At 40.4% G+C, this 144179-nt stretch overlaps 4 protein-coding genes and 1 non-coding gene across 5 annotated transcripts; all 5 read right to left on the bottom strand.

Annotated features, from left to right (window-relative positions):
* Positions 1-6625: 6625 nt before the first annotated feature.
* ip6k2b (inositol hexakisphosphate kinase 2b) lies at positions 6626-12069 on the bottom strand. Its single transcript, XM_072382240.1, has 5 exons — positions 11438-12069; positions 8930-9161; positions 8655-8818; positions 8352-8527; positions 6626-8270 (listed from the first exon to the last, which is right to left on the bottom strand). The coding sequence occupies exons 1-5, from the start codon at positions 11649-11651 to the stop codon at positions 7680-7682; spliced, it is 1377 nt and encodes a 458-aa protein (XP_072238341.1). The 5' UTR covers positions 11652-12069; the 3' UTR covers positions 6626-7679.
* A 30290-nt stretch (positions 12070-42359) lies between these two features.
* trnaf-gaa (transfer RNA phenylalanine (anticodon GAA)) lies at positions 42360-42432 on the bottom strand. Its single transcript has one exon. It is a non-coding gene; the product is annotated as a tRNA-Phe (tRNA).
* Positions 42433-44749: 2317 nt separating this feature from the next.
* Positions 44750-61279, bottom strand: LOC140303472 (G-protein coupled receptor 22). The gene is made up of 2 exons (XM_072382239.1): positions 60877-61279; positions 44750-48620 (listed from the first exon to the last, which is right to left on the bottom strand). The coding sequence occupies exon 2, from the start codon at positions 48493-48495 to the stop codon at positions 46810-46812; it is 1686 nt and encodes a 561-aa protein (XP_072238340.1). The 5' UTR covers positions 48496-48620; positions 60877-61279; the 3' UTR covers positions 44750-46809.
* A 16056-nt stretch (positions 61280-77335) lies between these two features.
* On the bottom strand, positions 77336-82994 carry LOC140303471 (kunitz-type serine protease inhibitor C4). The gene is made up of 5 exons (XM_072382238.1): positions 82670-82994; positions 81281-81409; positions 80750-80899; positions 80142-80324; positions 77336-80073 (listed from the first exon to the last, which is right to left on the bottom strand). The coding sequence occupies exons 2-5, from the start codon at positions 81327-81329 to the stop codon at positions 80048-80050; spliced, it is 408 nt and encodes a 135-aa protein (XP_072238339.1). The 5' UTR covers positions 81330-81409; positions 82670-82994; the 3' UTR covers positions 77336-80047.
* On the bottom strand, positions 81969-141015 carry col7a1 (collagen, type VII, alpha 1). Its single transcript, XM_072383044.1, has 116 exons — positions 140686-141015; positions 132019-132091; positions 131083-131263; positions 130844-131000; positions 130645-130738; positions 130383-130541; positions 130124-130281; positions 129702-129831; positions 129478-129597; positions 128244-128399; positions 127857-127976; positions 127611-127760; positions 125427-125543; positions 124824-124970; positions 124591-124716; positions 124337-124483; positions 123911-124033; positions 123438-123704; positions 123193-123336; positions 122957-123088; positions 122256-122402; positions 121907-122044; positions 121646-121795; positions 121420-121556; positions 121177-121303; positions 120926-121069; positions 120230-120402; positions 119998-120039; positions 119763-119789; positions 119454-119498; positions 119233-119343; positions 119086-119157; positions 118950-118985; positions 118805-118858; positions 118585-118659; positions 118249-118362; positions 116607-116633; positions 116454-116507; positions 116270-116341; positions 116126-116185; positions 115399-115434; positions 115271-115315; positions 113636-113671; positions 113478-113522; positions 113315-113350; positions 113146-113181; positions 113001-113033; positions 112839-112910; positions 112686-112745; positions 111670-111705; positions 111503-111583; positions 110612-110647; positions 110394-110438; positions 110221-110292; positions 110039-110083; positions 109914-109949; positions 109706-109747; positions 109525-109605; positions 109331-109366; positions 109185-109220; positions 108826-108906; positions 108702-108737; positions 108167-108238; positions 107990-108034; positions 107652-107687; positions 107309-107344; positions 106699-106803; positions 106559-106624; positions 106276-106311; positions 106161-106196; positions 106021-106068; positions 105884-105919; positions 105107-105232; positions 104776-104985; positions 104656-104691; positions 104534-104578; positions 104314-104430; positions 104160-104231; positions 102900-102944; positions 102023-102058; positions 99819-99854; positions 99680-99724; positions 99559-99591; positions 99369-99431; positions 99199-99234; positions 98389-98469; positions 98205-98273; positions 93294-93329; positions 93118-93177; positions 92974-93018; positions 92851-92886; positions 92152-92187; positions 92013-92072; positions 91776-91901; positions 91621-91692; positions 91468-91503; positions 91325-91384; positions 91179-91223; positions 90762-90797; positions 90580-90615; positions 90225-90281; positions 90058-90129; positions 89658-89733; positions 89496-89527; positions 89336-89416; positions 87607-87660; positions 87325-87378; positions 87177-87239; positions 87039-87101; positions 86763-86879; positions 85054-85131; positions 84742-84795; positions 84563-84611; positions 84289-84360; positions 82670-82753; positions 81969-81988 (listed from the first exon to the last, which is right to left on the bottom strand). The coding sequence occupies exons 2-116, from the start codon at positions 132080-132082 to the stop codon at positions 81969-81971; spliced, it is 8835 nt and encodes a 2944-aa protein (XP_072239145.1). The 5' UTR covers positions 132083-132091; positions 140686-141015.
* Positions 141016-144179: the final 3164 nt, after the last annotated feature.

Below are 144179 nucleotides of genomic sequence, written 5' to 3'. Positions count from 1 at the left end.
TGACTATAAGTTTATACAGGAAGATATCTGCATCATGGTCTTATTTCTATTTTACACAACAGTTGCTGTTCTTTGGAAACTTAGCTGTAGTTGTGTGATCTCTACACAAACGAGGGTGATTAGAGGTGATCTTAATGACAGCAATGTTAAGGCCATGTTCAGAAGTATGCAAATTACAGTAACCACAAACATCTCTGGAAATTATTTTGTAGCAAATAGGTGCTGAGATATTTGAGTCAGGTGCTACACGACAAGCAACATTTAAACGTTTCATGTACAACTTTTGTCCTACTCATGTTAAAGAGAGAGTATAGAGACTCTGAGATAATTACAGAAGAAAGTGAGATAGAATTCCTGATGGACATAACATTTAATAGCACCTTTAAATCCCAGAGCAGTGAAGTGGGGAGGGATTTGTAGTTTTTGCTTTTGTTGTCCTGTTAATGTCACTACAGCAGCTGTGCCCCGTTCGGCCTCAGTGGAGCTGTTTTATGTAACCTGTCTAAAGGTTTCCAGACATCTTTGGTCTAAGCATAAACCCAAAATGAACTGAAAACTGTGCAGGAACAGCACAGCTGTTTGTATATGACAATGTTAAAGTGCGCATGAGGAGAGAATGTGAGGCGACAGCAGCTAAATAGAGACACAAAATGATTTAACAGCACTCACATGAGATTTGATCCTAACAGAGCAGATTAAATGTTCCTACAAAGTTATTCTCAAGATAACCTCTATAGCCTTAATTACCATAATTAGGCAACCATGAAATTACCATTACAACCAATTACAATCATAAATTACCATAAAAAGGCAGCTTGGCTTGTGTCCAAACAGGAATAGATGTGTATTTTGTGGACAATTTGTGTGAAGAGGATTGATTTGGGCCTTTAAGACATAATCTGCACAGAACCAAAACTATTCCTCTGACTAGGGAGTATGGGAAGCAACAACATAAGCCCTCAGCAGTTGACCGACCGTAACTGGACTGCAGATGTCAACCTTAATCCAGATTATTTCAGAGTACTAGTGTGCACTCATTGCTTTCTCTGTCTCTCATGTTCTTTCTGGGTTATTTTAGGATCACATAGTCATAATCTTCAGTGAGGCCGCTGCAGGGAGAATGAGTGTGTTCTGTCTTGCTGTTGATTGTTTGTTAGTGGCCGAGAAAAGGTACCTGTTTCGCAGCACACAAAGGTTTGAGTAGGTCCTGCGCATCACGTCCACGGATTCTTCAGCTTCTCACTGTCATATATAAAACGCTCCACACCATCAACTCTGTTGCTGGCTCTCCGTATGAATTTGACAACTGTTGTTACACCTGATAAATCAGGCCCGAAAGGTAGTCAGAACTGTCAGCAACACACACATCACTCTTTCTCCCTGTTTTTTTTCTTCCCCAAATTAATTCTGGTTATTTCATACGCTGCCAAAATGCAGAAGATGGCACAACCGGGCTCAGACAGGCCAATGATCCACCAGGACAGAAGCTTTATGACATTATTGTTGGTTTAAATGCTCGGCACCTGCTGAGAGGGGGTCTGCTGACCTTTTTTTAAACAGACTGATATATTTATGGTATCCTTCACTGCCCCTTTAACAGAAAAGGTCACTACAAATCAGATCATATCTATTATTATTGCTTTTGTTATTGTGCTCTTCATTCAACAGTTTCTGCTTGGACTCTCTCGCTCTATATACTATATATATATATATATAGTATATATAGAGAGAGAGTGTGTGTGTGTGTGTGTGTGTTTGACCACAGAAGACCGACCAATTGTAGGCATTTAATGTTACTTTATCATGTTATCATGTTTATAGAAATGCAGCTTTTCCAACCGACTTTGTTGTACTATGACAATGTCAATAATGATTCTGATTTTGATTCTTTTTCTCAAATGTTGGAAGGAGACCTTAAACATCCTGCTCCGAGGACCCAGAGTGCCTTAACGTATCCTTGTTTCCCCTGTGGATTTATAGTTGAAACAGCTGCTGATGCGCTGACACAACGCCTGCAGGAGGTGAAAAGAGAAACAAAACAGGCTGTGACTCACTCCTGTGAGGAGTTACACAACCCCAAACCTGTGTGAAAAAAATCATCTATCTATCTATCTATCTATCTATCTATCTATCTATCTATCTATCTATCTATCTATCTATCTATCTGTCTGTCTGTCTGTCTGTCTCTCTGTCTGTCTAATCTTCCTACTGTACCTTTTATCCAATATCACCTGGGCAAAGTACCACATTTTAGCTGATTTTCATTAACTGTTCGGGGACAAAGTCTAAAGTTCAGCAGGTGGCAGAACTTCAGAGGTAAGACCGTCACACAAACCTGTCCTATCAAAATGGGCTAACAGCTGTTAGAACAAGATGTTCAGGTTAACGATCGTAAGTGTCCAATCAAACGCAGCTTTCTTTGTTCCAGGGGGTGAATTATCTGATTGATCTTTCAAGTGTGGTTCAAGGAAAGTTGCATAATGGGCTGTGGCGTCATTGCGTTGAACTTGCAGTGCGGCCACGGTGTTTGTGGCTCTCACCAGCAACACCTGCTTGTGTTGAGACTGAGTCTGAAAAGATCATTGAACTAGTCAACATGTTGTTGCGGTAAAACATTTCATACAATGTAAACCTCTCACACTGGCTTTGCTCAGCTACTCTTTCCATACTCATGACATAAAGTCAGTACACATTTTGAATAAGTCTCATTTCCCATGTCAAGTGTCTATGTATCATTTGAAACTTTGTTCATGATTAAAATAGTTTTATGGCTGTATAAAGAATATATTGGAATTTCTGCTCCTGTTTGGGTTATAAAGCTCAGGCCCAGTTGCTGCAGGGACAGAGAAAGTGCATGTGCTGCATTGCAGATTCACATCCCGTTTCAGGTGTTTGTTTCACAGAGAAGCAACTTATCTTTCACAACAAGAGACAATGTGTGCAAAAGCATGCCCTATAAAGTCACTGCAGTGCTGGTAGCTGAAATGACAAGTAATCAGATAAGATATTTATATAAGCCTTGAACTGTGGAGTGTGTAAAACAGGCAGTTACATCATATGCCACAGCAAACAAATGGAAACACACTGTGTTGATCTTCACGTAAGCATAACTGGCTACTTTCATGCATTATCAGAACGGGACTGATCATGCAAGGTTTTACAACAAGAGTCCTGTTTTCTAGTCCTGACAGGTCAGCCAGGTTTTATTAGTTCTTCGTGTCACTGCAAAACTTTCTAGTACTATTTAACCTGCGATGCTAATTGATTTTGACAATTTAACGGCATTAAGTTTTAGCTTATGCTCGGTTTTAGCTTGATTGTTCAACTAAACTGTCAACATCCCAGTGCCATCAGACTGACATGGTCACGACAAAGACACACAAAACACAAGCTGACAGATTAAAAAGGAACAAATCAAGGAAGAGATAGAAATGCATTTTTTTATAAATGAAATGGATTTAAAGCCTCATCTTTAAAACCGTATGAACATGTTTGAGTCTTGACTAAAACATTACCTAAATCTGTTTTGTATTGCCTGGCAGATGTGCAGAGATTGTGCTACTATTTTTAGATCTGACAAAAGGAAATTATGATCCCTGTCATCTCGTATCTCATGTTGTCATCCAGCACACGATCATCCAAGTGTTTCTCCAGTCTCTCAAACTGCCCTAACATGCTTCTGGCTGGATGACAGAAAGAGAGGAAGTCAAGTGTTTGGTTGAGAACACCATAACCAGTTAAACTAATGAAGGATTAAAGAAAAGAGGCGTCTCTGGATTTCTATGTGATGTCCTTGAATAACCTGTGAACACTGCACAAGAAAACTGGTTGTGAGAGCTTATGTGGTTCGTGTTGGGGGCAAAAAAAATTACTTTAAAAGCTGTTAATCAGTCACTGTTTCCCAATAGAAGGCTTGATACTGCTCTAAACCACAGCTGTATGTTTGTTTACACATTGCATGTCACAGGGTTGAAATTTGGTATCTACCTCTGGATCTTCCCCACCTCGTGGCCTTTAGAAGTTTATTCATCTGTCACAAATCACTCCACCCATCATGTGTGAAGCAGGTGTGCCTAGATGCTGAAAAGAGTTTGAAAATTCTAGACATACTTTCCATGCGGCTAGAGCTTCAACGGACTTAGCTCAGAGTTGTTTCCAAGTGCTGCAAAGATGATTAAGTGGACCATGGCTTTGACGGGCAACAACTTTTATCACACGTGCTATAGGGTGTCCCCAGTACAGCACGTTAAACAAGTGCCGGTCATTTGAGCTGCTGGCTAAAACCCTCTAATGGGTCCTGTTCATCACTATGGAACTACACAGGAAGTTTTGGTCACGTTTGAAGTACATAATCTAAGCTGTTTGTCGGCCTAATGCAGATCAGTCACCGATGTCACAGCTGAATGGGAAGTGGATCAAAGACCTTAACTGAACTGCATAATCATAAACTCTGTAGCAACAATGCTGCATTCAAGGTTTGCAATCCTTGTGTTCACACTCTCTTGAGCCAACTTGCGAAAGCGAAGGAAAAACCTCAAAGCTTATTACTCTGGGATTTTGCCTCGAAAGAATTTTTTTTCTACACTTTGTCCACATTATTTTTTTGTCTCATATTCTCAATTCATCAGAATCAGATTCAAGTACTTTTTTAGCAAATTTTGCACAAATGCACATTTGCTAAAGTTAAAAATAGCTACATAAGGTAAGATGGTCCTAAGTGCAAATGATCCTTTTCCGCTAACATAATCTCAGAACAAAATCAAAAATCAATATGTTTTTGTGGGAGACACAGTCATGGCCGTGTAAAATACAACAAGGCATCAGATAGCATAATTATCTCATATGTCAAAAATGTGCTGCGAATAAAACAGTTAGCCTCAGGGTTTATGAAATTAAAGGTTCTATTTGATTAAAAAAGTTTGACTCCAGTAACTCCATGCAAGACAAACACTGTTTCACTACAAGGGTGAAACTCCTGCAAGCCTTGCCAGACATGTTTTTAATTCAGAGCCAGTTAAGACAATTAACAAAAAAGCCAGTACATGCTGCGAGAAGAACTTTTTCTTTTTTTTAAAACCAGGGGCAAAAATACTGTGGGTTCAGTTTGCCCTTCTTTCCATTTAGAATCTTTTTCTGCCAGTTTGAACAAAATGCCAGGATAGGAGTTATTGGACTGTCACCAAGCGCAAGTTAAACCCAAGACAACATACAACAAAAATGGATGTTTGTTGCAACTAGCTTGCAGATGTATTACTGCTACCCACTGTTGTGGGAAAGTGTTTGGCTAAAAGCAGACTTTAAATACATATAAACACACTGGTCTGACTGAACTTGCACTAAATCAAATATTTAAAGTTGAACAAACACACTGAGATAAAGCAGATGTGAGAGGAATTACACAACCAGTCTTGATTCTCTGCACATGTTCCACAGTTCCCTTCCCAGCCTTTGACCTGAGAGCAGCAGAAGAAGCTAGAAACAAAAGAGGCAAACTACAAGGAATCTGGTGTGAATCCCTTGTCAAGAAAAAACAAAAAGCCTACAGCACTTAGGAAACATACAGAGCAGTAAACCAACCGACATGGTAACAATATGTGGCCTGCTGAACTGTTTGGTCTGTGATGTAACATGTCAACGTGGAGGAATCTCTGTGCCAAAAGGGAGCATACCGCCATCTATCCTAATGAAGTCGGACATTCTTTGGTCTAGAAAAAGATTTCCCCTTCTATTCTTGTACACCGGGACAAGGACAGTAGTCCAATTAAAAGGCTCTAACTATAGCCCGACTTAACTGCGCACTGTAGTCTAAATGTTTCCCTTCATTACAAGGTTATTGCTTCAGCGATTCCAAAAATACAAACTAAAGCAGAGCAGATTACATTCTGGTTAATGGTTCCTCCTGAAACTCTCGAAAAAACAAAGCACACGGAGGGGTGTGGTTTTTATTTAACTGCTCTACGATAAACACATCCACCTTCGAAGTCCGCAGCGTTCATTGGTTTAACCACTCTATGGTCTGAGCACAAGCCTTCTTCTGCTTTAATACACCTTCAGATAACTCTCCATCAAAAAGAGAAGCATAAGAACAGAATCATGAAGTTGTTGCAGGTGAATTAGCTCTTAAGTTTGAGTTTTCACAAAACTTGGGCTTTTCATCAGTTTTTAGGTTGGACCGACACCAGAAGATTTAATGACCAGTTTCTTTTGTCTTGTGGACGTTAGAATAATGTCTTTATCGAAGTTAAACCAGAATGATGCCATTCTCTTTATCGGACACAAAGAAGAACTGGAACACGTTCGCACTCTGAGAAAGTTAATTCTTTCACCCACAACCTTCTACTAGCTCAACAGGTCCTGCTTCTCTGAGCGGTACCACGGTAAAGGATAAGGTGTGGAAGCATTAGTTGTTCTCTTATTGCACAATGTGAAGCATGACTGGGTCACGACCGACTGGAAACATTTTCTATAGTATTCAAAGCCAAAGGATGACTCATTTACCGCAGCCCCATTTCCTCTTGTGCAGCTGCTTTCACGCATCTATGCGCATTTCTCCTTCACTTACCCTTTTCAGTACTTTCCGAGCAGCAATCGCATGTCATATCAACAATGAACACAACACAGAAAATCAATTTTACCACAATGAATGCCTTTATTTTCCAAGACACTGTTAACACACAGGGATAAGAAGAGAGCTCTTGGAATATAAAACAAATCAAAGTCTGTATCAGGAGGAAAGAACATTTAGAGTGGTATTATGGAATGTGCTCTTTTTCCATTATCTTAAACATTTTCTTTCAAATAAATAAGTCTTTATAGCTAGTGTTCTTATCAATATATTCTCTTTAAGTCAAATTTTAAGGAATGAAGAAGTTCAGATGAAAACAAAGACAATGACCAAAACAGAAATGAAATTTTTAAAAAAACGATCCCCTGTACAAAAAGTCTTGTTTACAGGCAAGATGTGCAGGAGACAACAAATACTGAAAAAAGGCAAATCCCTTCTTCTACACCTACAGTCTTCTTACAACAAAAAGTCTAAATCCAAGTGCTCTGCGGACACAGAAACCATTTCTATCACAAGGGTCTTACGCGACATCGAGATAAACACTAAACGTCCTTATCCAATTATTTTTATTTTTTTTGCAATTGCTACAATGCTGCAGACCTAGCCAGCCAAGGTCAGCCTCTTAAGTCAACTAGTTGTGCTATGCTGTTGGGGAAAGGCAGTTCAAAGTTCATACAAAAGAAAGAAAAGTATGTCACATCACAGGTAAAGCACCACTACAGCTTCAACCTTCTCTGCCTCGCTCTTTCTCTCTCAGAGAGAACTTAACAACCAAGATACTCGTCTGTACCAGAGAAGGGGAGGAGGGTTCTACAAGGTTACAGGAGTCCCTGTGTTTGTTGCGAGACGTCTGCCTCGTGCAACGCTTCTCCTACCATGTATAACAAAGAAAAGTCTCAGACTCGGCCAGAGAAAAGTGCGATGGAGGGCACAAGCAGCCCTGTCCTCCAGCAGGATCGACCACACAGACTGTCCCCTAGCAAAGAGGTGTCCTGAGGTTTCCACCCATCACCCCTATGTAGGCATAATACACCTTGGGGGTATATAGCAGGGTTTGAGCTCGGTGAGCATTTCCCACGCTTGAAATTCACACCAATTTGGGTTCAGTGCAGCCTCAGTCTGTGCTGTGATCCTCCAGCTGGGAGATAATCGTGATCAGGTTCTGAAGGCCGAAGATGAAGCCGCTGTCTTGGCCTTCGTGCACGACGCTGTCCTCCCCATAGTGTTTACAGGTGGTGTGAGCAAAGTCAATCATGCGCACGTCCACCTCAGGGCTGCTGGCCTCCCCCGCGCCGTGGGACAAGCGCCCGCTGCCGCCACTGCTGCTCCCTCCAGCCCCACCGGCGTTGCTGCTCGCTGAGGAGGAATGGGGGAAACCGAAGGCACCTTCTTCCTCCTCGTCATCAGACGGGTCATCTTCATCGCCTTCTTCGCCACCTCGGTGTCTAGGTCTAACGGGAGTCCTCGGGGGGTCTCCGTCATAGATGATCAACAAGGAGCTGGAGTAGAAGCGGTACGACTCGCAGGACTCTAGGGCAGCTTGCATTTCCCGGAGCCTGCGCAGCACTGGAGACAGCAGCTCATGGCGCAGGCGACGCCCGTCGTGGAAGAACTGGTAGAGAGCCTCCTTGAAGCCAGCGAGAGTTAGCTTGCGTCCGTGGTACTTATTCATGAACATCAGCTGACCACAGTCTGACTGGTACACCTGCAGGGGACATGTAGCAACATGAGAACCACAGCTTCACGTATAAATGCAAAAGAATCTCAAAGAAAATCTATCCTTTACCTGCATGCCACACAGTCGCACACCGATAGATGCGGATGTGCTTTGTTGACACTTGCGAATCTGATTGGCCTTCTTCTCCTCCGATGCATCATCCCCGTGTTGGCGAGTTCCCATCTTCAAGTCTAACACACATGGTACTTTATAGCGCCATGTCAGATTCTCCAAAAGGATAAATTCTATAAAAAGGGCGAGTCAAGGATCACACAACGAAAAGGATCTATAAAACAGATGCATAACAGCCGAAAGCAGTCTTTTTATCGTAGGACACGTCACTGCTCAAACTAATCTTTAGCGAAAGGATACTGTATTGGTTGCGGTGCTTTGCGTTCTCCTTCATCCTCTGTAAGTGCTGCTGGTGACATTTCAGACTCCAGGGATTGTGTTTGATCTGTGGCACCACGTTGCCTTTCTCCAAGCTGAAGTACAGAACCTCGGCTTGCTGTTGCTGCACCTCATCGCGGTTGTAACTGCAAGGGTGACGACACAATCACACATCAGGTCTGGCGCTACAGAACACAGCAATAAGTCTTCTGTCATCTACGAATGCACAAAAAGCATGATAAAACGAGCCTCCTCACCTCAGGAGCTTTTCTTCTTTACGGCTGTGTCGCGCCCTGTCTTTGCCATAGTTGTCATTGTCCAGAAGCAAAGGGGACTGCTTCTTGTTGCTCCACTTCAGCATCTTGCTCTTGGGCTCGCAGTCCGCCGAGGGGTCTTTGTTTTCCAGGTCCCCTGACTCGCTGTGCAGGGGGTAGGCAATGAGGCACAAATTCCCTTGCTCGTCTTCTTCAAAGCTGACGGACACCACACCTGAGAAAAGAGGACAGAAGGGATGCTTATTGGAGTATTCATGCTTGAAAATAATCTCCCAGATTAAACTGCTTGACAACCAAATCGTTCTCGTACGGATGTTATGACGGATTCCCACAGGCAGTGACACGTTTGTCTGCACCCATTTGCATAATCACACACACGGACGCACACGTAACGAACATGTAACAAACTTTATCCATCTGCATAACACCATAAAATGAGCGTTAATGTCCATCACTAAAGCCAAACTCTTAATCCAAGGTCAGTAAACGAGACTCAAAAATTCACACGAGGCAGACGCAACTATAACTGAGTAAGACATTTATTAAGCATATTTCAGACATTCTCATCATACATTCATGATTATTCAAAATACAGTCTTTAAAAACATGGGTTTGCATGGACCAAATACACACGTGCAACACATTGCCACAGTAATAAGCCATGAACCAGTGTATTCATCATAATCAGGCCTTTAAATGACAGCTTTCAAATGCATTAAGATCATTTCCCAACAGAATTTGATACAGTCATTAGCAAACCACAGAGCAAAAAAAAAAAAAAAAAAGAGCTGCTAGAAGTTTCTAAAACCATCCTAATGACAGAATAAACTCCAAGCACCTTGACAACGATGCTTATTTGTGAGATACCAACAAACAGACACCCAAGTCGACCCCCCCCCCCCCCCCTCCTCTAATAAAACTCCCTAAAAGGACCGGTGTACTGCAGAGAGGTGTCGCACTGAGAATAAACACCACAGCTGCAGCGGCTGACACAGACAAACCAGAGACAGGAAGGAGAGATGTGGATCTAACAGACTGACACGTACATAGCATCCGAGTCGTGCCATGAAACCGCACAAGTAGCATCGATCACACTACCAAGGAAGGACAGACTGACCGGCAATAAAAAAAAGAAAAAAAAAGAAATGGGTTGTTTTTTTGTGTTAAATGCTGGGCTTGAGGAACCAGCATCTACAATTCTTCTGCTACTAGAGGCCTGGCTGACGTCATTTGCACTGACATCATCGTCCTCCAGCAGGAAGACACGCCTCTGAAATCTGCCCTGGGGGACTGTCCTGTCCACCCAGAGCTGCACTGTCATCACACCACCGCTGACTGTGGGAACATATGAGTCACTGTGGCTCAGTTCAACCAGCGCTAGAGAAATACTGATAAAGTTTATCAATACAGCTTTTTTTATGGCCTAATGTCTTCCATTGTATATGCCAGGAGGTGTTCTGGCAGGGTTGTATAGTCATTTCAGTTCCTATTATCTTATTTCATTGAACAGTTCTGACTGTCCAGTTCTACTTTCAGGCTGTAACCTTGATACTGGTGCTCCCACATGGAGGCTTAGAAGTATTTCCCCCTTACTCTACATTTTGAAAACCCTCGTGTTGATAATATTTAGTGAATTCCACATATATTTAAACCTTACTCTAATCACAAGGAAAGCAAGGCCTGTGTTCTTCCAATGTTTCTCAATGAAAGAAAAAAAGACCAAGTGACTGTGGTGAGGAATTAATGGTTCCAGGAGCCCACTATTCAAATCCCACTCCTCATCCAAGGTCTTTTAATAGTCCCACACTGCATAACTGAGGAGTCAAGTTACCACTCATGTGCCTGATCTCGTCAAACAGCCACCTTAAGACGTCTGCATCCTCATGCACTTGGCTATGAGTGCGCATGTGAGACTGTGGGCCTGAACGCAACCAGGAAACATAACACCCAGGTGAAAAAATAAAGAAAAAGAAGCCTTCGTGCAAGTGAAAATGTGTATTTGAGTGCAGATTTCTGTGGAGAACCTGAAACCAGACCTGGAGATATCCTCAGATGACTTGTGAGCTACTCTACTCTAGATATTTTTTTAAGCAATGTGGCACTATATCTCATCGTGAAACAGGAGCTGCCTTAAAAGCCAGACAGGACACCCTGGCTTTAACATCCTCCTGGCTGGCAATCAGTCCTTGAGATCCTGCTACTTGAAACCGCCCCACTTTGAACAGTAGTTGCATCTCTGCCAACATCCCCAGACATATTTATACTGTGTACATTCTGTGGTCTCTGTAATGCAATCATCTCGTCTTGTTGTGTATGCAATGTGCCTTGAGGCGTTGCATTAAAACATTATGTGCTCGCAACATTAAATGCAACCTGGAGCACGTCAAACACCGCTGGCAGAGAGATGAATACAGAGAAAGAAAAGGAGGATCCTGGGGACCCAACCGTTAGCATCATACCTGCTCCACATTCCAGGATGCGGCGTCTTACCTTTGTATTGAGGGGTGAATTTCCTCATCTCCGTTGGCAGGTTCTTGTAGAACTGATGCTCTCGGGGGATGAGGGGCTTGCAAATAGTCTGTTCCCCAAATCGCAGCACGCAGGAGTGGCCTCCCACCTGGTGCACGAAGGGCTCAAGCATCACCCCTTTTCCTGGATAAGGACTCCCGTCCGCCTGCATAAGGGCTTCCAGAGCGGGACTCATCCTCACTCCGCATCGGACGGCTATGCTGTGGGGACCCACGTCGCACGGTAGGCTAGCGGTTCGGCCGCTTGTTTGGCTCCCTATCCTTGTGCTGTTCCCTGTTGTCTCACAGGGGGCGCTGCTGCTCTCCCGTTTGACCGAAGCAGTGAAAAACAAAGGGCTAAACAGGAAGGTCGGAATCAGCGACGGATGAAGTCCTTTAATCCTAGTCCTTTCTTTAATGGAGGACAAGAAATAAAGCCCCCCTCCCGCTGAGCTATAGGTTCATCTTGTTTACACGTTTCAACAAATGTACACTATCGAACAATTCAAGCTACTTAAACGTTTCAGAGCAACGAATACTGGTGTTGCCCTCGTCCTCTGTCTGTTACCGAAACTGACGACGGTGCTGATTCTTCAGCTAGAAAAACAGCAGGGGCAGCAAGAGGTCCCGCCCCCTCGTCGGAATCATCCAATCACAGAGCCGTAGCTGTCGCTGGGAGGAGACAAGGCACCTAAGAGAGGATCAAGCAGATCAAGCAGACAAAGAGGAAGGAGAGAAAACAGGGGGGAGGGGAGGACAGGAAAAATACTTGACATAAAAACATGGCTTTGAAAAAGCATATATTTAATGCACTTGCAAGTTGTAATCATTCTTGTTACTTTAGAATTAAGATGCAATTTGCATTTTAAGTCTCATCTTATTTCTAAGGCATCAAATGCCACCCACAAGCAAACGGGCAGTGTTGAAATTGTTCAGGGGTTTTGTTTTCATTTTACACCTTTGAGTTTTCATATATGTGAAAGATGTGGGTTTTTTTGGAGCGTGCAACAAAAGATTCTCCTTACACCAGGGACACTAGAGGTCAGAAACTAATGTGTCACATCAAACAGGATCACTCGTTGAGATGCGAAAGGGCCCCATGTTTACAACTGGCAAGCGTGCATGTCATCAAATTACTAAGTTGGAGTTGGTCATATGAGAGTTACTGTGCATTGCCAAAATAACCCTATCCACTTGTTCTAGAGTTTTGACCATTTACATCTTTGATGGACAGACAACACGAGGGCAGTTCCGAACAAAAATAGAGCTGCATTAAAAGAAAAGCACCGGCAAGCTAGAACATCTAAATCTGGCATGATAGATCCATGAGCTGGAGGCCTCTGTCTCTGATAGCACATTAATATAAAATAAATGATAATGATGAATGTTTAGCAGAGGTTTATCAAAAACCAGCAAAGGTTTTTATGCACAAGTGCATAAACATCTCGTCCCCTCCCCACATGTTGATTGCACATAGAGATAACATCACATCCAAACATTTCTTACCAAAAATGCACAGACATATCAACTGATATTCAGCTTGTTGATCGCAATTAGACTATTGGCAAACAGGATAATATACAAAACAAGGATTCATTTAAAACTTAGTCTTGTTGGGTACAAAGAAAATAAAAAACATGTTTGGGCACGTAAACACTGAAGGCATCGATTTGGCTTTTTCTCTCTCTTTTTTTTTTCTTTTTATGTGAAAGATTATAAGAAAGTTTGCTTCATGTATATATTTGCGGGTGGAGGGGTAATCTCTACGTCAAATGACTGTTCAAGGAACTGCAGTTTTTGGCGCTTGCAGTTCGCTTTATTTTTCAGGATCGAAGGCTAAAGGCCGATCAGACACTGAAAAAATTTATGTAAATATATTGTTTAAATGGTCTTTGGAATTTTGTTTTCCACTAAAGTTAATATACAGCACTGAACACAAACATGAACAAATGCAGGTTAGTGGGTAAGAGAGCTCCACACGCAGAGTGTTAGCTTTCCTCGGCTTACGTATACTGGGCAGTTAGAACTGGAAACTGTGAGTGGCAGTAAATCTAATGAGTCTGACTGGTTTGCCAAGGCAGACCAAGCTGACTTACTGTGGTCAAGCTCAGGTCATTGGATGCTTGCTGCCTAATTATGCACTAATCTCAGATGTTCTAGTTCTGCAGCAAGTTTTCACATGAGTGGAAAATATGCCAATTCCAGGTATTGAGGGTATTAAAAGATCAGCACGTGAAGTGATCACCCATTTGGTCTAAAAGGTATAAAGGTTCCCTGGTGGTCGTGTGCAAAATGTGACTAAGAACTAAAGAACCGATAGAATGCGTGCAATGTGGATATACACTTAGCTTCCAGGGTGCTGTGATCCCCTGATATAACAGAGTAATTCAGACGTAATCATTCTAGTATTGTTCTACTGTGTGAATGATTTAGTTGTGCACTTGCAAAGAAGAATAGTGGGCCTTAACAGTGTGGTAAGGGAAGAATGTGTGTAGTTATGTGTGTAGACACTAAATATTCCCGATAGCTCATTTTCAAAATATGTCTTGCAGTCAGTGAAGATAGTCTAATGGATGCAAAAAGTCTATGTTCATTTTTATGATGCAATCCTCTTTTTAGCTGATTCACCCCGGCTTTGCTGTTCCCTTGGTGTTATGTCATCTTAGGGCCTCTTCCCCTCCCATACCACGGGTCAGTGACCTAGAACAGTAGGTCCAGGCTGTGTCAGAAACCCAGTTGTCCAGCTATGAATCAGTGCAGTGATGCAATTCCCCCAAATCTCCCACAGACATATTGGTGTTCGACACAGGAGTCACTGCAGACTCCACCATCAAGATACGCCACAGAAATGTTTAGAAACTTTGTGCAAATGAAAAATGAAACTGTGAAATTATCTGTAATGGAGCCAAAATGCTGCTTAAAAATCAGAAGCGCCAGACAAGGTAGACAACAGAGAAATGCACTGTTTCATTATAAACGGTATCAGCTGAGATGGTGACCTTAATAAGGGGATTTAGTACTAGCAATGACAAAATCTATTATCACTAAATACAGAAACGTTAGCAGTGTCATTCAGTTATGGTGGGCTTTTGACCTTTATTTAAGTACACAGAGATCTCTTCCCAACAGTGAGGGAACTCATGAGGGACTCATGCCAGATGTTTTTCTCATGCAGAATAAGGAAAAACAGACTGCTTGCGCCAGGTCAGTGAAGATTTCAGATGATAAATCAAATTAAGATGTTAGGATTGATGAAGAATTCATTCATTCTCAGTTGCTTACTTTTTTTCTCTGTGGCTAGTTCTGTTGCTGTTTATTGATCTAAGGTGTCCTATCTTCCTATCTAACATGTCTCTGGTAGTTCCAGCCCAACTCCGACCAGTAAACAGTTGAGAAACCTTTAAAGGTCAGTGCATAGACAGTTGGTGGAATCCAAGTCTCAAAAATATCAGTGCTTAACTTTAGCAAATCAAGACAAGAATTGGCTCTTTATGGATACTGTACAAATTTACAACAGAGAATAAATGCTGAAATATAAAAACACGTTGTTTATCCTGCAGAGTATAACCCATCCTGTAAATTGTAATGGGATCAGTTTGGTTACCTGACAAATGAGTTTCAAATGAAGGTATGGGAAACGGTAAACATGAAATGTCAGCTGTTTTCAGGCAAAACAAGCCCTAAATGTGGTGAGGAAAGTAATATATCTTGGACACATCATCAGGAATGATCTTTGTGATGTGACAATGTGCACCGTCAGTGCTGCAAGATGCGTGCTAAAGCAAATATGCTGGCAAATGCTCATTTCATATGTGCACAAAATATATCAAAGTAGGCCTTTTCAGAGTCTACTGCAGCACACATCTTGTGCAGTTATGATCATTCAAAGCTGTACAAGAGGAAGTCAGAAGTTTGAGACTATTAATATCCCCCTCTTTCATGCTACGTTTATGTACAAATGTATGTTAATTGATTCAAATGCTGTAATGAAAAAGGCTCTAACAGAGCCAACAATAAGGGACAGAGGGTATTCCTGTGAACTTGAACAATGATTTTCTGTGTTTTTGCTCTCGTGTGGTTGTTTTCGTTGTGCTTGTATGGAATAATGTGTTGGAAATTTGATCCTTTATTTCAATCCCAGTGGTGAGATAAGACTTTAATGGAGCAATGACACTTGAAAAGATGACAGACTAAAACCGCTTCAGGCTGTATTCTAACTGATATTGTACAGTTACAGTATAGCCTGATAGTAAAGGTGGATACATGTGCTGTGAGGCAAGTTGAAACTCCTGGTTTAAGGAATTCAAAACAGTGTTATTTCATCAACCTGACAAGCCACTTTTGTTCGGTTCATAAGTCCACCCCCCACCTTCCTTGACACGTGAGGGGCCATAACATGGGGTGAGAGCTTGGCAGCCAGAGGACATGAAGCTGACATGTTTGTGCGTTAAGATTTGTGGCGGATCTGGCTCTGGTAAATGTTAGTGTGTTGATAGTGATGAGTGCTGCAGATACACTGTCATCTATCAGTAAGTCAAGGACAGCTTTGTTTACTCCTACATTCCTCCATATTCCTCCTCTGCCTTCTCTGTCTTCAGTGTAAAAAAGGCAGATCACAGACACTAACCGCTTGATGATAGAAATGCACTGAGAGCACCTGTTTGGAATAGGGTGTGTATCTTCCAATGTCATAAAACACACAAATAAAACATAACAAAAAACTTCTGAGTTGTCTTAGAGCCCGAAACTTCTATCAATATGAGATAGTACGAGCCATTCTCAATGAAATTGGACTTAGTTTCTGAACTTTCTTTAAATAACACATCATTAAAAGATATTTTGTTAATTAAATTACATTTTGACTTTATATATTTGCCAGTCTATGAATATCTGGGTTACTGGAAAGAAATGAAACTGTTTGTTTGAGCTATCATAAAACGTGAGTCAGGGGAAAGTGACTGTAAGTGACTAGTCTGTTGCAATGATAAGACTTTTTCTACTGCTGCTGGGAATTTTTCTCTACATTTGTAACTATAGAGGCTTGGCAAAAAAACTCTCTTCCTGGTAACAAGGACATCTTGTCAGAAACCAAAATTGTAAATTGTAAGTATCATATATGATAATTCACTTTCTTTTCGTGTAATTTCACACGAGGAAGCTAAAAATAGAAAACGCCCATAGCATAAAAATGTCAAAACTATTTTTACATCTTACAACACAGTCTGAGATGGTAAACAACAACCGTGGAAGTTTCAACATGCCTGTGGCCTCTCAAACAACAGCTCCGGAGAGCATCTGGGAAATCTGAAAAAGTTTAACCTCAGATTCTTCGAGTACATGGATACATTCCTCAAGTGCATTCCTGAAGCTGCACAGAGCCTATTAGACTGTAGCGCAGGCATGTATAGCAGTGGTATGCCCAGAAGGAAAAACTACTGACATGGCTGATCCCTAAAAAGCAACTTCCTTCTAATTACAGTCTGCAGCAGAATTGGAACTGCACCATTTAAAAACACATTGTTAAACCAAAACATTGTTTTGAAACCAGTTCCCAAGGTCCTGTGAATTTTCTGAAAAGCTTCACACAATCATCACTGTTCGAGTAGAGTTTATGAAACATATGTAATAGCATTAAACATAGGATGTACTTGGTATATTGAGCTGTGGCAGGATGGCCCTTCATAAGTTGAGGAGATAAATGCATGCAGTCACCAGATCCCTTGACATCAAATGATTATAGTGTTTAATGCAGCTGCAGCCGAGTCAAGCTGCTGTTGGAGATAAGATCATGCTATCAGCCCGGCATTTTAAGTCTGTCAGTGTAAAACCAGCCTTTTGACCCTTTTTAAAGAAGGTAGTGGAGTGCTTCTCTTAAGCTGAAGTGTTGATCTGATTCAAGGTCAGGGTGTATGGAATATCTTGTGAACATGCCATACTGTAACGTGAGGCACAAAGAATATGTAAACAGAAATAAGTAAGTATGTGTGTGGGCAAACATATCATTAGGTGTGCCGCAGGTTTTGATTATGTCTATTGTTTGGGGCTGTCAATTTCATGTATGTGTTGAAAGCAATGAGATAGGTTTAACTGCCTTAGTGCTATGGCCCAGTTTCTACAAGCAGTGGATCAATTCTAGGTCTGCACTTGTACATCACCATGGGAACAGGTTTGAGAGGACAGCCTGTGTGTGAGCAGTGTGGGACTAGATATTCAAGGTTTTACTGGGCTGCAACAAGTTAAGAGAAGATGTTTTTTGGAATGTATTTTTTTTTATTTCAGGAGAGCAGTAAAATGCAAGCGTGGAATATTCTCCTAAATGTGCTCATGTTGGCTATGCCTGCCATGAGCTGGGTGACCTAGTTCGGAGATCCTCTCCACACTTTTTTTTAATCCTGTCTGTAAACATGAACAGAGCACATACAACACGTTTCCCTTGGGATGTATTAAGCCCCTGTTTGTCTTCAGTCCCATGATCTGATATAGCTCTGCTGACACATTGTTACATGTGGAAACTCTGCCAAATTAGCCAATGCCCTTTCCAACCCTCCCCCAGACCACTGACCTCTAACAGTTAACTCAGTGGGATGCTGTGCATTGATTCTGTCTCCTCTCTGCCCTTTGCTTATTCCTTTATATATATAGATGGACATGACACATATATCTCACCTGCCTACAACTAACACCCTCACACTGTACACAACAGAAATGAATACATCCCCTTTCAATAGCACTCAAATGTCAAATGATTCATCGTTTAAGCACTTCTCAGTATTTGCATTATTTCTAAACTTACAAGTAGAATAAAAACAAAAAACTACACTGAAGATACAGACCCAAAGGAGAAACTCAGTGCAGTAAATGTGTATACATATGAAATCTCTGACACATATGTTAGACAATCTGTGATCACTGGAAAAAATAAAACTAAAAAAAATAAATAAATAAATTCTTCTGAAAACCAAAGCTTTCTCAGATAAAAGCTGTGTGTATCAGCATGTCTGAAAGAATTAGGTAAAAAATTAAAAGAATAAAGAAAAACTATGACCTGCTCAAGTTTGTTGCCTGAAGAACAACTCTGAGTAAAGATCAAGTGAAAAACATAAGATAAATGGGTGCAGGGTTGTTGTCCTTCCAGGTTGGAGCAATTGATCAAAAGTAACAGTGGGCACATGATATGTATATATATGTATAATATATATATATATATATATATATTGCAATGCTTGCCATGGGAACTTGTATTTGAAATACATCAAGTATAAACTGTTTGTTATTAGTTTTAAAAAATAGCAAATATCTTATTGCTATCTTAAACATGGAAATAAAGACATTACTATAGGTTGATCCTGTTTTGAATAACTTTGCATTTATGTAATTCATGGCTGCTGTTGTGTAGTCCTTCACATTGTTTTTGTAACTTCTGTCCACTCATCTGTGACAGCTCTGTTGACCCTTTTCAACAAACGTATACCCTGCCAAATTGGCCAATTTCCTCTCTAACCTTACCTAATAAATAACTAAAAGTGAGATGCTGTGAGTTGATACTTGCACCTCCAGCTTTGATTTCTCCCAGACTTGGAGGGAAAATTAGGTCAGATTCCACATCTCTGGTCCAGGATCTTGTTTAGCCAGGTTCTGTCTGCATGTGGCCTTTGGGTTCGTTCCAATCAGCCATACAAAGTCCGTCTCAGACTGACCTTCAGCTCAGCTCTCTGCTGCCCCACATCCTGTTTGGCTGACAGTCATATCCCACTGAGTCGAACAATTGTAGGCGTCACTGTCAGACATGTAGGCCAGAAGAAATCGAAGCTGGCAGGGAATTATTGAGCATCTATAGGTGCAGCTTGCCACATATTTCATACATCCTATCCATGAATGTGTAAACACATCAGCATCCTGCAACCCTGCTCAGCAGCTCCCTGTCCAAGTTTTCAAATCTTTGAGAAAGAGGTTTTTAGTTTTTATTCAGCAGATAAATTGCTTCTTGTTTTACATATAGACCGGGTTTATGAATTTGCTGGTGGGAAAAAGTGCAGTGTTATTTATCTGTTTGCACAATCTTGCTTTCCTCAACGTAGGAACATTCAAACAATTGCGCTCAATTAGATGGTTGATGGATGTTTATATTTAGGTGATAAAAGCTGGTGTATCTATAATATGAAAGATTATTTCTCTATTAGTTGAACACAGTCTTGTTTCCCTTTACTTCTGTCTGTATTTAGAGTCCAACTGGCTGTCAGCAGCTCCACTATTTACTGCAGCAGCAGGCTGCAGTCGTCATATGCTGTTCCGAGGCCAACAAATACACGTGCACACTCGTAGATATACAAAGATAAATCGAAACAAGGTGTACACCCACTCTCATCATTTATGCACATTGATGGAACGCAAACAGGTCTAAATTTAGTATATTGCCTTGAAAATAATCAACATGTTTCCTCCTCAACAGGCAAATGGACACTCAGTGCTGGGACTGAGGTCAAAAGTTTAAATCTGGGCACTCAATATGCTTTTCAAAGTGTTGCAAACAGGATCACAAATCAACAAAAGACAGCATGAACTCGCTTTGATCTTGTGGCAGGGAAATTAGTTCTGAGTATAAAGCTGTTTTCCCGAGTGCAATTCTGGATTAAGTCTACAGTGAATGGAGAGCAGTCTGAGAAAGCTCAGTGGCGAAAGAGTGTTCAGAAAAGGAAAACAAATTTTTAAACCACATGACCTTCATCAGCTTTTTTTTTTTTTTTTCAGGAAGAAACAAGCATTTTTATCTGTAGTTTGTTCACCGGGGATTTCTCAAAACCTGGAGTTAACAGACAGCCACAGGGAACCATAAATATCAACTGCTGTTTCCTTTGAACTAGAACTCACAAATCTGGTCTCATGAAGTCTGTGGGGTTTACTGCGACACTAAGAAGCACTTGCAAACAGTATGAATAAATCAAAATGGCATAGTACATTTTGTTGCTGTACATTTTTCTTGCAGCACCCTGTATATTAACCAGTTCCATATGACCCAAGTATGCAGAAAAAGACCAAAAGAAAAAAAAAGACATTTACATAAACCAATCCCCTCCTCTTTCTCTGCACGTGTTGCACAGGATGTCACGTGTTGCCTAGGACTGCGAAGAGCTGGATCATAATATTTTGGTTTTCATGCGCGCACGCACGTGCATGCACACACAAACTGTATATTCCCTCCAATTTCAGACTTGTGCATGCTGAAGGTTCCACCTAAAACAAACCAAGTAGGGAGACTTTAAATAAAGGCTTACGTGAAAATGGAGTTCATTTGGTCATATTGAAATACTCATAGTTAGAGCTTAAAATTAAGAAGCACATTTATTGTTTTTTTTTTGCTGGAATATTAGAGTCTCAAATCCTGAAGTTTCAGGATCTTTTAAAGTTTGAAATTCTTAAAAAAGAGTTTAGATTTAAATTTAGTTGGATGTGCGTAAAAACTTTTGGTATGTTGTCTTGCATACGTCACATGGAATACATTAATATGTTATTTGCACTTGTGTTTAACTAGTAATAGATCAATCTTCTATGAAAAGTTCAATTCAATTCAGCATAGGTGCAAAGCTCATAAACATAAGTCCTCGCTGCTGCGTACAGCGGTCTTCTCACTACTGTGTGCACTTTGGCATACAGCAGTTTTTTTTTCTTTTTCCAGGAAAAATGGGGTAAACATCATCTGTTGAAAGTCAGATTCAAGACTCCTCCTCCACTTGGCCGCACATAGCGGGTGTGTTTTGTTTTCAGTCTGCAGATGTAAGGGATTCAACAGTTTCCCCACATATGTGTGGGCGTGCTAGTTTTTGTGGCCTTGGTATGAGTGTGCATGCCTGTGTGTGCATGCATATGCTGAATGATATGTGTGAGAGGAAAGAGGGAGTGAATATAGGTTCTGTGTCCTCCTGCTGTATTATGTAACAGTACACTGAATCCAATCTAATTCTATCTAAACCCCATGACATTATATTAACATGGAGCACAGTCTGTTCAGGGGTGGTAGCCTAAAAAACACCCAACCACGCTTTCACAACCACTGATCGAAAACCTAAGTAACCTCTGGTTTGTGAATGTACACGACGCTGATTACGTTGCTGATATGGGAGTTGGCTTTTGAAAAAGAATGGCATTTTCATCTTAGGCATGATAGAAGATAAAACTTGGGTTATGAACAAAATTAGGAAGCCAAACTCAAACCTGGAAGTTGAATTTCATTGTCTACCAAACTAGATGTACAAGCCTCTATTTTGAAAGTATTCCATTATTAAACCACAGAAGAAGACACACAGCAGGGGTTGCTATTTTTAAATGTATAATGCATGCAATAAAAACTTGACGAAGGGCCCTAAGCCTCTCACAGTGGGTAACTAATTGGCCTCATGCTATGCAAAATAGCGAGTGTTTGCAACTTTTCCTGGGCTGTGCGAAACTGCTAAACATGATAACAATCTGTGCACAATTTTGGACTTCTTCAGTCTGTCTTGTGAATAAAGAGAGACATGAATAAAGGGAGAGAAATAAAAGAAAAAACTGAAGTCACAGGCTCAGCTAAATACCAACCAAAACACAAAAGCCTGGTTTCCAACTTTTAGCCAGAAAAAATCAATAAATTATCTCACAGACACATTTCCATTGACTGGTTGAAGTGAATAAACTAGAGTTTGTCCTAGTATTTGTCCTAACTTGAAACAAACAACAGCTGCGGTGAACATTCACAAGAGGAAAATGGAGAAAGTGCATCTTCAGGAATTACTGTTATCTGTGGGTATATCTGGAATTCTTTATCATAAATGGGAAAATGGTCAGTCATGTGGATTTATTGAAACCTTATTTCTTTTAATTTCCTCTACTACAAATAAATTCTACTTCAGCAAAGGCAATAATCACCCAAGGAGAGCATATGGACTTTTTGAGAATTTTTTTTGTTGTTTTTTTGTTGTTTCTCTTTAACCATTTCCATAGAGTCAGTTGCCAGAAACTGACTCACTAATTTGGGACCTACCAGTCTTAGCTTGTATGGTAGATGCTTGAATCTCAGAATTTTGGAAAAGTAAAGTAAAGTATTGTAAAAGTTGAACATTTTATCTAACATAAAGACAAGAAAAGGGTTGTGATACTCTTCTTTCATAAGATATTTTCTGGCCACTTGAACTAGATTTCCAACATTGTGTACATTTGTTCAGATATGTCTGTCAGTATGGTGACAACTAAGATGAAATGGATTTAACTGCCTCACCAGCTGTTTTCAATTCATGCTTAGTCAGTTATTAGTTCAACACCAACGATTAGTCCTGTAATTGAGAGAAACCAATAACTTTCATTGTGAGAATCGCTTCACACAGGGCTGCTATTGACTCTGCTGCCTCATGTGTTTTCTGATCACAAAAACAACTGGGACATAGGCCAGTGCAATGGCTGATTCTGTGTTATCAGCTTGAAGCATGTAAGGCCTCCATACAAATGCCTCCATACAAAAATCACGCCCTTTACTCAACTGAGGCCAATTTCAACAAGTTAGCTCTCAAAAATATGGAAATAGTTTGCTGTGCACTGGATCATGAAACACATGCAGCCAAATGAAGATCTCATTCAGTTCTTCAGTCAACAGAACTGCTGAAGATTTGTGTCTAGGGCCTGGCATGTTGCTGGTTCAGTGAGTACACTAATTGCAGCTGATTTTTGGAAAGGCCTGTGGCACTACAGACCTATGGTGGCAGTACAGTGTTTCTTTGACCTTGATTCCATGGATCAGCAGGTTCATTACTGTTGTCAGACTGTGCTCTCTCAGGGAGAAGCCTGTAGTCACACTTCTATGCACAGATTATTTCTGCACACACAGATGATACAAAGCACATACAAGCCTGGTCCTGACTTGTACACCCCAACTAACTCGTTCTCTCTCTGAACTGTCTTGGCAAATAGGTAGAGATGGAAAAAATAGGCTCAACCCTCTGATCAAAATTGGCAAGGAAGTCTGTGACAGAATCTGTGCCATTTAGGCCATTTAAGCCATGGTGACTTGCAATGTGAAAGTCAGAATATGACCTTAGCCTACAAGAAGCTTTTCGCCTTGCACCAGAAGATCCATGTCTGGTTTCCATCCAGACAGGTGACATGGAGAGAATGCAGTCTCCATTTAGTCCAGTTGTTTTACTGCAGACCAGGACCAGAAATACTGAAAATTATGCAAAGACAGTGAAAACATACCTAGTCAAAGGCTCACAGACTATCCATAAGCTCTTATTATGGTCTGTAGCAAAAGGATACCTTAGCTTTAGTGACTGTCTGTCCTGCTAAAGAAAAGGAAAAGGAATTCAGACACACCATCCTAAAACGATGACCTCAGAGAGAACACCAATCCTCAAGGGTAGGCTCGTAAATGATGTCAGAGTCTGGATTTGCAATATGAGATTTTGTTTTTTTTTAGGGAATTGGCAGTTAAAAAGTTTTGGGCAGTACATTTTTTTCTATTTTGCCTGTGATGGTTACTGACTTTGAACCAGTAACCACGTTGAAAGATCAGTAAACAAACATAACGAACCTGCTGGCACATAAAATCCACAAAGAGTGCTCAATACGTGGTCTAAATGGTATTTTTTAATTCTACCAATACCATCAATATCTATTTAAAAACTGTGAGTTGGGAAGAAGAAAGAGGCTTGGTTCATACAAGCATGTTCCCAGGGCTGCTGACAGGAAGGAGTTATAGTGAAGTGCTTTGAGGGTAATCAAGTATTCCCTAAACGTCCATTTCTGATCTAAAAACTGAAGTGGAGTTCTTGGTATTACATTTCCTTGAAGTGATATTGAGACATTATGTCGATATGATAAACAGCTGAATGCATCTGAGTTTCACAACATAGCCTCAGAGTTTGGGGATCGGACTTGATCACTTAAAACATGTATATGCCAACCATATCCCATAGCAAACCACTCTCCTCCTTAGATACCTCTACATAAGTGGACATCTAAAAAACTGCTGTTTAGTCTATACTCAACAAACACAATGCCAGAAATATATTTGCATTTCTAGTTTTAACTGCATGAAATCCTCTTAAAATGTGGACAGACCAATACAGAAATCAAGACTATTCTATGACTGTTTATAGTGATGAGAGATGGGCTTTTTATGTGTCAGAGCTCAGCTAATGTTTCAAGAATTGAAAGCTTATGAAAGTGAATAGCAATTTCATGATGCAATTAAGCGCAAACAGGCTTCAAACAGTAAGTTTCATTTTTGGCTTTTAGTAAAAAAAATGTTTTGAAATCTGAAAAAATGTTACAATGTGTTTTTCTATACGTTTCTTTTGCCATTACAGAGCAACACATAAAATGTGGGTATGTCTGTAGATAATCTTAAAAGTGTAGAGGCATAATCTGAGGTTTAGCTCTGTCAGTGTTTGTCTTTGAAATTCAGATTTGAAATAAAATGACCTACAACGGAAGAACAGAAGCAATCATAAACCAGCAGATATCCCGCTTGCTCTGAATCAGAAACGATGGTGAGGTAGGACCCAGATAAAGCTCTTTTCCATAATCAAAAGGTTTATTTACAAAATGGGGAGCAGGAACAAAAGGCGCAGCAGAGCCGGATCATCAAAAATACTTAACTAGGTGAACTAACAAGACTGTGAAAACAAAACAAGACTATGGAATAAATACTATGACAATGATTAACTTAACAAGGCTATGACAAAACAAGACAATGAGGCAGGTAACCAAACTTAGTTTTTCGTGACTCGGCATGAAGGGATAGTGACTGAACGGAAACCAGGAAGCTAAATACCGTGAAGGGAGTGATCAGTGAATGAGGTGCAGCTGTGAACAATGAGCCAGGTGACGTGAGTGAACCGAACGTGACAGGGGAAAAACATGACTAGAACATAACATGATTAAACATAAACTGTGACATGACATAAACTGTTACAGAGCAGACTGTGACAGCATGCAGCTTCACCCAAAGTTTTTCATCTGATCAAACCTGAAAATGCTGACAGAAAAAGCAGAACTAGACCTCTCTGCTGCACGAGTCAATCTTGCAAGTTAAATCAGCCCTAAAACAGGACTGTGATAAAGTGGAGGAAGTAGCACTTAGGTCATAGCCTCATTATAAATGGAAGTGTCTAAAAATGTGATCTAACTATATTCATAATGAGGGCTAGTGGGACACACTTCCTCTACTCACGTGTTGTGGTTGTACCCAGTTTTAGTTCATCTCCAAACAGTGTTTTGCTGATCAATAATGCATTTAGTTAGTTATAGATCTGTAACATTGTGACGTCTGTTTTGTGGCTCTGACTTTGTTTCAAAGTGACATTGGTCACATAAAGCAAGTAAACCTTATGAAGTTGTTCTCACTTTTAATAAAGAATAATTTCAGCATAATTTCCAATAATGTTTGAATGCAATGATTTGTTGTGTTTCAGCTGGCTACTGAAATTTGGACTGATAACAAGCCTGATGGTCCCTCTTCCCTTTAGCCAGGGCAATGTGGCATCAATGATTTAGAAATTTGATTCTTCAGATCACTGGACAGTTTCCTTCTGCATGTCAGTTTATCTTAAATAGGCTTGTTATGTATTTTTTTTCTTTGCAAGTTGGGCATTTTAGCCTTTACAGAAGATTTTTTTTATAACTAAGGAACAAAAAACTGTATTTCTTTTGGAGGTTCTTAGAAATCAAAACAGACCTAATTTACATTACAGTAAATATATAACAACATATAACATTGTTATACTGATTTACATTTTACAGATATGAGAAATTAGGTCAATTACACACTGTGTGAGTAAAAAAGGTAATGCTTGTTTACATTGTGTTGGTTTGGATTTAAGCTTCAGCTCTTGGAGTTCAGTGTTAGTGAGTGCCTGCTCTACGCAGCAGTGTTGGGGTGCTGCAGTACTTTTCTGCTTATTCTCAGCGCACGTGATGATGGATGCACGTTTTTGTAGAAGTTACTATAGCCACCCTCCCATCACTCACTCCATTCTCCTCTTTTCCTTTCTCTTTTCTTAATCACAGCTCTCCCCTCTTCCTTTTCATTGTCTATAAAATCTATCTTTGACCTCATGTACATGTTCACATGGTTGTTCATGGTCACTTTCCCTCGATCTGTTTGTCTTTCCCAGCTCACTTACAGTATTTGCATCATTCAAAGTGCTAACGTCTTCCTCCCACGGCAAATTGATAAACTCGCATCATTGATTACTTCCTTCGAGCACATTCTATTTTCATCCCCTCCCTCCTCACTGCACCTGCGCCGCGCTCTCCATCGCCTCCCCTCTCTGTGCTGCAGTGTGGAATTTTCCAAGCCCAGCAAATGCTGCAGTGCTGGGGCTGAAAGTGAAGGCGCAAAGGAAGATCAAAAGAGGGGAGGCAGAGTGAGCGCTAGTTAACATATAACGCAAAAAACACTGAGCCATTGTGGGGAAGGCTCCATCACCTCATCTCCTGCAAAGAATTTGGTGGAAAAATACCAGGCATACAAACAGAGGCAGAGGAAGCTGAGATGGGGAGCACCAGAAAACACAGAAGAGGAGGACACGTTTCTGTTCTCTGAAAAGGGAAGCTGAGGGAAATTGCAATAGAAAAAGTTACTATTAGCATTACCTTTACCAGTATATAAATGGTGTTATATATAGATATAACATACATTAAGAAGCATGACAGTCCTGCAATTACCATAATATATATATATATACAGACACACACATATATATACAAACTTGACACATTTTAGGGCAATTTATTAACTAAGATTTATTCACTCTATAAGATTTGCTGCTTTATCTTTTATCACTAGTTTAATCACTTACTTAAATATTCCTCTCTTAGCTCTGGAAATCTTTTTGATCCTCATCACTAGTTTGATCAAAGACACAGGATGTGTTTAGACATTTCCTTACATATGTTTGTTCAGTCACTCACTCACACGTTTTTTAAAATCCCAACAGACTGGGCCTACATCTTTCCAAATTAAATGAGTGACACATTATCTATAGCAGAAAAACTGCTTTTTGTCTATTCTAACATATTAACAGGTGACAGGAGTCTGATGGCTAGAAGAAAGGCACAAGCCTTTGTGTTCTAATGTCCTTTGCTCTGTCTTCAGTAAGCGCATCAGTGTTAATGTTACATTATCAAATGTGACATCACTGTACATACAATTGGAGGTTGTTCTATAATTCTCAGAAGCAGAGAGATAAATTGTTAAGCAGCATTAGCTAGTTTCCAGCTCAAGATCTGATAAATATTCCCATAAGATAGTGTTCAAGTCACAGTCAGATTCTTCAGTCTTTTGTGTGAAAGTGGAGGAGGTGATTGTAAATGTGTTAATGATATTCTGAGTCTGAGCTATGAGCCTCTGTGGTGATGGCTGAAATTGTAGCCATTTTGTTGGGAAATGACTGGGGAAGGTTTTTGCTGCAGTGTGTTGGGTCAGCATTAGAATGATGATGTGAATTGTGGCAAAAGCAGTAAGGTGAAGATGTATGTGTATGCAATGTCGATATTCTTTTGCATCATGAATTAAGTGACACAATTTACCCTTCTGGAAAATTTCCACTACCCTCAGTTGGGACAATCTTATCATGTACACACAGAAGCATACAGTATACACACTCAACACAGATATCACCTCTTCAAATCAAACCATCAGGTTTATAATTCTACTGAGATAAACCGATCATAACTTTCAGGGATGTTGCAAAATGCCTGGTACCTTGAAGTGATGCACAAGTTCATAATACTGCTGTGGCAACTCTCCAGTGAAAAAAGATTAATGCAAGCAAAGAACAAGGGATCCTCAGCACCCGGATATGCTTAGAATGTAAGGAAAGATCCAAAAGAAAGATAAAAGGTCACAAGTTGACTATACCACCTAACAAAATGTCCCCAACAGAGTCACTAGATCCCTTCACTGACTGGGTCAATGGGTCAGGTTTTTCCTTTAATTTGCCACCATTCTGTAAATTGGAGTAAGTGGCTCGGTGAAATACCACAGAAGTAACCCAAAAATTGGATTAGAAAAATTTGTGTAATTACCTGGCATTGAGTCAAGCTCCTGAATATATCAGTAAAAAGGGGGTTAAGTGTAAGTGTGTTGACCAACACTACAGATGAGTGGACATTTGCCATCAGTGGGACTCAACATTAATCACTGATGTTTGACATGTATGAGCTCTGTCCATGGTTACATAAACATAACCCCCATGTGCTTGTGAAAAACCACAGCCACTCCTGCCAAAGGAAACTGGACCTGGTGAGCCTTCATGACAGGAGGGGTTTCTATGGGAATTCTGAGCCGCCTGGGACATGGGCCAGAGTAGGCCACTGCAGCAGATCCCAGTCATCTGTCATTGTATGTACAAACACTGGAACACTATCAAAGCAACCAAAAGAGAAGACAAAAAAAGGTCCATAAAAGTTATAAAGGGTCTAAAAATGAACATTTTGACATCTCATTGCATACAGTTTACCCAGTACTTCTAACATGATAAAATATGTATTATTTAGGCCAAACAATTCCACAGAAATGAGTCTGAACCTCTGGTCTATGTGCTGTAGTTTCAGCCTGTCTGACTCAATTTGTCTGGTGGCATAATCTCATCATTGCATAACCCTGACCGCCAAACCCACCCTCGTGTCTACCAGCGGGAAATCCCAGAGATCAAGAAAGGGAACAGACAAATAGAGGACAGATAGAACAATGAAGAGATTGGATGAAATAGAAGAATTAGTGGTTGTAAAGGTGTTTGACTGGCAGACAGCAAAGGGCATTTGGCCCTCGCCTCTGAGAACACAAACTGAGCGAGAACACTGAGATTGCAGACGAAGGGCACTGCCAGAAAAGACAGTGGCTTATACTGAGGCAACGAAAGACAACACGAACTCTCAGTGAAATGAACATGCTGTTCATTTACTGTGTCCTGTCAGGAACACTAAGGTGGCAGGGCTTGTGGAAAGAAGTCATATAAAGTGGTAGTTATGCTGAAAGCACCAACACTGCTGTAAATCAGATGAGAAGACAGGTTTTCCCAAGCACATCTATAATTCCCACCTTTTCTCTAGTCTTTAGAAGAAATTCTGAAAAAAAAAAGGCACAAAGAACTGGGACTGACCTCTTTTACGTGTAAAGTGAAAGTTAAAAATAAAAGCAAAAAGAGGACCATGGACAGAGACATTGCTAAGCTCACTTTCCGGGATGCTCCTAAAAACAGCCCAGTAGGAGAGAAAGACAGGTAAATTAGAGCCTCTGCCAGAGGACATTCGCTGTTCTCAAGAACAGCTTAAATATAGCCAAGGAGAAGGAGGGAGTGGAGACAGAACCCTCAAGAGTTTGCAGTCACTTTCTCCATATGGCTCTCTGAGCATTTTCCACCCTCGTCCATAAGTATCCTGTGTCAGTGAGCACACAAATACGTCTACTGTGTACGCTGGTGGAAACACTTGATGCAGGACTCTGACATCACACAGTCACAAATGCAAATATAAGATGTAAATGTGAAATTATGTACAATGAACATTGTATAATGAAACAAACATCTAAAGCAGGTTACAGATTTGTAGTACAAAGCTCTGTGACGCATAGTGGTTACAGTATCGTGTTTTGGTCCTGTTTTTTGAGTGTTTACTATACAGTGTGGCAAAAATGCGACACAGGGGGACTCAAGATGATGACAGCACTTGCCAAAACCAATATTCAGGTGTTCTGGGTATTTGAATTACAACTAATTTTAAAAAGTTTGTTTTTTGTTTGGAACCTAAAAATCTATTCCCTGCTAAGCACCAAATGGCTGTTGGGTCTGAATGGAGGGCCCTGAGCATTCACAATGTTCATAACAATAAACAGGTCATTTGAAAGAAGTATGACACAATCGGCTTGTAGGTGCCTTGTATGTTGCAACAAGGTGCCTTAGGTCAAGGTTTTGTGTGAGTACAGCTTTGTCAAAGCCAGATTTGTCCTTACGGTATGGTGAAATAATGAGAAAACCACAAATCTAGTCTCCTAGATAAAAAAAAAAAACTACCCCTCGGTTTGGAGAGAAGCATGCTTCTTTCTGACATACTGTTTTTGTGGATTGCACTTGTATGTAGACTTTGGGAGAGAGGGCAAGCCAAAACCATTGGTAAGAGCAACAGCCAATGGGAATACCCTAATTCACGGCTGACTGACCTCATCACTCAGTCAGAGACTTCTATGTCAGTCAGTCACATCATTGGATTAAAGGCTGAGCCACTTGGCTCAGTCAATAAGCATACTTAGACCCACACAGGCCCACAGAGAAATGCCCTGACTCCATATTACGTAAAAGACAGGGGTGAAAAGTCAGATGTCCCATATCCTGTCACCAGCCCCAGCCAACGCCCAGCGTCGTTCTATTTTGGTCACGTCAAAACACTTAAGACGCTTGTTGCGTGTTTTGTGTATTTTCTTGATCAAAATAAAAATAAAATGGACAACTATATAAGTATGCATACTTCTGTAAATGCATGACAGGTTCTTCAGCCATTTTTCCTCCGGACTGTGTGACACGAGAGTCAAGTTGACCTGTAACCCGAGGAAGCAACATCACAGGGAGCAAACGTAAGTACAAGTTAGGGGTCAGGGACACTGCTAGGTTGAGCTGCACGGGGAACTTTTGCTTACATAACTTTCAGGAAACATCCAAGGTGCACCACTCCCAGCAAATTCACTGACAAAGACAGTTTTTTTCCCTTTTTTATATGAGTTTAGCTGGAGAAATTCGAAATAGGATAAATTCATGTAAGATATATAAGACAGCTTAATGCTGGAATATCTGAGAATAATTATTGTGAAGTAGGCGAGAAAAAAGCTATAATTGTAGTCTTACTTAACTGGCCTGCACAGGCAAGAGCTGCTGGTTATACACTGTTGGTGTTTTACATTTGAATCCAGTGAGAACCAGGCGTGCCCTGGGACATGCCTTCATTAGAGGCTTCAGTTTTCATTTTTTTCCTATTAAAAATGTACTCTGATATGCACATATATTATTTAACTGACTTCAATAGTAATTTCACTCCTGAGTGAGAAATTACAACTTCAAACTTATCAATAACATGAAAGAAAACCTTTTATCATGGATGCACAGACTTTTTCTTTTTACCCATTTAAACCTCAGGCCTCTATCAATCTATCAATACCCACATGGTACAACAGCTGTTTACCAGTTCAACTCTGTTAATTGCAGGCGTTTCTATAACAAATAGGTTGATATTTTAAAGTAAAACATGCTAATGCAATACTGTGTGGCTCTTGTGCTTTTTCTAAACTTAACAATATTATAACATGCTCCCTCAAACTTCTCCACACAGCCACAGCCTCCTCTAAGCCTCCCATAGAACTCTAAAAATTAGAATAATTGATGTCCATGTGGTGTTCCTCAATTCTTGGTGTGATAATAATGGAAGTTAATAGACACGGTAGATTTCAAGTTTATATCCTGAAGACAAAAGAAATGATCTGACAAAGCTGCTTGTATGATATCTGAAAAGGCAGATCAGAACCCCTGTTTGCTTGTGGGGAAAAGGCCGATTTAGAAAACTCCTTTGTGATAGAGCACTACTTTAATGTGGAGCTGCACCTGACAGAATATGACATTCATCGTATAATGATCAGAGAAAAATCTCCCCCGAGTCCTTGACACAATAGTCAGCATTTCATGTTTTCACATATAAACATAGGAAATCCTGATAATCCTGTGGATTGATGAGGAAAATATTTTCTAAAGAAAAAAAATGCTGCCGAAATCATGACATTGAACTTTTAAAGGAAAGTATAGATTCCCACACCCCATGTAAAAAAAAACTGGATGACTTCTACAAGCAACATTAATTAATTAATCAATCCTGAATGTTGTTAACTTAAAGATTCACCATGGACAAATTCAACAGGCATAAGCCAAAGGTAATGTCTTGTTCTTCTCCTGATCTAAACATCGTGAAAATACAAGGGCTTAAGAATCTCATAAACTAGAAGAACTTTTGCAGGAAGAATGGGTGAACTCCCCCAGACAAAAACTGAAAAACTAAATATCCCACATAAATGTTTAACAAACTGTTATAATTTTCATATGAGGTGATACTGAGTATCGACCACGCACAATGCAAAACTATTGCACTGGGACTTTTTTAAAAGTTATTTTGAAACCTTTGGAACAAAAATAAGAAAAGGGATCTTATATTAAGTCTCATCTTTAAACGTATGCCTTATAGAAAACAGGTCATCTTGTACTTATGTAGCTATTTGCAGTAACAGATATTTTGACCTTTTGCATGCCACTGCAGAAGTTAATGAGGAACTTACCATGCGTGTAATGTGCTCTGTGCATGTGCATGTGCTCACATAAAGAATACAACAGTCTGGCTCTGCAAACATATGAGAACGAATGACTGTCCCAGTATGAATTCTCCCCATCACTTAATCAGTTATCAGGCAAATTCAATCAAATTGAACAGACATGTTGGAGTAAAACTTACTAGAGCTATACTTTTAAACATGTGACATGAAGCTCCAAATATGTTCACAACTTAAAAATCTCATCTGCGTTACAAAGGCTTTTTGGACTTGCACAGAAGCTAAAGTGCTGGAGATGTTACATGATAGTATGTGTGATTGTGTGTCAGTGCTTCATTTATTCATCTTAATCCCTTCACCTTGTGTTGTGTGATGCAGGGATGTGGTAACAGAACACCAGCTAGCCTCTGTGTGTCACTCTGTGTCTTTGGCTACCTGCCAAAGACTGCAGGTAGTCAATATGATGTATGCTGCTATGTGTGCATCTGCCAGAGAGCAAAAGATAGAATGAGTTCAGGGACATAATTATGTCGACCCAACAAACTCTTTTCGAGGCCCCCCCAATAGAAACATTGAGAGTCAAATGATCTCATCACAGATCTGGCCTGTGGTGGGTTAAAACACGTGTGAAAAATGAGAGGACCTTGAGGGTGTGACAATTATCCTGCTAACTGGGACACTGCCACTGCTAATTAATGATTTTAGTTGTGATCTCATTAAAAAAATAAAAATAAAATAAAGGATCAAAACTTTCACAGTAAAACAGAATCACTCGGAGCAGAACTTTCACCAGCTGCTTTTCCTAACTTCAAAACAGCACCGTGAATTCTACAATATCTTTTGCCAATTGAAATATTCATCAAATATCTGGATATGACCTAATAGTGGAAATGAGTTTAGTCTGCGGCCTATTTTCGTGCTCCATGAGACAATGCTGTCTGCTGGAGCAGTCTAGTTAGAGACTTCTTGGCAAAATCAGTCAAACATAACTGAGCTCTAAGCCCACTTTCAAGAAAATCTGTATAGACAGCAGGCAGGGCCGGTGAATGCATGACATTAGGTTTTCGTAAACACACACAGACAGTAGTATGATTGGTAGGCTTGCAAAAATGTGGTTGCTTCACCTAGTGTTTATAAAAGCTCATATCTGCTGAGGTAACAGTCCTGCTACACCTAATGTCGCCTGGCAAAGACAACGTTAAACGCTCCCTGATGGCCACAGGTGTTAAAAAAATGACACCCCTTCCTCAAAGAATCCCTGAAACATCAGAGTTTGAGCATCATCAGGCTGAGGCTGGACAAGGTTCCCTGTCATCAAAAGACTTAAAGGAATCACCAACCATTTATCTGTGTGCTGGCAGATGATACGCAGCACTGTCAGGGCTTTGAAGGTAATTTGCTTTTTTGCTGGAGTCAGGGCTGAGTAAGACTCTTTCAGAGTGGAAAGATGTGCTAATGTGCCACACCAACACCCTTGTTGTGTGTCCCACTGATCAGAGTTAACAGGTACACAAAGAATACATTGATGCAAGGGTCAAAGCAACTCTAACACCTGCACCCTTGCAGCAGCACATCTTGGTGTGGAAAAGTTACTACCATTCTGGCATGTGTCTCACTGGATTGCGTTACACTGCTGTCCATCGACAGCTAAAAAAGTGGAGATGCAACCAGGGAAATGCTAACTATACATTTCAAGTATGTGACAGACATGGTAAATCACCCTTTGGCATTGCGTGTAAGACAAGTTTCACACCAAATGTCCTGACATTTTCCAAGTGTCGCAAAGATGATATTTAATTACCTTAGATATTTACAATGTTTAAGGTATAAAAGAATAAAAGACTAACACGAGATTAATGTCCCTTATAATAACAGATACGGCTCTGATCGTGATTTTATGTTACCATTACAACAGAACAATGGGAACTGCGGCTAAACTTTAAAGGCAACGTAACCACAGCTTTCACTTCATTGTTTGTTGTTGACAGGAAACTTTTGAGTGAAGCTGTAATTTCAGCCCTGATTACACTGAACTTCCTTCTATTTTCATCAGTGACATGCTAGAAAAGGTTTCCAAAGACACAAAAATGATGCTGTACTAAGAAAAAAACTGCATGCACTCAACTGGAATCATGACTGTAAGTAGTTATCTTAGTTAGTTATATCTTTGCAGGAGTGGGCAAAATCCCAATTTTGAAACCTGACAAAACTTCACATTAAAAACACGGACAGCCCTGATTCCAGCATGTGTGCCAGTGGCAAGGATGACAGTGAGGATCTGGCCCTGAACATGAAAAAAATTGGTGAGTGAAGGCAGCTGAGGGGAAAAGCGCAAGTGACGCGAATGAGGCTGATGGCAGGGCAGGAGAGAGATTGAGGAAAACAGTGGAGACATGGCTAAAATAAAGACTAGACAGGAACATAAAACATGAAAAAACTAATAGACATGACAGATAGATTGTTTAGCAGCATTCAGTTTGGCATCCAATTACAAAACAACATAAATATCATAACATCCATCCAGCCATTTTCTATACCCAATGAATCCAACTTAGGGTCACGGGAGGGCTGGAGCCTATCCCAGCTGCCATTGGGCAAAAGGCAGGGCACACCCTGGATGGGTCGCCAATCAGTTCGACTGTTCTACCGTTTTAGATCACAGTCAGCATGTGCAGTAACACTGACGTTGAACAGGTCAAGTCAAGATGTTCATGACACTTTAAATTCCTGTTAGTGTAAGTATCAGAGACTGAGGGCCAGACATAACCCAAATTACACCTTTTATATCATAAAGACTACACTGACTCTGATTGTGAGTTTACAGTAGTGTGTGACTCTTGAGGCAGGAAACTACAACACATTTTGGATAACTTCTCACTGACAAAATTTGGAAATTGGAAAATAAAAGGAAACTGCTTCAGTTCTTCAGAACAAATAGGAAAGCAAAGTAAAACCTTCTAATCCAATCCAAACAGTGATATACTGTAGTCTCATCATGTCAGAATACTATGTATTTGTGTATTTATTTTGTGTCGTCCGGCATGACTTTAGACATAATGTATTTGAATAAGAGTTGTGGTTTCTGTGTACAGCACGTTCTGTGTGTTTAGCTGACGGGGTGCGATGCGGCAGCCAGTGATCCAGGAAAAAGCTTTTTGGTGTGACACATTGTTACAGGGTCAGTTTTAATGCAAGCCATTATGTTTTCCTCATGTTAACATCTCTTTTTTGATTACTAACCTTAACCAAGGACATTACAAAACTTTACCATAATAATCATGTACTTTTTAATAGTTAATCTTAACTGAGTCGTTTGTTCTGTGTAAAACGATAATGGAAAAAATAAGCACATGCACAAGGAAACTGCTACTGAATGCAAAAAAAACAGTAAAGTTACTTAAAAACAACAGTAACTAATACAAACCAGACTGGTCAAAGCAAAGTTACTTTAAGATGCAAGTGGTCAAGTCAGGATGAAATCTCCTGTCTCCCGCTTGACAGTCGGTTGCGTAGTGCTTATACCTTTTTTATGTAAATATATTTGAAACAGGGAAAAGATGATTGAAAGTCAGCTCCACAAAGCTAACTTAAGCTATTCAGCAGGAATGTGGGTTTTAGTCATTAGGGTATTCGATAAATCTATACATTTTCTTAACTCAATATAGGAAGACTAACATTAAAATTGTACACATGTTCTCTATTTGGTTTTGTTTTTATGTTCTAAATCAAGTCTTTAGAATTACTATAGTTACAAAAAAACAGTTAAGAAAGGATCTGAAAGTTCAGAAATTCTGCTCCAGGTCTGTAACTAGCTGAATAGTAACAGTCAGCATTCAGTGTCTGCGTTTGAAAGCAATATCATCTCTTTAGAGTGCCTGTTTTTCACTTCCTTTAACTGCAGCCTGCGTGTTACTCTGGGGCACCAGTCCACTTGTTTCTTGAGTTCCTTCAACTGCTACGTGTCTTCTTTAGGCCGAGCACACTGAGGGCTTTAATAGAACAAAGAGAGATCTGAAAAGAGGAAGCACTTTTGGGAGTGGGCTGGGTAAATACAGGAAGAGGACCTATTCTCAGTATCTGCACAAAACAAAGCACGCATCCTGTCCCCTGCACAGTGCTGACATACTTCAAATTCGGCTTAACTGCTGATTAGGGTATTCTCAAGTTAGTGAAAACACCAACATTTTTCTAAATGCATGAATAACTTTGTTTATAGCTGCCTGCCCTCATGCAGACATAAAATTCAAGTTGGACGCTGGAGACTTAGAGGTTTATATGTCCAATTTCCAAACTCCCAACATTTGTAATGTAAACATTCAACATGTCCTACAGTGAGAAACTCAAAATGTCAGCAGAGTCTGGACGCACGATCCAATACATCAGGGAAATGAGGAATTTACTAAGGGCTGTTGCACATGATGGGTCAGTGTGGTCAGAACATCATACGCATAAGCCGACTAATTACCAGAAATGTTGCAGCACACATATTTTTAAAATTGACTGGTAGCCTCATGTGAATTCTGTTGACGCCACTAAACTGACTGACGTCACAGCATCTTGCTCTCTGTGAAGTTTGTGTGCATTAACCTGGCCTAACTGTAACAATCAGAGCTCTGATGTATCTTTACACTTTTTCAAGCTGCAGGGACTGCAGCGTCGTATTTAACCACCAGCACAGCTCGTCAGTTTTTGTGCATGCTATGTCCCTGACACTGCGACTATGCACTGAGACAGAATAATCATCAATATAATTATAACTTAACTTGCCATAACTTGGCAACATGTTAGAGGTGAGAAAAACACTTGTGTTTACTGGTCTGTATATAATAGATACAATGTTTTCTATACTGAACAGGTCATGATTGATTGGACACACACACACACTCTCTCTTTGACCACAAAGTGTGGGAAAGGTGAGGTGCACGATATGTGAATCATTGGTCAAAGCGTACAATCACAAAGGATTTGTAACATAATTCAAAGGTCCAGGTGATGCAGTTACCATACACTACATTATGTAAACTTATCCTTCACTGTCAGTACAACAATTTGATCATTTTGGGCAATAATACAAAAAAAAAAACCACAATTTTTTATGTTTTCTGAGTTGTTGAAGATCATTGTGGTTTGTGATTGTTACGATTTGGAGACAGTGGGGAGAAGAGGACCCAAATGCAGACAGCAAACTGGTGGCTCGTGGAAACCAAAGTGGAGGTTTATCTAAAACCTGAAACCAAAAATGCGGCATTAAACCATCAACTAAACAGTGAAAACAAAAACTAAATACATAACAAGCCAGATAGCGATGAACAGAACCATAGCGAACAACCAAGAAGACGACAACAGTTGTTCTGACAATGACTGAGAAAAACCAAGGAGCATAAATAGTGTGGGGAACTGATGAGTCAGTGACTGCAGCCGAGACATCAGGTGAGTGTGGAGCTGAGGACCTAACAGGGGAACTGAGGTGAGAATGTGGAACAGAGTAAACTAGAAAGTAAACTGAGACCAGGACACAAGTATAGAACTGAGAGAAAACAAAACTAAGAGAGCAGACAAAGGCGAGAATAACAACAAAGAAAAACCATGAGTAACTATAAACAAAGAGGCAAATCAAGAGTAGACTTGAATCCTTAAATCCTCATTTAAAGCAATAACTCCAAATACTAAGAACACAAACAAGAAAACTGAAGAAAACAAAGCACAGAAAAAAACTAGACAAGAAAAACTAATTCAAAGTCAGAAAAAAAATCACAAACCCTAAAACTTTGATAAACTTTTTTTACATGAAAATCATACAAGTTATTATCCAAAGTGACAGGAATTTATATTTATTGAATATGCTAGGTATTTGGCCAAAGTAACCATGGTGATCAAGCCAGATTAAAAGTGAAAGCTCTGACTTTTAGCTCTACATGGCTCGTCAAGCCACTGATTTGGTTCCATATTGAATCCCTCAGGTGATGCAAGATAGAGGTGATCGTGCCGCTATTCCAACTTTTTTACGTTACTTGCATCAAATTTTTATAGTTCAAACATTTTATAGTTTCAACGTCCAAGATTTTGTCTTCACACTATTTCAATTTCAGTTCAATGTAGGGTTGAAAATGATTCGCAAAATCGATGCATGTACGTCTCATCAACATTTTACAGATGATACCAGCTGTTTTTCAAACAGGACTGTTTGAGCTGCGTTGGGCATTTTCCATGAAACGAAAAACACTGTCACAAAGAAAGTAGGACTATCCTATTTTAGGAACTTGGGGTCAGGGTTTTACATTTTATCTAAAGTAAATCCTGCACATGGAGTTAAATATAGAAGAAAGTAAGATGTTCTGCAAGTCAAATACAATACAAATACATAAACAAGTCAAAGACAAGTTCAAACACACTCTCCGTATCTGCTGGCTTACCAAACACACTGACACACACACACAAAATAGACATGTCACGTGTCCTTGTGAGAGTTCACTGGGTTCAGTCTTTCCTGGGAAAGGTTGAGAGATTTAAACTATCAAGTGGTGTCAATGTAACAACTGTCACAAGCAAACAAACGGGACCAGAAAACATGGAGATACTACAAGAGAAGTGAATGATTAGACACTGAAAGAGTTCATTGGGATCTGTGTACAAAGGTCAAAAGACATATTGTCTTGTGGTTGGTGAACTGCAAGCAGGAAGAGGGGGCAGGTGGCTTTTAGTTTTGATTATTTAAAACTTTTAAAACCTAACACAGGAGGAGAGAAGAGCGCTGGGCATAACTGAGTGTCAGGTTGCTGCTGGTGACGAAAGCTTTGGACGAAATACTGCAAATGTTATGTAATGCAGTTTGTTTTTCTCTATTTTAGTCTTCACTTGTGTTACAGTTAGACATACTTTAACCAATGACTGTTTTCCTCCCTTTTGAAATATCCACAATCAGAAAATATTGGAACAGTACACAAAAGTTTTGTGAGCTTGTAAAGCCTGATTGGGAAATGTGAGATATATGTGTGACTTCATCAATAGTAACATGTAGTAGTGAACTGCTCTTATTTCACACTTGTTAGCGATGTCGAACAAGAGTCCCATTACAGTCGTATAAGTCCTTGTGTTAAAACCTCTAAAAAATAGAAAAAAGGAAAGTAACAGTGTAAGCGTTAATGCACGTTAACGCTTACACTGTTACTTTCATTACTTAGCAAATAGCATCCCAAGATATCAATTGTTTTTGTCTCTACTCCAATTTTTGCATCTCAGGACTACAATGTATTCCAAAAAAGCTGGGGCAGAGGTGTAGAGCTAGCAATACGATAAAAAATGTTAACCTCTTCAACCGCCGGTTTGATCTGGCTCTGATGAAGTGCCACAAGTCTCAGCTTTGTTTTGATACTGAGATGGTTTGCACAGAGTCTGTAATTTCTGTGAAATACTCAATTCATTTTCAAGCTGGAACCCCAGAAAGACTCCTGGGGCTAAACAGGTGATTTGGTTCAAAAGCAGCATCCAGCAAAGTTACTTCAAGAAAGATTTGAAGGAAATTTGCATATTCGTCCCTCAAATGTGCAAATAGTAATATGATTAGCTCATTTAATGATTTGAGAAACTGAAGCTTCATAAAAGTATGTTTTGGTCAGATCAGCATTAATACGGAGGAGTACATTGAGATCTTAAAGCAACATATGCAGCCTTCAAGTGAATCTTTTCCAGGAATGTCTGTAGATTTTTTAACAAAGCAATACATAACCAAACATTAGATGCCTGTGAAAGAAAAGGATATGAGTGGAGTGCCTGCAGACTTCACCATCCCTTACAGAGGATGTGCGGGAAATTTTGAAACAAACAAGAAAAACAATTATCAGCAACAAGCTTGTGCTTTTGTAACTTTACAAAGTGATAAAAGCTTCAACTTTTCCTGGAAAGAACCGTGGACCTGAAATGCATAGTAACAATTTAAATAAAGTTTATAAGACAAAATATGAAATATCTTTGGTTCATAACGTCTGCAGTGAGGTAAAAGTCACAGCAAATTATTTGTTTTCATTTGCATTTCCCCACTTTTACTTATTTGAGGGGTCTATTTCCATTCAACTACGGATACTGTTAGAGCATGACTTCATACTGTTAACAAATGGATACAACAATTAAGCGAACCAATGAATGAATTAAGTCATATTAGAGTGGAGGATGAAATATCCACTTCATAGTGTAATGTACAGTTTGACTGTTGATGGACTTTTGAAACACCAGACAAGACTTTGGGTACATTGTAACAGAAGAAATTCCTGTCTACATGGTAAATTTGCACAATGCCACATAACATGTAAGCGACAAGATAGGCTGCCTACTTGGTGTGCAGGTGCTCAATATTGATCGGCTAAAACAGGTGTTCCATTTATTCAGTGCTTGTTTTTCGATAGATGTTCTGGAAGTGTTGCATGATGCAGCAGCAAATGAGCCAGATCCAGCTGTTTAGTTACACAACACCTCATTTTCCCACCTTTGTAATAATGCCTTAAGTATTTTATGTGAAGCACTTTGTATTGTCTTACTGCTGAAAGATGTCAAGCAAATACATTTTGTTAGCTTGAAAAGGAAAACAAAGTGAATAATGAACTGTGGAAGTCAAAGTACAATCCTCTCCTTTCTCTCCTGCTGAGTAATATGCTGCTTCATCACATGTAAGCCATATACATGAAGTGACCTTTTCGTCAAACCTTACACGAAAAAAACAGACCTGGGGGGGCGTAAACAATTTGATGCACTTGTGTTCTGCTCTTGTACACATATTCTTTGTATGCAGTAAATATACAAAATATAAAGTAGTAATAAGGGCAATGGTGAAGTATATCCAACTAAATTTAAAGTTGGAAAAAAAATTTTTTTCTTTTTTAAAACTATTGTGCTGTTTTTACTGTTACTGTGAATTCTGAAATGGTAAAAGCAGGTCAGTTATCTTCAGCAGAAATATAATATCTAGTTAAAAAAAACCTGCAGAAAGTTTTCTTATGATTATGACGGGGAATTTGGTAGCTCTGCTATTGAGCGATTTCTTGAACAAGATTGCCCCCAGGTGAAATTTCAAGTAAACTGTTTTACTTATGATTGAAATTGGTTGTAATCCTACTTTATAATAAGTACATGCTCGGGGAATTGTTATACCTGTATTAATATTAAGATGGAAAGTGGCACTTGAGTTTTTTGAGATACATATTATGGTGATTTGCTCTGTCATTAATGTGAAATAGCACAATGTATTTCAGTTCACGTGTTAACACATTTTAGCTTTTTTTTTCAGCCCTGTACTAATGCTGGTTTTGAAAATGTGAAATATTGAATTACTTAAAATGACCTGTCGAAGTTGCTCGAACTTGAAACCTCGGCAAAACCTTGAATGAAACACTCTCGCACACACCGTGATATAGATGTGTCCTTCATCGAATTAGGGTTGTTGTAGCGAATGATTTTATTTTTTCAAGATATTTTGTTTAATTAAAGTTTCACTTTGTCACAGGCTTTAGGATGTTGACTATTCTATTATATTTTGTACTTATCGTTACAAAAGAGCTTAGTCATTGAAAAAAGTTCACAACCTCGCTGCCGAAACCCGGGATCGAACCAGGGACCTTTAGATCTTCAGTCTAACGCTCTCCCAACTGAGCTATTTCGGCGCGGATAGTAGCCATGTGTGCTATATAGAATTAGTATAGAGGGTTAGGGCTAGGGTTAGGGTTAGGGTTAGGGTTAGGGTTAGTTTAGGGTTAGGGTCAAATTTAAATACAATTATACAGTATAATCAATATAATTAATCATAAGTTGCAGAGAAAGCTAATTAACTCTGCAAAAAGGCCGACACTTGTAAAGACCATTTTTTAAAGGACCGTTTTGAACAAAATGTACGCCAAAATCTTAATATGGTGACACAAAAAATAAAAGATGCCACCAACCTTAACATAAGATTACTTTTTAGCTGAATTTTAACCAGAGTCGCTATAGCTATTATTTGAACACAAGATGGCGCCATTGGTAACCTTAACGCCCGGTCGACACACTCCTCACTGTAGACTTCTATCCTGGAAACAAATCAGAATTTATGATGAAATCCCACAGTGACTGCATAAGACTGAAAATCAACGTTGTTGTTTTTTCTTGAAGAAAAATCAAACCATTTACTATAAAACTCAACCCATTCTGCTGCATCACTGACTCATGGGGAAATCATGTATACCTCATACGACCTCATACAAAGAGTGTAGTGTACTTTATTGTAGGTGGTGGCATGCAAGAGACCACTGAAGTTCTTTGTACGATATATTTTGTAATGTTATGTTGTGTAGGTCATTTAACGACATGTATTGCCCTTCTTGAATAGATCAGTACTGTACTGATTCAATGCCCCCACATCAGATTACAGGAATTATCGACCTGTCAAAAAATATATTATTGTTTATATTATTTATTTATTAATTTTTTTCCAATTTCACCTCTATTAGCACAGACAGTGGATGGAATTTATCAGGTGCATTTACTTGTTAGCCATTTTGACTTATGAATTTCATGTTTTTTTTGGATAACATTTGAATGTAAAGACATTTTATTTCAAACTGATATTGCGTCTTCTTAAGCAAAGCTGGTAGAAACTACAAAATTGTATCAGTCTGCACTTAGTGTTGGACTTTTTCCTTTTCTCCAATGGGGTTTTGCAGTGATGCAGCGCTGTCCCTTTATTAGTCATATGATGTCTCTGTACCAGCTTCTGTGCTTCCCTTCTCTTCTTTTTCCACCCTAATCTCCCCACCATATTGCCTCATTCTCTCGCATACATTTCTGTTCCTCTGTCATCCCCCAAGGTGACTTTCCCTCCTTCACAGACACTGCAGCCGTTCCTCGCTTTGTTCTGGAAGCTATGAGTGTGGATAAGAGATGAGAGAGATGCAGACTGCCAGTGTAAAGAGAGGGAGAACCAAGGGGGAAAATGGGAGTGTGAAAGAGGAGGGGACTGATGAGATTATCAAGCAAGGCTGGAGGAATCAACAGTTTTGACGAACAGCACAAACCAGTAAGGAAGGAAACACACACACACAGATGCACAGACAGATTTGTCAACATCGAGAGCTGCCTCCACAGATGCTTACCTTACTAGCATGTTTCATCTTCATTAGCAGTGGTGATTAGCACAGTTGTCACATACCAGTGAGGCATAGTGAGGGTTTGTTACAGTCAGCACTAAATACGGCAAGTATCTGGGACAGAGTTTCTAAATTTAGGAATCAGAGGAACAGGGATTGGAGACAGGAATTGTAAAAAGGGAGGGACAGCTGGAAAAAAGAGGGAATGATGTGGACAGGAAGTTTCAGAGGACCTGAGTCTAAACTTCACTTATAGTATGATGAGGCCCAATCACACTTTTCACTGTCCTTTAAAAAGGCACCCAAAATAAGATTGAAATATCATATTTCCACCCAATCATCCATTTTCTACATCTGTTTAATCCAATTCAGGGTCGCAGGAGGGCTTTAGCAATTTAACAATCACGCACTCCATGCACTCTCACACCCATCCTAGTTTCAATTTAGACTTGCCAATTAATGTAACGTGCATGTTTTTAGACGATGGGAGGAACCTGGAGAGAGCCAACCCGAGCACAGGGAGAACATGCAAACTCCACACAGAGAGGCCCCAGTTGGGATTCAAACTTAAAACCCTCTTGCTGTGAGGTACTAATAGATTATATCATTGTCAAATTATCAAAAATATTTAATCTTTTTGCTAAGAAATTATTGTGAGAAGGATTAACCATATCATGTCTGTAAGTACTGCATGTTGTCAACCAACTTGTTAAGTTAGAAAACAATGTGGTCTTCCTTCTAATTCCATATCAGTTAGCCCTCAAGAGTGCTCTTGTTTCCAGTATCATCTGTAGTCTGGTGTCTAAATCATAAACAAAAATGCATATCAATTGACACAGTGAACATAGATAGACCTTTTTAATACAGATTCTGCTCTTTTCTATACAATAACACATATTATAAATCTTATACAATACTAATATTTCTCTATACACATGGTCATAAGATGTAAAGTACAATGTACACACGTACAGTATTAACACAAATGCACTGACATATTTTTTCTCTTTACAGTAACTCTCCAACTCACTAAGAGTTTATCACAATGGCTGATGTTCTGTCCGGCAGATGATTGTGGCCAAAAAAAAAAAAAAAAGGTTTTCTGGCTAAAACCCAAATCAAACACTTACATATTTACATCCCTGAACAATGTACATGAATACACAAAAATTATTGTCTTCTGTTTGGCTCACAAATTTTGTAAAAGAAGTGAAAGTGAAAGTAGACCAAGAAACCCTCCCAAGTCTTGAGTCCATAAAAAGTTAAACATGTACTCTATCTACTCAGTGACATAAACCGAAACTTACTCTAACATCCATAATACAACAGCTGATTGAGCGCTGTTTTTTCTACTCGTTTTTTTTTCCCTTTTTTTTTTTTTTGTTCATCAACTTTAGAAATGAGACATGAAGCCCTGAGGAGAAAGAGAGACACAGATACAGTATAATGACCAGGTCTTAAGTCCAGAGGCTGTCTGTCTCTGTAGTCATTCAAAATGCTATTTGAAAGCAACCACAAGAGGAGATGTCATATGTCAGCAGGTGGCTTTCATTGTTGATATTTCTCCAGTTTGTAATTAAAGGTAACCTGCACCGACCTCAGACAGTTTCAATGAAGTTTTCTTAAGGTATTGCCCTTTGATTCCCCCTGTAAAACTGTAGTGATGTAACTTCAGTAGTATTTCACCAGCCTGTCATATACACATAGTTACAAATGCTCCACATAATTATCTTTTTTGAATATCCAGCAGCCTTCTGCTGTTAATCAGAAGAGAAAGTTCTCGTCCTTGTCTTTTCCCTCTGTAATCTACACCACATAGTCAATAAAGAAAAACAACAATTCTGTGTTCACATTCTCTTTGTTCACATCTTAGAGGTCATTGCTTTGCTTGTGTTTTATTGCACAAAACCATGAACACGCACACACACACATTACATCATTTACACAACCAGACATTTGTTGAACACAGGAAATGTGTACAAATGTGAAAACATACAAACACAATCACACATTTCTCTATTATCGTGACTATCAAAGGTGATTTTAAACCATACATTTTAGCTTGACCTTGCACACATTCTTCTAAAAATTAGTTGCTTAATAGAAATTAAATTGAAATCAGTTGCTTTTGATCTATTTATTGTTTTTTTTGCCATTTCCTGGTAACTTCTTATGAGCCTGTAAACTTTAAATCTGAATGCTTGCATTCATCTACCATTAATTTACCAACCATTTACATTAAGTGCAAACACTTTTACTCTATGTTGATACATTGTTGTAAACATACATCCGGACATTCAGCACCATGACAATACTTATAACTCAATTAAGGCATGACAAAAATAAGGGGAGAGAAAGAGAAATGTAGACGTACGTAAATATTTTTGACACTGAGAATATCTGTGCAGGACAGTATCTGTGTGCTTTCACAGACAGTTGCTAAATATAAATAAGTGTGCATTAGTGGTATATGTTTGGGTCTAACTGTGCATATGTACATGCACATGCAAGTTAAAAGTGCACTCAGGAGCAATATTACACTGTATGTGTTTGTAGTTATCAATCTTACTACTTGTGAGCTGCACACTTGTATTATATGTTTTTATGGCTAGGTTGTCGTAATGCTTGGCATGTGTTGCCATGGATATACATTGGTAGTCAGAGATAGACTAATAAGTGCCTATGCAAGGACAGAGAAAAGCAGGGTTCAAATAAGAGCACAATGCTCACTAGTTTTCTCATCTGCAGGGAACCAGAGGCCATTGGACTGGCCGTGACCTAAACTAGCTGCCTCTCATCTGTCCTCACACCCACACACAAATATACTCGCAATCCATCTCCATCAACTTAGTAAGATGCGTACAATTCTTCAAACTCACAAACACGCTCAGTCATGAAGGTGCACTCTGAAGACCAGCCTCATTCCCTTACTGCCTCTGTAAGACATCGATCAGTGCCATCACTGGCCTCCACCCGTGACTTGCGAGCCTTTCTTTGGCCTCCGCCCTCAACCCACGAGTTGTGAATAACAGTCCCCCCACTGGGAGCTGGGTCTACTTGCAGAAGTGACACCACCCTTTTCTTAACGCGTGTTTTGAGGGCTCGCCGCAGTTTCTGCCTGGTGAAAGCATAGAGCAGAGGGTGAAAGATGGTTGTTCCATAAGCCATCGCCAAGAAGCACAGACGAAGGCGCACCAGGCCATCACTCGGACCCATACACAGTATCAGAACATTGACTGCGGACAGAGGGGCCCAGCAGCCCAGGAAGCTGGATATGATAATTAGGGACATTTTAAGGACACGACGCTGACGTTCCCGGCGGTCCCTATGCCTCCGCACTGCCCGCCTCAACGCAATGATGGCAGAAACCGAGGCCTGCACACCCACGGAGGAGGCAGGCAGAGGCGTGGAGGCATGGGTCTGAGCTGAAGCTGAAGCTGGGGTTGGAGAAGCAGGGGTGGCTGGTGTGGTTGCAATGGGGGTGGTGGCAGCAGTGCTGATGGTAGTCACAGTCGCCCCACTGTCAGAGATTCCTAGGGGCATGGAGGAGAGTGGCGGCGGTGATGTGGGTGTAGGGGTGGCAGTGGGCATTAGGGGAGGATGGTTGAGGTTTTGGTTCTGGTTTGAGGACACTGTCTCTGTTGGCAGACTCAGGTCCTTCCTCCTCTGCCTCCTGCAGCGTATCCTGCAGGTGGAGTCCTTTGTGCGTGTACTCCTCATCATGTGGGAGCCAATACGGATATTGAGGGCCTGTAAGATCCTGGAGTAGGTGAACAGCATAACTGCAACAGCAGTGAAGAAGCAGGGCACTTGAAGTAACAGGTGATAATACATAGCCAGACCTGTGTAATACCCTTGCCCTCCAACACACAACAGAGTCCTGTTCTGCCATACTGGAGGCAGGTGGTGTGAAGGGGAGGGGGGCCGAGCGGACGGTAATAAGGAAGGAGATGAGGAATAAATGGGGGTCAGTCCCGTTGTGAGCACTGAGTCATTGTTCTGCCTCTCTGGCTTCTCGTCTCCACTGTTTTCATCTGTTGAAGAGAAAAAATCCCCTTCAAGAAAGGGCAGGAAAAAAACAGCCAGAGACACAGCCCACACCGCTGTCAGGAGCAGTGCAGCACGCCTGGGGGTAAGCAGACGACTGGCTGGACGCACCGAGATGTCGTATCGGTCCAGACTGATCACTAATACATTGACTGCTGTGGCCACACTGGTGAACGTGACGCAGGCCTCATGAAAGCAGCAAAGTGTGGCCAGGCTGCCAACTCCATTTTCATTAGATGGCAGCAGGATTACAGCCACAGTCAGCGGCAGACAGAGCACACAGACCAGTATGTCGAGCACATGGAGGTTGACTGTGACCAAGTTACTGACTGAATCCACCAGGTTGGACTGAGCACAGTAGAGCACAAGTACGGTCAGGTTGCTGCTAAAGCCCAACACAAGTTCCAGCAGAAGTACAGTGGTCAATGACACCTGGAAGCCCAGAGGGTAGGGTGTGCTCCAGCCCTCCTCCACGCCTGTCTCTCCCCCTCCGTCCAGCAGGCCTACCCCCTGACCATCGTTGGTCTCCAGGAGGTCACGATAGCCTTCGGTCTCCATTGACGCCACAGCAGTCCTTCACACATAGCAACAGCGACCACCACACCAGACCATGGTTTATGTTTCCTTTTCCTCTGACTCAAATGAGACAGTGATGATGATGAAGACCAGATCCGTGTTTGTATCTATGCATCAGAAAAGAGAGGTAAAAAAAAGGTGAGGAAGAGAAAGACAAAAACAGGACAGAGAACGATCAATCAGTGCAGCAGTCAGCTTGCCTAATCTTTACTCAAAAATAACTGTACAACAAGTACATGCCAAACATGTCAGATTTCACAAGTTCATGCGTGAGGTGAAAGTGATCTTTGGAGTCATATAGTGCAGTTCAAGCTGCTGCTGATGACCCATGATGTCTCACAGGGCTCAGCTATAGACAGGGGGAATAGTTAAGAGAGGATTTAGTGCCGGATGTGTCCTGAAGGACATTTGCAGGTATGAATTCATTAAGCTGATCCCTGACCAGTTCATATTTCAACAAGCCATTAAACATTTCCCTTTTTTCCATCTTTGCCGGTTCATATACTTATTCACACCAACATATATAAGGTTCATAAATATGCTATGCAGGATAAGGCGTGTGCACATACACAGGACTCAACAAGCACACTTTTATTGTTGAGATGTCAATGACATAATACATGTTACCTATACCAATTTGTTCTGATGGAATTTGTTCTTTGATGACTGACACCCAGCTTTGTGAAGACAAACTCTTGCCTGTGAGGATCCAGTAAATGGCTTTTCACCCACAAGCGCAATAAATTGTCAGCCACTGCCGTTAAAAAGGGGAGGTGGCAGGGACATTGGTGGGCTGATGGAAACAATGCAGTGCATGTCAACTTCGCAGGAATCCAACAAAGGGTGGCAGCAGCTAATAGTGCGCACAGGGAGACATAATGAAGATGAATTGATCAATGATGCACAGACAGCACCACTTAAACAATGCTATGAAAGAAGGTCCAGCTCCACTGGCATCCTGTCCACACAGCTTCTTTTTCTGCTTCTGTCTCCTGTATCCTTCACACCCCTTTCCTTTTTTTCCTGTTTACTTCCTGAGACGGCTACCGTAAAGCATTTAATTTCCGTGTGGATGCTCTCCCTTACATGGCAAGGAACCAAAATGTTGTGAAGACACCTTCCAGAAATCAAGTAAGGGACAAAACTGTTCCTTGCGTACCTGAATAAGGAAGAAAGGAGTCTTTACTTGACCCTAGTCTCTGCTGTCAGCTGCTCCACTGCCAGAGACTTTGTTGCTACTGTCCAGTTGCACTGTTTCCATTTGTGTTATTTCACAGTTTTTCCTCCCATTTATCCTGTGGAAAGGAACTGCAGGCAGAACAGGACTCAGTGTGGAATAGTGGTCTATCTTAATTCACTAATGGGTTTCATGGGGTTTGCGGTGGTGCTGGAACATTGATTTAAAACATCATTGATCTGCCAATTTAACAAGCCTGAGGAAAGGGAGCGCATAAACACACTCCCATCACAATCTCTCCCAGGGACCTGCGGTCTCATTTTGAGTGCTGCAAAACCAGTTGTGAGAGTGTTAATTTATTATCTTCTAACAAAGGCTGCAGAATTTCAGAGTTTTTTGGGGGTTTTTTTGTTACTTTTATATCTTCCATCTGTAAAGGACTCTACCAGCATTGAACTAATCACAGATTGATCATCTAACGCCACAGACATAATCCTGGTAGTAAAAACTCTTGGAAATATTGAGTGGTAACATAATGTCCCGGTTCAATGTCAAATGTGTTTTTTTCGACATGATTGCTAACATGATGCTACAGAAGATCCAGTTGCAAACAAAGATAAATTTAACATTTAAGAGTCAATCTCTTTCACCTGTCACAGAGGGAACATACAAGTCAATACTGCTTTAACCAAGCAGTGTCTTCCAGCTCATGTTTGTGATGTTTTCAGCACTGTGTTGAATTAAGGTTTGGAAAAGAGCTGCTGTGTGTTTCATATATACAATCAGGCTTATCTGTAAAGGTAAAAGGACAAAAAAAATTATATAAAACAACAGCCAACTTTTCATTTCTTACAGATTATGTGAAAACAGAACACTTTAAGAGAGTAGTATTTTGTAGTGACCGAGTCGATGAGTTTCTTGATATCAGGCCATCATGTGTTTCTCCTCATTTTCCTGCAAATAGCTAGTGATTGTGTGCAGGGCAGCATAGCAGCTTTCATGAAGAGTAATTTATGCTTTTCCATGAAAAAGAAATGATGTCACACAACGATAAAGAATGCTTAGTACTATGATGAACAGATAAGAGCCACAAAGGGACTCAAACAATAGAGAGAGTGTCTGTTAGCATGTGATTGCTTTCAGCAAGACTAAATGTCAGATGGTCTTCATAAAGGCAGCTGTGACTCTCAGCTGTTAAACTAAAAAGATTTCAATTTGTAAAGGGACAGAGGGGAAAGAAATAAAAATGTTTACTGGGTTGTGAACTTTTGAATAATTTTCTGACAATCATAAGTGTCTCCTAAGTTTAAATAGTAAATAATCAGGTTAATTGGAGGTTGCAGCTCAGTCTCGTGGAATTTGTAGCTGTGGAAACTGATGACCAAGTCATTTCAAGGCAATCTGCTAGAATTTTTTTTTGTTGTTGTTGATGATGTTTGTTGTGTAATTGTATCCTGCTTGTTGCAATCAGTCTCAGCGTTTGGGTGTTTTATGTTCGTTAGCAGGTCGGTGCACTCCTGAGTGAGTTGTGGCAACAGAAAATTGCAGGAAAACATGGTGAAACTCTGTCACTGTAAATTACAGCCAGTCTGTGATTGTCAGACCAGAGAGAAGGGAGGGGGGCAGGGGAAGCTTCAGGCAGCTATAAAACACTGTATATTACGACATGACCCCAACACAAAGACATTCAAATTCAAAAAGTTCTTGAACTTGGTGCTTTGACAGCTCAGATTTACGACAAATTTATTACAGTCACAAAGTCTTAAATTGTTTTTGGTATCTCAGTGGGTCCTCTCCCTACCTGTCAATCAACAGTATAATTTATAATCATGTGCACTAAGCTAAATAATCTGACTGTCTGGTTCATGTACGGAGTCCAGTGAGCAACTGTCATCTAGAGATTTTATTTGAGCTTTGCAGATGAGCTTCATTATATCTGATGTCTCATTTACTGTTGATTCCGGGGTTTGCTCCAAGAGAACAAGCTGACAGTGTCCAGCACCCTGCTGTCAAGGTTATTATGGATGTTGGGTAGGAGATGACAAGTTGTCAAGCCTCTTTTCACAATATAACAAGGGTAAACACAAAAGCAGATTGTGTTGTCAGTGTGAATAGTTCAGGTTGTCTCTTTTTTTCCTCCTCTACAAGTCTTGCATTCAGCCGGACACAACCTATCCATGCATTTAATTTGCACCCCTGACAATGAACCTACAAGAAGCTTGACAATGTGTCCTCAGCGCAAAAACAAACAGTGGATCTGCTTTTGTCCCTGGTAGCATCTAGCATTAACATTGTGTGAGGTATTTTCTGGCATACTGTTGGAAATGCCTCTGAGAAATGACATACTTCACACTGAGAGGAGAAGTTGGAGGAAGGGGGTGTACAACAATGTAGGACTAACTTCTAAAATAAAGAAGTACTGAAGATACATGCATACAAAGAAGAAAAAATGAATTTAGAGAGAACAAATAAAAATGAAAATAACAGTAAGAATTACAATAGATAATTCAGGTTGCAGCCCACCAGATAGATGGCATAATATATTTTTCAAAAGTTCAGAATGCAGCAGCACAGATAAAATTCCCTTATCTTTAGTTGGAAAATGTGGTTTTTTGTTTGTTTTTTTACAATATGCTCTTTCTCAGAGAATTCAGAGAGAGTGCTTTACTTTCTCCACCACAATCTTGTCTGCATTAGAATTGCACTTGCTTTTCAGAACAAGAAAATGAACAACACAAACTCGATAATACACTCTAATGTAATTCCTGTTATCCTACCTCAGCTGATAGCGGCACACTTCACTTGACAGGAAAACCGCTGTTCAAGGTCGATGTACATTTCTAATAAAAAACACATGTTTCTTGTTCATGTCTGGCAGCTTATTAAATCCGGCCCTTTGTGACACCACCGTTGTCCACCAAGCTGCTGCTGTTTGGCGGGGTCTCTACCTGCTGCTTTTGAAAATGCTTCAGTTTTTAGGACAGCACGCTCGCATTTTAATCCCTGGCAGTCTAGAGATGACTGTGGTTGGTACATGAGAGATTTGTGACAATGGGCTAATTATTTAAGTGGGACCCCTAAAGAAAACAAATTGTGCTCAAATGGCATATTTCTTAGGAAGTAGCTTATATTGCAGTTTCTGCCAAATCTAGTAAATCCAGTCTAGTTTACTCCTGGTGTGTTGTTCGAAGACGTGAACATCTTAGTAGCGCTGTAAATAAGATAAAAGCATTAAAGCTTAAACAGGAAGTGGGGGCACTGTAGAATGAAAGAAATGCAGCTCAGATTTAAGCCAATGTCTCTGCCCTGTTGGATTTGGCTGTAAAGTCTTGTTTAAAATAGAGCTCTCCTGTCTCCATGTTTGAGTTAGCTTTATGCCGCATGTCAAATCTTTAGGCAAAGCATATTCCTCAGAATTTGTATTACTGTTGAACAAATATGGTGCTCCCAGTCAGTTCAAAATGTTATTGATCTTCAAGCCTTAATGTTTAACTGAGGAAAAATGAGTTTGTATTTCCTCAGAGGAATTAGTAGATTTTGTGTTTGTAAAGGGCCGAGAGATTCTCAGTAGGATACTTCAGACTGCTTTCTGTGACACTGTTCAAATAGAGTATCTGCAAGAAACTGGCAGCAGCTTTGGGAGTTGATTTTTAGACTATATCCAACTGGAAAAGGTCAAAATAGCAGTAGTAGTTGCCTTGCTTCTACCTGATCATAAATGTGCCTGTATTCATTGGCATTCCCTCTTACCATGCACTTAAATAAATGCAACACTTTGTGACGTGTTTTGCTGTTACTGTGTACACATTTTTTTCTCCTTGCCATTTTCTTTCCTTTATTTTTTGTGATCCCGTTGAGCATTCACAACAACATTTTTTAATTTGACCATTTTTGTACTTTTAGTTTGAGTTGAAGCTCCATTTGGGCCCATTTTAATTGGGTTGATGAAGCCCACCTGATGAGAACACATCTTATTGTGAAGTGTTAATCAGTATAGGGTTGATATTCCCTTATATCACAATTACATACCATCTGTAAAAAATAAATCTGTTTTGGCACTCAAGCTTAAATGGATTAAAAGGGGAAAATATACATAGATTTTAAAAAAAAAAAAGATAAGGGCAAAGTACTGTCTGTGCAGTTGCAAAGAAGTAATTTTAGTCAGTATTCCTGTTGCTGTGGTTTATTTTTAGCTGCTGGAAACTGTCCAGCTCCTTATTGAGTGTCTGACAACACTAATAAATCCCTGAAGATGAGGATTTTACATAAAGACAGGAACGGCATTTTGAGAGTATAGGGCTGGATAAAAATATTCTTAATCCAGATCTGGTTTAAAATGATACATTAATCACCTATAAATTCAGTTATGCCCCACCTCTGGTACAGTTTCAAACATCCATAACTTTTGAGTAATTCCACTACCAAACACTTCCCACCAAATATATAACCTCCTTGGCAGAGGTAACAATAACCAATGTAAATGTGAATCACTTTTTGCAAAAATAAGATTGGAATAGAAAAATTACTTTGGAAATTAGCAGAGCCAAGAGGCAGTGTGTCTGATTAGAAAGATATAAGTGTAGCAACTCTATTATATTGTGGTTTCTCTAGGCTAACATGTTTAGAGAATTGTCTCCTTTTTTCCCTTGTAAAACTGTAAAATGTCAGGACAAAATTATGAGAAGGCTTTGTCCTCTGATACTTTGAGAATGTCATCCAAAGTTGACATTTAGGGAAGAAAGGGACCCATAGGAGAGAGTCAGGACAGAAGAGGACTGAAGGAAATAAAGAGGGAAAAAAGATAAAAAGCCAAAAGGATGACAGCACATGCAGCATGCTGACTCATGGCCGTCTCAAGTATTCCTAATGTCCGCAGTGAGACAATCGATCAAAGGCTTAATTTTCCCTCTCAATTTATCTAGCAGCCTAACAGCAAGCAGCGACCAGCTGGGCAGCAGTATCCCTGGCAGGCTCCCAACAAACAGCCTAAACAGGCAAGAAACACAACCTGTTCAATGAGAGCAACAACATACCAAGCTAATTTGTTTCAGCGTAGGACAGCCTGGAAGTTTAGGAAGAAGGCTGTTGAAAATGTAAGAAAACACAACAAACAGAGTCCGTTTCTAACTCTGCAAGTCTTAAAACCAACTCAGCTACTCCCCGTGAGCCGCTGAAAAACTCTTAACACTGAAAAGTTTGTAAATGGGGTATCATGTATACCAATGATCTTGCAAAAGACTTACAAGCAAACTGTGTAGTCCACAATGCTACGGTTAACTTCCACCCACCCACACAACCACGCACTGCCAGCCCACGCCTGTGCGCTCACTCCCTGCCTGTGTGCTCCCCTGCTGATTTGGTGGAAGATGGATTGCTATCTGACATGTTGTGTGCTTAAGAAACTGCTGAATTTCACCCACGCTTAAGCCTGACACAAGTTAGGGAAAAGGAGATGGAGGTAAAAGGAGGTAAGACAAAAAAAACTGGTCTAATCGCAATGAGGGAGTGATGGATGGGAGGAAGACTTAGCGGTGTGCGGATGGATGCTGAGTCCAGTCCTTGCTGGAGGGGAATGTTTGTTCCTTGCTCACTACTACTATCCATCTCTCTTTTGAATAGTCCCAGTTGCACCGCCTGGCCTCCCCTCCTCACCATCCATCTAGAAGCCAGCACATGGCTCTCAGCCATACTCTACAATATGTTTGTGTAATCCCCTCAAGACTGTCTGAGTAGATCATTCTGTGATTTTCAATATTAAACTAGAGCGTTGCAATGCATCACTGCATGTAGAATCTCACAGATTGCTAGAACTACATCAGAGACTTACACGTTGAGTCACTATATACCCTCTATTTCTGACAGGTTGCTACTGTACCAGAAAAATTAATAAGGCAGCAATAGGCTGGTTAATTATTACAGTCTGTAACCTATAGGGACAGCTATGTATAGAAATAGGACCTTGGTCCCTAGACAGCTTGGTCCACAGGGTGTGAGGCATCATTACCACCTGACACCATACTTGATGGATTTCATTTGACTCTGCCATTCATTAAAGACACACTCCGTATACTCTATCCAGCTGTGATGTCCAAAGCCCATAGTTTTGCTATTACAAGAGCCTTCCGTCAATACACTCTAATCAAGGCTGTCATGCAGTCCCAGCTCTTCAAAAACAAAAAGAAATTCACGTGTGAAAGCTTGCAAAATTAAGACAAATTGAGCCTACACAAGTGGAGACTTTAACATCTATCAGAACTGGAGGCTGTTCACTGCATCATTGAACAGAATAGCAATGATTAGTAATGATGTAAGCCAAAGAAAGAAAGATACAATCAAGAGATATAGAGACACTCATTACATTTCTTTTAGAACAGTAATTACACCTCTATTCCATAAGTGTACTGAAGTGATTGTTTGTGATTAGCAGAACATCTCCCCATCTCTCCATTTGAAAGCTCCCCATGAGCGATGTCCTTAACAAAGTCTGAACTGAATCAAATAGCACTTGCCGTTAGGAGATAAATTAATTGTCCAAATGCAGTCATCAAACTGAAATAGCCTGTATGCTACACCCACCTGTGTTGATTTATGTTGTGCTGGAGTGTTGTGAATAAACAGTCAAGTCCCAGTGTGAGGTCTGATGTCACTTTAATGGTTCTCTGGTGACATGGCACCAAACCAGCAGCTCTGTGATAACAGGCCTCTCCAGTTGATCGCTGACAGCAGTTTTCACCTGAGTGTATTATGTCTGAGTGCACTGAACATACCCACAAACACTGGAAATCTCAGATAAACAGCAGATTGTAAACCAAGATGATGAAATTAGTTGAGTTTTTTCTAGTTTTACGTACCTTTGTGCCACCATCGTACTGTTGCTGTTTGAGGGGGCGATATCTCTACGTGCTGCTTTTTTAAAAAGGCTTCAAATTTTTAGGAGGGCACACTCACATTTTCACCTAAATCTCTGGCAGTCTAGACATGATTGTGGTTGGTACATGAGAGATTTGTGACAATGGATTAATTACTTAAGTGGGACCCGTAAAGAAAATATATTGTGCTCAAATGGCATATTTCTTAGGAAGAAGCTTATTTTCACGCAGTTGCTGCCAAATCTTTATGCAGAGTAAATTGAGTCAAAGCACTATATAACCTTTGGAAACAGCTGGACCATGTGTGGTCACAAGAGCTTCATCAAATTATAATGGTGAATATTCATCGAAAAAATTATGTCATTTTTAAATGATGATCTGGAGGCTTAAATTCCTGACAGAAATCTGGCAGTCAAAGTTAAGTTCCATGGTTCAAAAGAAATGGCACTTTTGGGTCTAATGAAAGTTTCTGTTGAATTGCTTTTAGGAAAATGTCCTCAACTTTCTGCTGCTGTCTCATCTGTTTTTTACCTTAACTTTCAGAAAGTGAATAGTAAATTGCTGGAGTGCTACTCAAGTGCAAATTGCAGGGTGGGCGCTTTCAGTAAAACATACTCATTAGCATGTAGCTGTGATTCTGGGTGGATTAGAGTTGTAGATCAGTAGAAAGGTGTGAGACCTTGCGCAGGTGCGAATGTGGCATTTCCATCATGTCTGCTCCTTAGGAACCCTGCGCAAACAAAAGCTAATGATAGAGATACTGCTCAATAGCACTAGGATGAAAACTCAGAAACTTCTCTTTAACAAGAGTTGCCACTGTGTAGCACCCAGCAGAGCAGAAATAAAAAAAAATCTACCCAAATCAAGAACATTTTGTGCTCATGTAGTGCACACCTACACTTACACTTAAACTGAATTAGACTTTGATTCCATTCAGGGCTTACAGAGATGCATCAGATTTCTGACTCACACTAAGAATCCATTAATAACTGGGCTTAATAGAACCAGAGAGCATATAAAGAGGTCAGAAAAAAGAAAAAAACAACAACTTGAACTCCAAACAAAAAAAAAGCAACAAAGAAATTGGAGCTGATAAAAAGAAACCAGGTTAGAATGATTAAACTATCTAACCCTAGAGGGCAATTAGATTCCAGTTCATACCATTTATCTCCTATATACAGGACATCAGGAGAGGAGAGCTTCCCTGCAGGCATACCATGAAGATAGACAGGTCTAAGCTCATGGGGACAAGACCAACACATATCCAAATCCGTCATCATGCAAAGCCAAGATTGAGGGATTGATTTTCTTCTGTCACGCAAAGATCTTTCAAATGAAAATCCCTAGGAGAGACAAAGTAAATGAGACTCATATTCCCACACACTTCATGTTTGCAGCTTACATCTAACCTAGCAGATGTGTGCGCAGAATGACGACGTATGTTGTATTTAATCAAAAATCCCATTTAATACACTTGCTGTGGGTGACCACAGGAAGCCTTTGTACACAGGTAATCTCTTCCATCTTGCCCTTTCTATCTTCTCTTGAAAGTCTATTTCCCCACGACCCCTCTTCTGCTCTTCTAATGATGTCTTGTTCCATGTCCTGCCTCTATTTATTTGTAATATGTAGTGAATTCACTACTTCACATCTTCTATTTTCCCATCCAGAGCAGAGATCTGCTTCACATTTCTGTTCGTCTGTATCTAAGGTGTTAGATTTGGGAATGAAGTTCAGCGTATTTTTAATTTCACACAGTAAACTTTATACAAAAGAATGAGCAATCGTAGCCATCAGTAATCAACGGATCAATACACAAGACAATTGCTGGTGTTTATTTTGTTGTGCTTTTCTCTGTTATGCTAGTTCTGAGGCTCTATATTATTTAGTTTTTTCTAAAGCAAGGATGAGGACACTTAGATTTTATGCTCAAGAACAACACAGAACTTTGACAACTTGTTCATGTGTCTTGGGTTAGCTAAGCCAATTAAAAAGGGGTTGTTCTAATTACTACTAACGTTGACCCTTGTCACTTTTATCTTAGATAAATGCCTGTGGAACAGAAAAAAAAAAGAAGAAAGAAATATGTTTTTCCCACAGATAGAATACGTCTTTACACCAATAGTCATGTTAAAAGACACATCTGGCGCATAAAGAACCTTTCCAGGATTATGACAGTGGAGAAGCTCTTATATAAATTCTGTGTGCTTTTCTCACACTTGCGTTGTCCTAAAATTCCCTCACGAACCGTCTCAGTGTTGTTATATAAAAGGTAAATAAGACCCCTCAATCAGCGTGACAGATCAGAGGTACAGTACTCTGTTTCTCACTGCGCAGAAAGAAAATATGACAGCTCCTCTCAACTGTGCTGCTGCTTCTAGCCGGAGAATGACACGCGTGCAGCAGAATGTTTCCCTATCAGCAACATCAAAGCTTCTCTATAAATACATTTATAGACACAAACATAGAATGACCCACATGGAAAACAAATGCTCAAACTGCCAACCTGGCAGTGGATGCGAATGTGAAAAACCTTAAAACAATTGTCCGTACGCTAGTCACAGCTGGCAGACGCGCACATGTGTGTGCAAACACCATTAAGCTGCATGTTTGTAGTCAGCGTGTACTATTTTCTTTCAAGTAAACGGTGGCAGTAGTTTTGTCTGGCATGAGTTTTAGAGTCATGAAATAAGTACAACTGATATGAATCAGAAATGTACACCTTTAAAGCTGCACACTAACCATTTTAATTAGTGTTCCCCATGATAAGGAAAACCAAGATCCTAGATTACAGCAAAGTGTTAGTTAAGAGGGTCTCCGGTAAATTGCTCACAAATGATGAAACCACACTTTCTACGAGATAACACAGCAACAGTATTTACAGCTGAGTCAAGATTAATTAGAGGGTATGGTGCTGGGTATCACCAAATTAGTGAGAAATGAGCATCGGAAAGTATGTCAAAGTGGGATGAAATGCAATTATTCAAGAGAATTTAATAAATGTGGGAGGCAGTGTTATTGTGAATGCAAAGAGAAAGCTAAGTAAACCAAAAAGTTGATACCATCTGAATCCTTAGTATCAGAAATATCATAAGGCAAAGCTTATGGTAGGGAATTTTATTTGGTGTCTGTAATTAAATGCATTCTTCATACTTATGAACCAGAGCTACTATTGCTGACAGACTGCAGTACAACAATAAACCTAGCCCTTAACTTCCAGAAGATGTTGCTCTGCAGGTGCAAAGTTTCTCAGCAGTGAGAGACCCATCATAAAACGCTGCTCTCCTGCCTTGCTCCCTTTTCACAGGTCATCAACAACAGAACAGTGTTCACAGTCTCTACCACATTCAACCAGATGAAGAGATGAATACACTCAAAATAAACAGTGTGGAATGAACGGAGCGAAGAATGAAAGCAAAGCAGAGCTTTATGAATGCAATTATTTGTATAGTCACCAACCGTTGGAACAAAATTAACCTAAAAGCAGCAGTTCAAGAGATTAAATGCAAATATTTTGTCACACTCTTAAAATGAGATATGAACCCATATGCCGCAATGACATGCCACATTTTTCCCGCCTGTCTGTTGAGGGTAAATACATGTGAAGGAGCCATTATAAACAGTTCGTTAAAGCCATGGTCTCGTGGGGTTATGGCAGTTCGAGATCAACTAATGAGTTGCAGTGTGGACTCATTTTATCTGATTAAAACGTTAAATGTGAAAACATTAGTTTCTTGACTGAGCCCGTGCTCTTTAAATGATCAAAGGGCCACCTCCATATCAAGCGTGGCGCGTGCATGTGACTAAAGCATATCAACAGTCATTGGAAAATGGAACACATTGAGCACAGATTTGACTGCAATTTACCACAACAAATCACTGAATTATAGGGTTTTTTTCCCCAATATACTGATGTTTTATTTCTTTTAATGAATTCTGATTGCATCTGGACAGGAAAAAAATCGAACCCAAACAGATTTGTTTGAACCTCTGTTTAGTCGATTGATCCGAAAATGCAAACAGGCTTTTAAAAGGCCTGTCTTAAGTCTGACTGCGAGGTTTGTTGATTGCGTTAGATAATCTAATCCCGTATAAGAGCCCTCAGCAACTGTTGGTTCAGTTACAAAGGACAGGCGACAGTATCCGTTTTAAAGCCTAAAACATTTGCATTTCTTCAATTGTCTCTGTCAAAATACTCTTACTGTACATACACATATTTGTATATATCAAAATCATGATAAGACTTTGGATATTTACCTGCATTTGCTCAAAACGAATGTCTTAAGAAGAAGTGCCACAGACAAGTGTTAAACTTACCAGTTTGGGTTGTGGGAATTCCCTTTACATCCTACTGCAGGTGTCGGTGCGCTGCGCTTTCTCCAGATCTGGACCCTGCTTCACTCCAGCGCTCTCCAGGACAGCCGGCTGTCAGCCAAAAACGTGACTAGAATATGTTGCCTCCGTTTTGTCATAAATGTTGTGGGAGGGGGAAACCCTCCACGCCTGCAGATGCGGAGCGCAGCAGTCGCTGCTGTCCGCTTACAAACAAGGTAATGTCTTTGTTTTAGCGTTATTCTTTGAATTTCCCACTCCACACGGCGCGCTACACCTGTCCACTTTTATTCCGCGGACTTGCACTGCATCCCACACACGGGCCGGCGAAACGCATGATCATGCGCTAACCGCTCACAGGAGCGCAGTCGCTCCATACCAGTGACCAATACGGTGATCTGCAAGCTGAGGGAGGGAGGATGGAGAGGGGTTTTTGTTGGAAGGGGGAGGAGACAGGGATGTGGGAGGAAGAGGGGGTGGGGGACGCATGTGTGTAACGGGTAGCCTTTCACAAGGACGACCTGAGATTCCTCAAGGGTGAACACTCCTCTGTAGTATTTCAACGAGATTTGCAACTTGCGACTCCTTGCCTCCCCTATCCCCACAGCTTATCTCTCTCTCTCTCCCTCAAAAAATATTACGCACACTTTGGTTGATCTTTCTCAGGGGAAAATGACTGGATATATGAGCTTTACTTAGGAACATCAGTTTCCCCCTACTGTGTTAAAAGCTTTAGGAGTAGGCTATTTTGTCTTCGCCTCACACCGGGGGCTGCACTATGCAGGAATTTCCATCGAGCCGCTTCATGGCTGGTGGATGATGGTTAAAGACAGACTCATGAGGTTTAAAGCTGTATTTACAAGAGTTAAGAGCATCCTTCCATCTTCTGAGCATATACATGATATGAACTGTGTGCAGGGATCAAGGTCGCTGACTTATACATTTGTGACCTTGTTGCACAATAAAAAAAAAAAAGAAGGTTCCATGTCAGTGCAGCTCTCACAGATTCACAAACGGTTGTATTTTTATTTTATTTTTTTTTAGCAATGGACATAAACTACTGTGTATGTGGATATGTGAGCTACATGGAGGGGGATTAATAAAAACAGGTTTAAACACCATGAGTCTTTAAGGGGAGCTTGAACAGCTGATTCGCTGTTCAGAAACTCACATGGTGGAATGTATGTAAAAATATATGGTTAGTTTTATATTTTTGTTTTACCCCTACTGAATAGCATAGGAAAAAGAATTGTGGAGCTAAAACTTATTTTGAATGGGTAGATGTTCAGAGAACCTTTTACACTTGCATCTGAAATGTGTGGGTTTGACCTTTATATGCAAATAAACAGAGACTGGAATAATTTATCTGTATATCACCTTGAACAAGAAACATTTAATGGCTCTAAAAATAAACTAAATTGATGCAGACTCACTTGCACCTAAATGCATCCCCATAAGTATTAATTATTCATTCTTTTCTTGCTTGTGTCAGAACAGTGCCATCGTGACAGTGATTGTGATTCTAAAAGCTACAGGTCTGTGTCTCTTACCATTTTATTTCTATGTATTTAGTTATTCAGATGTATCATGGAATGCTTAGATTTGTGATTTACATATACAGATACAAACAATGACATTGGGTTTTTCTTCTCAGATTGTACGTATTAACTAATTTCATGTGTTTTCTTTCTGATACTCCTGATATGCCTCATGCTCCACCTTCTCTGTACCATGTTGTCACTATAGCCCACCTTTTTTTCTTTCACTGCACCACATATTTTACATGACACAGAGGGCACCCTGTGGGCCTAATGCAGCATCTTTTTTCTCAGACAAACATGAAAACACCAAATCGCCCTTGCAACTGATCCGAATCTCTTGTGAAAACAGTCACATACAAATGCAAAGCTAGCCAGTGATTAGGAGCATCTGCCAAACACCCACATACCATATGCCTGTGTTTCTTAGCCAAGGATATAAAAAAAAAAAATACAAAAACACATCTAAAGATGCACATAAGCGCTTGAAAGAAATTGAAAATAACCAAAAATATCAGGCCATAAGGTGTACATGTCTATTTCTGAGTCACATGCATAAAAAAAAAACACACCCAAACACTTGCGTAATACAGTGTGTGCTATGGTATGTTTAAACCTATATTTGTAATTTTCAGACCATTCTCTTTTGATAGACCTTTTACATTTACAATTTTGACTCATCCATCTTCTCTGGCTTCTGCTGAGTGTACTCCATCAGCTCTTTCTCAAAGATTTCCTATATTTACCACAGTGCCCTTGAAGAGCATTGAGACAAAAATGGCATTAACCTGCAGCGTGCAGCTGGGGGGTTAAGGGGGAGGTGGGACAGCAGAGCCTCAGGTTTTCCTGTCAAGAAGTTCAAAACGAAGCACATGACTTTGTCAAAATAGTCTGACATCTTGCTCCCTCCCGTGCACAGGACCTCTTTCTAAGGGCTGCTAAAACTCAGTGGCGATGAGACTAAAAAGAAACCCTTACTTTCTGATTTTAAAGGGTGATATCAGGCTTTTTTTTTTTAATGTGCTTCCATAGTGAAACGTTTTCTGTCAAAACTCATCCAAACTGCTAATGACAAAAAGAAAGGAAAAGAAATAGAGTCAAACCACAAAATGTTGAACTTTGTTACTTAGTCTGTAACACCTGAATTAAACATCTTTATGATCCAAATACATTTCCTGTGATACACAGTGATGTATTGGTTTAATCTCTAGAGAAATATTTACCCTAAAAATATTAGTGAAGATTCAAATCATTGTAAGCCCTTCAAAACATTCAAATTCTATTTACATGGTAGCAAATGTTAACCGTCTACAGTATTTTGACGTTTCCATAGCAATGTGAACATGTAACAGCTAACGGATGGAGCAATTACATTCACTGGCATGCGTGTTTAATGTTGCCTTTTGGTGTGGATTACTGTGACCCGTGTGGCAGCAGGGGGGCAGCGGGGGGGTCTTTATCTCCGTCTGTCTTGTGTGGCATCAAAGATACTGGCACCACGTTTGGTAAACCTGGATACAAGTCAAGAACCGGCAGTCTACTGTGGCTTCAGCCCCAGTGAACGATTAACAAAGAGAGCGAAAGAGTGGGCTTGGATCAAAACCCACCACACTTACATCATGCATGACGCTATTAATGTTTGAACTTATTCTAAATAACAAATGACAGATAATCTAAACCTGTAAACCTCCTTTTGATACCTGATACACCGTCCTGATTTCACCATTTTACATCTGTAGAAACCACAAATATATATAATCTCTGCTCAAAGAGCTCATTGTCACTCCTGTTCATGGAACCTTTAATGGAATGTGCAAGATTATTAAAACATTATATTTCACAGCAAATAGTGATATTTTTCCAAACCTAACCCTAACCAAGTAGTTATGGTGCCTAAATCTAACTAAACACAGAAGGAATCAAAGGAAAATAAATCACATTGGTTTCACATAGACTCACGAGAGACCAGAATCACAGTGCCCGACAGACACTTTTCAAAAGTGATGGAAGTAAGTACTGGAGTGTTTCAGATGAAGGTTACATTTTTCCAACCATCCATCCACCAACCATTTGCAGATAAGGCATGTACTTACTTGAGTGTTTGCAGAGCAATGTGAATTGGCAAAATGAAAAATGTTGTGATTAAATGCATCTGCGGTTTCTATAACTGGCACATTTTCTTCTGCAACTGGGTTGTGGTGCTGCGAGATGAAAGGAAACTCATATGACTCATCCATCAGGGATGAACTTGTAAATCAGTTCCAAATTTTCCAGGAGCCTATGAAATAGTTGTTAGAGTGTTTCAGTAAAAAACAAAAAAAGCCTGCCTCTTGGTGGTACTAAAAGAAAAGCCAAAAGATCACTGGGGTAGATCAATTCAGAAACCATATAAAGCACCTGTCAAAAATGTGAACACACCTCATTCAAGATGAATGAGTAGCTGTTTCCAGATTTTTGACTTGAACTGGATGTCTGTGCAAAACCCTAAGCTATTAATCCACGTAGGTTTTGATACACAGAATTCCCCCCCAAAAATCAGAGGACCCAATCATGAGAATACGTTAATCTGATGGAGAGCTGAGATAAAGTGTTTGTCCTCCTTGAAAAAAAAACACACATTGTAAATATTTATGCTGTAACCTAAACTTGACTTAGTTTCTTTGGGGGGTTTGGCTCTGTTCTGGGAACTTCTGTCCTTCCAAAGGCAAACGTGAAAAACCTGAGGCAGGGGGAGCAGCAGCTAAGACCCCTTAGAAGACAGGACAGAGCAGACTTAATGACAACAGACATGACACTGATTAAGTCAGACACAGCTTGAAACGGAGGAGCTGGGGTGGAGGTGGGTAGAAAAGAGGCTTGCAGAGAAGACAGACGAGGACAGCAAGCTAAAGAAGCTAAAATAGCTCATTCTGCATGAGATTTGCCATTTGGCATTGGACTGAGTAGAAGGGAATCAGCCAAACAGATGTGTGCTGAGATTGATGTTGTGGCGTCTCCTAACCAATACTGCACTCAATTTACTTTACTAAACAACCCTCCTAAGCGCATACTCAAGTAAGAGTTTGAGATTACAGGATCAATCAAGTTCCCTCTGCATTCAGCTTTATATTATGTTTAAAGGGGAACTCCGGTATTTTTAAACCTAGACCTTATTTCTGGTACGAAATATGTTAATCTACTCACCGAGAACAGTTTCTCAAAAGTCGGTGTCCTTCGGAAGCTATCTAGATAACTTGCGATCCATATAACGGAATGAACGGGGCAAAGACAATGCAGCCTCTGAATAAGGCATTATCTGTATCTTTATTTCACCAATACTTTGTTAGCACATAGCTACTGTTATGTGGCTACTTGCGGCTATAGGAGAGCTAACGGATTTCTAGGGATTTCTACACAGGCACTCTACTGGGTCTACTTCATCCACACACCCTCCTGGAGCACAGTTTATTTACTCCTTGCTCTGTGACAGTCGGCTAACTTCACACAGAGTTTGCTACTGCTAGTTCTGTGCAACATGGCAGGATATTTATGAAATTTTGACAATGTGAACGACGACTTTGAGTAAGATGGACGTTCTTACCGGAGTGAATGAGCTGTGCTGCAGCCATGCATGTCGATGAAGTCGTCCCAGTAGAGGTGTGTGTAGAATTCCCTCCGTTAGCTCTCCTATAGCTGCAAGTAGCCACATAACAGTAGCTATGCGCTAACAGAGCAATAGTACGTGTTCGTTCATTCATTCGGCTTAAAGTGTTGGTGAAATAAAGACAGATAGTGTCTTATTTAGAGGCTGCATCGTCTTTGCCCCGTTCACTCCGTTATATGGATAGCGAGTTATCTAAATAGCTTCCGAAGGACGCCGACTTTCGCCAAACTGTTCTCAGTGAGTAGATAAACATATTTCATGCCAGAAATAAGGTCTAGGTTTAAAAATACAGAGTTCCCCTTTAAGGTTATAATACATTGTTTGAGCACTGCAGATAAGCAAGAAACATGGAAACCCATGCCATTCGCGCTTTGAAGAAGAGTTAACAGGCACGTAACAAACTGCGGTCTCCTCATGGTTAGCTCTGGGAGTCCTTGGGATTATTTCAACAGCACACTTCCAGAAAATGATTTCTGGAAGGGTTCCTGAGCCCATGCACTGATTTCCATGACGGAATCATGCCTGTCTTTATGCAGTGCTACCTGAGAGTCCGACAATCACGGGTATCTGATATTGATTTTCAGCTGTGTTCAGCTCCAGGTTGTCTGAATTATTTTATATTGTATACAGTCTTGATTTTGAACTTTCACATTGGGAGAAGTGAAATTGCTCCACAGGCTTTTAAATCAAATTCAAGATGAGCTAGACTTTTTCATGAAATAATAATGTCTCTCTTTCATCGTTTGAAGTGGATTTTACGTTATAGTGTTAATAAAATATTAATATGATACTGTCTGCGCAGTGTTTTTCTAAACAACAAACCATTAGGTTAAAAAGAAATCTTCTGAAATTGAGATACACACACGTTGCATCCAGTCTTAATGGTTACATTGAAATTTGAAATTTCAGCTCATCCAAAAGTTATTTTCTGAAAAATAGATTCAATTAGGCAAACTTCTATTCCACCTAGAGTCGGTACACAGGGATAATTACCGCATTTTCTCAGTGTTTGAAAGCTAAATTTAGCTCTCCCAGCAATGCTCAATCTAGATTATTGAGTATAGCATTGGGATGTCTTTAAGCACTAATCATATCTGTCCTTAATTGTGTCAGGTTTGTGCTATCGACACCAGCTGACCTTATCACAGTCATGGACAGAAAAGATGACCAACTGCCCTGTAAAAGTGAGACAGTGCAAACTAAAATGTCACAGTGTCACACCATGTCACCTGCATTTACTCAGTTACACATCCTGAAACGCACTCGAACACAAGAGGCAAGACTGAGCAGATAAACCCAAGAGGTGACCATGTAATGTAACCACTGTAACTGAGGAAGTTGTCATTCACAAAGTTCCAACAGATACAGCAGCGCAGAGAGCTGTATCAGAGCTTTGATGCAGACAAAAACTACAAAGAAATAATGATAATAGGCAGAGGACTTGAGACGATATTGATACAAGAGACAAGAAAAACAACCAACAAACTGTATGAATTCTTCTATGCATGGGATGGCATTAGGAAGAAAGGGAGGCTGATAAAAGGAAAGAGGCACTGAAAAGAAAATTCTTTGTGAATCCATTATGGCGTGACAAAATGACCTTGAGCTGAGGTTTGAGTGAGGCAAATGCTGAGCCAGGGGTACGGGGCAGATGGAGAGGATTATGGGTGAAGTGGAGTGCGAAACATAGCTGGTCAAGAAAAGTGAAGATGTGCATAGAAAAAAGAGGGAAAAGAGATAGAGCGGAGGAAGAGATGCAAGGAAGACATGAAAGAAAAAAGATCTGCTCTTTAATCTATGTCCAGCATTGCAGTCCTCGATTATGAAGGAGAGGAAACTAATTTACCTTTTGCTGTGTAAAGAAGAGGAAGCAGGGCACAGAGAGGCAGTTCACTAAATGCCAGCTCTGATGTGTATTTGTATAAGCTCATGGTGTCTTGTCTTAGGAGGGGGTAGACTGACAGCTTGATTTACCTTCTCATTAGTGTACCCAGGAAGTAGCCCTAGACCTGCACAGCAGGACTAATATTGACGGTGTCACCATGACTGTGTGACCTGGCGTTGCTGGCCAATCAACTTTAGCTGGTATTTGGAGGCACTGTGAAGTATAATTTTCTTGATGCTGTATGCCCACTGTGAGTCTGACTGCTACTTTTCAAATAAGTCTAATGACCTGTGAAATGAGTTTTATCTCTACAGACAATATGGCTACTGAACAATTCTGGGTTATCAAGCCTCCCCACAGGCAAGCTTTGGCAAAAGCATTTTCACTCTGAAGTACATATTGTATAGTCATTAAAATTCACATTGTACATTTACATACTGATTCTTCAAGGAACACATAAAGGGTTTCAGTGAGAGAGAAACTTGCCTTTAGTTTGATTGGACGATATTTTTGTCTTGTATGGGCACAGGTGTTTGCTTCACTACACATTCACTTGTGGTCCTGCAGTCAAATTCAGTCAAGGCATCTTAGGTTTGATCGAACCACGAAGGGACTGTGGGATGGATGGGAGATGAGCTGAGCACTGACCTGTCACTTTAACCCCCCCAAACCCCCCCCCTGCCTCCACACCTTAGCTCTTCCTTTTCTGACTCCTCCCTGTGAGGACATGTAAAGTCCACAGTCCAGTTTTCATTCCCACTCTCCTGTTCCTCATCCACATGCACAGCTTGTGAATTCCCTCCCATCCTCTCTCATCCACAATTGACTTCACCAGCATGACAGCAACAGCAGGTCCTCCTGTACACCACCTGCATGTATAAGCTTGACATTTGTTTGTCATCATCTGACACATTATCCATGAGCTGCTACTTCTACAAACTCTTGTTGCTGTTTCTTTCTTCTTTTTTTTTTAGAGCCTTAGGTTGCCATTTGATTCAGAGCGGAGATATCACTCGATGCCTGACAGATGTAATGGCTGAATAAGAGAGAAAGAGCCCTCGAGTTCAGTAATCCAAGCTGATACATCCTTTCACACAGCTCCCATAGCCATCGAGACAGACAAGGAGAATATAATCCTCTGTCTTACCTCCCCAGTGTTCCTCCATGTCGAAAAAATGCCATTTTTTTCTGTCTGTGTCACACCTTTCTCTGTAATTCAAAGTTGGGTTGTTGCATTGTTACAGTTTTCATTCCGTGGGAGCTTTCCCTTTGGCAAATTTTAATGAATCGATATGCAATTAGTTAGGGAAGCTGTAGTGGCCGCATGAGTTCAGTTTAATAAGCAGAAACTGGAAAAGTCATTCGGGTAATGATCCCATGGGTGTGGAGCAACAGCACAATGAGTGATTAACATAATACACCGGTACACTGAAAATAATAGTGTTTCAAAGCCAAATGAATCTAGTTGTGAGGCAGAATTAAACTCTGACCATCCAAAATCAAACAAATGTGAGCTGCAGCTGCAAGTTGCGGCAGGATCTTACTGTAAAGGTTGTCAGACAGCACACATGATTGCAAGAATGGGCTGACATTGCTTATAACACAAACAGAGAGCACAGAAGCTTGTTGAGGAAAATTCTGCGGTTGCAGGTGTTTTTTTTTTAGTCTGTACAGTGTACAACCAAACCTAACCAACCTAAGTGTTCCATAGTAGCTGTGAGAAAATCCCTAAAAAAGGCAAACTGTAGCATAACCCACTTGATTTATCATAGTTGTTTTATTGCATCAAGACTAACTAGATTATCTTGAAATTGTTATTTTCTTTCATCAGCATTAAACTACTGATAGTATACTACACAGCTATTGATACATTAATAATACAAACCATAATATATTATTCACACATTAGCATTAAGATAAAATGTAGAGGCTGGGTTTGAGAAACCTTTGTTGAAAGAAACATTTGTTGAGTGTCGTCTGCTTTGCAGCCATCTGTTGGGGCAGCAGCATCAGAATCAGTGGCTCGAACAAAGTTAACAAAGCATTGCACTGGGCTGGCTCTGTGTGCTGCTCTGGAGCCCCTGGACCTGATTGTATAAAGAAGAATGCTGCACAAGTTAATGAAGACACAGAAAAATCCTGCCCACCCTCTACTTAACATGGTGTTGAAACAACAATGTGTGATTAGTAAGATGCTTCTTCAGCTCCACTGTATACAAAATGATACAAAACTACTGCAGCATTAGAATTCCCCTTTGATATAAATAAAGTATTTTTTAATTTCAGTTCATTTTATTGATTAATGGTGTAGGAAATCTAACCCCTCACTCATACCCATATCTGCTGCACACAAAAAACACTCTGTTTCCATCTAACAGGTTCATGTAGTTGTTACGAAACAGTAAACACTATAAACATCCCCGAAATTCCCAGAAGGACTCTGCAGTGCTCAGAAATTGTGCAGCCAAGTGTGTGCTTTCACGAAGCATGCCAGTGTTACCCTCACTTTCACTGATGTGGGTCACATCCAAAGCATGACTTGTACATTAATAGTATTTGAGTCTTCTGTATTGTCTCCCACCATTGGAGCTCTCCCTTAAAAACATGTGGCTCAGTGACTATGAGCTACCAGTTTAAAGGCACAATAGCAACGCTCTCCTGGTACCTTTTACATAAAAGGGCAAGATGGAATAAAGACACGATAGTGCCCAAAATAGCCGTCTAGAGAAAACCGTCAACAGCGTTGCCTGGCACAACATTGCCTTTTGTGTGCGATCTGAACTGTGTTAAAACTGTGTACAAGCTGTCTTTTTTTGCTTCAATATGCATTTTTATGTGCAGCAGCAGCCACAGTGTTTAAATTGCTTTTAAGCTGTGTGTCTGGCTTGTCTGCCATGGAGACGGATTATTCTGCTGTACATTTCATAGCAGTGCCAGGGTGTCATTTATATTGATAAACACTGTCATAGATCTATGGATTCATGGACTCTATGGATGTAAATGGTATTAATAAAGGCACTTTGGGTGTTAAGATTAGAGTTGATAATCACAGAATGGAGAGATTGCAGTTCTCATCATGGGGACAAAGTTATTATTTTTTCATTAGATAGTTTACAGTCTACTCTACATGGATTTTTTTTGTAGAATTTGTACTGTAGCCTAAAATGATCCCTCATTATAGTTCTATTGCATGACATTGTGTCCAGTTGCCTGTGTTAAAAGTGCAGTTTTGAGACTTCACATGTTAACTTAACAAAGAGATATTTTGCATCAAGTTTTGCATCTAGCTTTTGGCAGAAACTTACATTCAGTGTGTTTTTTTTTTCCAACTTAAAAAGCCTCCAGAAAAACACAATGCTTGTTTGTGTTTGAATGACAGCTCACACTGCAAGTACAAACTGTGGTTGATCCCGCCACACTGCTAGACCACACTGCCTGTGGTGTGGAATAGGTGTTGCACCAGTTCCAATAAACAGGAAATGCTTTACAGATCCTATCTCCATGTCTTCCACTTTTGCAGTAACTAACAATTTCCATCACTCTTTGCTTCCTAGTCAGCTGCAAAATTACAGATTTCAGATTTGTTTAGAATCAAGAGAGGGAAGTGGATCATTGGAGGGGAGAAGGATTGAGGGAAAGAGGCAAAAGATGGAAAAGACACGATGATAAGGAGAGCTCAGAAACTAAAAACAAATCAGGCCATCAATAGCTTGGACAGAAACTAGAATGAATGACAGTGGGAAGAGATGAAAAATGGCATGTGCTAAATTAGGCTTAAACTCCAAGGTGTCCCATGGGAGCCTTTCAATAATGCTGAAGCATTATGACACACAGATGGCCCCTGCTCATCACAGCTGTAATGAAGGGAACAGCTGACTCATCTGCTGGAGGATAGATTAACAAAGTAAACAACACCTTGCTCCTCTGTTATTATGCAGGATATAGACAGGAGATTGAACAAAATGGGGATATGGCAATGAGGGAGAGACATTTCATTTTGTGAGGTTTGCCCAAATTCATCAGTTGCACCATTCAACATCTCAGAAATTAAATTACAGCATATCCCTGTCTGACCTTCATTTTGCATTTTTGAAGGTCTCTTTAGACCTTGAATATTTTTTGAAGCAAATAATTAAGCAGAAATATGCCATGCATAAAAATCTAAATACGAGGTTAGCAGAAACAGGAATGTGTGCAGGACCCGTTTCTAATTGAAAGTGTTTTGTGTGAAAGTTGTCAGTACAGCCAGGGGCACAGTGAGGTTAACCAAAATGCTCAGATCAATAGACTGAATAAATGCTTACACCGGCACAACTGTGAGGGCTCAAGTGAAGGACTTATAGGGAGGACAGAACTTTTGATGCCCAGCCCTCAAACTCCAGGAGACAGAACAGATCAGTCATAAGGTCAGAGCATTAAAGGAACCTGCTGGGAAAGGCACACGTAAGCTTTATCCCTCAAGTGCGCGATCATATTTATTTTTTGCAAATTTTCTCTTGACATGGTAAGCATCCCAGACTGCAAGTAAAAGTTGGTCGTAGTGACCATGACATCAGCCACTGCTCTGCGGACAAACATTTTGCAGCTTTGATTTAGTTGTTCGCCGTTCTGGGTTTTTCTGAGATAACATGCAAAGGAGACATGAAAACACAAAGACATGTCTGCCCTTCAACTGATCCATTACTCCAAAATAGTAATTAAGATGCGATTAATCTTCATTTTCACAAGGCAAAGGTCTAAATATATAGCAGAAGAATGAGGTATTAGAAATGTTGATGCCCTGCAGAGTTATTATGAGGGGACAAACTGGCTGTTTGGAAGAGGCTGTACATATTTATTTTTTGCTTAAAACGTCAATTTTAACAGACATCTACAACACGAGGATCAACTTACTTAACCATTATTTTGACTTCTCGTGTTTGTCCTGCTGTATTTGGCACTGAGACGTTGGCAGGGGTTCTGCAGGGTGTGGGTTTGGGTCTCTGTGGATTGGCTTGCTCCAGCGCTTCACTGTTCTCCTCACCTGTCGGTGATAAAGTAAAACTGCCGATCTGTGTTGACAAAGCTAGAGTAGATGCCACTAGACGGGACCCAGACATAACTGCTTCCTTTTTTTTTCATGATGAGCAGCACATACAGAAATAAAGACAGACGTCATATGCTAATATGGCTATGAGGGTCAAAGTAAGATTGAGCACAATTCTGGCATGTTTCATTGCTATAGCAACAGCCTTTGTGCATGTGGAGGGAAGTGGGTGGCTGGAAAAAAAAAAGAGCAAAAGTGAGAGTGAGAGGAGTGACAGAGGGATGGAGACTTTGGCGTGCTCCTCTCTCTTGGCGAGGTAGCAATGCATCTCTCTGCCAACCCAAGACCCTGGGACTTTAAATGGTCAAGGTCACTCAAGAGGAAAAATGAACAACTCCTCAATGCGTTTCTGCATTCTTTTTAATCCAAGAGGGAATGTTAAGAGCAGTTCTGGCCTTAAACAGGCAGAGGGAGCCACTTTTGTGCTCACAGCATGTTCATGATTGTCCTCCATAAGACCCAGTACCTACCAGCAGAAGGATCATGGTAGCTCTCAAATACCCTTGAAGGGTCACAGATCAGAAAACAAAGCAAAACCAAAGCTATAATTTAGGTAATCAGTTTGCTGGGCTCTATCTTGCACGATTTTTAGGTGTGACTATCTACATACTTAAACAACTCAAAGACTGCTACGTTTCCAATGCAAAAGCGTATGATCTCAATGATAATAATAATAAGTTAAACTCTTTTGGAGGGAATCACATGCACCAAAATTACTTAATATGATTTGCAGATCTGCGGTTTTACGTAGAACACCATGCACTGAGCTCATACTAAATCAAATCATACAGTATCCGCACGCATTAGTATTAGTCAGTCAGCACAGTTATGTTGAGCTATACCTACAACTTGACTGGGCAGTTTAACTGGTGCACTGTCCTTGTCCCAGAATAAAACATGGGAATGGAACGGAGATGAATGAAGTATGTGTGACTCTACGATGCTGTGAGTAAATGTTCAAAACATTCTGCCACTTCTAACTTTCTCTGTGGGGGATTATCATGCACGTATGGCTGACTTCACTGCACAGACATTGTCTTGAAGTTACTTGAACGTTTAGTTGGTCAGATGATGCTACAGTTACACAAAGGGAGTTTTATTAGAGCAGAGCAGCAGCCAGGAAATGTTTGAAGCAGTTTCCTACAACTTGAGTCAGACTAACATATGAACATGCGTTTAAAAAGTCCAGTTGCGGTTGGACAAAGACTTGCAAAAGTTCTTATTGAAGGACAAACTTTAGTTATGAGTACGTTTGTGTTCACAGAGAAAGCTCTTGTGACCACCAGAGGTGACAGAGTGCATATGAAAACAGCTATGGCTAATAAAGCTCCCCTTGTTTCATAACGAGATTTTGCAGTCAATCTTCTATATGCAGCTCCCCCCCCCTTACCCCACAGACACATAGCTACTATCTTCACGTCTTTTCAAAGACTTGTAAGACAGCTCAAAAGGCTTTGGTGCCTCGCTGAAAGCTGACTGGTTTCGGCTGCTGAAATCAGGGATGGCTGCTATTTTTAGGATGTGAAATGTATCTGTAGCACACAAATCATGATGAAACATTTGTGTGTGTGCCAGTGAGCATTCACACACACCCACATATGCAGACACACACGCACAATCCTTCAGAAAACAGACACAAGGAATTGTGCGGATTGAGATAAAAGCTGGAGCAAATTATAAGGCAAGTGTATAAATTCATCCTGGAAACGTACTGTCAGGTTTTCACATCGTCTTAGTATTAGTTTAGTATTCCCACAAAAACAAAGATAGAGATTGTTCAGAGCCGTCTCTTCTTCCTGAGACGTCTCAGGTCCTTCAGTGTCTGCAGTGACATGATGTGCATGTTTTATCACGCTGTCATTGAGAGTGCACTGTTCTATGCTGTTGTCTGCTGGGGCAGTTGCACTACAGACAAAAACTGTAGGCGCCTGGACAAACTGGTGAAAAAGGCCAGTTCTGTTGTAGGCAGAAGGCTAGATCCTCTCAGTGCTGTGGTGGTGCAATGGATGAGGAGGAAATTATATTCTATTTTGGAGAATGATAAACATCCTCTCCACTGCATCCTGACAGGACAGAGGAGCAGCTGCAGTAAGAGGCTCAACTCACTGCGCTGCAGGACTGAGAGTTTCAGGAGGTCCTTTGTCCCCACAGCAATAAGGCTTTTTGACTGCTGACATGTTTTTCTCAAATTAATTTATTCATTATCATAATAATAATAATAATAATAATAATAATAACAATAATAATAATAATTATTATTATTATGATAATTATTATTATGATAATTATTATCACCATTATATACAATAATTGTAAATATTTTTTTAAAAATTTAGCCACTTGACTAATTAGAATTTCTCCCACTGGAGGATGAATAAAGTATTTTTCTATTCTATTCTATGTAGTGTAGGTCAGTTATAAATCTATTTATGACATATGTGGATGATGAAACTTCAGTGCGGCAGCGAGGGCAGCTTCAAGCTGTGGTATAATTAGGTGCTGATGCTTTGAAATGTAAGTGTTTAAGGACATTCATATTTAATGCAAAAGAAAAGTTCAGTCATATGTAGTTTTTTTCCGGCTCATACTGAACATATTCATAATTTTCTCTTCTAACAGAAGAAGAAAAAAAGAGATGCATGCATCAACTGAGTTACAGTTCATTTCTTGTTGTTTGTAAACACAATTTTTGGCCAAAAGTACGTGGGCTGTGAGTTTTCTGTCAAGTTCTTTGGGGATGTTTTTTTTTCTTTTTATGGTTCATCCATAGTTAATCTGTCTGAGGAGATATCTGCATATTCCAATGCTATTTTGTCCAAGAAGTGCTGACACATATTTGAGCAGGTTTTAGTTGAATGCATTTAAACAGTGGTGTAGAGAGCAAAAAATGTTATGTGCCTTTGCCAATGTAGCAGCCATTAGCTATTGTCAGATGTCAGTTTAGTTTTTGTATTAGTTTTTTTCTAAATGTATTTGCATTCAGACAATGATGTCTGCTGGCTCCACCTGGAGCCCAGAAATCTTGGCCATTGTCCTAGGAACCAGAGTCATTACATTATAGTTGATGGGTTTCCAGAGTGGGGTAAAGCTTAATTCCCTATATGGGAAATCTTAATGCAAACTCCATATAATTGAACACAGGTGAACCTACTCCTGAGCTATTTTTGTCTTTTTGTAATGTCCTTGTAGTTTTTCCATTTTTCATTTTCTTCATTACATTTCATAGGAAACCTAATGCCTGTTTACTGTAATCAGTGTTCTTATTAAGTTTCAGTGAACGTAGACGATACCTATATCAGCTTCTAAAAATGCTACTCTTACTATGAAATACTGGATGCCATGAATATAAGACTTAACATCAATAATAATATTTCAGTAAAATATAATTTCCCTCTGTGGTACCAGCCCAATGAGTGCCAAGTACAAGTAAATCCTCTTGGGACTTTCAGTTGTAATGGACAGTTTTCTTATTTCAATATTAACTCGATGTACATAGGTAAAATATTGCCATGTTATGTCTCAGCAGTCAGTTGTTTTGGTCCGTTACATCAAGGCAAGGAATCTCTGCACTCAAGCGTTCAAAACATATATAAATGCATATTTCAGTTTGGTCTGGAAGGATTTGGCTGGCCTGCACAGAGTAAGGATCACAGCCTTTGATTAAATTGTTGGAGGCAGGTTTCAGAATGTTGCCTGCGCGGTGTATTTTGCAGACAGTTGCGTATTCATTTAACCATTTAATCTGACAACGTGCCACAATTACCGTATGTCCTTGACAAAGTGTGCTTAATTTGTTAAGGCTGTTGCACACGTCCTCCACCAACACAAAGCGTACGGTTTGATGAGGAGATTATGGAGATAAGTTTTGAAATGAATTTAGGCAGAGGCATGGAAGTTGATGAAGCTGTGTGATGCTAGGAGAAGTGCAATGAGGATGATAAGGATTGAGTGTGTCACCAACCTGAGGAAATCAGCCGGGGACAGCGAGCATGAATACACTCTGGGAGGAGGAGTCATGGCCAACAAGCGGAAAATCCTCTCATTAATAAAATCTGCTGATGAAATTAGAACACCTAATAGGTCACACACCTACACACACACACTATTGGCCTTGTTCCTCCTCACCTTTTCCATTGAAAAAACATGTAAGGATTATTCAAATCCTATCTGATCCTATCTTTTCAGACAGCGAAAGTCACAGTTTCCAGAGACACATGAAAACTGGCCAAATATCATTTACATTTCAACACTTTTAAAGAGAGATTAGTATTAAAACAAAATGATACGCTAACTTTGTTTTTATTCAGACACTTGTTTTATTAGAAATGCTCTTTAAGATAATCCATAATATTACAGAAAGAGAAAGGTTTGCACCACACAAATACACAAGCTTACACCTTCAACACACATAAAAAAGACTTTAAAAATAGCACCTTTTCTCTGGCAGGTAAACATGCAGTCATGAAAATAACACAACCTTCCCCAAAATAATACAAATATTATGTACAAAAGAATATTGTGCTTCATTCTTCATATTCAATACAAATTAAGAGAACTATACGCAGAGTAATGATCCAGTATATAAACACTTGCATAGTTATTTAAGTGTTAAGGAGTGTAAAGAGTTTTTGGGGGAATGCTATATCGTATTCTGGAGAAAAAAAGTGCTATTCTTTCTTTGCATAGATATCATTTACATAATCACTATTGTCCTGGTTGTAATAGGATTTTTGGAGTGGTGAACATTCATAAATATCTTTCTTTCTGGGCCCCGTGTAAGGTCTCACCAGTGGTTTTAGAGTAACATGGGAAACTAGATAGAAACTAGGATACTGTGGGATGTAAAAATAAAATCCAGATTTTTGGACATTCTCTGCAGGTGAAGATCGTCATGGTTGGGATGATGAGAAAAATTAAACTCAACTGTACGCAGATGATAAGACACCATGGTTCTTTACTCACCATGACTACAGAGATATGAATACCCAGGTTTCTCAAACTCCATGTGATCATATCTGAAATATGAAAAAAACCTGAAAAAGATTCAAAACCTGGAGACTACTGTGCATGTAAAATGACTCATGCACAGCATTAGCAGACTTGCAGTTGGAGTATTTAAAATGTTTGGATGGGCAAATAACTCTTTTTGATGAAGTTAAATTACTTAACACTTAACTTAACAGAAAAGACAAAAGCATACCATACCATATACACAAAAACTGAAGCCAAGTATACAAACTAGTTGCTTATTTTCTGTATACAGCCTATATTTATGATTTACAGTAAACAGGTAACATTCTTTGTGATTGTTGTTAAGAGTAGGATCATTTTTCTTTTAAAGCGGTGGAGGGTAAACGTTAACATCATGCTTTGCAGATAGCTTAGAATTATCTAATAGTTTAAATGAGTTCACTTTTGGAAGAACGCAGCAATGTCTGCAGCAGCTGCCTCTAAAACTGCTTAATCTACAAGATGTGATTTCTTATAAATTACCAGCTTACTGTCTCACCAAACCAGATTATTCATTCTTAATGCTGGTGACTTGTTTCTTTGTTGAAGGACATTAAATAGTGCTCAGATGATCAGTTAGATCAGTGCTTTCAGAACCAGAAACTACCTTATCAATAAGTATAGAGTCAGTTAAATGGTCTGTAAAAGTTCATGAAATAAGTAGTTTGAGAACTTTCATGTGATTTCTGACTATCTTTAGACCCATTTCTTTTGTCAGTACTCCACTGCGTGAGTGCGAGAATGGCGCCGAAACAAATTCCCCCCCTGAGTACTTTCTCTTTGATTTGAATTGCCTTGTGCAGTTTTGCTTGATAAACACACATCATACACCTGAATGTCATGACAAATTGGGATTTCATTGTACCTTTGAAGAGTCCTTTTTCTCAGGCAGACTGTTTGGACAGCATACTGCTTCAATAGAAAAAGCAATAATAATAACGAAAGTGCTGGCACATGTTTTATTTAATTAATTCTCTGAAATATTTGGGTCAAACAAACAATGGTAAAAATATCCATAAATCAGTAGATCTGAAAAAAAATGTATGAGAAATTACTTCAACTCGTAGCTTCTCTGGGCCAGCATAAACAAGGGTTTGCTGTCCAGCACTCAGTGGATACATCAACACACAGAGCAATGGGAAAGTCTAAGGAACTCAGTGCAGATATTAGAAAGAAGATTGTGGCTTTACATGGCAAGATGGTCTCTCAGAGCTATTTCTAAACAACCGCTGATGCAAAGATCACCAATTAACGACAGCTTCATGAAAGAACAAGTTCATTTAGAAGATGACACAGAGTGTTACCCTAAGTTGAGAGGAATTTGCTTTGGATGGTCTGGAACAACCCAGGAACCACCAAGGCAAAGGCCTGCAATGTTTTGGAAGCTACTGGAACATCAGTGTTACCGTCTTCTGTCTACCAAATATTCTGCGTGCTGTGCGGATACTGTTGACCCATACTGCTTAGAAGAAATAAAGACTTAATAGAAATAACTGAAAATGCTGCCATGAGATTCATTCAGACCTCTGACCATAACTATAAGAGAAAGAATTGTGGAAGCACACAAATAATTTGGACTTCCCTTGTATTTTCTGTTTGATTTGCATAGCAGTTAGATTATGAGTCAACAGTCTCACTTTATAGGCCAGATGTTGGATGGGGTGATGTCTTGCGCTGCTGAACTGATTTCTGGGTGTGTTGCTTTGCTTTTTACTTGTGGCGCTTGGGATGGAACTGTTCAACTTTTTCAAGGAGCAGCAGATGTGCCAGACAATCAAAGTTTGTGTCTGACTTTGTGACTGATTGTCCCTACAGTTTTACTACTGCAGTATTTTTAATCTCAAGAAAATATTTTGTCCTTGGGGGAGGGGGGTTAACGAAACAATAAATAAACAAAAACAAACAATAAAAACCACTGATATTTGATAAATTGTTCTAGAAAATCTATTCAAATGCCAGTCTTCCTGTGGCAGAAGAGGAGCTGGTCACAATCATCATACCGTCGTTGAAGGATGAGGACCTGCACAACAGACCATTTGTTAGTTTGATATGTTAAACATGAGAAAGTTTGTGTGTTTCTTTTTGTACCTTTTCCCTTGCCAAGACACACTTCCTCACACTCCTCCTGGTGGAGGAAGCGGTTCTCGTTTCCTTCACAGCCACTGTAGATGAAAGGCCTACAGGCTTGAACCTGACCGTTAAAGTACCAGCGCAGAGTGTATCGTCCACAGCTCCCCTCATCCATGGGTAGCAGGCACAGGTCTGCTGGATCTGCAGCACACAGACGCACACGTGACTGGTGGGCATGTACAAACACACACAGAAAAAGAGACTAGCGAACTGTGCAAACTGGAGAAGAAGCAGAGAAGAATTATGAGCCACTGAACCAAAATCAAATACACGTGATCACTCCAATCATCAAACCAGTCCAATGATTTCAATGCCTATTTAGGAAAAACAACACATTGGCACAAATGTGTTCATCTTTTTCTTCTGTTTTTTGAAGAATGCATGCACATGTTTATTTTTAGTCACAAATAACCAATGACTTTATATTTATAGTAATGTTCCAAAAATAAGTCAACAACTAAACAGCCAATGCAGCCTTAGACATGCAGACAGAGCCAGATACCAGACAAGCATGATGGCAGAATTAAGCCTGAATGTATCCCCCAAACAGGAACGGGCCGGTTTACCTTCCCCTTTGACTCTCCTCGTTGACCTGACTGTTCTGGATTTCCCTGCTGTCAGAGGTGTAACTTTGACTGTTTTCTGACCATCAACTGTTGCTGATTTTTTTGGTTCGACTTTGACTGTTCTCTCAGAATCCTTTTTGCCATCCTCACCTGCCGATGCACACAAAAACATCCACACCAAAGCGCGGGGACACACAGTCGCACAGCATACGGCACAAATACATTAAATCCAGCCAGTGGAAATAAGAGACACACAGTAGTATGACAGCAGGGGACTGGGACTGACTACACTATTAAGAGTAACGGCCACAGTCTCAGGATGGTGTGTGCTCGCTGCAGTCTGTGCTGTTGCTGAAATGCAGACACTTAAGACAAGACACTCCACTAGCTCCAACTGGATTGTGGACATGAGCAAAAAAATCTGACACGCTACAAGGATTAGATCAGTGATGAAACAATGTTCTAATATCACAAACAAAGATTCCTAATAACAGACTGCGCTACTGTTATACTGTTTGAAACCCATAATACCGTCAGTGTGGTTGGTTGACTGCGTGGAGAAATAGAGCAACTCATCCATAGGGTCGTCCAGGGCCTCAATGGAATAAATGTGCTCGTAGTCCGGGTCATTGGTGTTCACCACCACACGCAGCTCACGACCTGAAGGAGGAGCAGCATCGCACAGGTCAAAATCCTTCACTTGACTCTGAAATTGTTCAACCAGCAGATAGACTGAAGGGTTTATACAACGTACGGCACCATCAAAAAATGTTCAGGCCCTCACAAGTTGTCCACATTTTTACATGTGTTACACTTTCAAAATATTTAAAATCAGTTGATTTTTAAAACAATATTTTGGAGTGTGTTCAGGTACAGTTCACGTTAATATGTTGATACTTGAAACTGAGTGCTGGTGCAATGTAGTTCAAAACTACGGTACAGTTACAGGAACTATGGCTTCTTGTTTACTTGTCAAATAAAGGCCCCTTAGCCCAAATTTCTGTTTGGTTCTTAATGTACAGAACTTTTAATGCTGTAGAAATGCTTTAGTATTTTCACATGAATTTGTGCTGCATGTTTACAGAAAAATTTAACAACCTTTTCAGACTAATATACATCCTCATCTCTGAGCTCTCAAAGGCAAATATGTGCCTTTTATAACTATGTCCAATGAATTCAGCTATAGAAACATCTCAAGGACCACTCAGAGAGGCCGTCTTTAGATCCTAAGTAGGTGCTCTAAGACCACAAGAAAAACCGTACACAAAATAACAGTTCTGTGATGAGAAATATAATGGTTAAATGTTGGCTTTGTCAAAAATAACTTTTAGCATTAACCTTAGAAATTGAAACAAACACGCAGGGAAAGACCTACAGTGTCTTCAACACTTTATTACGCCTATATATGACGGAAGAATTTACACTGGATCACGACTTTTCTATGAGCCACCAAATGCTTATCTACTGGCGGAGGAATTGTAAGCAGAAACAAAGCCATTAAATTCATTTCCATGAAGACCTGAGACTGCCTGTGCAGCAAATGTTGCTCTGACAACTTGACAGTAGAGGTTACCTCTGATACCTTTGGAAATGGGAATTAGTTACAGACTCCAAAATTTGTTTTTGTGGAAGACCTGAAAGGATGTGAAAACTTTCCATCAGCACAAAAGCCAGCAGGTAAAGGTACAGAGTCAGCTAAATAGACACCATACCCTGCAGCTGTATTTGTCTTTATACAGTTTGACAAATACATTATTTGTCAGTGGGCCACAAATGGAGTTCTCTGTTTTCTTGCTCAGAAAACCACCGAATACTCAGAGATCTTCAATTGTAGCACCACAAGTTAAACTTTTTGTTACGGCAAGCACACACACACAAACAGACTGAGGTCAACTGCAGAGCAATGGAGGAAACACTCACCCGTCTCCCCCTTCCGTACCAGTTGTTGCTCTGTTGCAGGCTGAGCCCTGACTGCGGGCTGGGACCGAGTTTCGAGGCCTGAACCTGAGAGAGCCGGACAAGGCGGGGAGCAAACGAGGGCGCCAAAGAAGCAAAGGTAGGATTCGGAGAACAAGTGGGACCAGGTGTGTATTACACAGGAGGAAAGGGGGGCAGAGAAGCAAAATGATGTAAAAAGGGGAAGGACGGGACACTCTGGTAGTAATGTGGTGTTTGAAAGTCTTTAAAAGTTTTAGATTTTTTCTATTTCTGCATAAATATGACCTTAAATCCTCAAATCTTCACAGAAGTGTCAGCAGTGCTTTAAAAGAACCTAATCAAACAAATGGAAAAAAATAATTTATTAAATAGATTTAGTAAATCTATTTACCGTGAAAAATTTTCCGTTTTCACACATCATCAGAGTGTGTGAAATTCTTGGATTATCAGCTGACTGGAAGGTGAAATTTGACTAATTTGTTTTCTATCATTGTTTTTTAAACAGGTCTAAGTGTAAATCGCTGATGGAATAATGCATTTAGAATTGTAAAAATGGTCTAAAACACCCTCCAGCTGATCAACACTTACCTGAATCATTCAATGGCAGTTATTACTGCAAGAAGGGGTCACATCAAATATAGAAAACAAAGGTTTGCAGATGTTTGCCTCGCACAGATATGTCACGTCGGATAATATTTGATGATAAAAAAATGACAAATGTAATATTTTTGTTTCATTTTTGCAGTTGGCTTTTTTCACTAATTACTTTTAGGACTTACTGATTATGTTTCAGTCATATCTAAGCAGAAATTCTTGAAGCTTCACAAACTTTCAATCACCACCTGCATAACATTAAGACACATGAGGCAACCACACCCCCCCCAAAGCACCACATAAATAATCATTCCACCAATCCAACACAGACACCAGCTGAAAGGATTCAACCAGTTTTTGCACGATTGTTCAAAGTGGGACAATCCTGCCAAAACTAGGCTGTAATCCTTTAAAGACTCAAGTCACGGCTGTAAAGACTTGTGTCATTCAGGTCAAACTCTTCTTTGATCTGACAGAAGGCCGAAGATTAAAATAATTTTTGAGTTGTTTGTTCTGAAATATGAAGACATTTCTTGGGCAATAATACATTAATGAAACATTTGGTTTGGCCACGTTTTCTGTAATGCTGCATATTTATCCGCAGCCTGCCTCAGCTTCACTTCTCATGCTGCTGTAATTGCTGCATCATAACACTGATGAGCTCCTGCATCCATTACCAGCTCAGACATCAAACATATTAATGGAATTCTTTAATTATTTACATTTTATTAATAGCCTATTTTTATTGGAAGAAATTATTATTGGTGCCTTAAAAAAAACTTAAGTTCTTTGACAGTCTAGCTGTAGAAAAAACTGGGAAAACATCAGTTTTTCAAATGAATATCAACCAAAGGAAATGCCTTTTTTCTTTTGTTAAAATAAATTCCCATTTTACCCACTCAAATAAGCTTCTAAACAAGCAATGTGCGCACTAACACATATATATGCTATAGACTCTGCAACAGCATATATGCAACGATATAATGCTGTAACTCGTGTTAAATCACAGCCCTTCACAGCCCTTCTGCCCCCCCTCTTTTTCTTCTGCTGCAGTTGGGTGGCACACTTACCTCCACATGCTGAGGATCAGGCAAATGGACCGGAGGGAAGCAGAAAGAGATGAAGTAATGAAGGTCAGTTTTAAGAGTCATGACACTGCTGACGTTTTCTACAGCTTCCCTCAAAAAGTTCTTGACAAAGTTTAGCTGAGACTGTGACTCACGTATTATGTGAGGACAACGCTGTAACAAATGAGCAACACAAGCTGTATGAAAGACTCACCGCAGTGCTGATTCATCTCGGAGCGAACATACTGTCTGATCTCATCCTCCTGAATTCAAAACAGAGGACAAACAGGGTACAACTCTATGAAAAACAACCCAAGTATCAACTCTGTGGACATGTGTGTGTGCCATTTGGTGTCTTCAGACCGGACCCTGAGGTAAGGATCCCGCACTGACCGTCATGCCTGGCTCTCCTCTGTCTCCCTTGGCTCCATCTGGCCCCATCTCTCCCTGCAACATGGACAGGTTTTAAGACGCATATCACCCACATCTTTGACTCAGATCAAGTGGAGCATACAATCAAAAGTAACAATCAAAGCTTAAATGAGGAAAATGAAACAGGATGATGCAGCTTTTCTGAAAAGAAGTTTAACATTTCACATTTCAAGTGCACTTGATTTGTTTTAAATAAGGGGCACTGGAACTTCCTGACCTCGGCCAATACTGCTCCATTAATGATGTTTGTAAAGAGACGAGTGTGACACTGACCAACTCCCCTCGCTCCCCTGGGATCCCTGGGACACCACGTGGACCGACCATGGCAGGACCAATTGGACCTCTCTCTCCCTGACACACACACACAAAACAAACAATGGAACATACAGCACATGCACTGTAGTGTGATAAGCACTGCCAGTAATTTCTCTAAACAGCTTTGTGCCACTCCCTTGCATGGATAATCTGTAAACATGCTGTCATTGAAAACCCTCATGTTATCCCACTCATACATAAATACATAGCTTTGTTTTCTCCAAACAGCGCATAAATCAAATTCCTAACCACATTGCCTTGAATACTAATTGTAAAATACTAATTGTAAAAAAAACCACAAATAGACAGTCATTAACTTATACATATGTTGGCATTATAAATGAAGGTTTAATGAGTACTAATAGAGGATTTAAAGTAAAAAAAAAAAATAATGAGACCACATGAAATTATTAAGGTTGTTATAGACGTGTAAAACGACGGCATATAAACACAAAAGTGTGTTTCACAATAGAAAACTTAGAGAAGTAGCTATAAAAGAGAGATCCTTCCTTTCTTAGATTGTTTCTTTGAACCAGATGTCACTTTGCCACAGCTGCTTAGCCTGCTTTGATCGGTCTGTGAGATGTTGAGTAGCTGGTAGGACAACAGGTGGCTGAACAGCCATATTATCTTTGTAATGAGCAGTGCCTAGTTTGATGGCTCTTTCTACCACTGGTGCAAATGCGAAAAAATTAAATTTCCAATTATTTTTCATAGATATGTGACCTGTCAACAATCATAATTAAAGAAATAGCAGTAAAAAAAAATGCAGTGAAGCTACCAGGAACCTATTATTCTTCTTGGAAAAAAGAAAGATTCCTACACTGGTTAGATTAGAGTATGACATTTAATCAAAACTAAAATGAATTCCAAGAGAAATAATTCATCAAGGTATAGTATACACAGTTTAATTTAATTACTTATTTTCTTGTGCTCTCATGCAGCATTCCTCTTGCACCACAATTATCATGTAAGCTCACAGGTTTTGGCAGTTTTTGTAGGTGTTCATATAATATTTTTATGTCTTCTCAGTCCTGTCAGCAGATCTTAAGGCTGCATGAAAGAGAAATATTGGTTCATCAATAGAATAGAAAAATAACGCCAGTGAAAATCAAGAGTGTCTCAGTCTGAAAAAAAAAAAGACACTTGATATTCCCTGCATCGACCTCGCTTATTTACAAGGTCGGAGATGAAGCAGAAAAGCCAGTCAAAGTTGGTGCCCATCAAACTGCCAATCATCATGAAGCAACACAAAGCAATCAAAAATGAGCCAGGTGAAGAAGAGAGAGGACAGAAAAGGTGAGAGAAATACAAAGATTGTAATCTTCTTATATCGGTCTTACATCATACTTCTAATGTCAAAACTGTCAAAAGTTTTATCGTTGTTGCCACCACACCATTCAAAGGCCTGACGGCTGCTGTTTTGGGAAAGTGATGACGTAAATGATACATTCATCTGTTCTTACCTTTGTTGCACAGTCCCTCTCTTTGCTAGATTACCATCAAATCTGTGCACAGTCAAAGCTGATGCTTTCATCATTGTAACACGGGACTACTGAAGTGTTTGTATCCTCTCTCATCTTCCATTTAAAAGACCTCCACACCTATAGATAAGTTAAGTGACCAAGAATGACCTATAATCATGATGTCAAAGTAAAGAAAGTCACCTTCTGTCCCTGAAGCCCCTCAGGGCCTTTAACACCAGCTGGTCCTTGTGGGCCAGTCAAGCCGGGGGGGCCATCCACACCTCTGGAACCAGGAGGACCAGGTACACCAGGTGGTCCCTGTTTGAAAGCATAGACACTTTTAACTGTGGATTTCACATTTCGTGTATTGCAGTGAGGCTATATGAATATGGAGATTAGGCACAGCATGTGGTCTACCTTAAGATCTTTATGTATGACATTGTGCTGCTACAGCAGAGGCTGAAGTTAGATACTCACCCGTTCACCTTTCTCTCCTTGACTCCCTTTGGGTCCAGCAACTCCGTCAATACCACGTTCACCCTATAATCACAAAGAAAAATAGTTTTGTTGCGAATTTGGAATATTATCCGACAAAAAACAAGTATTGTACAATACCTTGGGGCCAACTAGTCCCTCTTTTCCAGGGTTCCCAGGAACCCCTAGAGGTCCGACATCCCCCTGGAAGACAAACAGAATGCCTGACTACAACCAATCCACGTTATACACCTTATAATGCCCGTTTTTCTGCAGATACAAGCCGTACCTGTTCCCCTTTTCTCCCTGGCAGGCCTGATCGCCCATGGATCCCAGCATCACCCTGAACACATACACACTCATTCATTTAGTTCTGATATGTGAACACATCTAAAATAACACATCTAGAGTAACTATCATTTCACCCACTAGCAGTCTCACATACCATTAGCTGGTCATCACTGCCATTATTTGAAAAAATAAGAATGAAATGAACACCATGAAACTTTATCCGTGTCTATAGCACTTATCTTCCCCCTCCATTTACCAGTTCTATGTCTCACTGGCTCACCTTATCTCCTTTGGGTCCATCGCTTCCACAAATCCCCTTGGGTCCACGGTCACCCTGGAAACACAAAAGATCATCATCGACGTACACACATAAAAAAAGCTTGTGAGTCATTGAGTGGGGGGAAAAAAATGCACCCGAGCATGGAGCCCCTCCATACAGACTGTTCTTTTACTTGCCACTAAGGTACTTCAGAAAGCACTTACACACACCATGAACATAAAACACCTTGCAGGAAGTTTCCATCAACAAGACACAGAAATGGATGCAGTTATTTTCCTGGTAATATGTGTTCAGACAGTAATGACAAGCAAAAGTAAAATAGGATATACAGCTGCAGAAGGCTCCAAGAATGATGATGAGAAAGTCTAGCCCAGCCATGGTAAATCCACCTACATAGTGCCGATGCAGATCAGAGTTTTACATCTCACACTGGTATCACTTTCACAAGGACATGATGAACATGGGTGTACACAGATGTTTTTAGAATGACTTGTAATAAATTCGACATGATTTCACAGTTACGTTAGCTGATTTGATTCTGAAATAAATATATACATATATGTATATATATATATTCATTACAGATGCGTGGTCATCACGAGTCACATCTTAGTTTATTCAATTTCATCATCATCATTATTGTTTCAACATGTGCCTTCTAATAAAAGTGTGTATGTATCCCACACCTCTCAACCCACTGATAAAAGCTGCTCTCCAGACCAGAAACCAGAAGAGGCAAATGCAAGATACTCTACCAGTGATACTGACCTTGAAAATACTGCCCTCCTAGTACTTTTTACCATTAAATACCTTCTAAGGCAGTTGGTCGGTCGGTTGGTTTTGCTAAGCACTGAGAGTGACACGTCTTAAATGTTAGCTTATAGACAATAAGGTGTGCTCGCCTGTTGTATTGACAAGCTGTTTAAAATGACCATACACTATACACAACTCTCTACCATGTTGCATTTCCTGCCTGGAAGGCACACGCATCCTGTCCAAGGCTTTTCTGAGATTAGAGGATTCATCCATCCATCTTCTATACCATGAATCGGGTAGCGGGTGGGCTGGAGCCTATCCCAGCAGTCATTGGGCGAAAGGCGGGGTACATCGCCAGTCCATCACAGGGCCACACATAGAGACAAACAACCATGCACGCTCACACTCACTCCTAAGGACAATTTAGAGTCACCAATTAACCTAACATGCATGTGTTTAGATGGTGGGAGGAAGCCGGAGAACCCGGAGAGAACCCACACATACACGGGGAGAACAACGGGGAGAAAAACTCCACACAAAGGCCCCAGGTGGGGATTGAACCTGGAACCCTCTTGCTGGGAGGCAACAGTGCTAACTACCACACCACCGTGCAGAGGATTCAGTCAAGTAAAATATAAAGAAAGAAAAAGCCAAGTCTGCCTCCACACCTTTACAAGAACACAAACTTTGATCTTTAATTTGTTTATTAAATCAGACATAATTCAAACGAATGAATGAAGTGAAAGGATATGGGTGTTAAAGCAAAAGCCTAATTTTAGTACGTTAATCATCATGATGCTGGGTTGAAAGCCAATATTCTACATGTATTTGTGTGGCACAATTTGTATCCTCTGCAGTCATATGTATCTTATGCTATTAGCCAGTCGTGACTGTCATCACCCACTCATGAAAAATACTCAAAGTTTGAAATATGTAATGAATGAACAGGCACGCATACACAAAAAGAAATTACCTTGATTCCTCTCATTCCTATGATCCCAATTTCTCCCTTGCTCCCTTTATACCCTGCTAGTCCATCTTTTCCAGGTAAACCCTGGAAGAAAAAAAAAGACATCCCTCCTCAGATCCACTAAAGAGAGAAATCCAAACAGAAATCAGCAAAAAATACTAACCGATTCACCAGGTACTCCAGGTTGGCCTGCTTCTCCCTACAGAGAGTATACCAATACAACAGTAAATATACAGTTAAATCCCTGCCTGTGTTGACCTCTGACAGCTCTGGTGGTAAAAGTGACGCTGATTTAATCACAAAAATCATCTAGGAACATTGTCACTTGCCTTTTGTCCACCAGGGCCACGGGCTCCAGAGAATCCAGTGGATCCTCGTTCTCCAGGTTCTCCCTGCTGACCCTGATGTCAAATACACACACATACAGAAATGAGGATATTGATAATCTAAGTCCTTAAAACTACATTTTGTATTAGGTTTTTGGTCACTGAAATACCAGTATATCACAAAATGCAAATCTTTTTCAAAGCTTAATTCCAACTGATTTGATTTGGGTGAAACAACCCCTCAACGCACCGTCCTCTACAGTAATCAGGCATACCAGATTAGTCAGTTTACATTGTACACATTATAACTGGATGGAACAAAGTAGCTAAGGCAACCACCCATCTGTGAGTTATTTTCTATATAGACCAATCAATCAGCAAATCTGCACCGAAATTTACCTGCTGTCCTGTTGGACCCTCTTGACCTTTCACCCCCTTTTCTCCTTGTGTACCTTTGGGTCCTCTGTCACCCTGATTGAAACGTCAGTTAAATCCATAAGAAGTAAAAAGTCATATGTGGTACATTACTGGAAAAAGCATTGCGTGGGATTTTGGTGTCGACTAACTGTTTCTCCTTTGTTGCCTTTTTCTCCAGGAGGTCCCCCCACCAGCACAGTGTCCCCCTGTAAGACACAGTAAAGCTGTCAGCATCTGGTCGCACACCTAAAGATAATAAAACCACTCAGAATATTTTGGTATCTTTTCTTACACTGTGTGACTTTTAATATCACAGCTCATGAGTATTGTGTATTCATATATTCCTCCTGCTTTGAGCTGAATAATTCTGTTGAAAGCACTGTTTCAAAACAGCCACCGTTGGCAAAAAGGAGTCTTATTCTCCATTTTTTCATCTATTTTTCTTTACAAATAAAAAGGGAATGAGCGGCAGTAAGCAGTTGTTGGATTTTAAAATGCACACACCTTCTCTCCCTTGTCACCTGGCAGCCCACCGTCTCCCTGTGAAAAACAAAACAAAAGAGATTGAGAGTAAAACATTTCATTCAAGCATGTCAATTTGTTTCGCTACTTTAGATGAGCCAAACGCTCAGGGGATGAGCAGCATGATGACATATAAAAATGGGAAAAGAATGGCTAGTATTCACCTTCTCTCCCCGAATGCCTTTAACCCCCGCGGGACCCTGGTGGATACACACAAACATTATATACATGCTTGGCTCAGCAGTGAAAATGACTACAGTGTGAATGTTTCTGCCATCATGTGAGCTTTTCCAACAAATCCCAGGAAATGGCACTCAAAAAAAAATCACAACAAAGTCAGGACTCTTTGAGTTTTAGATTAAGTCAATTCAGATTCAGTTAAAGTTTGTCTTGCTTTAAAACTGCGACACAGTGAGAAAGGGAAAGACCTACATCATAGTTTGTTTACAGTCTAGGAAACACATTGCGTCCCGGTGAGGAAGGCTATTCAACTGAGTAATTATATGATTTATGCTTGTGCGCTTTCTTTATGCCTTTGACAGACCGAGTGATGCATAAAAATGGAAGCTTTCAATATTTACTGATGGTCCTCTCTCTCCATCCAAGCCAGATCGACCCTCCTCGCCCTGAGGCAAAAGAAGACACCAACGTTAGTTTCTTCTTTTCTAAAGGTAAATTCACACAAAAACACAAGCTCTGTGATACAGCGGTGTAACCAGTGTCTCACTCTGGGTCCTGGATCTCCTCTCTCTCCTCTTGCACCAGGAATGCCGACACCAACTTCCCCCTAATAACAGAAATTATATCAATACCCCTCGAAAATATCAATTAACATTCAGAAATAGTGTGTGTGTCAGTGCAGATAGTCACCTTATCCCCTTTGACCCCGTTAGTACCAGGAGAGCCCTAGAACACAGGACATCACTCACATAAATCACAAATTCTGCCAACATTAAAGATGTATATGGAAGCTCTTAGGAAGCCTTAGCTGTTTATAACAGTGTAATAAGAACAGGAACTCACTGCCTGTCCAGGAGGTCCAGGAGGACCAGGAGTGCCAGCATTTCCTGCACGTCCTGCAAATCCTTGGAGACCCTGAGAATGAGAGCAGGATATTTGGAAATCTTTCCAGAGTGATAACATAAATATGAAGCATGCATTTCTTTTTATCCACCAACCCTCTCCCCTGGGAGTCCAGGAGGTCCTGACTGTCCATTTTCTCCTCTCACACCAGCCAGCCCAGGATCACCTGACTTTCCCTGCAGCCCTGGAGGACCAGCTGGACCAGGAAGCCCAGGATCTCCCTGAAATGCAATTAGAGATTTTATCCTGCGGGCATGTCCGATAAGTCACACTATGACTGGACAGATAAAAACATAGATCTGCTATCTGCTAAAACACAAGCTGTTACTCACCTTCAAACCTGGAGGCCCAATACGACCCTGCGGACCTACCAGTCCAATGCCTTTCTCTCCCTGCAGCACAGTTTTTGACATTACTGTCACGGTGAAATGGGTCTGAATTCAGACAGGTAAATTAAGGACAAAAGCTCACCTTATCTCCTTTTGGCCCAGGAGATCCCTGTGGCCCCTGCATGTAAAACAAAAAGATCCTGCTAGAAGACATATTCTGCTTGTAGATTTTGAACCACTGTGTATTTTATAAGATTAAAAAAAAAAAACAGCAGCTTAAACTTGATGATATCTTTGCATAGAGGTAAAGAGCCTTTAATCAAATGCTGGATCTCAATACTTAACACATCTTTATGTAAATCAGCTTGATAAAAGGGATTCTCGTGTTCATCAGCAACCAAAATGAATACATTTACTCGTTTCATCACCCATCAGGTCTTTGTTTAAAAGCTGTATAACTGAAATGTCACGCCACTGAAGCAGAAGTTCAAGTGGGACTTATTCCCACAGATGGATAGGATAAGTGAAGCCTTTTTCCCAGCTGCAGTAACGCACTCACATTACACACAAACCGTAAAGAGAAATGCAACCTGTTAAGCCCGTCACCGAGTCTGACACTAAATAAAATAAACATCAGCAATACAACTACGGGCAGACTTTCATCGAACACTGATTCTTGTATCTTCTTGAAGTAGGTTGAAGAAGTCCCCAGTATTGGGTTGGGTGTTTTTATCTTTCTGTATACTGTACACAACAAAAACCATATACTCAATAGTAAAATGCACAAGTCAGAACAGTGTGAATCTAATAAACAAAGAGGCAGTGGAAGCTGAATTCTTACATCCTCTCCAGGCTCTCCTGATTCACCAGCCACTCCCTGGTATGACGAGAGATAACACATTGTGATCACGTTGTTAGGTAAACATTAAATACACGTGTTGCTCTGCACCACAGTGGTACTCACTCTTTCTCCCTTGATGCCAGCAGGACCTTTGTCTCCCTTGCTCCCCTGAATGTCAGAAGTCACATATTCAGCCATACAATTGCAAAGGAAAAGCACTCAACATGTTATTGACTGAGATTAAGCCTTCGGTTTGGTGACACTCACCTTTTGGCCAGGTAGACCTTGCTCTCCAGCTGTGCCTGGCAGTGTTTGACCAGGTGGACCCTGCAGAACCAGAAAAGTGCCGTCAGCTGCAGTGAGCAACTGTTCAATTTCATCATTCAAGTAACAGCTCTTGAACAGGATTAGCTACTTTCAAGTCAGCGCCAACAATGACTCACCCTCTCTCCTTTAAGTCCGGGCGGTCCAGCCACAGCCTGTAAGAACAGAGAACAATATAAATATAACCATGAACAATATGGGTTGTTATTCATAAAAAGGAAATGGATACTTAAAGACGCTGGCCTTCAGCATCATAAATGCCCTATCATTATCATCTCAAGCTGCTAAACATAGAAACTCTTGATATCCTTAGCAGGGAATAAAAATAAAAGCACTCTTGCACCTGTCCATTGCACTACACAGTGGAACAGTGTTTGAAAATCAATCATTTTCATGAAAAGCTGCGAAACTTAATGCACATCCACTTGTTTAAGAAACGTAAGTCTTGTGTTAATACTATCCTTCTGTCCCCGTTATCTGCAATATCTAAAAAAAAGCACTTGGCTATGAGGGCTATTTAAAAAACAAATGCTGATATTCTTAGACGCAGTGACGTGAAAGCTCATCCAAAGAGTGTATTTTTGACAGTTTTAAACAAGCCCGTGTTCAGCACTTTAATCTTTGTGTGTGAATGGAACTTTACCAGTTTTACTTATATTGTGAGGACATATTTTCCTCCCTTTTGGCAACATACACGTCATCTCGCGGCATGCGAGTTTTCTACATTTTGTTACCCTTAGGACTAATGTTTTCCTTATCAAATTGGCACACATTTCTCCACAAATACAAAGAAAACACTGCAGCTGTTTTGTAAATTTAATATAAATAAAAATGTAAATATCTCATTGATGTAAGAGTTCTGATTCCGCAGTTCATTCATCTTAAGCAACCGTGACAGCCTTAAGCCTTAAGTTTCTCTCATATGTTCTTGGCAGAAATGCTCACGCTCAACCTGGGCGGATGGGGAGCATCAGTGCACAGTAAAAAAAAGTAAAAAGTCTCTCCAGAGATACTCACCTGGGTTCAGATCCAGACTCTGGCTGATTTTTTTTAAGGCCAATCCTACGTTTTTCTAGGTAGTATGCCTCAGATTGTTCTGTTGTTGAAACATAAATCTTGTTCTTTTCTATTTAAATACATTGTAATATATAAAGTTAGTTTTTTTTATCATACATTATCAATTCATTTTAATGATAACACTCCAAAAACTTATTTTTGCTTAGTTATTGCGGAATATTGTCTGTAGACTAAGTTAACAATCACACGAATCTATCTTAAAAAGAGTTTGAAACATAACAAATTGTGGAGGACTTTCAATCAACAAAGCATAGATACTCTGTTTAAGAGTAGGACTAACTTAGGTTAAGGTTATGGTGTGAGGGCTAAGGAAAGTGGTAGCTCTGATTACAGTTTAGGATAAGTCTCCAGGGAATAAGAGTATGCGTGTGTGTGTGTGACAACAAATGGTGGAGGAGATCCTGAGCAGATGGAAAAGTGTTGGCTGCTCATTTATCAAACAGTTGAACTCACTGACAGTATCACTGTGCCTCTGTCCACAGTGCTGAACCTGAGGTTGTCAGCAGTGGGGGAGCTGTTCAAGGCACATGTCATCATGACTCATGTCAACATTATGAACAGCAGGACTGGTGGTGAATAGTGAGATGCTCATAAGCCAAGCACAATCTTTCTGTTTTTCTTCAGATACACTTTACCAGTGGAGACAAACAACTCTGGCATCCTGAAAATCCTGACAGAAATAAGTTAGAAATTGTCTTGGGAACAAGATGAAAAAAAAATTACTTTTCCTTCTCCTGTGCTCTCCATGCAAATGAGTTTCATTCAATCACAGCAGTACTGGCTTGACTTGTAATATCAGTGTGTTAGATGTAAAGGTTCTACTTTACATTTCAAATCTCTATGTTCAATTGTAATATTCAAGAAAAGGTTGCACCACTGTAAGTGTTTTATGGGTTTACTTCACTCAAGCAAGTTTAAAGTCTCCATAAAAGTATTTTTTTTTGCTGTCGTGGGATATGGAACTAAAGCACTTCAAATAAATAACACTTCTTTAAAAGCTAGTTATTTAGCAACTTAGAGAGTTGGTCATTCATCATTCCAGTGTAAACATACCATCACTTATGAGCATAAACTACATTATCGTACAACGTTTTCAGAAAAGCTGGGACACTGAATAAAATGTTGATTAAAACTAAATGCAATGATTTGCAATTTTTTGCATTCCTATAATCAACTAGATGATCCAAAGAAAAAATCAGCAAGTAGCCAGTCTGCAGTTACATATTCTCAGTGCTTCACTCGCCTGCAGACTGCATGTGTAGCTGTCACCCACTGAAAATGTTTAGTGCACTCTAAAACTGACAATGGAGAAAAAGAGGTCCCGACCTCTATCAAGTAACACTTTGGGGAAAACAATTTCAAAACTACACCAGGGTCTCCTTGGTTCCCAAAGGAGTGTTACAAAAACAGAAGAGCGGATGTTTTTCAAAGTGAGCGCCACTGACAGTCAAAGTCAAAATGAGCACATATTTCTTTCACAAAATGACAACAAACAAGCAAAAAATTTAGTTTCAACACTTGCTATGATGTTTTTGCACTATTTCGAATTACCTTTGAGTTTAGATTACTTGGAAATCACCGCATTCGGTTATTCATTTACATTTTCCAAATTTCTCAAAAGTGGCGATGTGTAGCAGGATACAGAGAAGCATTTCTATAAATATAAACATGAATACTAAGCTAGAGAAGTAAAAAGTGGCATCATTATCTGCCATAAGCTCTTCCTGTGATGCACACGAGTATGAGTTATGAGAGAAGCTTTGCTTCAGTACATTTGATCAAACAGAACGATCATCCATTTTTTTGTCTAGAGCCTATCTCAGCTGCTAGGAATAGGGATAATTTAGAATCACCAATTAACCTAACATGCATGTTTTTGGGTGGTGGGAGGAAGCCGGGGTACCCGGAGAGAACATGCAAACTCCACACAGAAAGGCCCCAGCTGGGATTCAAACCAGGAACCACTGTGCAGCTGACAGGATGATCAATATTGTCATAATGTTTACATGCAAACATTTATAAAAAATGTTTATAGATTTGGCACAACAAGCGCTTCTGGAAACAATAAAGATGTGAAAGAAAAGGTCATAACAGACACAACAGGGAGATTTGTTTGTGTTCTTTTGTTCTTTTCAAAAGATACAATATTTCATAGCTCAGAAAACACTGATCTTAAGTGTGAGCAGCCTGTAAATGATGGTGCATCTGTGTGTAACATTATAAAATCCAGCAGCAACCCAGACAGACATGTTCTGCATCACAAAACGTGACGCTCCAGGCTAAGAAGTTTGATGGCTTGTGCTTCAGACAAAAAGGGATCTGCTGCGTCTGTGTCGGAGAAAGTGTTGAATACATGTCAGAAGTAATTCATCAAAAGGTTATGTAACAAGATAAAGGAGATTGATGTGAGATTGTCTGCTAGCAGTGTTTTTAAAGTGTAGTATATGTAAAGATTTGGCAATAAACAGCCTCCACTGTAAAGTCAAGCAGAGACAATTAAAGTAAGGCTATCGAAAGTGATGATGTGATCTGAGAACATATGATGCAGTGCAAAAATAACAAAGTGACCTTCTCTGTCATTTTCAGTCTTACTGAGCTGATCCGTCTTAATTGAGATTCTCACAGGCAGAACTGGCACAGGTTTTTAAGTCAAGCCAGTCCCTATGAACAGATGTCTGCAGTCATTCCAGTGCTGATTTAGGCAAGCAACAATATCCCAATGTCAGTGGCAAGGTTTCCATATGAGTAACACAGAAATAATCACAGGTAAGCATCAAAGAACCACTCTATTGTGTCTCATGACAACCTAAAAGACAGCTGTTTGTCACAATGTAACAAATTACCCCTTGTCGATTTATCTAGTAAAGCAGGTCACACAAATTGTGTCATTAGAACAGTTTACCTGCATATTCACATGGTCATCACTCTCAAAGCCATCTCTACTGTTTGGAGCATTGGTTATATGTATACAGCTCATCTATTTACTTGGAAATGTACTGTAAACCTGAGGGGGTTTGCCTGGATTTTTGGTCAATTTCAACTCGATAAATCCTACTGTGCTAACGGTTTTCAGGATAAATAACCCTGACATTCAGTATGTTGATATGACAAAAAAGAAATCTAGTTATTGTGTAACATGATGGGACAGACACCCCTAGATAATGCATTTGGGAGTTTAATTGCTGCTGCAGATATACATTCAATGGGACAATAACTGGCACATCTTCCACAGCTCCCGTTCCAGACAAAAAATTTAAAAAAAGCCAAGAGAAGTCATATCACCAACTGTTATACTGGAGTCTGACATACATCTGTCAATAAACTGTATACAGTCCTGTCCATTGCATGATTACTGGGACAAGGAGAGTAATCCAAATAAATGGCTTAGTTTAGCTATAATTGCTGTTTGACTTAACTGTGCATGAACAAAATACTGAACATACTGATTCTGGTCAAAGTGGGAAATTCAAAAGTTTCTGTTTCTTGGCTACATGAAGTTCTTGCCTTCTTACTTCCTATGGCTTCATGACTCAGACAGTGCTGGAGATAAGTGCTAACAGAGGTGAAACATCAGACATTCCTTTAAAATATAAAATACAAAGAGAAGGACAAACAGTGGGACTTCAGGAAGACTGGTAATTGCAGGGGAATTTATCTGAAGCACCATTTGGCGTAAAGTTAACAGCAACCTTATTACAGCTGCTGAAGGAAGACACTGGAAAGGGCCACCTAGTGCTATTACTCTTGCAGTAGAAAGCTTGTAATAGCGCTACAGATTTCTTTTTTTGTGCGAAAAGCAATTTATTCCATGGATGATTTCCTGTACGCATTACATGTGATTGCAGCAGTTGTGGATGTGCAGCGGATGTGTGGGATAATATCCTAATCTAAAAGCAACAGCATTCACTGTCCTTTTAACCTGAGGCTGCTCAGTAGATAGACCAACCTCTCACCTTCCCTGGAGGGCCACTGTCTCCCTGCTCCCCCTTTAAGCCAGTCTGACCTGGAGGTCCAGCGATACCCTGAAGACCAAATTACACAACATTAACACTGAAGAGGACTTCAATTTACAACACATTGCACATCATATGTACATATTACATGTACATATTACAAGAAGATACAGATAAAGAGTACCTGCTTTCCTGGTAATCCATGCATTCCTTCTTTACCAGGGACACCGTCTCTCCCAGGAACCCCAGGTTTACCTGCTTCACCCTAAGCAGTAGCAAATTACCCGGTAAATGCAGTGTTTTCTTTCTTTCTTTCTTTCTTTCTTTCTTTCTTTCTTTCTTTCTTTCTTTCTTTCTTCTTTTTTTTTTTTTTTAAATACATCCAGTCAGATTTGCATGTGAGCATGAGTCAAAATATGCCTAATTACCTATTTGTCTTCAATTCTTTGATTTATTCATCTGGAAAAACTGCACATAATCCAGCTGGTTCATACCATCAACAATGCACGGCAAAGCAATAGCACACAATATGTTGTTTTTTGTCATGATTTCCCTAAAAATCAGTCTTCTGTATTTTTTTTTGTTAGTTTCTAATCATTGCATCACTTCAGAGGTACAATTTTTAGTTTACAAAATTTCATGGAAATAATGTCTTTGCATGTTAGTCTATTCATTCTAGTCCCACCAGCAGCACAGTAAATCAAATCAAAAGCAAGAAGAGAGGCTGAAAATGGTGGCTGTATTGGTCTCTGTTAATAAAATATAAGCACCGTGTACTTGCCTATGTTCCCCCAAAAAAACTATTAAATGTAGCCGAAGCTGTCATTTATCAATCAAGGCCTGTTCTAGATGTTTTGGCATTTTTGTGTAATTACCTTCATAATTTTCAGTAACAAGTGAAACGACACAGGGACAACATTTTATTTCAGTTTCTCATTTTCTCACTCTGCTCTACAGAGCAGCAACAGCAGCCAGAATGGGATTAAATACTCACCACCTGCCCCGACAGTCCCGGGGGGCCCTGCGGACCCTGCAGGGAGAAGCAAATACAGTGCTGTATTGAACACATTTTGATACACAGCATGATGCTTTCAATGAAATTTCATGAGAAAACATGAAAGCATCTCTCTCTGAAGGGAAGCTGTGATTGATGGCAACACATACCACAGCTCCTGGAGGACCCGGTGGTCCTGGCAGACCTGTGCTCCCTTGAGCACCAGGAGGACCCTGCAGGGAGGAGAAATAAACTCAAACACAGCATATCTGTCATACAGCTCAAATGTTTTGACAGTTGTATAATTGGATATGAAGACAATTGAATGTCTGCTTTAAAAGAGAACCTCAGTTATCTCACCTGGACACCAATGCCGGCATCTCCTTGGTTACCCTGTGAAAAAAGAAGTTGTTTCAAGTTTTTTAAAATAATAACTAAAAAAAAAACAGACTTTGTACTCGCAGTACAGCAGTGAACCCACCTTCACACCTGGTTGACCGGGCAGGCCGGTGGGACCCATGGGGCCCTGATAAAAACATGTCATCAACATTTAAACTCCTGCTATTAATATTAATAAGAGACTGTCAGTGTGCATAGTTTTTCGCGCATGTCATACTTACAGTTGGCCCCCTCATGCCAGGCTCCCCTGGGTTTCCCTGTGAGCAAAAATGAATGCATACAAAAAAAAGTTTAACTCCAGCTAACAAACAAAGGAAGAGTTATTGAATTTCTTTATGAGAGTTAGCTGAGAATAATAGACATCTGTTATTCATGAAATGGATTTTTCCTGGTCACCACATTTTGGATTAAACAAATGAGAGATTATAAAATGTTTAATCAATGTCAGGCTATCTGCTTCCAGTCCTGAACTCAACATTAGTGGTAAATTCCAGTAGCAGCACAGCCTGGAAAAAATTGGTATAGTTTTCTGTCAGGGTTAAGCCCATGTGGAAGTATTAAAGGGGAACTCCGTTGTGGTCCCAAGTGGTCCCAGTAGAGTGCCTGTGTAGAAATCCCACCGTTAGCTCTCCTACAGCCGCAAGTAGCCACATAACAGCACCTATAGCTAACAGAGCTATAGTACACGTTCGTTAATTAATTCGGCTTAAAGTAATGGTGAAATAAAGATACAGATAACGCCTTATTTAGAGGCCGCATCGTCCCTGCCCTGTTCACTCCGTTATATGGATATACGCTGATTGCAAGTTTTCTAAATAGCTTCTGAAGGATGCCGACTTTCGCCAAACTGTTCTCGGTGAGTAGATAAACTATTTCATGCCAGAAATAAGGTCTAGGTTTAAAATATCGGATTTCCCCTTTAAAGTCTTAAAATGTTAACACCAAACAGCACATACGTACATGAACTGTTAAGTTGTACTATGATTATAGCTCGACTGTGCCATATAACTGGATCACTGTCCTTATTCTAGTACACATGTGTGGGAGTGGAATCGAGTTACTGACTGAAGTATGTCCAATGCCACAAAGCTGTGGACTGTCTGAGTAAATGTTCAAGAAATCACATCCTACATGTAAGTAGAGCCAAATTTAGAGCACAGACCTTGTCTACAATTGACCTAAATGGGCAGTTTAGGCCCATCTAAGTCCAATTGAATGAAAGTATAAAAGTAAAGTTATTTAATCTCGCACCAGATTATCAGGGTGTGTTTGCCCATTTTTTAGAAGCTCCATCTCTGAGAATCATTTTGTTGAATTAGCTACCAGGTGTCACTTTCCAGCTCTACACTCTTATCCAAAATATCATCACCTCTGATGCAAGAAAGATCAAGACGGTGACCATCGAATGCCGAACTCAAGGCTTCAAAATGGGAGGTAACAAACCAACGGGTGACATAAATGTTCTGTTCATAATTTATTTTCAGTCTATGGGCAGCACTGACTGACTTTTTTACTAACTCTCAGCAAGAAATTAAAAAAAAGGAACAAACAGTTTGATCTTTTAAAGAATGTAAAATTGTAACATATTTAAAGGACTATATACATTCCTTTAAATATGAATCTTTAAAGAAACATATTATTATTACACATATATAACAGATATAGAAAAAAAAATTCTAACAGAAAACGTCATAAACAGACAGATGACTTAACGACAGCTTTTCATTAGGTGACATAAATATACAAACACAAACATGAAGACATCACAAACAGCACAACGTCACCACTTGCATGTTAAGTTCTGACAATGAGTGCTGTGCAGACAGGGATAAGCAGACAGAAACCAGGCACAGCTGCATGCACGATAAGCAGACTTAACATTAAGTACTTTTGGAGTACCCCCCCCCCCCCCCCCCCCCCCACCCACCCAGCTCCAGACACACACACACACACATAGACGCACGATGTTGTAGACTGGATCCTGAAGAGCGCTCCACCTTGAGATGTCGTCTGACTTCTTTTCATCTCCATTAAATTTGTGATGTTTTAAAACTAATTTGAATTCTAACTTCAAGTCAACTCATGAGTTTGACAGAGATAGTTTGGGGACGTATAATGAGAAACCGATCAAGGTCTGACTCTTATCCCAGACCTCAACTCCCAGATGGATGCTTCCAATGCGAATTAATTAAGATTAAAGCAGTAACATTTGCCTGGGAGGTGCATTACAGTGTGTGCATCCTGATGATAGGTAACACTCTTTTTGTTGCACTTTTCAAGCTACTTGCTGTCTAAACCACAAGCCTCAGGCACCTCAGTGACTTTGGTCCACTCCCGCTTGTATCTCATATGTGACATAGTGACATGGTTTCCCAACCCTCCTCCCTCAGAGCTTAAGCATGCCAGCCAGCAGCAGCGAACCTACCGGTCTGCCAAGAACTCCTGGGAACCCAGGCAAGCCCTGGAGAGGATGAAAGACAACGAAAAGTGGTTGACAGCAGGGTGGGGGGACAGTTGGGTGGAGAACAGATTTGAAACACGAGAAAAACACAGAAAAGGAAATGGACAGAGATAAGACAAACGTGAGGGGAGAAAGACAGGGAGAGAGTGAGGAGTTAGTTGCAGAGTTGCAAATAAAGTTGCTATGAAGCCTCGCTGGAAGGGGCGAATAGGCAAGTTCAATCTGCTTTGTGCTCACAGCCAACCCGGTGGTTTAACTCTGCAGAACAGCCCGAAAATCAGACTGAGTTACTGTTTACTCACTGGTTGACCTCGAGGACCAGCAGACCCTGCTGAGCCCTGCTCCAACATGCCGGGAAGGAAAATAAAAAAGTGTGAGGAAGTACCTAATATCTCGCCTTTTTTTCTTCATACATTTACCTACAGCTACACAGACAATCGTGAATCACAGAACTTCCCAGCATTGTGTTGAGGTTTCAGTTTATCGACAAGAATGAGTCTTAAAAGGAAAAGACAAAAATTCTGTGTCTTATCAGAATCTGCAATCTCACTGGTTTCATTATCCTCAAAAAGCTAACAATCATTCTTAGATTACATTACTGTAGATTGAAAAGGACAAATATGCATTACCATAGCAGATTCTATTATTTGCTGTGCAGCATATGATTGCTTTGATAATTATGAGCAAAAAAAGACACTCACCGAGTCTGCTGAAATAAATGTTCATCACATATTCACACAAGTCATTGCTTTATCAAGCTCTTAGAGAAAATGCAAACATACAGGACTGTTGATTTGAATTCCACCTGAATATCTTAGCAAACATTGCGTTCTCTACCTACCGGTTTCCCATCCTGACCAGGTTTTCCCGGTTCTCCTGGCGATCCCTGGAATAACAGATCACATGTTGCTTTTTTTTAATATTAAAAACATAGATTTTAGCTGAGCTTTAAATAAACAAGCTCTTAAGGTGCTGCTTGACAGACAGGTGCTATGTTATTTTCACACATTAACACCAAAGGTGTTAGGTTCAGACATTTTTCGCTGAAGATTTGCTCTTACAGGGTAAAAATATGAGGGATGGGGGAAGGGACGGTCTGTCTAGAGCACAAAAGAGGCAGGACAAAAAAAATAAACACTACATTATCACAAACTTAAGGGGCTAGGGTAACTAAACAAGTAATAGTCAGGTATCATATTGGGGTATTATATCATAATATCATATCATATTCCTATTCAGTCGAGTTTTAGATATTACTCTCCAGATCCACCCTGCTTTCTTGCTTTCCCTGCTTTCCTAACATGATCACTTCAGGCTCCAGAATATCCAAAACTGAGGCAGGCAAATGCTTATGGCTTGAAGATTTTAGTCAGCGTTAGTGAGTGACATCATAGTTGCTTGTTCAATTTCTTATATTCAGTCTATGAGTTGGCACAAGATTAATATTACAGTGAGAAAATATAAAAGTTTAAACTCTCTTTATTGCTACATCTGGAGAAGAAACAAAAGATGAGTAAAACGTTTCTATGCTTATGCATTTGGCAGACACTTTTATCCAAAGTGACTTATACTGGTAAGGTAAGGGGGTTTTGCCTGAGGACCCCTACTGGAGGTAGTACCTTTCATGTAAAGGATTTAAACCCAGGTCACCCACATAAAAGGTGGCAATCTTACCCCTACACTATCTAGCCTTAGATGGAAGATCTGAGGGGGACAGGGGTCGGTGCATCCTTTCCCCAGAGGCAAATAGAATTGTTTGCCTCATTGTCACTGCAAATATAATTATGTAACTTAAAAAAAACACAAAATGCACTGAAAGTATATCGATTTGTTTAAAAGTTAGCCCTCCTCTCTCGTCTCCTTCACAATAGTCAGGTCCACTCAGCTACAACCCTCACACACAGAGGGTCGCTCTGGAAGTGTCAAGAGTAGCTGAGCTTCAGCAAGCAGCTACTTTGCAAAGGGTAACTTAAAACACAGGATCCATCAGTCAATTTGCTTTACACCTACCGCACAGAGGAACGAAACACATTTTCAATAAACTGTGTTTCTGTTCGCTACATTACACCTATAATTGAATCATTACTGGGAGCCATCTCACCGGTGAGCCGTCACGTCCTTTCTCACCAAACTCCCCTTTGTCTCCTTTTTCACCACGAGGTCCCACAAAACCCTGTAATACATATTATTACAGCTAATTTGTATTAAAAATCATAAAGTTAGACACCTGTTTTCATATTCTGTGCGGATCTTACCCGGTCCCCTTTTTGTCCTAATGGTCCTGTAGCACCAGGCTCTCCCTTCTGTCCTGCAAGTCCAGGAGGGCCTCTGGGCCCAGGGGAACCAGCCAGTCCTGAATCAGCAGACGCTCCCTACGAGGAATATATGAACTTTTGACTCAGCTCTTTATCTTTATTTACTATATCGTGTATCAAAAGTTATACCACAGTAATAACTAGAGATAGAAATGTTCACCTTTTGACCTGGTGGGCCAGCTGGTCCTGCTGATCCGATTTTACCCTGATAAAAATAGAAAATTCTCAGCTTACAGTAAAAATCATAAAAGTTATTTATGGGCATCTAATATAAATACCTACAGGTTCTCCTTTGTCACCCCTCTCTCCTCTGTCCCCCTGAAATACAGATTCACATGACATCATGACCCATGTTGACTCAAAGAGAAAATCTTCATTTCTCTCACCAGATCTCTTCTTTACCTTCTCTCCTGGCCTTCCAGCCTCCCCCAGCTCTCCTGCTCTTCCAGGAACACCAGGTATTCCTGGCTTGCCAGGCTCTCCAGCAGGCCCCGGTGGTCCCTCTGGTCCTCGTTCACCGATGGCTCTTCCTACGGGGCCAGTTTGTCCCATGGGCCCTCGCTCACCTTGATCCCCTTTGGCTCCCCTGTCACCCGGTACACCACGAGCACCCTGACGCAAAACAGAACACAAAAAGAGGGGGCAATTTCAGTAGACTGACATCTTTCTAGACATTAAAACAAACTCCTCCATGTGGACTTTCTATGATCTGACTGGAAGTCTCTACACTTACATCTGCACCCGATGGTCCTCTCAGCCCAGATTCACCCCGGTCTCCCTTTTCACCCTTCTGTGGCTTTTGCGCCGTAGGAGCCAGCAGTATGTCTTTCCTGTCCACAACCACCTTCAGGTCAGATGCCTGTGTGCAGCAGAAAAATCCTAAATGGAAAGGCATCACACCTTTCAGTAGCAGATGACTGACTGTAAAATACTTCTGACCTCAGATGAAGGCAGATCATGACAAATTCATGTCAGCAACTTAAAAAATATATAATGGCTACAGTCCTTTGTGTTGTATTCACCTCCCGAGTCCAGGAATTTAAAGTCTGAAAGTTATTTTAAGATAAGTTTGGCCAGGAACTCAAATGTCAAATATTTAGGAAAGTAGATGAGAATATTAAATGAGTGACTCAACATTACTTATTATTAGAATGTGGGGACTCAATCCAGATGACATTTTTAGTTTTATAACAATAACATACTGACTGTAAATGGTATGATGACAAAATAGACAAACCGCACCTAGCACAAGTCCAAAGAAATGTTCCATTAGCAAGGCATTGTGCTAAAATATTTATTCATAGTAATCTATAATGGATGCACAAGTAAAAAATGAGATTAAGACTGTTAGGATTATTGCATTATTAATTGCGTAAACGACCTTTCAGTTCTGATCAGCATCACAAATATGTCACTCTATCTATCTGTCTTTATGTGCTATCCTTGTATTAAAAACCACAACATATGAAAATCCATAAATGACAGCAGAGACTAGAAACAGTCCACTTACCAGAATACCGAGGCTTGCCAGGGCTTTTTGTACATCCTGGTTGGTGAAATACAAACACATTATTAAACAGAAAAGCAGAAATATAAAAAACACTAACAATTAAGAATTTCATGACATGGTTTGATTTGCTGCCGTACCACTGCAGTCCCAGGTTTACCCGGAGCTCCATCCTCTCCTGGGTCTCCCTACCATTAAAAAGAAATCAAAAGATTCAACGCAAAACACGTGAAACCTCGATTTCACACTTTAACCATGTCGGGGAGTAAGTTTGACTTACAGCATCCCCTTTGGGGCCAGCCGGACCTCTCTCCCCCTGGGACAAGAGAGAAAGTAAAAATAACCGAGCAAAAGTTACTGATCGAAAGCAAACAGCAAAAACAGCTGCTACTTACCCGAGATCCCAGGCTTCCTGGAATTCCAGGGACCCCCTGAAGGACAGAGACAAGGCAATAAAATCATCAAGACACTCTGGGAGAGACGCAGCAGCTCATAGCGACTGGCGTGGATAAAACACACGCTGCCACAAGTGGTAGAGCGATGCTTACAAAAAACAATCACGTGTGTGTGAAAAATGCACAAGTGAATTTCAGGACAAGCATTGAGAGTGGGGTGAGTCGTAATAAGCCTTGCAGGAATGTAATCAAGCCTGAATGCTGAGGTGTCGTGCAGACTCACAGGCGTTCCTGGAGGCCCCTGTGGACCTGGGACGAGTGAAGCTTCAGCTCCTTTTACATACACAACCTGAGGGAGAATGCATAAATGAGTAAAAATGTCAATATGTTTGTGTTATTTACAAATATCTGCGTCACTCCCACCTGTCCAGGAGGACCGACGCTGCCAGGCAATCCAGGATTTCCCGTGGGACCGGATGGGCCTAAAGGCCCGGCAGGACCACGATCCCCTTTCTGCCCGTCACGGCCCTGAAAAATCACAAGCAATTACACAACGGAGATTCACTCTAAAACAGAGTTGCTTTCTACTGCACTATAGAGGAGGGTGAACTCTAAACTCAAAGCAGGTGAGTGCTGCCACCCCTCCACTGATGTTCAAGAGATAATTAATGTGAATTTGCACATGAAAACAGCACTGTGACATTTGGCACCCCTCTGGATTCCTCTCAGAAGTGGCTTCCCCTTAAAGGCTAAGCTTGATCATTAGAAGCTGGTGAATCTATATGGCTGCTTCTAAGAAGCCTATTGATTGGGCAGAGAGTGAGAGTGGGATGTCAATGTCAGAGCAAACTACAGCTGATAAATGAACATTTGAGGGGGGCAGAGAAGAGCGGGAAAGAAAGCTGACAAGGAATGAAGACATGAGCAAAACAGGAGGGAGCGGTGCAACAAGAGTGGGTGCAGTGTAGAAACAAACTATCAATGAAGACGCATTAGAGAGGTAATTATATGAAAGGGGTTTTGTAAAACTGACATCTCTTCCAGCTGCTCCAGCTTCTCCTTTGTCCCCCTGAAAATTAGAAAACAGCAGCGTTCAGGTTCCCAGAGAAATACAGACATAATGAGCACAAACTTCAGAAATAATCCTGCACATCTGAAACGGCTGCTTGTTACAGTCAGATTTTTATCGAGAAATAAAAGCGACCCAAAAAGAACGTAGAGATGCCGCATTTTCAAAAGCAACTTTCCTAAAAGGTTTTCACAAATACGCTTCTTTCACTTTGGTCAGTTCAGATTTCTTCCACTGCGTAACGCTCACTGGCTAAATGTCATTCTTCCTGCCAGATAATCACAGAAACTGATAAACAGCCACAGACCTTTCTGCCATCTTCACCTGGCACTCCGTCCTCGCCCTGTGAGTCAACACAAGATGCATTACAAAATGAATGATGGCCAGCCTCCTGCGGGACCGCTCAGTTACACCACTTCGGTGACTCACTTCAGACAACTATTAATTAATATCTGCACAGCTTTTGATCAGAAGACATCATTCTCAGGCGGCGTGGCCATTACCATAGAGACAATAACCGATGTACGCAGAGAGAAAAAAAACACACATAACTCACAACACTCACACTGTTGCTGAGCAGAATCAGCAGTCACATCAATATTAAAATGAATGAATCCAAACTATATTCAGGACAGTAAGAATTACCATTTTGCCCGGAAGGCCAGGTTTTCCATCTTCACCAGCTTTACCCTGAAAAATACCAACAATCCTCAATTGAGAAAATTATGTCTGAAAACATAAAGAGAGTGGAGGGACAATTCAAGGCCGAAGGAGGAGAAACGATAGAAATCTAAAAGCTTGTGTGTTACGGAGTGGACTCACAGGTGTCCCTGAATTGCCTGGAGGTCCAACTGGCCCCTGGGGACCCTGCTCGCCTCTGAGTCCTGGTAATCCCTACCAGAACAGACCAACATATTTCGGAGAGGATTGTGCAACCTTAGTTTAAGATCGTCACACTTTTCATTTGTAACAAAGGATAGTCCGTGTCACACCCCTAAACTGCAAGTTTAGAGCAGTTCAATGCCTCAACAATCATTATTATGGTCAATATTACATAACAGTCTCCGGTGAAACCAACTGGCCTGAAGACATCTTTCCCCACAGCTGGGTTATGCAACAGGCCACGAGTAATGAGTACATTTCAATATTTCCACAGTGCCCTCTGCAGCATTTACGCCTCAGGTGCACACAGATTTAAATCGGGGAAGACGTTCACTTATCAAAGTCTCATTACTAAAGAGAGCACAACTGAGATAAAAGTATCTGTTTTTAAATCATTTGTGACTAAACAAATCAGAGACCTTTCTTTTTTTTTTCCCTAAAACATCCGTATCATTTCAGGAGAAAGGAAACTTACATCTCTCCCAGACTCTCCCTGTTTCCCAGAATCGCCCTGTAACAGAAATGAAACAAATAGAGCTGATTTGCTATACACAAGGGTACATACAACAGCTTTTCTCATTTGGACCAAGATCAGATACCCTCTGTCCAGGAGGTCCTGCAGCACCTGGTTTACCATCCAGGCCAGGGCGCCCATCTAAGCCAGATGCCCCCCTCTCTCCCTGATGACACAAAGACAGAGAGTTAGAGTGTTCATTTATAGTGTACTTTCATAAATCTATTTCCATTTTTGCCATGAAGCTTTCTACCAGTCCCTGTTTCCCCACAGCAGTTTATCCTGCAGGAAATGTGCTGTGGGGAATCTGAAGGAATGAAAGGCAGCGAGACGTGCCGCTCACTGAAAAGAGAATTACCCTTCAGAACTATTTTCTGCTGTCTTAATAAAATTACACGGGCCGGTTGAGCACAGTCAGAGCGGTGACATAAATCAATTGCAAACCTTGTCTCCAGGTGCTCCTCTTTCTCCTGCGTCACCCTGGAAACATTAAATGTGAAACTCACTTGATTGTGTTTGAGAGGCGATGAAAAAAAAAAGTTACAGATTTCTACCGTAGTTCTGAGCACTAAAGAAGAGAGCAAACTCACTCTTGTGCCTGCGGGCCCCCGCGGTCCCTCTGGACCCTTTATAGACAGCACGAAAAGAACAAAAAGTCACATCAGTCATGCACGACATATCCCCACAGAAAGGGGTCGGGGCGCATACAGGTGTACAAAGAGTAGAGCGGAATATCAGATCCCCATGGAAGCGTTTACGATTTGCAAGCATGATGCAAACTCACTCGCAGGCCTGGAGCTCCGGGGGTCCCACCTTCGCCTTTCTGACCTTTGCTGCCATGCTCTCCTGGGTCACCGGCGTCGCCCTGGAGATAACAGTGAGTTTCTCATTTCTTAAACCCCATTGACATACATTTTATATCAACTTGTGAAATTTAGGACGCTTTATTGTGCATAGGCACACACCTTTTCTCCTCGCTCCCCTTTTAGCTGGCCCTGGATATCAGCCTGTTGACAAAAAAAAAAAAGGTCACATAAAGCTCTGTCTCCTCTGCACTATCACAGATTATAAATAGTTCAGTCATAGTGAAGAAACATAGTGAGGGCTGAGCAAAATCTACTAAATTGCTTTTGTGTTGTGTTTTTCTGACACAAATATAGAGGACAAACTTACCACTTTGCCCGGTGGTCCCTGAGGCCCTTGAAGTCCCTTATATAAGGAAAAGGAAGTGTGTGAATCCGCTGAATACAGATTTAAAGATATACGAGCGGTTTGTAAAATTAAAACAGACAGCATACCTGTTCTCCTTTCTCTCCCCTCGGCCCAGCGGGTCCAGGGCTGCCCTGTGATCGAACACAGATCAATAAAGATGCTGAGAGGCCCACCTTCCTCACCATTTCCTCTCTTATTGCCTCGGTGGAATAGTACGAGAGCATATTGAAAAACTGTCTGTGCAGTGAAACATGAATGTGTCCCTTACATTTCGTCCATGCTCTCCTGGGTCTCCCGTGTCTCCTTTCTCTCCCGGTCGTCCCGGCTGACCAGCAAGTCCCTGAGTGTGGAGTCAATAAGAACGCTTGTTAACTGGGCTTGATGTAACACGGTAGTTTTAAAAGTTTTAATGTGACAGCTGAACCAAAACAAAAGTCATACCCGCAACCCTCTTTCTCCCGACTTCCCTGGAAGTCCAGATTCTCCCTGATGAAAAACAGACAGACACTCATGGTCACATCTTTAACTGTTCTGACAAAATGTTTTTTTCTTTTTTTTTTTGCTATAAAAAATGCACGATGAGAATCATATCGCTAAATATCACTGAAGCAAACTGGATGGGAAAACGGACAGTAAGTGAGAAAACAGATCATACTCACAGGCGTGCCCTCGTCTCCCTTCTCTCCTTTCTCTCCCTGTAAAACGGGTGTAATTCAGAAATGGTAACATACACAGAGGAGAAGAAAAAGCGCAGCACACGTGCTGTTTGTGCTGAAAGTGAGTTTGCTTTTACCTCAAATCTATCATCATAAGAAAGAGATGCATGGTGGAAAGAATACAAGAGTTTAACAGGCCGTCGTTTTCCTATTACAACACAGACAGCGACATGCAGTAACAAAGACTGCTTCCTAAGCTTAATGCAAAAAAATCTATCTATCTATCTATCTATCTATCTATCTATCTATCTATCTATCTATCTATCTATCTATCTATCTATCTATCTATCTATCTATCATCTATCTATTATCTATCTATCTATCTATCTATCTATCTATCTATCTATCTATCTATCTATCTGTCTATCTATCTCTCTGTCTGTCTGTCTGTCTATCTATCTATCTATCTATCTATCTATCTATCTATCTATCTATCTATCTATCATCTATCTATTATCTATCTATCTATCTATCTATCTATCTATCTATCTATCTCTCTGTCTGTCTGTCTCTCTGTCTGTCTGTCTATCTATCTATCTATCTATCTATCTATCTATCTATCTCTCTGTCTGTCTGTCTCTCTGTCTGTCTGTCTATCTATCTATCTATCTATCTATCTATCTATCTATCTATCTATCTATCTATCCATCCATCCATCCATCCATCCATCCATCCATCCATCCATCCATCTATGGTGCAATGAGTAAAGTATGGTGTATGAGTAAAATTGCTTGCTTGTCTGCATAGTGCAAAGGCTGCACAAACTGACCATGAAGTCAGCTTTAGTTTTCAGTTATGAGAGTAGAAAGATTAAATACTATACACCACTCAGACCTCTTTTCCAGAGAGACCAGGCTTTCCTGGGGTTCCTGGGCGCCCGCTCCCTCCTCTCTCTCCTGGTTCACCAGGGTCTCCCTAACAAACATTAAACACCTCAAGTTGAACAATCAAACGCACACAAATATAAATAAACGCTAAACAAGACGACGCAGGCTCCTCACCTTGTCACCTGGTCGCCCGCTAATACCCGCAAGTCCCTGAAGGAAAAGCACATGTTTTGTACGTTTGTTATTGGAGGAGTTTGGGGACATGATTTAACCTGTTTTCAGTCAGGCTATGGAGACCTGAAAAGTTCCAGAGAAGTTCTGGAGAGGTGGCATGGGAGAACACAGACTGCCTTTACAGGGTCATTAACAAATAAATAATGTTAATAGCAGGAGTTTATCGCAGCGGCTGTAAGGCAAGGCAAGGCAAGTTTATTTGTATAGCACAATTCAACAACAAGGTGATTCAAAGTGCTTTACAGAGACATTAAAACAGAAGAAATAAAAAGCACGATTTAAAATTTAAACAAAAGAAAGAAATAAGAACAATAGATAAAATCAGAAAAAATTATATATATGAAAGATAAAATCAATAGTTAAAATATGATTCCGTTTTGAATCTCAAGCTTATTCAAATGTAAACATAAAGCTTATCGTGAAAGACGTCACCTTTGACTCTGAAACATTCCTTAAGTTGGCTGCTACAGGCCTACACTGCTGGGGGGCTTCCCATAATGCACTGAGCACCTTTCCTGGATCTGTTCTCATTACTCTCAATGTGCACATGACATCATTTCATTGTGTTTCTCTTTCTCACCAGGTATTCCTGGCCTTATGTCATGGTGCTTGTTGCTTCTTATTTTCTCTCCTTTCAACCTCAAACCAGTTTAGGCAGGACTAAAGGATCTAAGGGAAGTTTCAGTGCTATCTGTTGGTCTCCTTGGCTAGGCAACGTTTTAAAAAAATGTCATTATATGAATTGGATTAAAGTTTATTTGATCTATTTTAACAATTTTCAATTCACTTGATGTTATTGGATTATTGGACATACAATTAATTGGATTATAAACGGTAGAATTGGACTGTATATTCAAAGTGCCTTGAAATGATATTTATTGCTGCTATATAAATAAAAACTGAAATGAATTTAACTGAAACATTGCGATTGTGCCACTTGTAGTTGTGCAACTCACTCGCTCTCCTGGCTCTCCTTTAGCTCCACCAGATTCTGACCCTCCTGGACCCGGAGGCCCCTTGCAAATTGACAAAAAAAAAAAGTAATTTGGATGCAAACAGAATTTTCCTGCCATGTTATTCCAAAGCTTGATCATTCAGCAGTTGCTCACTCTCTCTCCTTTTTTTCCCGACTCTCCCTTCTCTCCTCTCGCACCGTCGAGACCGGGGACGCCTCGTTCCCCCTGTGGGAGGAGCAGCAAAGAAGTAAACCCAAAAAACACCCGGTTGGCTTCACTAAAACGTTGCGTAAGAACATGATTTTTATATCTCACCTGGTCTCCTTTCTTTCCTGGTAAACTTGGAGCCTGGGTGATTTAAATATAAGAATGAAGACTAATCATCATATGCAAACACCATCATGGACATTAAGCAAAAATCCAAAATCCAAAAATCATTTTGTCATATCTGAGTGCTCACACTTCTGCCTGGCTCCCCTCGTGCTCCTTCATTTCCCTAGAAACAGAGATGTTCACTTGTTCTTTGATCTTTGGTTGGAAAATTCATTAAACAAGACTTCAATGATGGAACCACGTTCCTCTTGACCTGCTGCTTCTCGTAAGATTGTACTTAATTGAATCAGTCTTACCTTTTCTCCTGGTGGACCGCTAGGTCCTGGTAAACCCTGGTAACAAATGAAAACATCATTTCTATTTTCTATTCATATACATATATAAACTGCATGTTCTCTATGCGCACCAGGAAACAAATTGGCCCTGAAAAATGTCACATGGCATCAGTACGCCACTCACCCTCAACCCAGGCGCTCCCAGGTTCCCTGGCTTCCCTGGGTCCCCCTGAAAAGACAATGTCATTCCAAAACTACCCAAAACCCCTTTAAAACAAAAGATGCCAACAGTTAAAAAGCTTCAATCTCTATTAGAACATAACCAAATACTGCTGTACTCACTCTCTCCCCAGTCTCACCAGCCAGTCCTCTCTCCCCCTGCAAAGACACCAACGTTCAAATTCAACTCAAGCTTGCAAAGGGAAATTCCTCTACTTGATCGGCGACTGTTCCAGGTTTATTTGAGCAAAATAAGAAGAAGAAATTCCCACTTTCTACTGACTGTCAACTGCAGCTTGTACTTATAGAAGAAATGTGAGGTCACTGAGAAACTGAAGTTGGCATTTAAAGTGCAATTGTACAATTCTGCTTCCAAAATAAAAAAAAAAACAAACTGAATGAATGAATGATTTGCAAATGAGCTAACCATATGAAACATATCAAATGCAGGAACTGAGACTGAGACAGTGTTCCTTTAAAATTGATACCAGCTATTTGTTTTGAAAAAAAGGTGAATTAGGTGAAACAAAACAGATTCGGTTCATTAGTAACACGAGCAACATGTTTACACATATAAAGATCATCTCAGACTTCAATTAACAAGTTCTATAAGCATCGCTGGTTTCTCTGAATCCAAGAAGAACATTTAAGATGTTAGAAAGGAAAAAAAAAACCTGATGAGTCAAAATCTTGAAAAAGCATGAATGCTAAAAAGCAAAAGGACCATCCAGGTTGTTATTTGTACCAAGCAGAAACGCTGGCATGTATCACGTTATGGGAGTGCATTAGTGCCCCATGGCAAGGGTAAATTGAGCAGTTGACACCACTATTGCTGAATGAAACATCCAAGTCAGGGACCCAGACACTCTTTCTCAGGGAGGGCCTTGATTATTTCAGCACGGAAATATCAAACCACAATCTGCACATATTACAACATCATGACTTTGAGTCGATGCTAAACTGGCTTGTTCAGTCACTCACTGAAAACTATTTGATCCAGTAAACATCAAACATTTCAGTTTTAATATCTGACATGTTGTCCCTCTACTAATTAAATAGGATAACCAACAGTATGTTACTATACTATTATTGATTTAGCAACATATATGTAAGATTAATTACATAGAGGGTGTATATGATTTGCAATTCACTGATTTATGTTATTTAATGTGTCTCAACTTCTTTAAAAAATAAAAATGATTGCAAGCTTCTAAATTATTCAAAAGTAAACATGCTTCCGTTGTTTGATAGAACACATTTACAGCATTCAGGTCCTCTTAGCTCGCAAATAGAAACAATAACACTGAAAAAAGGACTTTTTGACAAAACTCTCTCACAAATAGATGTCTACCTCATCAAAGGAGGAAAAAGATGGAATTCGGCATGATAATAAGATGATTTCGGTACGATGAGGTCTCGCAGCCAGTATAACAGCTTTCAGGTCATGTTGGAACATGAACCTCTGCCCCATATTGTCATTGGACTGAAATATAATGAAGGCCTAATGTTTCCCCACCCTTTTCTAACCAACTTTTTTAAAGCTTCTACGAGATTACAGAAGCTGACTCAGACAGTTAATACCACTGTTTGGCCATTTCGTCTTCATTTCCTTTTTTATTATTTATCTTCCCTCTGGAAAATGTAACTGAACCCGGTCGCTGTGTGATTATGGAGCACAGTCACTGTGCCACGTGAGCACGCACACACACATTCACAGACAGGTGCGTACTTGGCTCAGTCTCATATCATGTGACTCACCCTGTCTCCCTGTGATCCGGGCTCACCCGGCGATCCTCGGTCGCCCTGTCAGAATAAAGACGGTCGGAGATGTTCAATATTCTTTTTGCACCTTACAACAGAAATGACTTCTATTAGCGTTATCTTACCTTGCTGCCAATTTCCCCTGCAGGCCCACGGGGACCCTGAAAAACACGAGAAAAATGCTTAAAACCGAAAACGAGCAATTCCACTGAGGCAGTTAAAGTCTTAATTTTGCTTAATCCGGTGCGTCTTAGTTAATTAGCAGGAAATAAAAAAGATTGTTTGAGTTCTAAAAAAAATTGGCCTGGGGTGAAGAAAGAACTGATTAAGCTGTGAGTAATACCTCCGTCTTGCCATTTATTTGCGAACAATTCTTGAATTGTAATGCACAGGAGCATATCAAATAAACTGGAAAGCATGCATTCATCCATTTGGGTCACAACTTTCGTGACCTGAAGTATTGTTTTACTCTATACTGAATTGGTTGTTTAACTGTTTTATGGCTAATCTGCTGTTTATTGTGTGAGTGCTGATAGTTATCAAACACAGATGCACAAATCAACTTTATGAGACTCCTGCAAAAACTGATGCCTCATTCCCTTATATGTGGCACCACTACATCATGAAATCTAGTTGGGCACAAAACCGATTGTGCACTCTGTAAGACAGGGTGATCGTCTAGCACTGATCCAGATCCAGATGGAGCTCATTTTTTAAATAGGTTTTGGATTGTGCAGCCTTAACTGATGTGAGTTCTATCAGACCTTTCCGGGATTTGCTGGGAAAAAAAAAAAAAACAGATTTATCGTCACACTGTACAATCCTGTTCAAACTGTCTTCAGGCTGACCTACCCTGTCCCCAGGCTCTCCTTGCTTTCCTGCAGGTCCTGGTGACCCAACAGCACCATCCCCCTGAAAAACAAAGACGAGACATGTCTTTGAAATAAACACTTCACATTGCAAGAGCACTCAGAAACTGAATCAGTTTGCAGCTACCTTGTCTCCCTTCTTGCCCTCTGGTCCTGTAAGCCCTCTTGGACCTTGAGCCCCTGGAGACCCCGGATTACCCTGATAGTAAAAAAAAAAGCAATTATTAAATGCAAAATATTACTTATTTGCATATAAATTTCACCTGCTAACTTAACATGTCAGCACATTCTCAGTGATTGACAGTGCTTACAGGGGAGCCCTTCTCGCCCCTCACGGCCACCCCGCTGCCTACTCCCGGTGGGCCCTGTCAGAAAAGAGCGACAAGAACGGAGAATCGTTATGCATGTGTCCCGCTTAGGATATTTCTGCAGTGAGAGGACATGTTTCTGATGGTGTGACTCACCCTCTCTCCTGGGCTGCCCTTATCTCCCTGCAGGAAAAAGGAAAGGGAGTGATATATTGTGACTAAAGAGCAAAAGGAAATAGAGAAACACTGTTTTTAGGAAAAAATACAACTCTATCACAACCAGCCCCAGAGACAAAAAATGCATCATGCGTGAACATAGATGTTGGTTCATATACAAACAACCCACCTCTCGACTCTTCACATGCAATAGTGTCTCACTATTATCCATTAAGAGTCTTAAGTCTCCAGGTCAATTCAGGTCTTTATGGGTTGAAGTAAATGGAGAAACAATGAGCCAAGGACAAAGCAAGATTATGCAAAGATCTGCCAGAACTTCAGAACCACCGGCATAAATCTATGTAGGTCCCCATTGTGCTGCCAACACAGCTCCGACCCAGTGGGACCTCTGCGGTAGTGACAGATGTGCCATTTTGAGATAATTGACTCTGATCATTTCAGAAGGGCAATAAATAAAGATATGTCTGCAAAGCAGACAGCCTTGTCAGTGTGGCTGCTGTAAAAGCTGCTATCGCTTTGATTTGAAACAGAAACATATAGCAAACATTGAGTGCAGAACAGAGCTCCCGAACACAAACGCAGAATATGCAGACAGAGACCGTTCAACAAATGTTTTAAGTTGCTCGAGTTCAATTCAAGTTGAGACATCACATAAAAAAAAAAGCAACATATCAACCACACGTGTAATGGCGGCCATCAGCAGCGGTGCTCTGATAATGTCATTTGTTTCACTAAAATGTTTTTATTCTGCTAAAAAACACTGAAAAACACTGAAAATGCTGCAGTACTAGTAGTCTGGGAGCGAGAGTAAATACTAGAATTGACTGTGTGAATTTTAAGAGATACCGCCACATAATGCGTGAAGTAGAGCTGTCATCAGTATCTGTCTCAGCAACTGTTTTCAAAAAGATGGACGCTAGACATTAGATAAAATGAACATATTTACCCAGAGACTGTAAAGAGTCGGAATCTACATGCACGACCAATCTATATTTATCATTATGTTGTGCTGTTGTGTTTTTTGAGCATAATAGTTCTTGATCTGGACCCAGTCCTTTAAAATTAGCAACATCCATTATAAATTACATTGCATAACAAAAAATGATGAAGAAGAATTGATTTCCTGGCACAAACAAGAGCCTCAGGGGCTGAGTCTTCACAGAAGAATAGGTGGCTCAATGCTACCACCATGTGCATGATTCTGACAACGACAGTTTCGTCTTAAAAACCACACTGACATTCTGCTCGAGTACAATGAAAGCACTGACGTACCACTTCATGAATCACTCAGAAAGCTCTTCTGTTATTGCAGTGATCTACAAGCAGTGTGACCAGTGTCCCCTCGAGTTAACACCATAATGATGACTCCATATATATGTAGCCTACTTACTGCCTCTATCTCAAGCAGCCAAGGACTCGACCTTTCCATCTTAAAGTATACAACGTTCTCATGTGCATGTCATTTCTTTATGCAGTATTTTGTTTGAGGAGACCTTCATGCTTTCAAATAAAAGTCTTGCCTTGTGTCGATTTGGAAAACTTCTTCCTGAACATGCAGGTGAGATCATTTACAGATGTACCGTTAATGCCTTTCATTTATAAAGAAGTGAGGGAGGCAAACCTTGATGGAAACCCCTGGTGTTCCTGGTATCCCTGGGCGACCATCCTGACCCGGTGTCCCTGGAACTCCAGGGGTCCCTTTTGCCCCGTCGCTGCCTGGTCGACCTGGAGTACCCTTGATACAAGACACAAAATAATGATGATTGTTCCTTAAATACATCCATGACATTTTCACAACCCCACTGGACCCTTCTGGTGCAGAGAGAACAATCAACAAAAGGTTTGAGAGAGATACCTGCAATCAAAGGGGCCATTTAAAACACATTACAGAACACTGTAAATGTCTCTTGTTATTACTTTCTGACCATTTGTATCTAGAGTCTTGTTCACTGCTTACCGGTATTCCTGAGATGCCTGGTTCTCCCTTCCTCCCTGGAAGACCCCCGCCAGATATAGTTGAACCCGGTTCACCCTGCATCATCAGAAATGCACAATGCTCAGGCAAACAAATGATTCACACATCACTTTATTCTCGGTCTCTTTCAAGTCGGCACAGAAATGTCCTAAACAAACAACTGTATAGGGGATTTGAGAAACAGTCAAGTGTTTTAACTCACCCGTTCACCTTTATCACCCTTTGGCCCTGATGGACCCGATCCTCCTGATTCACCCTAAAAAAAAAAACAGAAAAAAAACAAAAACATGCAGCACTACTCAGACATCCACGAGGCAAGTCCACAAGTCATGAGGCAGCTTACTCACTTGATTTCCTCTAACACCAGGAAGGCCCTGTGAACCCTTGAGGAAGACAGATGAAATGACATTTTATAATTTTCACACTAAAACCAGAACATGAAAATGTGCAATCTGTGGAGTCCAGTAAATGTACTGCACTTACTGGGATACCCGCATTTCCTGGAGCACCTGGTCGTCCTGGCAACCCTGGATTTCCATCAACACCAGGGAAACCCTGAGCACAAAATAAACTTGTTTTATTCATTTTGTCAGGTTTTTATGATATTGGCATGACCTCCGCTGTACTTACTCTCTCTCCTTTCTCCCCTTTTCCCCCGAGAGAAGGGTCAGTTTGTCCTGGCGTACCTGGGCGTCCTTCAGGACCTCTTGGGCCTTCTCTTCCTGGCACACCATCACGGCCCTACACCACATAAACATTAGTGGACAGATTGGTGGAATGATATCATTATGAATATCAATTAAAATATTCATTTTGGAATAATTGATCTCCGTAATCTGTAATTGACTCACAGGCTCCCCCTTGCGTCCGTCTGAACCTTCTCTGCCTCTCTCACCCTGTGGAAACAAACAAAAGAGAATAAAATAACCTGACAAATGCTGAACTCGATTTTGGTGCCAGCACCTTGTTTCAAAAAAAGGCTGGGACAGGTGCAACACAAAACTGCAAAGTCAATTCCTTCTGATGATGATTATCAGTGACGAGGACACTAACTAGGTTAATTGATGAGGTGATTTGCAAAATATGGCATTTTTTGGGAAAAAACCTGGTTGCGCAAATCACAATATGTGTGTAGAAACAGGTGTGCAACTTCACTGTACCTTCTCGCCACGATCTCCCTTCTCACCCTAAAAGACAGGGATGAGAGGATTATTTTAATTCAGAAATCACAGCAAGATAAAGGGAACAGAAGAGGAAGGAAGCTGTTGTTTCTGGCAATCATATCATTTTATGCCTTATTCATCAGAGCTAAAACTGAATCAGTCCAAAGAAATGTAACCTGTGATGGTAGGTCCCAAACACTGTAATACAACATGGCTGCACAGAATAACTCACCTGAGGACACTGAACGGTACATTGGTCTGGACCTGGAGCCACCTAAACAACACAAAAGAAACATTTGGTTACAGAGTGACAGCTCTTTATATGTGGAACGTATTTTGAGTAAAGCGGAAAATGTGCATTTAATAATTGCATTGTAAAAAGTTAACAGATCAAGCCAAGCTTCACTCTAATTGGATAAACAGGAGTTTGAACAAACATGTGCTTATTCCAAGTTACTTCTCACCTCTGGTGTTCTTGCTATACCACAGAGGAGGTCTGCCAAATCAGCAGCCAGATCAGTGTTCAGCCGTGTTGCATCTCGAGTATACAGGATGTTCTGGGTGCTGCGATCTGTGACAGCACGACGCAGCTCTTCGGTGTCTGCTCGGTCGACACCCACTGCTAACACCGTCACACCTTGCAGGCGCACACATACACACAGATTTGTGTCAAGGAATGGAGCGACTGGCCGGCTTTGTGTGTGCAGCATACTCCTGTGCAAAGGTTTTTGGCATTTTTTATGTTTAGCTTAATTCTTTAATGACACGCTCAAGGAGGCTTCCGATTGCTCCAAAATATCTCAAAGCCGCATGAAAGAACTCAAAACAAGAGAAATCATGAAGAGAAAGTCACAGACTGCGAGAAAATACAAAACTAAATACCTTAAAAACCCTGTTTTTAGGGAGAATTGGCACACACTCTGAGTCAGAGGGTGGCCACACCAAACATATTGTGCTAAAGTTGGTATAAAGCTACAGTTATTGACAAATGAACGTCTGCCAAAGGGACAACGACTGAAGAAAGCTTTCTGGCTAAAATATTTAAACTAAAATCTCCAAACTTTGTTGATGGCAAGTAGTCACATTCGATCAAGTTAACGCAGGTGTCACTCTAAATTTGAGTTTAGAAACAGAGTGAACTCTCGTCAGCTCCATCACACCTGCCCTTCTGAAAGTGCTGGCTGCAAGGGTGAGGTTGTCAGCAGATCTTCTGTCAGCAATGATGACAACAGCACCAGGCACCTGAGGTCTCCGTCCTGCTGGGGAGGTGAGAATGTACTGCTGGGTGAATGTCACCGCCTCACCTACAGAGGGAAACAGGGAGTGTCACGACAGCCACTGCTTAACATCAAGAAGGAACACAGATGATGTACCGCCAGAGAGGATGGAGAAAAAGAGAAAAAACACTGACCAATGTTATTGCCTGGACTTTCATCAAAGGGTATGGACTGGATGTCTTGTAGCAGTGTGTCAGATCTGCTATGGCGGCTAAGCAGGAACCATATTTTGGGTCTAAAGCCATACACTACAACCCCAACCTACAAAGATAACCGAGATGGGCAAATAAAAAAATGTGGCAGTGCCAGCAAATATCAATCAGCATTTTAACTAGCTGTAACTATGTGCTGTTTTGAGACTTATTCATCAATGGCACCTGTGAGTCACGGGGTCCAATAGTGGTGAGTGATCCTGCTACACTTGTCAGGAATTCACTCAGAGGTCTTGCCAGGCCAGTCCGATCGGTGGATGCAGGCACCAGAAACACCACATCCAGTCGTCCTCCCACACACACTGAGGACAAAACAGTTTGCAAAGGTGAGAACATAACAGTAGTTTCTTTTTAAATTAAGCACATGAAAGAGTATGTGTCAGTTTGTTACCAGTGCGTTCGTCTACAAAGGTTTCCGTTCCCACTCCACTCGCAAAGGTGGGCTGTATTGTAAATCTGTATCGGCGGCCCAAACGCAGCCCGGTCACCACGTAAGAGCTGGTCGAAGCAAGCAGCGTAACAGACAAACCTCGACCAACATCTGAGAAATATCCACAGTTAAACCAGTGTCAGTGAAAGAGCTTCTTTAACAGAGTGAGGATGTGAGAGTCTAAACAAAAAAATAATGAACATGTATAATGACATGGTTCACCTGTCTCCTCTTTCCAGCGCAGAACATATCCTATGGCACCTGGAAGGGCAGTCCACGCTAGCCGTACAGAATCCTGGGTAACCTCTGCCACTTGTAAAGTTGTGGCAGATACTGTGGTAGGTGGGGTATTATAACCAGCTGTGAACAAGGACACAGTCATTTAATATAGTTGTCAAATTACAGGATATTGCATTTGGTATAGTGCCAATATTTTATCTTAGAGTAGATCTTACTGAGACTGACACTATAAGAAGTTATATTTGACCATATGCAGCATTTGTGAACTTCCTTTGAAACAATTTCAGGGATTAAAAGGAACAATGTCCGAATACAGGATCACAAGACTCACGTGTGGTGACTCTGACAGACACAGGGGTTCCCTCTCTGTTTTCAACTAAAGCTTTGACCTGCACCTCATATTGAGATCCAGGGTCGAGCTGGTCTAAATCCACTGTCGTCACATCTCCCCTCACCAGCTGACTCCTCTTTTCACCACCTGCAGCAGAATACAGCAGCAGTAAGTAGTGGTAAGACAGACCCGGTTACTGTAAAAAAGACAAAACAAAAATGCTGCATCGTGAAAGTCAAACTTTTCTTCAAACTTTAAGAGGTTATAACGATCACTGAGAGGGATTCGTGAGTTGCACGCCAAATGCAGCTGTGAAAAGGTGAGTTGTGAGGAGTCTTTTTGAGCCGATCGGTTTAGTATTGGATCTGTTTAGGGGTAGGGAGTTGTGGTGAATTCACTGTCACCCCAAGTCGTATGATTTTCCCTGAGTGGTGGAGACAGAAACTTGCCATTAGCGAAACAGAGATTATGGGAAGCAATGTGGTGCCGTCGGGCAGAACTGGCCCTGGTTATATGAGGCTTTGTGAGTAAAGAGAAGCACTTTCAAACGACAGAAATTCAGCAAGCAAAAGCAAGCAGGAAATGCAAAAGAAGTTAATGGTTTGCTGAAGTTTTATTAAGACTTGATTCAGCAAAAGTAATGACAACTGATAGATGGACATGAACTACCAAAGATAATCAACACGCCACAATAAACATACCATCTGTTCTCCTCCAAGACACACGATAAGCCGTTGCTCCCTGCACACCAACCCAAGAGATTCGGACAACCTCTCCTCGGCTCTCCTGAACTTGCAGTGATGTCACAGTCCCAACTACTGACTGATCTGACTCTGCCAGTATGGGCAACGTTAAAAATTTCTTATTTACAGAAGATTCTTCTGGCAGCAGAGATATTCTCAACATTAGCCACAATAGTTATTTGAATGATTCATACCTGTCCTGATATTCAGGGTGGAAGGACTTCCCTCTCGAGAGCCAGTGACCGCAGAGACTTGAACAGTGTAGGCTGAATTTGCCTGCAGCCCGTCAATGGTGTAAGAGGAAACGTCGGAAGCAACTGTACGAGTTGTTTCAACTCCTGCGACAGGGAAAAGAAACACACTAAGCTCTTACAGTTTTATTCATCATAGCAGTTTGGAAACTTATGGTTGTTACATTCATGTTACGTTGATTCCTTACCATCCTCACGACGCCAGGAGATCTTATATCCAGTTGCCCGAGAAGAAAGTGACCACGCAATGCGTATCCTCTGAGCTGAGACATCAACGATGCGAAGTCCAGGCAATGCTCCATTGGCGGGATTAGTCCGTGCAGACAGTGTGACCACTTCTCCAACCCGTTGATCAACCACAACAGCAACACCAATTACTAGAGCCTCATCTGGCTGCAGGCCGTCTATAGTGAACGCGGTGAGCTCTTCTCCGAGAACACGGGATTGCTCCACATCTGCAAGGCAAAAGATAAGGTATTAAAACACGGAAAACGCACAAAAATATTAGGACAAGCCCCACAATGAAGAGTAGATATGAAAAAATCCACAGCTGGTTTTGTTAACGCGAAACTGAATATTTCATGTAAAAGATTTACAAGGCAAATATGACAATGGAGCATTCAAAACAACAAAGTTTCTGACAAAACACTGTAACACTTACTGTTGCCTTGTCTCCAAGTTACTCTATACCCTGTCGCCCCAGCAACGCCTTCCCAGGCAATTCGAATTCTCCGACTGTTTGCATTTGTTACTCTGAGATTGGTCACTCGACCCGCACCTTGCTCTGCAATGAAGAGAGAAACATGCCTAATGTGATAAAATATACCTATAATATCTATAATATAGCTAAAGTATTTCAAAATGGACACGTATTTTACAGGGATAGAAAAAAGGTTAATCCAAGGCTTAAAGCTTTCAAAGATAACCAACACTTTGACATCCTCCAGAAATCTACAGAAAGAAAAACAATAAGTTTGTAAATGTAAAGTAATGTAAAGTACATTTTCAAACTGGCAGATAAAAAAAACATGTAAATCTGAAGTTGTGTTTACATGTGAAGAACAGTACAACAGCAGAGTCATCTCACCCGGCTTAATGAAGACTGTAACCGTTTCTCCTTCATTTTCTCCCACCAGGGCTACGACACTGACACCATACGACACTCCAACAGTCAGGTCTCTGAGGTCAAGAGTTGTCTGGTTTCCAGGGATGATTTGGATTTCCTCTGTTCCCACTGACATGATGTCATGCAATCAGTGGTAGCACTTGCAATCGTGTTCTCATTCATAAATGAGCAAGAAAATGAAAAGGAAATATCAATACTGATGAAAGTCATTGTACCCTCTGTGTTTTGGATGATGATTCGGTACTGTGTGGCCCCAGCTACGCCGGTCCAGCCAAGTCTGACTATGCTGCCCAAAGACTCCACCACTCTCAGGTTGGACACTTTTCCTACCGGCTGCTCCTCTGCATCATTAACAACAGACTCATGGTAAAATGTTACAATCACAAAAAAAAAACATTAAAAATTAACCATAAGTCTATCCAGAATAAGTTTGAAGGTTGGGGCTGACCTCTGGATGTGGTGGAGACCGGTGTGGCCTCCTCTCGGCCATCAAACAGGGTGTACAGGGTGATGAGGTAATCTGTCTCGGCTAGTAGGCCTGTCAGCTCGTGGCTGGTGGTACTTCTGGGAAACGACAGCCTCTGGACACGACCTCCTGGAGGAAAAACAATGCTCCAAGATGGAATTTTAATATTTCCAATTTATTGCATTTTAACACTTGAATGTACCTCCTTACTGTGTGGTAGAGCACATTTTCAAGAGACGATACCATCTCTTGTCAAATGCCAATTTTGCTCGAATCCAGTGAAAAGTGAGTGATGATGAGGCGTGGAAAGAATCTCAAAAATTGCTGAAATTTAGCTCCAAGGCTCAAATTCACAACTGAGAAAGTATTTGCTCTCAAGCTTTAGGATTTTGCACGAACACAAACAATATTAATGTCTGAAAATACTTTGTGTATTATATTACTTCAGATACTGGTGACAGACAAAGTAACTATCCACACTGCCCAGCCAAGTATGTATTCAACATAATGCATTTGTGTTCAGAGGTTTTGAGCACCAGTGAAACAAATAAATGTTTAAGCATCCATGTTGGATGCTCGTCTGACCTTCCTCCTCCCTCCACTCCAGGCGGTACCCTTGAGAGGACTGAATGAGTCTCCAGTTGAGGCGTATTGAAGTGGGGCCCGTGGCAGTTGCTCTGAGGATCTGCTGCTCCTGACGCTCTGAGAGGAACACATTATGTGATCGATAAGTAATAATGCAATATGTTATAGGTGAAGTTCTCATCAATCAATCAACAAAATATGCTTAAAGAGAGACATTTTTCCAAGTAGGACAACACATTTATGTATATTCAGAGGTTTTTGGTTCCTGTAAAAGGTCCTTCTGTGTCATGATGAGTGCAGGGCATTAAATTTGAAGATTTAACTGCCAAAGTTAAGCATGCCACTCCTCCACACTTTCAGTTTGTTTGTGCAACAGCTAGTCATAAAACCTGCACATATCCATGTCAAAACTTAGTCATTTTCCCTTTTAGGATTTAGGAATCTGTTGTGAAATTATACCAAAGTGACTGTGTGGAGCAGGTGCCAAAACTGCACTAATGATTGACAAAAAGTTTATATTTCAGACATAAAACCCCACGTCTGCATTGAGGCTGTGAGAGTAGGGGACACCTAATGATTATAGGCGGCTCCATGAGACAAACACTCTCTTTCTAATGCTGACAGGTCTATTCTTATAACTGAGGGGGACAAAGATCAGTGGAAAAAAAAACTGTCTGCTGTGGCTCTCACAGGTTAAAGAACAAGAAAACAAGAAGAGATGAATGGCAGCTAACAGGCAGAAGTTAGAATATACACTAATAACCTCAACATTTTATTTCATAACATGTTGTTTTATTTGAAGTTGTTAGGAATACGGAAGAAGCAGAAACAAACCACCCAAAATTAGAATTCAAAGAACAATCTGTAAATCTCAAGCCTTGTTTAATACATTGCTCTTCAATCCTAAATCTATGGTAGCATCACTAATGATCAAAAAGGTCGGCATGTTTTCAGTATGAAATGGAAAAAAGGTCAAACCCACCACTCTACTGGTATGCACAAAAACAAACAAGTGAGAAAAATCCCCACCCAAAGATTAGTTTACTGTGGAGTACATCAACTTCTTTCTTTGATAGCAAAAATGTACCACACAAAGTTTTCAGGCGATCCTTCCAGACAGCTCTCTGCTCAGCAGAGTGGCCCTGCAGTGACTCAGCCTCGGTCAAATAACACTGAAGTGACACCATATGGGCATTACTCACGAGAGGCAAATGGTATGTGTGTGTGTGCATGTGTCTATGAGCGTGAGTATAAGAAGTGCGTAGGTGTGCTCAAAATGTTCTTCAAACAGACCTAAACAGTAACATATGTAGGCTTTCTGAAAGAGAGACAAACAGTGGAGAAGATTGCTGGCCATCTCCTCTGCTTTCTGCCCCCTTTCTGTAACAAACCTGCTACAATTGCAGTCAATTACATTTCACATTTTTGCTTTACATATGCATTAAATTGCGGTACTGCGACATGTCGTGTAAATATAGCATGCAAACTGTTGCAGCCTACAGCCGTCTAGGTTGTAGTTACATTTCCGAAGAGGTGCAAGTCAGGCTTCGGGAGAGCTTGAAGGTTTTTCTAAATACACATTTTGACATTTATTCTAGTACACGTTTCCATTTCATGCAAACCAAAACTTAACTAATTAGAAAATGAATCATTTAAATATCAAAACACAATAGTTCACAAGACGTGATGCTGTAGCATGTTGGTGTGGGTTTTCAGTCAAGGTGATCATAAGGCTTTGAATGAGGAAAGATACCATGTGTTGGTCACAAGATCCAATCATTCACATTTTGGACTGTCGTGTACACGTTGGTCATCTAAACAATCCACACGATGATCAGGTGAGTCAGTGACATATGCAAGCTTAATAATCCTCTAAACATGAATGATCATTTAATTACTTATAAGCCAAAGCTACTTAGAATTGAAGAACCTCTTTGAATGTGAGGTGAAAACATCTTCAAAGAACCAAGAAGTTTCCCCCTAATCAAACTCATACGATGACACTTCTGGGTATCATGGGTCATCTAGGTTTCTAGATGATATCCATTCATTTCAAACTTTGCCATTTTCTAGTGAAGTGTCCCAGATTAATCACTTGCAACTTTTTACAGAGTTTCATTAACAAATGTATGTTATGTCAGAGCATTCTTGCTATAAACTTTTTGTAACACATGGCACACTTACCTATCTTGAATCTGGCCGTTGCTATGGGGCCCTCAATGTTGCGCTCATACAGCGGGATGATGGTAACAATGTACTCAGTATCAGGCTGCAGTCTGGACAACGTGTAGAATTCACTGCCACCAATAACCTCCACAGTCTCCACATTACGACCTTGTTGAAAGGAAAAACAGAAATGTATGCAAATTTGTAACAAGAGAAACGCAATCAGAAATGAAAGATACTGCTTGATATATCCTTTATTCTGACCTGTAAATGGTCCCCAAACCAAACGATACGCTTGTGCACCACTGACGCTTTTCCATCGTAAACGGACACTGCCCTCTGACACTGTCTCCACTGACAACTGCTGAACTGCCTCCAGGCGCACTGAAACATGCAAAGGCATGAGCAGAGACTCATATAGCCACTGTTAATAATATTGGCGAAATATACCGAGAGCCATTCCAACCAAAGGGTGACAGTATCATTATAAGAACTCTGTAATAGCTGAAACAACATTGCTCCATTCTGTGTATCTCTAACAAAATGTAGAACTGCATTATACTGTCCCCGCTAATTGTGGCCAACCCAACTATGAGCATTCATTATGACTATACAAAGTGGCAAAGGCACTAATAAACCCGACTGACTCACGTGTGCGAGCATTGAGGACAGACGGGGATGCTGCGTTTCGTGGGAACAAGGGGTAGAGGTTGATGACGTATTCTGTGTCCGGCTGAAGTGACTCCAAGGTGACAGTTGTGGTGTCTGCAGACAGTGACTGCTCCAACAGCTGAGTCGCTGGCTGACCTACTCAATAGACAGAGCAAACCGGCACATACAACATACAAAAGGCCAATTAAAACCTTAAGAGCACCACAAAATATACTGTACAGTGCCATCAACAACAAGGTCCGAAACATGTTACTTGATATCAGACTTCACCCGAGAGCAAAAAGTGTATTAATATGATAGTCCATCAATGCCGTATGTACTGCTTTCAAATGTAGTGAGCTTTAAGAGTTTTTGTGTATGCGCCCTTGACCCTTATGCAAATAACTCAGGAACAGATAAACTTGCGTAAAGATCGTTCAGCTGATAGATTGAAAAGCCAAAGAGGTCAAGTGAACTGTCCATAAATCTGCTACAAAGGATTGTGATGAAGGAAATATATAGAGTGTCTGCAGTCTTTTATAATAAAAACAACTCATTCCTACTTTTTCGTTGTTGAGAATCATATGCAGATTGAGGGGTGAATGGGTAAAATCCATTTGCTCTCACAAGTAGCAGGCTTACTAGTCAGAGGATTAGTGTGAGATTTTTCTAGCAAAGAACTGAGACTGGCACCCCTGCCACATGTTCAGTGGGAGAAATTATATCGGCCCTCGGGGGCCACTTTACTTTCCTGAATCATGGTGTAATCTTCCAGCTCTCCTGACACACCCTGTCTTTAAAAATGTAAGGATAAAATTACTTACAGTCTTTGATGTGGGTTAAAAGTTTCTTTTTGGCCTGAATTTTCCAACCAGTGCAAAATAAATGTTATTGATATTTCAGGGAATGATTAAGACTGTAGGTCTGAAAAATCCTGATACACAGCCTGTGCCTGGGGGGGAGGTCTGGCGTTAGAGAAAGTCATGTTCATCATACTCAACCCAAACCGCAGCACATTCTTGACATGGTTCCAACTTGCCACCAACAAGTTAAGTGTTATTGACTATTGTAACGTCTGTCCTACTTCAGCGTTGCTGAAATATGCCGAGATCATGTTGACAAAACAACTGAAGAACATTTTAGATTTTGTTGCAGATGTCAAGATAAATCTTAATAAAACTCAAATGAGCAAGTAGGCAGGGAGAAAGGCAAAAATAAATGCGTGAGCTCTGACCTCGTGGTCCATATGTGAGTCTGTAGCCCTGAACTGGAGATGAAGGCTGATCCCAACCCACAGACAGAGAGAAGAAGCCTGCCTGAACCAAGCGTAGACTGGAGACACCTGGCAGTGATCCTGTACAAAGAGAAGATTACACAAACGAGAGGCTGTATTTGAGTTTCGGCAGTTATCTCCCAGCTGACAACTTGTCTTTTTCATTTTTTCTTTTCATCACTCACTTGTTCGCTGCTTGGCAGAAGCAGACTCTCCCACACTGTTAGGGTACTGGGCGATGACAGTCACCAGGTAGTCTGTTCCTGACCTGAGCTCTCGAGCAGTGAATGTCCTTTGATTAGCAGAAACAGTCTCCTACGGAGAGATAGAAACATACTCTTTGGGAACGCTCCTTCCTAATGCAAGTTTTTCAAAAAAGAAAAATGGCTGAGCTGTGGCATTCTTCAGTCATCATTACGCCTGCCAAGGTACACAGAATTTCAGCCTGCCACTCTTTAATCTCAACAGTGCCTACAGGAAAATGATCCACCCAACACCCAGGCATGTTTTTACTCAGCCTGAATGCGCGTTTCAGTGGCAAAGCAGAGTTGATTTGGGATTCCCATCGCTGTGCATCAACGCATTATCTTTTAAAACCTTGACTCACCTGACGTAATTCTGCTACAATTGTCTGACCCAAGCCAGAGAGCGGCACGTATTGGACCACATAGCCGCTCACAGGGCCCCCGGCGGGACTCCAGCGAAACCTGAGAGAATCAGTTGTCTGGCCTGTGAACTGAATGTTGGATGGACCAGAAAACGCCTCTGAGAGTAAAGGACAGAAATGTAGTTTTACTGCCTGACATGACACATAGTTGCAGCTGTGATTTAAATGCACTCTACTAATTTGTGATGATCACACATACCATCACTTGCATAGACTCCTCCTGCTACAGAACACACTCGAGGGCTTACAAGAGGAATAAGAGTGGCCAGCAGTTTAAAGTCTCCAACAAAAAAGGTGAAATCACTGCTGGGCTGTGAGGAGATCTGAGCCAGTTCATTTATGTCTGCACTCTTTATGCCTGAAAAGCACAGAAAGTTGGCAAGGAAAAAATATATCACAGTACTTCACGAGGAATTCCTCGATCAGACTAGAAGATGAGAAACTGCAGATAAGACACCTACCAACGGCAAAAACATTCACTCCCAGACTTTGCAGCTTCTGTGCTGGTTCCTGCACATTGTCCTGTGATTTCCCATCTGTGATCAGGATGGTGACCTGAAATCAAAAGAGAACCCAAAAGTAGAATTAGCAACTCCAGAAGTGCTTCGTTTAAATAAGCCAGTAGATAATGATAAATTATAAAATGGCTGTTCTTTAAACCTTTGGGACATCCCGATTGGAAGCAGAGCTGATGAAATTATCTGCGACAAACTTGAGGCCGGCTCCAGTTCGTGTGTTCCCACCTTTATAGTTTAGATTTTGCACCGCATTGACAAGCTCTGTGCCATTAAGGTATGTATTGAAGGTGAACTCAACTCTGGAGAAAGAGTATAGAGCATGATTAGGTTATTCTGCTTCTGCAGTACAGAAGGGAGGCCATTTTTAATCTTGCCAGTCACCTTGAGGTGTCACTGTATTGTACAGCCGCAAACCGAATACCCGACTCGCTGACAAAGCTGGAAAAGGGCTTCACAATTCCTGCCATGAAATCCTTAACCTGCAGGAAGTTTGCTCGGCCAATACTGGAGGACCCATCAACCAGGAAAACAATATCTGATGCCTGCACATTATTACATCTGCCTGTAAAGTGATGAACAACAAACAGGTGGAGCACATCAATTAATTTGTAGACATAATCAGACACAAAGCATTAGGTCTCTTGGAAAAGATTGAGATTTATGTTAGAGTGTAAGTCGGGAATGTAATTTCTCTGCGTGTGGTCAGTCGATCAGGAACTAAAAATGAACCACAATACAGCTTTCATAAGAAGTGCACGGTTTAAGCTCCCCATAGCTGCCTAGTATATGAACTCAAACTATTTCTCAACCTGTTTTTATTTATGCAGTGCACACAAAAACACGATGTGCTCTCAAAAAAAATAATAACAATGTTTTGATAAATTGCATTTCATCACATAACTTGGCTGGCGCAACTTTCAGACCTTAATAATTAGCTACAGTGATGAAGCAATCCCTCCGTTATACCCTTGATTAGTCAGTGATGGGTGTTCACCCAGTTTCCACCAAATTTTACCAATTTTTTTTCTCTAAACACAATAAGAATGAGGGTGAGAAAAGTGCGTCTATGTATTGAATATTAAAAATGTACTCTCCAGTGTAACAAATGAAAACACTAACAACAACATACATGGTTGTAGAAAGAAGTCTTTTAAAACAAGTTTGTAGGAAAATAAATATTGCTTATTTTTCAGTAAATAATTTTCTAAATAATAGATGAGGATCTTCATTCTGTAAATTACACACTGGAATTTGGTATCAAAATTTAGGTATGAGTTTCCTGTTTTGGCAAAAGGAAAAACTGAATGGGCATTTTACCCTGAGCTTCAGCCTGTGTCATGGATGATAGCAGGACAGTCACAGTGAAAACCCAGCTCCACATCTTCACAACCTGGACACAGAGGGAAGACAAACCTTTAAAGATGCAATTGTAAACTCAATATAAAACGGTGCAAACAAAACACAACCATGTGATATTATGACATTACATTTCTATTGAAATTAACATTCCTTAACGATGCGTTGCTGTAGCCCGCGAGGTAGAGCGGTAATCTCTCAATTGGAAAATTTATGGTTCAATACTCAATATCCCTGCGTAAAATTTGAAGGATGCTTGGGGGTGGATGGTAAATGGATTACATTTATTAAGCAATTCACCAGTTTAGTTGACCACTCAAAGTGTTTTTACACTACAAGTCACATTTAGCTGTTGACACCCACACTCATACAGCTCAGTCTATACAGTGTTGCAGCTACAGCTACGCAATGCTTTTTTCTTTATCGCACACAGTCGCACACTAATGGACACATCAGAGGAAACGTAGGGTTCAGTGTCTTGCCCAGGGACACTTCTACATGTGGAAGCCAGGATTTGAACCATCAACTGGCAGACAACTGTTCCAACAACTTCCTCCTGAACTAAAGCCACTCAGCTGAACCCCTACAATTGAAGACACATTGGGGGCAATGTGTCTTCAATTATAAGTCCTTTTGAATAAAAGCATGTGCTAGACTAATGTAATACTAATATTGGAAATATTTAAATAACAAATTCCTGCACATTTCGTTTTTGTTCCAACACTTCCTGTTATGTCCTCAAGTCAAATTAAATTAAATTTGCAGTTATGTGACCTATCTATCAGCTACATTCTAGAAATGTCTGTTTCTGTTGGTTATCTGATATTAGCACTTTCCTGTTCAGCTGTAAGCCATAAGTCATTTTCTCTGCAGCACATGTTGAGTTGTGCAGCTCTGTTATTTGTCAGATTGTTTGTGTTTACCTACAGTTTTAATCATTGTTCCTGCCCACACCTGCTCTAAGTAGCTTTGATTTCTTGCCTGCCAGTCTCACCACTTTCAGCATGTTTTCATGTTCCACAAGTCTGTCTGACAACTAGCTGAAATCTTTTTATCACGCCAGTCTGCTTCAGCTCTAAGCTTTGTCTGCATGCTATACATTTAGATATCTAGACTGTTAACAGTTGAGTACAGTTCAGCTTACTGTGAACAACTCTCTACCTACCATAACTGAAGCTTTAACCCCTGTTACCTATTCTAATATACAGCCATTGGAAAAGGCTTCGGATGGCTACGTGAGCTAATCTGTGTCCTGTTCATACCAATGCTGGTGTACATACAACAGACCATTCCGCAACAAAGTTTGCTATCTACAACATTCAAATCAATTTTTTTCCCTTTCCAATGTGTTTCCTGATTAGAAATTCAAAATTGATTATCTCAGGCTGAGATAAGTTCCTACCATGGATGATGATCTCAAAGATGAAGCCGGTGAAAACATCATCATATCTAACTATGAAAAGTTTTCATGAACCCTCTCACTCAGGAATCCAAATAAATACATCAACAAGAAATAAACAAATAGTAATAATAACTATAATAATATGATTATAATAATCTACATACTTTGACCTGCAACCTTAAAATAATGATAATCATAAAGTAGAATAAATATGATACAATTTGGCCATATCATCTAGTTGTGGCTGTTCCACTCATCTTACTCTTCTCTTCCTTGGTGGTTCTCTAACATCTGTTATCAATAATTATGGTTCCAGAAGTTAAACCGCAGATGGAAGTCATTCTCTGTGACATTACTGCATGCTGTGGCAAGAACAGCATTAGTTTAACCATTTGGCCATTGGTTTGGCTGAATGTTACTGGACCCAAGAATGGGGTCAGATAAATGGAAGATAAACTCTGAGCATGTTGATCTAACAAAACTGATACACAACGACGGAGATGAGCTGCTTACTCTTGATTACAGGACTAAAACCTGATTATCTGTTTATGTGACATTTGTACAATACAGTGTTTACTCAGCACTGACTATAGATTGTCTAGCAAGGAGTTTATTGTCTTTATCTATTCAAGCGCTATTAGTAATAGATCAGTTTTAGCACCATTGGCATTTAGGCAGTAAATCTGACATTTATCCTCCTGTTCAGTTATTGGGTGTTAAATTGACTTCATTTGCTCAAAGTGATGGTGCATTTATTGCTGTTACTGTTGGCTCACGCATTTGTGTACTGGAAACGACTTGAGCAATTACTCTAAATCGTTTCAGTTAGCTCAAATAATTGCAGGTGATTATGTAATGAGTTTGAAAGTCATAATTCACAGTGTCAGAAACAAACTCGATCCAAAAAAAAAAAAATGATAACATTCTATGTTATAACTAAACTACTGAGACTTTCAAATATTGAATTAAAACCTTTCAGTGAGCAGAACTTTTACATTCCTAGATCACGAATGGTACACTCGGGTGTAAGAGATACAAAGAAACACAAACCAATGCTTGCTATACATTATACAGAATTATTTAGCATTTCGAAATAAATGTTTGCCCTTATGTACATAGAAACAAAGCACCTTAAATTACTCAGAAACTCCTATCTTTGCAACATGCCAGTACTGTATGTTTCTGTATATTCAAGTGTAATCAGCTCAAGGAGTTTGAGCAAAAAATATTTTTAACTTCTTTTCCCTGTATCTGTCTTTGGTTATTGTGCGTCTGGAAGGCAGATGCAAGATCCTAACAGATGATATGAAATGCAATAGGTCTGTGCTGTTCTTTTGGACATAAACATTGCCGATCTTTCTCTTCCAATATAATCATCTCTTACAGGTTATGACAAACTCTGTCATTGTTACCTAATTTCTGTGGCAGCTTTTGTCAGTTTAAGGTCATCCTTCATGCTTAACATAGCAGCCTCTACTCACATTTTCACAACAGTGATGAATGACACAGAAGCCATTGAAAATACCTGCCAGATGTTGAGCCAAACACACCTGACCTACTCTGAGGAGCTAAGGCAGTTATATTGAGCTTACAATGTGATGAACAAATCCATGAGAGGCCATATAAGTTTATGAAGGCAAATGTATATGGGGGATCAGAGGATAACAGGCAGAGGAGATTTTCAGTGACTGTATGGGAATGCAAAGAACATTTCATGGCTTGCTGTTTTATTGGATCACTGACTGAAACCAGACTGAAAGCCGCAGAGTCAACGTCAGAAGTAGACCACATGTAAGGCAGATGTAGTTCATACATGCTGACAGGCTGAACAACATTCACAGCAAGCAGAAAACTTAATCAATGAAGTTCAAATAATGAAGTTTTCTGCCTTTTTATCAATTTCCTGTTACACAGTGTTGTTTCAAGTTTCAAACTGCAATAGAATTATGTACCATAACTAATGTTTTATAAATATTTGCAGTCGCAGCCTTCATGCACCTTTTCAGTAATTATTCCCAATTCTCATCAGAAATAGAAACTGTTGCATTTTAAAGGAGCAATCTAACTTATGGATAATTGTCTGACTTTCTGGCTTGTAGGCACTTTTAGATGATAAGATGAATAATTTGTCTATTCATAAAGTATCAAACTGTAAAGGGTATCTGGTAACTTAGCATAAAGACTGGAAACTGTGAGAAACACCTACTGTAGCCTGGCTCTATAATAACAAATCAAAACCCATCTGGCAACACATCTGAAGCTCACTGATTACATCTTGATTTACTTAAAGCACGATAATACAGTCATTATAAGAATACCTTAAATTCTCTTTTAAATCTCTGGCTTTAAATTTTAGGATAGAAAATACAACCTGTGATCAACAACAACACATGACACATTACACTGTGTCATTATTAACTTTAAAAAAACTAACTTAAAATGCAGAAATAGCGTCTTAAAGACTTAGTACACCCTTACTGCTTTCAGAGGACAAAACACGGTAAGTAGTAACTGTGATTAAGTGTGATCCCTCTATAAAAACATAGATTTTGACACTTTGCTGGTCTGGAGCATGCAGGTGTGTGTTAACACAACATCAGGGAAAAAATACATCAGTAATGATCTCAGAGAAGCAATTGTTGTGATATTTCAGAGCATTTTAGAGTCAATCATTCAACAGAGAGAAAATTTGTTAACTAGTGGAAAACATTCAAGATCTCCCCAGGAGTGGACATCCCAGCTAGTTTAACCCAAGGTCAGATCATGCAATGCTTAGAAAAACTACAAAAAACCCAAGATCTACAGACTCTGTAGGCCTCAGTTAGTGTGACAGTACAATTGGAAAAAGACTGAACTGAAGTATGGCTCGTTTGAAAGAGAAGGGTGAGGCAGGAGAAAAGCCTCTTCGCTCTAATGAGAGCATGGCAACAGGGCTTAGATTTGCAAAATTAGATCTGAACAAAGTGAAATAATTCTGGAACAATGTCCTTTGGACAGACAAGACCAAAGTGGAGATGTTTTAGTTTTAATACTCAGCACCAGAGAAAATCAAACACAGCATATCAGCACAAACACCTCGTACCAAACCTGAGGCAGGGTGGTGGAAGGATGATGATTTGGAATTGTTGGAACCTTGCATTCATTGAGTAAACCATGAACTCCAAAGTATTCTAAAGTCAAATGTTCGGCCATCTGTCTGACAACTAAAGCTTGGCCCAACTGGTTCATGCAACAGAACAATAATCCCAAGCACACAAGCAAATCTACGATAGAGTGGCAAAAACAGAAAAGAATTAGGGAGTTGGTTCAGGTGATAGTTCGTGGTCCAATCCACCACTGATGATTGAAAGGCTGTAGTGAGACATCAAGAAAGCACATAAATGAATTATTGTAAACCTCAGTCAACTAAAGTAGGGCAAAAAACAATGTGAGAGACTGATAATGTCACACATGAATGATTACTGATCCATCGTCACCTCGTGCACGCTCAGGATGGAAGATCAGATCGAAGAGAAGTTTCAGGGGAATCTGTTGGTTTCCTTAGGCTACGTTCGTTAAATTAGCTCTGTATGTATGAACTGGACTTATCTAGAATGTAATGAATTGGATTTGATTGGATTGGATTCAAATTGGATTACAATGAATTGGATTCTAATTGGCTTGAATTGGATTGTATCTTTGAAGATTTGAAGATTCAGATTCTTTTTATTGTCATTCAACATAACATCAGAGATGCTTATGAAGTGCCCTGAGATGACATTTGTTGTGATTTGGTACTATACAAATAAAACTTAATTGAAATTGAATTATTTTACTTGAATTTATTGCTGCTAAAGGTGATTCTCCAAAGCTATTGAAACAGAGGATGCACATAGTTTGAGCAAACACTTGCTTTTGGTCTGTTTTGCTAGGCAAAACTCTCTTTTTCAACACACATTTTGGCTTTGTTTTTGTGAAACAAAACTTGATACAGTGTGATACTATTGTGTCGTAGTTTAACTGAAGTTGCGATACCTTCATTTAGGACCTGGTAAAGTCCTGATTCTTTTTTCTATGTCCGTAAACCTAAAACTTTATTTGAAAGAGGGTGCGCTTTCTTTTTCATGTGACTGTATATCTATATTGCATAAGTCACAACATCCAATTCTGAATAGCAGAAACACACTGTGCAAGAAAAAGCTCCTAATTACCCACAAATGTTTGCTCCCTTAAAAAGATGCAGAGCCCACAAACCCAACAGTTGCAGTTTTTTGTTTCTTCGTCAGGCACATAAAACTTAATACGTTCCAAATGTAATGTCCCTTTTCCTTTAGAAGACTTAAAGTATTCATTTTAAGATTTCCTCACCCATAAAATGAAATTATGTACAATTAACCCCTGACAAACCACATCAGCTTGCTTACGTTTCATGTTATTTTCCTCTGTCCTGCATTAAATCTAATGAAACAATCTGAACATTTCTGGTTTTGTAAGCCAGGTGTTGAGACCACACCATTATTTCTTTGGCCTGTTCTTAAGGGATTACATCTTGGCTAACTTAACAGATTGTAGTTTAGTGGTAGTAATGATATGAGGGTCATTGAAAACACCAGATGACTCTTAAAGCAGCAGTTAAAAAAAAAAAAAGTTAAAAAAACAGATTTCCACCCAGTTCTTCCTCTTTTTGCCACTCCCACAGTATGCCTTACTCTTCTTCGGGCCCTGAGCTAATCTGAGTGCACACACTACCTTGCTGGTATCTATTATTTTTAATAATCACTGACAGATGATAAGCCAAACTTTTTCATTCAAAAGTGTCTGGTGTGCCTTTCAGATTTGGAATTTTCAAAGGATGAAGAAACTGGCTTAAAGGCATGACCACACCTATGACGGGCCACCTGGGATACAAACCAATCTAATTGATTAAAAGTTCAAAGAAACAGTTGCCATGGGCTTCCTACAGCCCTCCTATACAGAATCCAAGTATGGAGCAAAAACAATGAGCATGTTTGCATGGCACGAGACCTAGAAAAAAGTCATACCAAAATCAGACTTTTACAGTGCATGCATGCATACACTTTAGTCCGACCAAAGCTGTACAAAATCAAGCATTTAAAAGCCTGGCAAACACAGCCAGATGATACAGTTTGGGATGAAACTCCTCCTGCATGTATATGCTCAGCTAGACTCAAATGGGCCTAGACACGATACCCATGGTCCAAAGTTTCATCTTTTTGAAACTTTTATTAAAAACAGTAAGGCATAAGTGTAAATAAATATAATTCCCACTAACGCTGCGTGCATTCACATATTTTGACAGAAAATGTGACTGAAAGTTAGCCCGTTAATACAATGTGTCAGCTCGCGGTAGCTTAAAACATTTCCAGTTGGACGCTCTGCTCTAATAAAATCCTGATTTTGTAATTGCAGCATTATCTGACAAAATCACGATCGCCCACAGAGAAAGTTAGAAGCAGCAGAATGTCTTGAGGATTTCCTCACGCAGCTTCTGGCATACTTTGGCCAATTGCTCAATTTCCCCGTGTGCATGCATACTGGGACAGTGGTCCAAATAAATGGCCAGGTTGAATTTTAAATGTAGCTCAACCCCACTGTGCATTTAACCACACTTACTGTGTATACAACAGCACTATCAAAAAAGAGGAAAAGTAGTTTAGGACTCATCCCATAATCTGTGTGGGCACTGTACAAAGGCTGAATGTGTTTTTTTTTTCTTTTTTCTAAAAGCTGAGCTAAGGCTCAGGCAAGATCACAGAGTTTTGGTCTAGTAGGGATGCCATTCTCCCAGGGGGGCTGCAGGCCACAGGCCACTGCAATGTGACAGAGTACAGAACTGTGTAAGAGCCAGGCTACCCCAGCATAACACTAGTTCAGACTGACTGTGACAAGAGTGGACAAGCAGTTGGAGGGGTCAAAGGGGGGTGAAGTGTCACAGTAAATTACCAAAGACTGAAAAAATTCTCACACACCAGGATTTTGTGTTCTTGGTACTTGGAAGCAGCGACTGGTGAGAACAGAGGAGCCCTCCTCCAAGGCCAGCTGAAAGACTGACCCAGGCACATATGACCTCTCAAATCAAGAAGAACATCTCTTACTTCCGACAATAATTGTTTCTTCAACTAAAGTAAACATACATTTGGAAGACACAAGCATTTCAGAACGTTCAATGATCCTAGTGGAACAAATTTCAAAATACGCTTTGATCTATTTCAGCATTTCACAAGCTTTGAATTACTTTTAACAAAAGCCAGACGGACTAAATCGGGTAAATGGCTACATTCATCTTCAAAGGGTTATCCTTTTCTTTCAAGAACATAAATGGACAGAGGAAGTCCATTTCTCCTGTCTAATAGCTGATTTAACCAAATGTGAACACAGCAGAATGACAATTAAAGTGATCATCAAAATGACCAGGTGCTACTCTTATGACTGCCTTTAAATAATGTTCTATTTCTATTCCTCAAGCAAAGACAACAAAATAAAAACACATCAAGCAAAAACAGTAACTGGCAGAAGCAGTTCTACATAGATGGCACTCAAGAAATGTGGACTAATCTCTGCTCTAGCAGCAAACCATTACCAGTGGCATGCCAAAAACTTCACCAACCATGGCAGCAACTTTGCAATGAACAAAGGAGGAAGAGTCTGATCCCCTCAGTGTTTACACACATTGCTTTAGTTGAATTCTTTTTTGGTTTTGCTTTTTTTGTGAGCCCAAGCACAACATAGACATGGATGCATCCATCCATCCATATGTAGAACAGATTAAGTTAAATTAAGCCAATGAAGACACTAAAGAGTAGGGAGGATGAGGGCGAGGGATGTCTTCTGTGCAGCATCATGTACTAAATAAGTTCAACTGAGGTCAACATCATTTTACAGTCCTGTGCTGTGCAACAGAGCACAATAAGAGGCACATTTTGCAAAAGCAGAAGGTTAAAATGCAGTAGTTTATTTCGAATTCCTCTGAGAAAGTTATTATTCAATTATTATTTCTGCCTTACATATTTCTGCCTAACATTTTGGAAAAGGTGAAAATCAAGTGACGAATGTTCTGTCTGGTCTTGCTCAGACTCAAGTATTTTGTTACTGGAAATGCACAAGTGGAAAGGGTGCGCAAAAAAGGATCAATTTAACTTGCACGTTATGCGTAACTTCTGACAAACAGTCGTGTTACCATAAAGTTCTGCAGTCAATCTCATCTAGCGCCGATTGTCCCATCTTACCTGGTAATCTCTGTTCCGTGCACAGACCACTGCCTGCCGCTGTTCACCTTTCCACCTGTGACATATCCAGCCCGGGCTGTGCGTGCAGTGTGGGGCCACACAGTGTTTACAGTCCCCAGAGTCCAAATTCAAAGTCTCAAACAGCTCGAGGCAACGCCACGGTCACTAACCAGCTCAAAAACCAACCTCCAGCCGTTGCATCCCTGCAAGATGCTGTCAGCGCTGTGAACGTCGTTTCTGGGTCTCGGGGCTACCGCCTTGCTTCGCGGTGAGAGCTGAACACAAGCAGCAGCAGAACAGTCCAGACTTGTTCGGATGCCTGTAGGGGAGTCCTCCTCAGCACTCTCTCTCTGTTTTTTTCAACCTCATCCCTCCTCACTGCTTGACTGCGATCAACTCATGTGGGACTTTGAGCAGTGACTTAGATACTTCTAATGCCATTTCAAGCAGTTTGGGTCATTTACGGTCATACTGTGTGCCATTGATAAGTGATCAGCTGGCATAGTTGTAATAGTTACCTTTAAGAGGACTTATTCAGAAATAAATCAAAGTCAGCACACATTTAAGAGAGCACCCTGTAGATAAAATGCCTGGCTTTTTCTCAGTTTACTCAATCACCAATGAATTTTCTCATTTATTTGTGTTAGTTAGATGGCTGGCTTGAATACACAAACTTGCTTACAAACTCATAATATTTGTTTATATCAATATGCTAAATCCATGCATTTTGTCAGTGTGTCATGAGAGACAAATCTCATGATAAGAATCTGAATCCAAAATCAATTTTACTAATAATGTCTCCTCTTTTGTTATTGAGTCATGTTAAAAATGTGAAAAAAGTATTACCTGTGAACAACAGACAAATAAAAGTGGGCAAATGCTTAAAAATGTGAGCTCACCCAATCAAAATGCTTTAATAATGTTCAGAGACATGCTATAGTCTTCTCAAATAAGCTATAGTAACTCCATGTTGCCCTTCGTGGGGTTATCGTGGAACGCCCACAACAAGACCTTTTAGTACTGTTGAGAGCCAGGATAAGTAAGAAGTAATCATACTCAGTCATGAGCATAAGATACTTCACAGTCCTGTTCAAAAGAAAAAGAACAGTTCTTGCCCACTTCATCAGTTCTGTGGTGTTATTTATCAGGACATAATTATAAATCACCCGGTCCTTACCAGGCTTTTGAATTAGGTTAATACAATCACACCTGACAACATTAAACTGTGTCATCATTTATTCATCAGAAATCTAAGACAACATTCAGAAGCAGTTTGCGAAAAAATAACTGTGTACTCCGCATGAATCAGTAGCTTGTTGAGCCACCTTTAGCTCCATCATCTGGAGGTTACTGTTTTCTGTATGGCATTTCCATTTTCTCATCGTTACGGAGGCATCTTGGCCCACTCTTCTTTACAACATTGCATCACTGAAGTATATGGGTATTATTTTATGCACACTGCAAAGGTCCCAACACAGCCTTTTAATACGGTTACAGTCTGGATTTTGACTGGGTCTTCGCAACGCCTTGATTCTTTTCTTTTGCTGTAGATTTGCTGCTGTGTTTGGGATCGTTGTCTCGTTTCATGACCCAATTTTAGCCAGGCTTTAACTGGCTGACAGATGGCACAACATTTGACTCTAGAATACTTTGTACTTTTTACAGATGTACTGCTGTGCATCATGACCAAACATCTCCGCCTTGGTCTCGTCTGTCCAAGGGACATTGTTGCAGAAGTCTTGTAGTTTGTTCAGATGCAGCTTTGCAAACCTGACTGTGCTGCAATGTTCTGTTTAGAGAGAAGATGCTTTCTTTTGACAACCCCAAGTCACAGAACTATGGAAGCTGTTTTTACATGTTTTTCACATATTTTTTTCTTTTAATTATGTCTGGCCATCCACCTATTTTTGGAGAGCTGGAGCCTACAGCTGCCATGTGGCAAAAGGCGGATAAACCATGGACAGGTTGCCAGTCCATCACAGGACCTTTTTATTATGTGATGATAAGTAAAACCTCGGAATAGTTTCCTTTTTCCATGACTGTATACTATACCATCAGAGAAACAAAACAATTTAGCAGGAACAAGTTTTAGTTGAACAACAGAGTTATTGAGTTTGTACATGCAGTTGGGTATGTTCTCATGTCCCCAGTAGCAGAGTCAGAATTTCACCATGCAGCTTCCCTGGCTGTCTGCTGTCCCCTTTGTATTCGTGGTTTTAAAAGTATCCTGATATCTAAGACTTTTAAATGTACATCAAAATGAATCATTAGAATTAGAATTTTTCTTTTCTTCATACAAATATAGATATTCATAAACACTAAAAGTCTGTCAGAATAACTCGACACATACCTCTTGATATTCTTGCAAAAAGCAGTCACCCATCCTTCTTCTGTGAGACTGAACACAATTAGACTCCTTGGCATTCACTACGGAGCTGCCTCCCACTGCTACATCTGATAAGTCTGCCATTTATTCTTACCAAAGCAGCAACTGAAGCCCTCTGCACAATAGCTGCAGTGTTGGTAATTACATCCTTACCGAATCGCTCTAAATCCATGCATTTTATTCAAGTCAACCACATCACTACTCCACAAGGTGTTCATGAGTGTAGTAAGTGGAACACTGAGGTCTTTGGGACTGGATTGTTGTTCTTCAGTTTAAAATTAACTGAATATTGCCTTATTAATACCCAAAAGAAAATGATATGTTCACATTACAAATTATTGAGGAAAACGATTTAATCAACACTTGACAAAATGAAATAGACAATGCGTTTATAAACTGCTGAAGTATAGCAGAGAGAACCACATACTTTTGTATTCCACAATACTTCTGCTATTGGGTTGGGTTGGTTGCAAGATGTAGCTGTCTTCTCACACAGTAACACATGTGTTTTTATTAAAGCAGATGATGGTTTGATAATTTTAGTTTTTTCCTCCTCAGCTCATTCTGCTCCCTCTAGCAGTGACCTTATTACCAATTATTCATGTTGGTTCTTGTACGTGAAGCTAGAACAGTAAAACTGCTAATTCTCACCCTTGAATGGTATTTCTTTAGGGGCTCTATGTGAAGGTGTATGATTGCTATGTAATCTCTTCCGTGCAGAAGAACTGAAATCATGTCATGTGGCAGAATGTCATGCAAGTGTCTTTCTTTACAACATGTTTGCGTGAAGAGTTTATTTGTTTGAATCTATTCTTATATCCGGAATGAGTAAAAGTCCAGTGTCTCTGGCATTTTTAGAAGGAGAGAAAGACAAAGACTCGAGTAAACATGTAGGCAGGAAGACAGACAGAGGTCCAAAGAAATCCGTGCAAGGCAGATGTGTTGTGCAGCTCTGGAGTCAACATTACTGAAACCATAACTATGCTCCTGCTGTAAAAACAAATTCCTGCACGTGAATACAGCTTATGATCTCCCGACGCTGTTTTTTTGACTGCTGCTAGTTAGCAACAGTCCTAATCAGAGCTGAGCTGCAAAAGTAAAAGACTAA

The sequence above is a fragment of the Leuresthes tenuis genome, unplaced genomic scaffold (genome assembly GCF_036924035.1).
Source record: "Leuresthes tenuis unplaced genomic scaffold, fLeuTen1.0.hap1 SCAF_3, whole genome shotgun sequence".
Lineage (NCBI taxonomy): Eukaryota > Metazoa > Chordata > Actinopteri > Atheriniformes > Atherinopsidae > Leuresthes > Leuresthes tenuis.
This window is presented reverse-complemented; position numbering and strand designations above follow the sequence as displayed.

What these genes read in the sequence shown, in the direction of transcription:
- ip6k2b (XM_072382240.1), bottom strand. Translation starts at nt 11,651, where the DNA reads ATGAGTCCCGCTCTGGAAGCCCTTATGCAGGCGGACGGGAGTCCTTAT. An exon ending in ATTCACCCCTCAATACAAAG is followed by an intron (nt 9,162 to 11,437) that starts GTAAGACGCCGC and finishes CTCTTTTCTCAG; the next exon opens with GTGTGGTGTCCGTCAGCTTT. An exon ending in AAAGCACCGCAACCAATACA is followed by an intron (nt 8,528 to 8,654) that starts GTATCCTTTCGC and finishes CCCTTTTTATAG; the next exon opens with AATTTATCCTTTTGGAGAAT.
- LOC140303472 (XM_072382239.1), bottom strand. Translation starts at nt 48,495, where the DNA reads ATGGAGACCGAAGGCTATCGTGACCTCCTGGAGACCAACGATGGTCAG.
- LOC140303471 (XM_072382238.1), bottom strand. Translation starts at nt 81,329, where the DNA reads ATGGATGAGTTGCTCTATTTCTCCACGCAGTCAACCAACCACACTGAC. An exon ending in GTCAACCAACCACACTGACG is followed by an intron (nt 80,900 to 81,280) that starts GTATTATGGGTT and finishes GTGCATCGGCAG; the next exon opens with GTGAGGATGGCAAAAAGGAT. An exon ending in GAGGAGAGTCAAAGGGGAAG is followed by an intron (nt 80,325 to 80,749) that starts GTAAACCGGCCC and finishes TGTGTGCTGCAG; the next exon opens with ATCCAGCAGACCTGTGCCTG.
- col7a1 (XM_072383044.1), bottom strand. Translation starts at nt 132,082, where the DNA reads ATGTGGAGCTGGGTTTTCACTGTGACTGTCCTGCTATCATCCATGACA. An exon ending in AGGGAGAGTCTGGGAGAGAT is followed by an intron (nt 108,239 to 108,701) that starts GTAAGTTTCCTT and finishes CTGTTCTGGTAG; the next exon opens with GGATTACCAGGACTCAGAGG. An exon ending in CCCTGGTGGACAAAAGGCAA is followed by an intron (nt 89,528 to 89,657) that starts GTGACAATGTTC and finishes CTCTGTAGGGAG; the next exon opens with AAGCAGGCCAACCTGGAGTA.